This window comes from Microcaecilia unicolor, chromosome 2 (assembly GCF_901765095.1).
Source record: "Microcaecilia unicolor chromosome 2, aMicUni1.1, whole genome shotgun sequence".
Classification (NCBI taxonomy): domain Eukaryota; kingdom Metazoa; phylum Chordata; class Amphibia; order Gymnophiona; family Siphonopidae; genus Microcaecilia; species Microcaecilia unicolor.
In genome coordinates this window covers 421,679,348-421,823,220 of record NC_044032.1, presented here as the reverse complement: position 1 = coordinate 421,823,220, position 143,873 = coordinate 421,679,348, and the positions used below count along the sequence as shown (strand labels likewise).

At 44.6% G+C, this 143,873-nt stretch overlaps 3 protein-coding genes across 4 annotated transcripts; all 3 read left to right on the top strand.

The window, feature by feature from the left end:
* The first annotated feature begins 9,421 nt into the window (after positions 1-9,421).
* LOC115462524 (histone H2A.Z) lies at positions 9,422-17,025 on the top strand. Of its 2 annotated transcripts, none has more exons than XM_030192512.1 (5): positions 9,422-9,483; positions 11,007-11,084; positions 11,261-11,374; positions 15,319-15,448; positions 16,669-17,025. In XM_030192512.1, exons 1-5 carry the CDS (start codon positions 9,454-9,456, stop codon positions 16,728-16,730), a joined length of 414 nt encoding a protein of 137 aa, XP_030048372.1. In that variant the 5' UTR covers positions 9,422-9,453; the 3' UTR covers positions 16,731-17,025. The 2 variants fall into 2 exon arrangements, with proteins under 2 accessions (XP_030048372.1, XP_030048373.1); XM_030192513.1 differs by lacking the exon at positions 9,422-9,483 and adding an exon at positions 10,527-10,755.
* Positions 17,026-30,231: 13,206 nt separating this feature from the next.
* Positions 30,232-94,111, top strand: DNAJB14 (DnaJ heat shock protein family (Hsp40) member B14). Its single transcript, XM_030190740.1, has 8 exons — positions 30,232-30,396; positions 42,971-43,136; positions 75,539-75,684; positions 79,586-79,771; positions 80,826-80,920; positions 83,390-83,499; positions 92,329-92,501; positions 92,966-94,111. Exons 2-8 carry the CDS (start codon positions 42,988-42,990, stop codon positions 93,088-93,090), a joined length of 984 nt encoding a protein of 327 aa, XP_030046600.1. The 5' UTR covers positions 30,232-30,396; positions 42,971-42,987; the 3' UTR covers positions 93,091-94,111.
* A 13,744-nt stretch (positions 94,112-107,855) lies between these two features.
* Positions 107,856-143,406, top strand: LAMTOR3 (late endosomal/lysosomal adaptor, MAPK and MTOR activator 3). The gene is made up of 7 exons (XM_030190739.1): positions 107,856-107,993; positions 108,230-108,274; positions 112,988-113,022; positions 120,239-120,297; positions 124,522-124,655; positions 136,138-136,201; positions 141,961-143,406. Exons 2-7 carry the CDS (start codon positions 108,266-108,268, stop codon positions 142,032-142,034), a joined length of 375 nt encoding a protein of 124 aa, XP_030046599.1. The 5' UTR covers positions 107,856-107,993; positions 108,230-108,265; the 3' UTR covers positions 142,035-143,406.
* Positions 143,407-143,873: the final 467 nt, after the last annotated feature.

Below are 143,873 nucleotides of genomic sequence, written 5' to 3'. Positions count from 1 at the left end.
AAAGCAATTCTGGTTAGTCATTCATTAGTACTGACCTGGTCTAAATGATAATGCTTTACAATGGTTTGCTTTGTTTCTTATTTTGTACCACTCTCCTCTTCCACCTCTACTCTTGTACCTTTGGTTTGTAGTGTCTCCAGGGCTCAGTGCTTGCTCCTCTTCTCTTTAATGTCTTTCTTAGTCCTCTTTCTACACTGATACAAGAACAAGGGGCCTCAACATAATATTAAGCAGATAAAATCTTTTTGGTAGACTCCACGGCTCTGATCTCACTTACTTCCAGATTTGTTTTGATGCTGTCTCTTCTTGGTTTACCTCTAATCGCCTTGTTCTCATTCTGTAAAAATAAGTTCCTTGCTGGATCACTGGTGACCATCAACACCCTTTGGAGGTGCCATTCCTATTAGGCTTGCCAATACTGTTCTCTGAATCGCTACCTTGGGATAATCCTAGATTAGTATCTGTCCTTTGAACTGCAGGTGGCTGATGTGGTCTGCAAATACTTCTGAGCTCTCCGTCAATTTAGGTCAATAGTAGCCTTCTGGATATACTCTCCCAGATTGGCCTTCTTTATGTTTTATTGGCACTTAAACTTTTCACCAGGAAAATCAAAACGGTCTACAAAGCAATCAATAAAATGAAAGGAAAAAGAAATAGGAAAGTAAAAGTGGGGCAAAGTTAAAATTTAAAAAAAGTTATAAAAAGAATTATCCTTGTGACTCTGGGCAAGTCACTTAAACCTCCATTGCCCCAGGTACAAATAAGTACCTGTATACAATATGTAAGCCGCATTGAGCCTGCCATGAGTGGGAAAGCGCGGGGTACAAATGTTAACAAAAAAATAAATAAATAAAAAGAACCACGTGCTAGCCACCAGTCTCCCCCCCCCTTAAGTCTAGCCACCATCTAGCTAGAGGAGGCCAGGTCAAGCCAAACAGATCGGACTTCAAAAACATTCCACACTTAGGCATAGATGCACTAAACTCCGTGCAAACAGTCCTTACTTTACTGATCCCTGTTGCCGCTTACCAATTTTGAAAAGTCAGGCATGCATGAAGGAAATCTGCATTCAAATGAGCTGCTCACTGTTAGCTCATTTGCCTGCGATTTCCTTCATGGGGGGAGAAGCAAGTCGGTCAGCTGAGCATGTGCAGAGCAGCCAATCGCTAAACGTGGCTGCTCTGCGCATGCCACAGACAGCTTCATACATGCAGACAAGTTGCGTGTATAAAAGCTGTGTACAGCCTTTTTTGTTTACCTTCAATTCACACTTCTGCAAGACGGTTTGTTCCTGCAGCCACACTCCTTTTCCCAGGAAGGCTCCAATTGCTATCAATTGCCACAGAAGTGCCTACCTGCCAATCACAGCATGTTTAGCTGACACCAGAGACGCTGGTGTCAGCTAAACACGCTGTGATTGGCTAAGAGACCAGACTGGAATGGCTCAAGCAGGGAGCTCTGGGGGTAGGGGATTTGTAGCTGCGTGTAGTGACAAACCAAAATCTGCACATGAGAAGCTGGTGTCAGCTAAATGTACTGTGATTGACCAGGCTGGAACAGATCAAACAGGGAGTTCCTGGGGAGGGGGGTGATTTGTAGCTGTGTAGTGACAAATCAACAGAGATCTTATGAGTGCACCTTGCCAGCGTCAAAAACAGTACTGGTGTCCTATCTTTTTGGGGGGGATAGTACTGGCAGGAGTTGGGGAAGCAGTGGGAGATCAAGGATAAAACATTTCCCTGGCAGGATTGGCCAGTCCGCAGCTCTGATATCTCTCTTCAGACAGCCACCAGGCAATACTGGCAGTTCCTGACCACCTGTTAACTTTTCCACAGTAAAGGTAGTGGCTGCTTCTGTGCATCAGATTGGAAAATGGCTGTGCATCACTTTGAATGCACATTTGTATAGTAATTAGCTCATTATAATAGCTTTGCATTCTATTTTCGTTAGCTAACTTATCTGCTACCATGATAGGAAAAGAGCTTGGAGTACCCTTTTGTGCATGTCTCACTGTATTCCTTTCTCGCTAAACTGGCTAGAAGTGTAAAAATCATGTTGCAGGCTCATTAGATTTTGTGCATCTGGGCCCTAGTGTAAGATAATTCTCTGTGTAATGAATGAGGAAGTGAGTTCCAAAAAAAGGAGGTCAATGTAGAAACAAGCTGAGTGGACTTAAGAACAACAACATACTGGAGGAATGGAAAGATGGTGCTCCATGGAAGAATGTAAGAAGTGAGAAGGAGAATATGGGGAAATTAACGAGGAAAGGTAGAATGGAGTTTCCCGATGCAGGACCTGGAAGGCTAAACTCAGGATTTTATGCCAAACTAGATAAGTGGTAGGGAGCCAGTGGTGCTTAATCAGCAGAAAAAAATGTGCCTATAGTTTTGAGCCTGAGAGGGAAGTCTGGCTAAGTTGTTTTGTTCAGACTGAAGTTGCTTCAGCAAGACAGAAGATAGGCCAGCATAAATTATGTTGCAATAATCAAGTTGTGAGACCACACGAGCGGAGTGTCATGCAGAAAGAATCATCCAGGATTTAATGAAAAGTAAAGATAGAAAATGACTTGACCACCGAGGAGACTTATTGGGCTTCAAAAGACAAGTGAGTGTCTTGGATAATCCCAGATATTTAAATGATTCAACCAAAATTATGGGTGAGCCACATAGAATTGGAGTAGCAAAGGTGAGACCAGTGTCCCACAGAGTAAGTGTTTTAGCAGGATTCAATGGAAGTTGATTAGAAGATAACCAAAAATCAACAGCTTCCAGACAGGCTTGAAGAGTTACAAGTTGAGGGTTATAAGGGTTCTGGATAAACAGAAGAATGATGTCATCAGCATAAAAATAAGTTCTAACAGATGACTCCTGGATGACTGTGCCAAAGGGGCTAAGGAAAAGATTAAAAAGAAGAGATAAAACAGACCCTTGCAGCACCCCGCAGGAAAGCAGATAAGGGTATGATAAAGAAGAAGAAAATGATACAATCAGATTAAAAAAAAAAAAGACTGAAACCAGGCAAGAACAGCCCTTGAAAGACCCACAGCAGAAAATCTGGAAAGGAGGAGAGAATAATCCAAGAGGTCAAAAGCTGTGGTTAAGTCCAACGAAATTAGAAGGGAAGCATCACCATGACCATAAGTGGAATGTAAATTGTTTAGAAGGAATATCATGATAGACTCAGTAGAATGGCCAGGTCCAAAGCCAGATTGGTATGGATGTGAAGACTCAGCTTGCTGCTGCAAGTGAGAGAAACCTAGTCATTCAGTCAGGCAAAATGGAAACAGGGTGGTAGTCGGAAGGAAGGGTAAAGGTTGTTTCTTTTTAAGAATAGGATGGATAATAGCTGATATCCATGGTAGAGGAACAGAGCTAGTCATTTATATTGCAGATCATTGAGAAGGAGCGGGCAGGTAGACAGTGAGAGGGTATTTCAACCAGCAAGAGGGAATTGGGTCAAGGGAACAAGTGGTTGGTCTTGATGTATGAACAAGTTTGGTGAAAACAGTTAGCAAGGGAATATTAAAAAGGAACAACCTGAGAAGTAGGGAAGGGACGTAGGTCAACCAAATAAAGGAAACTCCAGAGATTGATTGTAGTAAAAGAAATTGTGTCAGTTTACTGTTCTCCCACGCTGTTTATGTGAGAAGAGTAAACCAACATGATTTCTTTGACAGTTTTGAGTGTTTCTTGGTTTGGTTTGTATTACCAATTTAAAGACACAACAGATATCGCTCAGATACTTGACTCCTGAAGCAGGCATATTTTTTGCCGAAACACGTCAAGTCTATGGTATCTGTTTTTTCAGTAAACGCCTTTTACTACAATTGACCTCTCAAGTTTCCTTTGTTTGATTGACCTGCATTCCTTCCTTACTTCTCTGGTTGTCTTGATGTTTCTGTAGGGAATACCTTCTTGACTTGTTAGGTGTTAATACTAAAAGAGGACCATGAAAAATGCAGAGAAAGGGGGGGGGGGGGGGGGAATGTGTTCAGAAGCTTCTGCTGAAGAAATGACTGAACTATTTGAGACTGGGGGATCCAGGTGAAGAAAGGATGAGTACAAAGACTGTATCTTGTCAACAAGGTGCAATGCAAAAATAGATCAGTGGGTCCAGTGGAAGGGTGATCGAAAGACATTAATTGAGTTACTATAGTACTTGCGCAGAGTAGCTTTCAGCTGAGAGAAATATAAATCCTGTACTTCCCTTCAGAGGGATAGACTAGATGGAGTTCTTGATCTGTACCAAATTCGCTCAGCTCTACAAAGCTGTAGCTTCAATAGGTGCAGGTCCCCCTGGTACCATGACTTATGGGAAGAATAAAAAGGGAGGGGACCATGCTTGGCAGATGAGTTGTAAGCACGCTGAAGGGTAGAGTCCCAAAGTGTAACTTGATTAGAAAGAGGAAGAGACCATGAAAGACTGGGCTCCCAAAGGACAGCAAAGGAAAAAGCTTACCAAAATATGGTCAGACCAGGAGATAGGTAAGGAAGAGAAAGCAGAGAGGGAGAAATTGTCTGAGTAGCAAGCAAGGACCAGGTCTAAGGTGTGAACAGCAGTGTGGTTAGGGCAAGGAATGTACTGATCAAAATCAAGAGCACGAAAAAGAGAAATGAGATGTTTATCTAGTGATCTAGCGGGATCATTAAAATGAATATTGGAATTACCTAGTACTAACAAATTAAGAAATTGCACAGAAATATCCAAAAGGCATTGAAAGAGAGCACCTTAGAGGGATGGGGTAGGAGATGGAGGGATATAAAGCATAAGAAATGGGAGGAGAAGAGTCCAGCCGCAAAAGAAGTGACTCAGAGTAAACTAAAAGGTCTGGATTTGGATCATGAATAGGAAAGGAGGAGGGGACCAACACCGTCACTACTTCCTCTTTTTTGGAAATGGATCTATTAGTACAAAATGCCAAGTATCCAGAGGATAAATACTGTGAGAGGATAGCCTCCTTATCAGAAAAAAAGACAAGTTTCAGTAAAAAGTCAGTTAGAGTGGGAAGAATCCATGTCACACAATAGATCCATCTTCAAACGTAGTGACCTACAATTTAAAAGGAGAAAAGAAAGAAAGGCAAAAGGAACTGGGTCTGGGGGAAGAGAAACAGTGACTGTGATGGGAGAGGAGGAAGTAAGGTAGGGAACAAGAACCCTTAGTCTTGGCAGGACTGGAAAGGAGGATGGGCAATGGCCTCAAAATACAGGAACAGAAGCCATGAGGAGGAGGGCCAAAACACCTGAACAAAATATACCTATGAATGATTCTTGATAACATCAAAACAGGCCAGAGAACTCAAGAAAAGAAGGCAGTATGACAGTCAATGTCACACACCACGGAGTTTGCCTAAGGAGCACAGCCTGTTCCTTGGGTGCACATGCATAGTAGCTGTTGATGTCACCTATCTACATCCAGGTAGTTGGGGCTTTCAGACGGTGGCCGGGAAAGAGCAGAACAGCAGGCAATAAGCAGCAGCCACTGGAGGAGCTAAGAAAGGACAAACAGGTTATAAGTCACAGCAAGCAATCAAAGTAAAGCAATTTTATGCTATGGTCTACCACACATTTGATTATGCTAATACAGTCTATGCTGATCTTTCACAGTCCCTTCTAAACTGACTAAATTGGTCCAAAACACTGCTATTTGGCTGCTGTGACAAGTCAGACTCCAAATTTGATCTTGTAACTGCACTTTTATTCATCACCATAGGCTTACAGTCACATACCGTATACAGTTTAAAGTGCTTACTTTGATTCACAAGGCATGCTATACTGGTATTCCCCATACTTCTCTTCTCTGATAACTTGATTTACCTCCTCACATTTCCTGTGCTCCTTCTGTGGTCTTCGTCTTTCCCTCCCCCGTCTAGGTCACTATTACGGAATGTGTTGCCCATCCAATTACAACTAGAGAACCATCCTATATTAAGTTCAAAACTGCTCTTAAGACCCATCTGTTTAGTAAAGCATATGGAGTTGCTATCTAAGTAGGGACTGTGCAGATGGCACCTCTCTCTACTTTCTTTCTCATTTCTTGATTTCTGCTTTCAACTATAAATTTGGCACTCATTTCCGCTCTTCAGTTCTTGATTGCAATTCACTTTGTTATGTAAACTGAAGGACAATATATTAAATTCAAATAATCATAAACATAAAAATGTACTCACATACACTTACCCGCATGAATGGCAATATTCTACAAATTTAAGTATGCAATTGGCATGTAAATTTAGGCAACCTATTATAGAATGAGGAGGACTTATTAGTTAACCCCCAAATTTCTATAAAAGTTGCTAAAAATTCCCAGTTAATGGAGAAAAGAAAGGGAAAAAGCGGGGCTAAAGCCACTTCTAGCCCCGCTTTCACCTTAACTCTCCAACAACCGACCTTGGAGGCGTTTGGACTTCAGGCGCGTGGTGCTTCGATCTCTGCCTTGGTTGGATCCCCAGTACATCCGGGGGATCTTAGCGTCGAAGTGGCGTCATTAAGTCCGCCCCTGCAGACTGCCCCGCTGAGACCGGGTGGTGGTTTGAGATCGACGGGAGAGCCGGAGTTGGTGATCTCCGAGGCTGCAAGTGGCCCTGTTGTTTTTTCGACGCCAGATGGAAATACATCAGATGAGAGGGCGGGAGGTACTGAACCCTCGCCCTCCCCCATCATGGCTCCACCACCTGTGGGTATCGGCGCTACTACAAGACCAGCAGTCGTTACCCTAGAGGCCCTTTGGGACGCTATCCAAGCATTGAATTCGTCCTTGCTTCAGGCTTCAACTTCTTTCAATTCTGAAGTAAAGGACCTTAAACAACAACAACATACCATGGAATTGAAGGTTAAAGAGCAAGAAGACAAGAGTGAGTCAAATTCACTTGAGATTAAGAAAATGCAAACAATTGTTGGTAATTTAGTGACTGACAGAGATAATGCTCAAAGAAAAATTGAATATTTTGATAACCAACTTAGGAGGAATAACTTAAGATTTTTGAACTTTCCTAAGAGTCCCTTAACACCTCCAATGGAATGTTAAAAAAGTATTTTACTGATATATTAGGAATTCCAAAGGAAGCTATACCTCCAATTGTAAAGGTGTATTATATCACAGGAGCCAAAACTTCATTTGTGGAGGCTCCAGCAAACTTAACACAATTCCTTGAAACGTCCTTAGAAACCATTACAGAACACACGACTCTCCTTGCATCCTTTGCCTTCGAAACTGATAGAAATAATATACTTAGGTTATATTTCAGAGTTATGTTGCTTCAGTTTTTTGGTTCAAGGTACAAGTTTTTCCAGACATCAGTAAATCTACTCAGAGAAGAAGGAGAGAATTTCTGGGACTTAAGCCCCGGATTCTTGCATTAGGTGGAACTTTTAAGCTAAAATTTGCATGTAGATGTCTTATTTCCTTAAGAATGGCTTATTATGTATTCTTTGATCCAGAAAAGTTGAAACAGTTTATAATAGCAAAGGAAAGCGGTGGCGAATCTGCTTCGAGAGCAACCGAAGTTAGCCAAAACCGCAGGCAGAGATCTAGCTCTTACTCTCTCATTGTATTTAGAGAATTTTTTTTCTCTCTTTTACTTTTTCACAATCAATTACCTTGTATCTTGATCAATATTGTGGTCTAAGTAACAATGACATTGCTATTTACCCTTGACTATGTAAATGATAGTGAAGGAGTATGTTAATTTTTCTTTTTTTATTGTATTTCCTGATTTTCTGACATTTATTTTTATATGAATGTATATTTTGAAACTCATAAATAACAAAAATTAAAAAAAAAAAGTTGCTAAAAATTGCATGCACAAATTCGGGTGCATGCCCAATTTGTGTGTGCAATTTAACTGAATAAAGAGCCAATTAGCACCAATCATTGGCTTCTTAACAAGCAAACATTGGTGCTAATTGGATGTAAGTAAAATTTACGTATGTAAATTTAGGCGCAGGTCCAAAAAGGGGACACGACCATGGGAGGGTCATGGGTGGATCAGGGGCATTCCCACAATTTATGCTTCTTGTTATTGGGTATCTGCATCTAATTTAGCTATGGGATTTACACCAAGGTTTTATTGGTGTAAATGGTCATGCCTAAATGTAGTTGCAGTTCCTGGCACTAAGTGCTATTATTTCTGTGCTGATTTTTTAGGCACTATTTATAGAATTTATTTCTATATTTAGAACTGTATATGGATATTCAGTAGGTCTACACATATGAAGGGAAATTCTCTAATATAGGTGATGACATACGTAAATGTTACATATGTAAATGTTCAGGATATTAACATTTATGCACATGCTGCCTAGGTTCTATTCTGCAAATACCTGCTTAACTAGCAGAGCATGAATTTACAAGAGAGTTTATTCAGGGGTGGAGCATGGGCAGAACATAGGCAGGGCTCCCATTCACATGTGTACTTTATAGAATACTGTAACTTATGCACTTTCTTGCTGCAGTTAGGTGCATGCACTTAAACCTGCTCTATGACTGGCATAAGTTGTAGGCGCATTGATATCCTGTTACACTAATATTCTATAATGGAACCTGGGAGCTTAGTAGATTGGTGAGGCAAGATTTCCCTTCACTAAGCTCCCAGTATTATACTGTAGTATTATACTCACAGTAGAAGCCACTTGCTCGGATATCTGTGTGCATCTCTACTGGGAGCCTTTCTGCATCTGAGCCCTAGAGACAACGCTTTCCCATAAATAGTCTGAGAGAAAGACAATATCACCCACAGAAATGCAGTACTAGGGTTGCCAACTGGCCAGCCCTACCATGAAGTGACTGTGATTTTCGCACATGGCCATGAGTTTTGGCTGTACTTTTCAGCTCCTACTGACATAGATAAATGAGGTCCCAAAACAATTCTCTGGACATGGACTTGCCTCCCTCCACCTTCCTCTCTGACTACCCCTGATTGCCAGCTATCAGGTAAACGTGCTAATCTGGCCTTTATTTTGCCCCATTACATGCATGGCTTTGTAGTTCTGATTTCCCTATCCCATTGCTTTTCCTCATAAAATTAAAACCAAAAGCCAATGAATTGGGGTGGGACACCGGGGCCATGATCCAACCAATATTTTGACCAATACAGCATCACCAACTAACACAGTTGAAGATGGGACTAGGAATTGGTTTGTTTAGCCCTCTAACAAAAAAAGTACTTCACTGCCCATGGTCAAAACTACCAGACTCATGCATGCCAAGGGGCAAAAGCAGCCTGTTTGGGTTGCTAATGCAACCCTAGTCCACCACACACATACACTAAGAAGCATGTGGAAGATAGAGCAAGTTCCACCTGCAAGGTGAGCAGCAGCTGATTGGGCAAAGGGGAGCTGGAGGCTCCTGATTGGTCAGAACCCCTGGAGGAAGCTGGTCAGCTGCTAAGTGAAGTTGGGCACAGGTGTATGGGAGGACTAGGGCTCAATGAGCTGTTGCTGACGTGTAATCTGCATGGGGTCCACAGCAGGTTCCCAGTTTAAGGTAGGTAGGCAGGCAAGAAGGACTCTCCCTGTGCTGTCACCAGTAGTGGCCCTGATCCTGAATTTGAAGTGCCCCTGGGCTGCATAGGAACAAGAAAGCAGGTAAGCGCAAGTGTTTGGGGGGCACTGTCCCCTGGGGTTTACAGAGACCAGGCCTGTAGTACCCCCACCTCCCAAATGCAGCACTTTATTTATATCTACAGTGTTGGGGAGGGGGGGGGGGGGGGGGGGGAGCTCTCATACCCACTGAGCTGGAAATATGAAAGAAGCAGGAGGAAATAGCCAGGTAAAAATATTCTGATTATACTATAAAAGTTCTTTATAGAGAGAACTTATAGAATCAAATAATATTGTAAAGTGTTTTATTTCTATAAGAATGAGTATAAGCGCCTTATCCAATAGTATAGTAGGCTAATACTTCACAGGATGTAGCATTCATTTGAAGGGCACGGGATGAGATTGATCCTTCTATTTGAGCTCGGGGGAGGATTATTTTAGTTTTTCTCCTGATGGTTCTTTATGCACCACTTACTTGGCACAGTGGGGGCACTTATTGAAAATAAGTTGCCAGGTGTAAAAAAATATGGACACAGGTGAGAAGGCAAGCACCCCACTGCTTCTGGGGCATAGGGGGTTTAAATGCGGAGAACAGGGTGGCCGGGATCTACCGGGGGATCGGCTTTTCTCAACTAAATTATCTTCTACGTGAAGAGGGGGAGGAAGATATTTAATTAACATGCTGCGAAGCAACTAAGAGTAAACAAAGCATGTAAAAAAGCGAACGCAAAGAAACAGCCACGTGTTTACATGTTTTATTTTATGGTTTTCGGTCCCTGCACACACACACAGGTCAGTTCAGTTAGCCGCAAAGCTCGCGGCCACACCACACAATTTAAACGAGAGGAGAAAGAGAAGAGAACGGAACGCATTGTTGTCCGCAACCGCTTAACTTCTAGCAGAATTCCTTCCCCCCCCCCCCTTTTTCATTGGTCGACAGGGCACGAAAGGGGCGGGGAGAAGGAGTGTTAAAAGCGGTTGGCTGTGAGAGTCGCGACTCGACGCGACGCACCGCACGCATTTGCAGAGAGTAATAGGTCCCCCCGGATGTGGGGATTATTCTACTCGGCGAGATAAAACGGCTCGTGGAACGCGGGAGACGTTCTAGTTTGAATTTGCTGCAAATAATTTTCTACGCGTACTGGTGTCTTCCGTGTTTTTTTTTGAAGCTGAGCTTGTTTGTGAGGTCGAAGCCTTGTAAAGCTGCTGTAGGATGGTAATCAGCAAAGAGTTTTTTTTTTTGGGGGGGGGGGGGGGGAATGCAGGTTTTTTTTAGGGCAAGCGGTGGGAGGTAGTCGTAGGTGGCGTGGAAGCCTTGCGGATAGCTCTTATGGTGGCGTCCTTGTGTCTTGTCTCTGGAAGTAGCGGTCAGTGGCAGAGTGCACTGCAGTATTAGTAGATTCTTCTTTATGGTGTTGTGTTAACTTACTAACCTTGTGCTTTTTTTTTTTCCTCCTCTTGTGCTAGGCTGGAGGCAAGGCAGGAAAGGACTCTGGAAAGACGAAGACCAAAGCGGTTTCCCGCTCGCAGAGGGCCGGCCTGCAGGTCAGTGATGGGGGCGGGCTCGTGCGCGCTTGCTTGCTTGCTTTGTGGTCTCCATCAGAAAAACGCTGTCGCTTGCTTTTAAGGACATGCAGTATTGCGTTTATGGGCTCTTTACTGTTTTTGTAGGAGCCATGCGTTTAACATGTTTCTTGGCTTCATTTATTCGTTTATTGCAGTTCCCTGTAGGTCGTATTCACAGGCACTTGAAGTCGCGGACTACCAGCCACGGACGTGTGGGGGCTACGGCGGCGGTGTACAGCGCGGCCATCCTGGAGTATCTCACAGCTGAGGTGAGGATTGAGGAAGATCGTTGAAATGTGCGCGGGGGAGGGGGGATGTTGAAGTGTATGGTGTGCCTTTAGGAGGTATTTCTCTAATGCCCCAGGACGGCATGGCACATACAAACTTTACGATCCTTTCATGCATAAATCAAATTGAGAGGGGGTAGGGAAAGGCTGGGCTCATATAAGGGAGGAGTAGATCTAATGGAGTGTGTGGGGGGACTGTTGCAGGGATGGGAGAGCAGTTTTGTTCTGCTAGTTTCTATACTGGAGAACCTGGAACTGCTTTTCCTAGGTGAAATGCATTGGGCCATTTATTTGTGGCATGGAGTACTTTTTAACCCCCTAGTGTGATGTGGCCCACTTTCAAACCCTTTTCACGGATTCTTCCTCTACCTGCTATGCCAAGTGTGATACCCTTTAATTAAAGTTTTGGACAGTTATATTGTCCCTAGTTATATATTTATTTATTTTTCCCTAACCTCTGGGTTGGAAAGAGACACTGCCTAGCAAGCCTGGTGTGACTGTCTTCTGTTAGGTGACTCCTTTCAAATGTGTTTTAAACACTGAATGGTGAGTTTGTGGTTGATTCAAATCCTTTGATTAAAAACATTTTATCCTTTTGGTGATTAAAACAGGAAATGATGGAAGTTGAGCAAACTGGGTAGGTCATATGGTGCAGAACTTTCTTGAAAGGAGAGAAGAAACATGCCCCATACTTTCTTGAATTCAGATGGCCCTCTCACTATCTCCCCAGGGAGGCTTTCACCCATCACCATGTCTATTTAAATTGAGTCTACTCTCATGTTCTTCCTATGCTTCCTAGTTCTAAACATAACATAGTAGATGACGGTAGAAAAAGACCTGCATGGTCCATCTAGCTACAGATTTCTTTCACCTCCTGTATATCTGTGCTACAGAGGTATCTGTCCTCAACCTGCCTTCCAAATTATACATGGAAACAAAGCAGATCAATCAGTAGTACAGTTCAAAATTTTATTATGAAATATCCTGATAGACTTTCACCCACAAGGGCTGCACCAGGGGCTTGAATGTGATGCAAGCTAAAGCAAAACAGCAGGGCAAAAAAAACCAGCAGATAGACTTTTTTCCAAGATAGTCTGTAGATATGCTCCAAAGGTTGACAGTGTATGGTCACGCTCATCAAGTACACTAGAGGTACCATTGCCTTTTTACCTGTTGTCTATATTACCCATGTACTCAAGCTTTCTGCTCAAGATAAGATACTTGCATCTCCATGTCCTGCTTTCATGCACAGTATTTCATGCCCTGTACTTCTCCCTTCACTTTTATGTAGCTCAAATGCATGACTCTATAGTTTTCTCTGCTGTATCTTAACTGCCAAATTCTAGACCACTTCTCAAATTTCACTCAGTTCCTTCCCCCTCCATGTTAACACCTTCCAAGGTGTTTCCTTCACTGCAGACTATTGTAAAAAAGCAAACCTTTCTGACAGGCCTTCCACAGTATTGCTTACAACAGCATTTCCCAAACTGTGCGCCACGGCACCCTGGTGCGCTGCAGCTACCTCTCTGGGGTACCGCAGCAAATCCCAACCTCCCTCCTGCCCGAACCGCTACTACAAACAGCGGCAGAAAAACAATAACAGCCTTCAGGCATGTGCTGTCGGTTCTGCTGGTCCTCTGCCCCCGGAACAGGAAGTTGATGGAGACCTGGGGGGGGGGGGGGGTGCCGTGAAAAATTGCTCTGACACAAAAGGTGCTGTGAACTAAAAAGTTTGGGAACCACTGCCTTGTAAACATTACTTCTGCTGGAATTCTGTGCCAAAAAAAATCAAAATTCTGCGCGGAACTTAGATTCTGCACATTTCTTATAACTTACAGCCCCCCCCCCCCCCCCAAAAAAAAAGCTACAATGAGGAGCTGCATTAAGCATCTCTTTGAGGCAGGGAAGAACTCCACTTTTTTCTGTCTGCTATTGCTGCTGAGACTTCCTGTGGCAGCCTCACAAGATTACTGCAGCCATTTTGGTGGGGTTGTGCCCCTGAAGAGACCACTAGGGGGTGTTAAGGTAGGCTCAGAGGCAGGCCAGCCAGCATTCCTGCTGTACTACAGGGGGAGGGGGGTAAGGAGGCAAATCCCTTCTGTGCAGTCCTGCAGAATTCCACAAGGAGTATAATATTTCAAAGAAATTGACCAAGGCCACACTTCTGGAAACACTTTCTTCAGATTGAACTTCATTTACTACTAGCCTTTTTGGCCATCCACTCAGCCAGTCTTTAACAGTCACTTAAAACCAATATTAATGATGCTGAGAAATGGCCTTGTATATATTGCAATCTTTTGAGTACTCAATTTGTCAAAACACATTGCAAGACATTGACATCACATAGTAATCCTATATAATAGTTCTCACCTCCAATGTTCTAGTGTGCCTGGGACTGTGGCTCCCTCGGAGGTGATCTGCTAGGCAGTTTAGAATGCGCTGTCAGTGATGTCACTGACAGCTGATTCCCAGGCTAGGGGAGGAGTATTTCCCTACTCCTCCCCCTGCCTGGGAAACAGCTGTCAGTGCGCCCCTGCCCTGCAAAACCGCGAGCCAGTTTCCCTACTCCTCCCCCTGCCTAACTAGCAGCTCTCAGTGCCCCCCCCCTTGGCGCAACACCCAAGACCCCCCCTTTCTCGGGCACATCAACTCCCTCGCCATCCGCAGCCGCCAATACTAACGCTGTCCGGCCGCTGCTGCTTCTGTGGACCAGCAGCGGCCGGTAAAAGAAAAAAGCCAAAAAAAATTTTTTACCTGAAACGCGGCTCCGTAGACAACCATCTGGCATTGGCTGTCGTCACTGCAGCCGCTCCTCCTCTCCCTTCCATGTCACTGCCCCTGCAGGAAGACCCCGGAGGGGTGCAGCGACGTCAGAGGGGAGAGGAGGAGCGGCTGCAGAAATGACAGCCAATGCCAGATGCCTGTCTACGGAGCCGTGTTTCAGGTTTAAAATCTTTTTTCTTTTTGTACCGGCCGCTGCTGCTCAACAGGAGATGCAGCAGCGGCCGGACAGAGTTAGTATTGGCGGCTGAGGGGGGGGGGGTAGGGGCTTGGGTGATGCGCTGGGGGGGTAGGGGTTTGGGTGATGGGGGGAGGGGAGGGTCGCTTGACATGGGTGGCTGCAGGGGGAGAGGAGAGTCGCTGCACATGCATGGCTGCAGGAGCAGAGGGTTGGTGGGGAGGGGGTCCTGAGACCAGATGGGTGGCTGCAGGGGGGGGGGGCAGGGGAGACAGGAAGGACGCTGCGGGGGGGATTACCTTGCTAGCGCCCGTTTCATTGCCTACCGAAACGGGCCTTTTATACTAATATCGGATAAAGTCCTGTACAGTCCACCCAGTCTGCCCAACAAGATATAGTATGTTATGTTACTACATACTTTTTACTTGGTCTTGATTTTGTCCTTGCCACTTTCAGGACACTTACTATAGAAGTCTGCCCAGCACTGACCTTGTTCTGTAGTTACTGAAGCTGTCCAGACAAAGTCAGATCAGACTGAAGAAGTCTGCCTAGCACTGGCTTTACTTACTAATTACTAGTGTTGCCATCTAATCACTGTTAAGCTTGTTGGTGTTCCATGCCTTCTACACAGGGTTCCTTTTTGTTTATCCAACATTCTCATCTCCACATGTGGGAGGGCATTCCAGCCATCTACCACCCTCTCTGTGAGTACTTTGACACTATTTGAGTCGTTCTTCCCCCCCCCCCCCCCAACCCGGCAATTCATAGCCTCTTGTGGAGACAGCTTCCAGAATGGCTTATATTGCCTGTCATATGTGCTAGTTTCTGCTTGAAATCTTTAGGCACCAACTCCGAAGTAGTTTCAGTTCAGAAATTTGTAATCAAAAGTACTCAAGCTTTGTCTTGTCTTTGTGCTATTGCTATTTAAGGGAACCCAATCTTGGGTGTTGGAATTCATTTCTTCTAGGTTCTTGAGCTAGCAGGAAATGCATCAAAAGACCTGAAAGTGAAGCGTATCACTCCTCGCCATTTGCAGCTTGCTATTCGAGGTGATGAAGAATTGGATTCCCTCATTAAGGCAACAATTGCTGGTGGTGGTAAGTAATAAGACTAACACTTCCCAGAATGTTTAACAGTTCTAGACGTTATCTAATACTTGTATATTCATGTTTTGTACTTGGTAGGAAGTTGATTTTTATCTAGTCATGGTAATTGAAGTCTTGATGTAGAGAACATTTCTAGTTTTAAAATGTTCTTTATATACTACTAGTAAAAAAAGGCCCGTTTCTGGAACGAATGAAACGGGCGCTAGCAAGGTTTTCCTAGGAGTGTGTATGTTTGAGAGAGAGAGAGAGCCAGAGTGAATGTGCGGGTGTGTGACTGTGTGACAGTGTGTGTGTGACAGGGCCCCCTCCCCTGTTCCTAATGCCCCTCACCCCGTTCCCTCCCCTCCTTTTCCTCCTCCTTCCCACACTTTGGGTTCCTTAAGGCTTTCAAAAGTCTATGTACCCCTGTGGCCCAAACGCCCAGTATCCGGATACCCCACCGCTTTCCTCCTCACCCCTCCCCCAAGATGTAATACTTTCACGTCCTTCATTTTTTTTTAAAGTGTCCTATCTACCCTGTGTCCAAATGCCTGGCATTCAGATTGTGTGTCCCCCCCCGAACACTTTTGGTTCCTTCAGTCTTTTAAAACTCTCCTATGTACCTTGTGTACTAATGGCCAGCATTGAGATTGTTTTCCTGTCCCAAATTTGCATGTCTTTCAGTCATTCACAACTTCCCCCCCCCCCCCCCCCTCCAGTTTAACACTTTCGTTTTGTTCAGTCTTTTAAAACTCTCCTATCTACCCTGTGTCCTAATGGCCAGCACTGATTGTTTTGCTTTGCCAAATTGTCTGTCACTGAGGTCAGTGCGTGCCTGCCTAGCAGACCACTTCCGGCAGGCACATCCTGTTGGAGGTGAGAATTATTATTTAGGATCCTGTTCATAGTGCTTATTGAAGTATTCTATATTTCATAAGTCAAGATGACTAGGGCTGCTATGAGCAGTGCAGCACAAGTTGTTTAACATGCTGCTACTTGGAACAAATTCAATTTGCAAATGCATTTGAGGGAGAAATTTATAGAACAAGCCCCCTCCCCCACAAAATTGTCTAAGACTAACTCAGTTGATTCTAGTTCTTGAGGACATTGGCAGAACAGTATTCATATTGAGCTTTCAGCTTTCATTTTGAAATGACTGACATTCTAATCAATAGCTGTTAAGTTTTCTGCTAAATCTGTTTAAGGTTCTGTAACTTTTTTTTCCTCTGCAGGTGTTATTCCACACATCCACAAGTCACTGATTGGCAAGAAAGGACAGCAGAAGACAGTTTAGTGGTGGTGGATTTCTTTTATCCTAAAATTAATTTGCAGTTGCCCAATGTCTGTAATTCTAGTGGACTGCCTCAAAAACACAGCTTTGCCTTTTGTAATTGATTTGAGAAGTTTGATTATCTAGCATCCAAATTCATGGTTTAAAGTTTAACCTGTATTTATTGTGGCTTCAAAGAAGCTATTTGGTTGCGTTTTTAATTAAGGTTTTAATTGTAATGCAGAAGTTTAAAATTGCTGAATCTTTTTGTACAGATATGTATTCTCTGGTCTCAATAAATGTCAGATCTAAGATTTTACTTTTTGTATTCATGGGGAATATTTTCATTAACATAGTACCATAAGCTCTTAAACTTTATCATGTCTCTGATTTAAAGTACGGACCTTATACTTGTAGTTCTAATGACTTTATGGAATTGGATTGAGCACAGACTAAAATTGCCACAACTATTTTCCCAATAACTACCAAAGTAACAAAAAGCTTTGGGAGCAACTCCGCTCAATTATCTCTCTATATAAAACGCACCTCCAACGTTCTAATGAAGCCTCACTCAATGTTCTAAAAGTGAGGTGCCAGAGATCAATTTTCCTCCTAGTGTCTGCCCCGCCCACGCGTTAAATGTGATGGCATCAAGGGCGGGACACTGAACGAATGGCACCGCCAACCCCTTGCTACGCGACCGCCAAACTGTTGCCACGCAACCAAATGCATCGTAAACGAACCAATGAAAACCAACTGAAGCAGAATAAAGGAGGAGAAAGAACAGCGCAATCACTGATGCCTGTGCTACTTCTCCAAGTATGTAATGCCTACATCACTAACGGCTCTCACAGCGCTCCGGCCCCAATGAACGCCTCAACCAGCTGCCACAGCCACTCCACCGGTGGAATGGGACTCAAGGAACAGACGCTCAGCACATGTTGCCACCCCTACACCCACACCCTGAAAACACTGCACCCGCTCGCAGCAGCACTTCACTCCCAGGGACGTGCCCAATCGTCCCCGGGAGTACAAAAACTATGCGCTGGCTATCGCAGCACTCCACAAAGAACCGGCCCCTGACAACACCTCACACGTCCAAAACCAACAACACTCCTCCAAGAACCGGCCCCCGGCACTGCCTCACCTGTCGGAAAAAGCAAACGGAACATCCAGCCCCGCTCGGGGACCTACACAATCGTCCCAGAGTACAAAAAAAAAATCGCCCCACCAAAAAAGATCCACCCTACAAAATATCGTCACAGCAGTAAAAAAAAAAGGGAAATGCCCAAAGCGTTTCAGCAAATTTATCTAACCACCCAGCAAAAACTTTAAAAGAACCCCCTTCAAAAAATTGGCACAGCTGCAGCAAAATAAAAGGGAAATGCCCAGAGCCTTACAGCAACTGCATTTAACAATCCAGCAAAAACCAACACTCCTGCCCACACACTCTCTCATCAGACAGAAGGAGGGGAAGGGAAGAAAAAGAGGGGGTCATGGAACTTACAACTACACACACAGACACACTGTAACTCTCTGACAAACACACTTTCATACTCAGTCACTCATACACACACAATCTCTCCAATACACTCCGACACAGTCACACTCTCTCTCTCTCCACACAACAGCAATAGGAAAGAAAAAAACCCCAAGCAAACTCCTGTAACACAAAGGCTGACTCCCCTACAAACAAACAAGGTACACTGTGACACACTCTCCACAAACGCGCGTTTTCCTTTACGTCACTAACAGCTTGCTGGGTTTATACCACAGTTTGGTGTTGCTGGGTTCTCTTTCCCTGATGAAGCCCCAGTTGGCGAAACGGGACCGTTGGGGAGGCCCGTAATCAAAGCAGCAAACAAGCTAAGTAACTGTGGTTTTTGTTTAGCTGTGACATATGGTATTTATAGGCATTGGATGCTAGAAGCGCATGTATGAAACATTCAGGAGGAGGTTGGTGTTAGAGGACCAGTGATTACATTAATGTGACTATATTGTTACGATCTTATTGATCAGAAAGTGGCACGAGTCTGAGGTCCTCTCCCCCTCCATGATCAATATTCATATCCCACAACTTATTGCCTTTTTCCGCTATTTTTGAGCTGTTATTTCACAATTATTTTCCTCCATAAATTCATGGAAGCCGACACTTCTAAAGGGCAAGTTACCCTGTAGTATCCTCTATGGCTCCCTTCCAGAAAGAATGAATACTCCTGGGGCAATTCTCCATGGAAGTTTGTTTCCACATTATAAAGACCTGGTCTTGACATTCACATCTTCAACCCTTGCCACTTTCTTCCGTTTCTGAAATGACATGTGCTGTTTCCTCTTTCTCCTCCAAACTCTGCCCACAGAACACAAATGCAAAATACATAGTTCACCAAAAACTATACATATATTAACCTAAACCCACATCAATAGAAAGATATGCATTTCCTCCTATACAGTACAAAATATAAAGATAAAACATGCCAGAGATGGTGTTAGGGGGTTGCAACTAGGACATCTTCCCCCTGGTCAGAGCCCTAAGACTATCCCTATCCCCTCCACCTGTCCAGTATCTGTGTCCCTATGCGGGCCCCTCCCCTCAATGAGTCCAGCATCTCACTTCTGTGTTCCTGTTCTCCCTAGCATGTTCCTTCTGTGTCCCTATATCCCCTCCCTTCCTCTCCTGCAAGTTCAGCACCTATCTCCCTGCCAGCCCCCTTCCCCCAATGGTTCAGTACCTCCAGCTCCCCCTTTAGGTCTAGCAACCCCCTCCCACCTTTCCAGTGCCCCCTCTCTGGGGGTACCTATAACCAGTCCCTCCAAATGACACACTGATTAAAATTTGTAGCAAAATTAATTTGAATTTATTCCATTATTGTGTACATCCATATGCTGTACAAGCTGGCATGTTTGAAAATTTAAGTGGGATCCAATAAAAATGGTGCAAAAGTAGATCACAGGTTTTGTTGCTTTTGAGGCTCCCTATCCCCACAGTTGAGTATCTGAGCTTCCCTCCCTTCAAGTCTTGTGTGGCTGTCTTCTGTTTCCTGTAGTGAGCCAAGGTTCTTCCCCCCCCCCCCCCCCCCCCCCCCCCCCAAGTAGCTATGCCACTGGAACAAGCTACAGTGGAGAAGGATGCTGATAAGGGACCTGAGGCCAAGTTTTGGAAGCCGGTTGCTAGTTTAACAACCGGCTCCCAAAAGTTCTTTAAAAAAATGAACAGCTCATGTAAGTCGGCTCCACTCACTGCTGCCTGGCTGCATAAGGTAAAGCTACTTGGGGGGTGGGGAGGAGGGGAAAGGCAGGCATGGAGATGCTGGACCAGGAATGGTAACCAGCTTTTTTTTTTTAATCGCAAATCCCTGTCCTTGTCATCTCTCCTCAGGGGCAGTGCAGGGTCTACTGGACCACAAGTACAAATCCATTGTGATCTGGTGAATACCCTCCTTCCCTGTACCTTAAAACAAATCTCTGGTGGTTGGGTGGACACTTCCTCCCTGAAACGGGGCAGGAGCAACACCTCCGCCCCTGTGGGCCTGCCTCAAAATGGTAAACCCAGCCCCTGCCTGGTATATACAGGGAGGGGCTAAGCAGAACAGTGTGTTCTTCCTTGTGCTTAGCCCTTCCCTATATGTCCCAGAATGCACCAGGCAGGGTCTAGGTTTCCTATTTTGAGGAGGCAGGCCCACAGGGGAGGAGGTGTTGCTCCAAGCACCTGGCATTTGTGCTTTGGCAAGCTTTCAAATGCAGTTGACAGCTTTGAGTTAGTGACAGAAAGGTGGATCTATGTACCTCATTTGCATGTGATCCCCTATGTGCATAGGTCACGGTTTGTGACTTGGTTAGTTTTATTGCAGCACCTGTAAGTAATGGGTGCCTTGGCCCAAGTTGGGAATGACTGCTCTATCTGTTCCAATTACTCTAGGATTGTACCTCATTCCAATAGCAGGTGCAGTTCCCTGGGCTAGTACTCAACCCAGTCTGGTTTTCTGGATCTCCATGATGAACATGTATGGGATAGATTTGTATGCAAATCTCTCATATGCATTGTGGATGTCTTAAACTCAACTGACTGGGTTGGGAACCACTACCCTATGTATCTCCTAATATCATACACAGGCCCTATGATTTTGCTGGTTCCACTAAGTTCATCATGCTCTCATTCACCTGCCCTTCCTACATAGGAGGAATAAAGTGGGCTCCCTGTCCATTGCTATATAGCCATTGTAGGGTATTCCTGTACTGACACTTGCTATCCTCTTATGGACTGGCTAAGACATATTGTTTCCAAGAGTGTCTACTGTCTTCCCCCACACCCCCTTCTTGCTCAAGCATCACAGGAGCAGGTAGAAGAATGTTTATAGCCATTTTCCTACAGAAGATTTCTATAATACTATACGTAATTGCTGTTCATGAAGCAGGAAACAAGTGTTATGTTCAAGCTGTCCCCTAATCTTGTAGAGCACCTACAAAAGAAGTTTGTCATCCGATTGCACCAGCTCAGATACTGTTCCATTCTAGCTACAGCTGTGGCCTGTTTTCAAATATTAATATACTCCAGGACACAATCTGACACAACTACCGCTGCATTCAGTTGTCTCTGAATTAGCAATAAAAAGGATCAAATCACAATTCAATGTGCTGCTTGCTGCTTTTACGCTGCAACTTCGGGAGTGGAGTGTAAGTGAGCCAGCCCGCCCGCCCGCCCGCCCGCCCATCTAGTCCATTCCAAGGAAGGAAGCGATTTGGTTTCCATTCCCCCGTGCAGCCGTCGCTGTTCACTCAAAACACAGGGCAAGCAAATCTGTGAGCTGCTGCATCCACGTTGTTCTTGTGGGGGTGGGGGAGATGCCGGATAGAATGGGGAAAGGGATTGAAAGAAACAGGATGGGCAGGGGAGAGAGGAGAATTACCGGACAACAGGGATTGATGGAGGGGGCAGGGGAGAGAGGAAATTTGCTGGAGATGGATGGAGGAGAAGGCAGGGGAGAATGGGGAGTTGCTGGACATGGATGGATGAAGAGGAGGGCAGGGGAGAGAATAGAAATTGCTGGACATTGAGCGGAGGGCAGGGGAAGGAGAAAAATTGCTGGACATGGATGGAGGGGAAAGGGGAGAGAGGAAATTTGCTGGGTATGGATGGAGGAGAGGGCAGGGGAGAATGGAGAGTTGCTGGACATGGATGGATGGAGGGGAAGGCAGGGGAGAGAGGAGAATTGCTGAACATGGATGGATGAATGCAGAGGACATTTGCTGGATATGGGTGGATGGAGGAGAGGGCAGGGGAGAATGGAGAGTTGATGGAGGGAGGGAGGGGAGAGAAGTCAGGGAGGAGATGCGCATGGATGGAGGGGAGGGAAGAGAGGAGAAATGCTGGACATGGATGGGAGTGGAGGGCAGGGAAGAGAAGGAAAAATGTTGGACAAGGGTGGGGGGGAGGGAAGACAGAGGAAGTAGAAGCACAAGGATGGAGGGGAGTGAGGAGAAATGCTGGATATGGATGGAGGGGAAACTGCTGAGTTTAAGGGCTGGTTTGGAGCACGTTGAGGGCAGACACTGAAACTCGAGGAAGGATAGGGACAGGGCTACAGATGGTAGACAAGACACATAAGGACACAGGAGGATGGTGGACATGGTGAGAGAAAAAAATATCAGATGGAAAGAAGACACTGCATAAAACAAAAGACACTGGGACCAAAGCGAATAGATCAGACAACAAAGGTAGAAAAAAGTATTTTATTCAGAATTTATTAATTGGAATATGTCAGCTTTTGGAAATGTGAATCTGTGATATTTTGCATGTAAGTTTCAATTTTTCTGGTATTGCTGCATGCTGAGTCTGACTTCTTGAGTTAACTTTCCAGTTCAGTATTTTGCCTTCATATTCTAGTTCCTTGTGTCATGTGTTTTTCATGTGTGATCAAGGTGCAATATTCTGCTAGCGTGTAGTATTTGCAACCCTTTTTGTTTTGCTTTTTTTTTTCACGAGGTAGTGTATTGGTGTTTTAGAGCCTAGTGTAATTACAGTTCTGCCTTTTCAAGCATAAGGTTGTAGCTCGTCCTGTCCTTGGAATTAGTGCTGTTATGGTTTAGTAAGGATATGAGTGTGTTTTTGCACAAGTTTGTGTATAGCATTTTGCAGTAGAGAGATTGTGGGATAATGTAATTATATTTAAAAATATCAATTTTTCCATTATGTATGTGGTTATACTGATGCAGGGCAGCTGTTAGGCATCAAGTGAATTCTAAGGCATTATTTTGTAAGATCCCAAGAGACACTACTCATACTTACATAGTGCGTGCCCACCCATATTAGCTCTGGGCCCACCCAAAATCTCAGGTCTGGCTATGCCACTGATGCCTATGATATATCAAGAGCTGCAGAAGTCTTGCTTGGGGTGTGCTGCTTGGTGTGGCTAAAAGCATCTGATTTCAGGACATGCAGGACTGCTTTGCTTAGGGAACATCTCTTTCAGGATTGAATTAGACACCATATCACAGATCAGACCAACTGTTCCACACTTTGAGAACTCTTGACTCTACTAGCTGAGCAAGCCAATTAATACAATAAGACTCCTTTACCTACTGGAGGCCTTACCATCAGTAATTCTACCTGAACCAACATCAATCCTCTAGTTCTACCCTCAGAAGCAAATGTCCAGGGAATGCAAGCAGATCACCAGCTTGAAGCTATCCATTCTCAAGCCCTTCCATAGCGTCCCACAGATCAATCCAGAGACGAGTGGGTTATGTCCCCATACCAGCAGGTGGAGACAGAGAACTTCAGAGTCTTGTCTCCACCTGCTGGTAGGGGGACATAACCCACTTGTCTCTGGATTGATCTGTTGGGACTATTGGAAAGAAAATTATCAGGTAAGAACTAATTTTACCTTTTATGTGGTGCCAGTGGGAGAAAGACTTAGTTATTTCAGTCCAGCGCAGCAATCACCTCAGCACTGGGTTCAGATTTTTTTCCTATGGGTTACCAGTTAAATTTTATCAACCACCCAATCTGATCTATACTTCCCACAAAGACCCCCCCCCCCCCCTCCCCAACCACCATCACATTCCCATCCTGATTACTGAGCTTGATGCAGTTAACAAAGTTCCCTCACCACAATGGGACAGTCTTTTACTCTAGTTTCTTCCTTATCCACCCCCCCCCCCTAAAAAAAGGAAAAAAAAACAGGAGGCCTCAGACCCATTCTCGACCTTCATTTGCTCAACACTGTCTCGGGAAAAATTCAGGACAACTTCCCTCACAACCACTGTGCCAATCATTGATACCAACAGCCTTTAATATATAGGGTGACTGATTTTACACCCATTCTGCACCTGGACTAGCTTACATATACTGTAACTTAGATCAGTTCTTTATCTCTTGCTTAACTATACAAAGAACTTGTCTTGAGCTTAGCTAACCATCAAATTATACCAACTGACTCTGTACCAAGCATCTTGTTCCCATCATATATCTGCCCTTGGTCCCTCAGCTATATGGTAAGCTGATTTGTAGAAATTCTTTAGCATTATATCTGTTAGCTGAATGTTCTAATGCATGCTTATTATGTGTATCATTAGCATTATGCTAATGTTGTATTATATTTCTGGTATTTGAATTCCAGTGCTGTTAAATGTGTATATTTTTGATAGTTTCATGGTAGTTCTAGTGTTAGGTTTCAATTTATTGTTTTCAAGTTTACCTCATTTATTGTATTTATATTTATGTGTATTCTAGGTTAAACTGTACGTACTGCACACTGCCTTGGGTGAATCTCTTCATAAAGGTAGTTAATAAATCACAATAAATAAATAAACTAGCCTCAAGGATGCATCTACCCATATCTCTGGAAGTTTCTCTACTTCAGGTCCTCAATCAACACTGCCAGTACAAGGTGTTTCCATGTAGTCTCTCATCAGCACCCAAAGTGTTTACCTAAATACATTGTAGTAGTAGTGGCACATCTATGAAGGCACGGCCATTTTTGTTCACCCCGTCTAGACAATTGGCTACAATCTATGCGTGCCAAGTATTGTCTGGCACAAACCATACAGGCTGTGCATCAAACTTTATCATTCCTAATCAACTACAATAAATCCAACCTTTCACCAACTCAGCCTCTCTAGCAGCTGCAAATGTCTGACAGTCTGCAGGCAGTTGCTGAGTTTGTCTAGCAGGCTATGCAAGGGACCTGGGATGTAAACTACATTTTCAGCTGATGTGACCTCAATTTAGTACTTAAAACCAGAAGAATTTCCACCAGTATTTTATTTCAACCAGCGGCCAATCTGGTAGGATTTCAAAATGTACAGAGAAGCAGGGGAGATGCACCCACATGGCGGGGTGATGTCATCTTTTCTGGCTCTTCCAGTAGTGGTGTTACAGTGGAAGACATTATCAGAATTGCATAGGTTGATTTCTATGCTGACTTTACTTTTTTGGACATCCAGCAGAAGAGTCAGGTGCATTCAGAAGAAATGAAGATTTAGGATGAGCCCTTGCTAAAATTAGAAGAAAACTGTGTAAAGATATAGCAGCAAATGAGGTGGACTTAATTGAAGATATGATCAGCCTAGACTAGAGAACTTAGAAAATGCTATCAGGCTTTTAAATCTGAAGTGTCAGCTATCTTTTGTGGGGAATTGTTTAAGAAATATATGAGAGATGTTTTACAAATCCCAGAGACACTGTTGTCCTTTTTGACCAAAGCCTAGTATATATTGACGTCTAAAATGAGAGATGGGGCTGATGGGAAGAACAATGGAGAACTATTTACTGACAATTTGGGCTGCTTTATTATTAAATTTATATCCCATATTATCCCCAAAATGTTTTTGAGTTCAATATGACTTACAGATTGTATTAAAGATATAGTGTAATAAAGTAAAGCATTAATGAAACAACATTTTTTGTAATGCCAATTTTTAAAAAGGGTTCCAGAGGTGATCCGGGAAATTACAGACCGGTGAGCCTGACATCGGTGCCAGGCAAAATGGTAGAGACTATTATAAAGAACAAAATTACAGAGCATTCTCAAAAGCATGGATTAATGAGACAAAGCCAACATGGATTTAGTGAAGGGAAATCTTGCCTCACCAGTCTATTGATTTATTTGATGCGGTGAACAAACATGTGGATAAAGGTGAGCCAGTCGATATTGTGAATCTGGATTTTCAAAAGGCAGTTGACAAAGTACCTCATGAAAGACTTCAGAAGAAATTGGAGAGTCATGGGATAGGAGGCAGTGTTCGATTGTGGATTAAAAACTGGTTAAAGGATAGAAAACAGAGAGTACAGTTTAATGCTCAGTATTCTCAATGAGAAGGGTAGATAGTGGGGTTCCCCAGGTGTCTGTCCTGGCACCATTGCTTTTTAACATATTTATAAATTATCTAGAGATGGGAGTAACTAGTTGTTAAACTGCAAGAGGACCTTATGAGATTGGGCATCTAAATGGCAGATGACGTTTAATGTGAGCAAGTGCAAAGTGATGCATGTGGGAAAGAGGAACTCGAATTATAGCTACGTAATGCAAGGTTCCACATTAGGAGTTACCGACCAGGAAAGGGATCTAGGCATCATCGTTTATGATGTTGAAACCCACTGCTCAGTGTGCGGCGGTGGCTAAGAAAATAAATAGAATGTTAGGTATTGTTAGGAAAGGAATGGAAAACAAAAATAAGGATGTTATAATGCCTTTGTATTGCTCCATGGTGTGACCGCACCTCAAATATTGTGTTCAATTCTGTTCACCGCATCTCAAAAAAGATATAGTAGAATTAGAAAAGGTACAGAGAAGGGCGACAAAAATGATAAAGGGAATGGAACGACTTCCCTATGAGGAAAGGCTAAAGCGGCTAGGGCTCTTCAGCTTGGAGAAAAGACGGCTGAGGGGAGATATGATAGAGGTCTATAAAATAATGAGTGGAGTGGAATGGGTAGATATGATAGAGGTCTATAAAATAATGAGTGGAGTGGAATGGGTAGACATGAATCACTTGTTAACTCTTTCAAAAAATACTAGGACTAGGGGGCATACAATGAAGCTACAAAGTAGTAAATTTAAAATGAATTGCAGAAAATATTTCTTCACTCAGCATGTAATTAAGCTCTGGAATTCGTTGCCAGAGAATGTAGTAAGAGCGTTAGCAGGGTTTAAAAAGGTTTGGATAGCTTCCTAAAAGAAAAGTCCACAAGCCATTATTAAAATGGACATGGGGGAAATCCACTGCTTATTTCTGGGATAAGCAGTATAAAATGTACTGTTTTGGGATCTTGCTAGGTACTTGTGACCTGGATTGGCCACTGTTGGAAACAGGATACTGGGATTGATGGACCTTCGGTCTGTCCCAGTATGGCAACACACTTATGTACTTACCAAAATCCTATGGTTGGGAGCAGTTGTTAATGTATGATTAGCTAATCGGGTTTTAGCAGTTAATTTTGGTCATGGTCCTAGTGAACAGTCCCTAACTGTGTTATGGTACTAGACTCTAGTGAATGGCCTAGGATACAGGTCAATGTGTAGCTACATTGCTATAGGCATATCATATAATAGGTGTCCATGTTAATGACCATAAGCTTGGTGAGGAATATTGTGTGGAAGAAACACCCATCACCTGATTCAAACCACAAAGAAAAGTATTATTTCAGCACACTTCTCATGGGAAAAAAAGCAAACTATCTACAAAAAACAATTGGGGGGGATGACAGGGGAGGGGAAGATGGAGGGATAGAACCCCCACCCCCTACCAGCGCTGGACTACAATGTGAGGGGTCTGGCAAGGACCATCAGACATTGTCATGCCTGATGAGCACTGCCCACACTAGAGCAAGTGTTAGCTTGGCCAGGGCACCTAACATTTGCTCTAGTGTGAATTTAATGCACTCCAACCTGTCCTCCTGGGACCCCTAGAGGCGCCCCATTCCCTGCCACAGCACCCCAATCTCCAGTAGGGTGGCCAAAGTGACCTCTTCAGGGGCAGTCCAATGTGGTGCACCACTAGGACTAGCCTCTGAAGAGGCCTGTTGTTCTGCCCTGCTGGGGGGGGGGGGGGGAGAGCGAGGAGCTGATGCTGGCAAGGGTGGAGGAGGTGTCCCCTCACAGGTTGGCGCTATTCTAGGGGGGGGATTAGGATGGTGTGGGGGAGAATGAGGAAAATCCTCGGCAGATAGGGGGGAATAGCAAGAGGAGGAAAGAGGATGGTTAAGTTGGGGATGGGAGAGGAGGCGCTTTTGCTCCTCGTGGGCTTCCTCCTCGGCTGCCTCTCCTTTGGTGGAGGTGGTGGCTGTCTGGGCGAGGGTGGCATTGCTGGTGGTAGTTGTCCTTCCCTGGGTGGCAACGGTACTGGTGCTGGTGGTGGTGCCTGGCTTCACCTGGAGCTCCTGATGCTGCTGTGCGGCAAGTGCATAACAGGGAAATAAACACCATCACTGTTCCTGGGATTGCAGTGACTTTGGTCCCAGTTGTAACATAGACACCTGACCACCAGTAGCTCCTGGTGGGTTTCTTCACCTTGTGCTGTGATCTGTGGTATGGACCGGGCTCCCAGGAAAGGAGGGTCATAGCACCCCCTGTCCAAGCTCATCTTCTCTCCATCCCCCAGGTACTACATCTTTCTTGCCCCTCACTTTCCCCCCCCCCCCCCAAGTCTCTCACTCATGTTCTTTCTCCATTTCCACCTATCCCTCCCCCTGGGCACACCATTTCTCCCTCTCTCCCTTCCCCATGTCACACGTGTTCCCCCCCCCCTCACTCCCACCCACACCTGTCAAAGGTCATGCTTCCTCACATTTGCATGGCCTGAGCTGTATGCTCCTGACCAGAACCTTCTCTCTGCTGTGTCTTGCCCTTGGGGAGACAGTGATAAGGCAGGACAGTGCAGCAGAGAGAAGATGGTGGTCAACATTAGATAGCCCATGGAGCAGGGTCCTGTAAGGAGACATGACATTTTAGAGGTACACATGGGGGGGGGGGGGGGGGGGCTAGACAGGAAGCTGCTGAAGCAGGGAAGGGTATGAGAGAGAGAGAGTTCTAGACCCAGGAACCAGGTGGGAAGAGATGTTATTTGTGTAGGCAGGAGATACTGGGCCTCCTACTGGTCTGGGTCCTCTAGCACTGCAATTTGCCCAAATGGTCAGCCCACATCAGGCTGTGATACATGCTAAGGGGGTAGCGTGGTCTGCACAGACATACTGGAGTAGATTTGCCCTGTGATCTTCTGCATCCCTACTTTCTGCCCGATACTGCAGACTGAGGTACAGTGCTAATATGTCAACACTGTTGGAAGTTGCTGGCTCCACAAACACATACCTGTGGGGTTGGATTGCTACCCCAACCCACAAACACATGACAGCATTCCCTATGATGAGACAAAGATGCAAAGGAAGAGTAGGAGATGACTCTAGGTTCCAGGGGACAGGTAGATGTCAAACTCACCCCAGGGTCCTTCTATGGTGCCTGTCCATTCGAGTGACTTATTTTTTTTAGCTGCCTATAGGTAGTCATTGAGATATCCCTTACTTTTCCTTTGCTGGTTTGTTTGAACCCTCATTCTAGATAGTGATGGGTGTGGGGATGCAGCGGACCACAGTTCCAACATCCTCCATTGTGACCCACCTACGAGCTGGATTGACTTCCTATGTACTTGTCCCAAGCTTTTATAAGATCTCTAAGGGAGAGTACATGATATGGATAGGCATATGAACAGGCCATGTGGTCTTTATCTGCCTTTATTTTCCTTAATATGCTTCACTTTGCATTTGTCCACATTAAATTTCATCTACCACTTGGATGCTCAGTATTGTAAAGTGGTCTTGCAATTTCTCACAAACTTGATGTGATTTAACAATGAATAACAATTTAATAAGTTTATTTTTTTCTAATGATTGTTTGCATCACACACAACATGGATTTCGTCCCTCATATATACCGAGACCTTACTTCTCTCTCTACCTTCAGAAAATCAGAAATATTTTGAGTAGAGGAGGTCAGACAGCTCTATTGCAATTTGACATCTCTGTGGCCTTCACTGCTATAGACCATTCTTTGTTGTTGTATAGGCTTGCAGAATTGGGTATTGTGGGAAAAGAACTGAGATGGTTTTCAGAGTTTTTGGGTGTCATGTCTGTTGTTTTGGTGGCCCTTTACTAGGAGAAAACATCTCTGCAGGAGTACAGGGAGTCCCTATAGCCAACCCCTTCAAATGACACAATGATTTAAAATGTAGAACAAATTAGAACTTAGTCTAACCGATGAAACCAACACTTCCTCTGTGTACATCCGTATGCTGCAAAAGCTAACATGTTTGAAAAACATAAATGAGATGAAATAAAAGTGCCACCAATAAAGAACGAAAACGAGGATGCAGGAGCTCACAAGTTTGCTTGCTTTGTTTGAGTGTACTAGATGACGACTGCGCGCGGGGGAATGGGAAACATTGGCTTCAACTTCTTGACGTCATCCCGTCTTCTGCTTTCTTCACCCTCCTTGGCCTCAACTACTGTAGTTACAAAAGCCGTGCTGCGCTGAGTGCGCTCGCTCTCCTCTGACGCAACTTCTTGTTTCCGGCAGGCAAGGGCAGGATCAGGATGTAGAGAGGGAGAGAGGTTGTGTGATGTGTGTAGTGTATCATAGGGGACGGTCACGGGGCACCGGAGAAGGAAACTGGGATTGCTAGTGGGCGACCTCAGAATCAGGTATGAGTTTGATCGGGGTGGGGGTTGTATAGCGGACAAGGCGGAGGGTGGAAAATAGCGGGAGAAATGGCAGGTCATGCGGAGAGGAGGCTGATCCCCGAATGCGTGAGGATGGGTACTCGGTTTGTGAGTACAGCCGAATGCGTGTGACTTGGTATCTGAATGTATCAGCTAAATTTAAATTTTTTTACTACATATTTAGTTGAACATAGCTGCTTATGTTGACTTTGTTGAGCATCCCGTTTTAAATCCATTGTCATCTATGTAATGTTTCCTCAGTGCAATGAACACTAGTCATAATTAGTTTCAGAGAAAGGGTGACGGTCACCTCACTTCCTGTGAGGCTGCATGTGAAACCTGAGCCTAGAAACTGGTGGCAGTGCCCACTCTTTAACCTGTCTGTAGCAGACATGGAGAATGAGATGCAGTGGGGCAAATTCAGTAGCAACTGTACAAGTTAAGAAGGTCCACCTTTAGTTTGCTATTTGTCCAGCTCCTGATAATTTTGGAGATATTTCTTCTATGTTCTACCTCTTGCATGCTTGGTCTGTAATTGCTGGCTTAAATCCGAGGATTTCAGCTCTAATAGGTCTGACTTTAAGTAAAAGATTTATGCATATTGGCCTAATTCTTATATAAGTATGTAAACACATTTGGTAAGTTTTCTTTGTGGATATTCTGGGTGACCCTCCCATAGAACCCTGGCTTAGATGATAAAATCAATGAACATTAGTTCAAACTGCATGTGACTAACTTGTTCGTTTATGGCTCGTTAAGTTTAGTGCATCTAGCCCTAAGTACTCTGGGCATTTTTTTGGTTTGCATTCCTTGTTTCACAAATAATGTAACAAGCTTAAAAGTGCACACTTGCAGTGTGATGCAATAGGATGTTTCTCCTTACCTCTATTTGCAGACTCAGCATGTGTCTGGGGGGGGGGGGGGGGGGGGGGGAATTAGGTGTGAACAGCTATGGTACAGTTTGGCTCCATAGAGTAGTAAGGGATGTGTAGGTGGGGGACCCCACTAGCACTTATTTCCTTGTGCTTCCAGGTGCTGGGATGTAAGTAATGACCGATGACTTTTATAATTAACAGCTAAATATATTCATCTTCTCAAAAACAGGATCGGGGTGTTGTACCCTGCCATGAGGAGAAAATGCAAGGCTTGCAAATGTGTATACAAACTACTATCCTCGCCTCTTATGGTGCTGAGGTGGTCTGATAAGTCAACTGCAGATCCAGCAATGTCTTGCATGTTTTGAGTGAGAAATGTCTCGGCAGATGGCACGCTGGACCAGACAGGCCTTCCAGACCAGAAAGAACTTCAGTTTCTGGATACCTACTGTCTGATCCCACTACTCGCACAGCAGTGAAAAAGCTTTCCACTCAACAGTGATACTCAAGCTCATTTTCGAAAGAGAAAACAGTTTAAAAAGTGTCATAAAAGCAGCATTTTGATGAAATTGTATTTATTCATTCATTCTTGTATCCCGCTGTTATCCAAAAGCAAGTTTCAGTTCAAAGTGGCTTATAGTTTGCAATTATTGAAATTACATTTATGTGTGTGGTTTACAGTTTCTAATAAGATGCTGTTAACATTGGTGAGGTATGATTACAAGGTGGTGTAGAGCATTGGTTGCGCATGTGGTTATCCATAGAATTGCTTGAAAAGGTATGTGTATATTTTTTTTCTGAATTGGAGATAGTTTGTTATGCTCTTGTGATCTTGGTTATTGAGTTCCATCATTTAGATCCCAGATAGCTAAATCCAGATACATAGACAGATTTGTATGTTATGTCTTTGCATTTTGGTAGGTGAAGTAGTAGGTAGCTTCTAGTTCCTGGGTTTGCATTTCTTGTGGATAGTTCAGTGAGTTCTAGCATGTAGTCTGGGGACATGCCGAATAATATTTTGATTATAAGGATACTTGTTTTGAAGAATAGTCTTTCCTAATCTTCTCAAAATGTCCAAATCGGTATTCTCAAAACCTGTTTTGCAAATGTCTGTCTATGCAGTTCGTCTGCAGTGCATCCATATCACAAGACGGCGTATCAGGGGCGTTTTGAAGGTGGGATCAGGGTAGACTTAGGACATGCCTAAAACCTGGACGTTTTACAGCCATAATGGAACAAAATGAAAACGTCCAGGGCAAAGATCTAAACTCTTTGGTCTAGACCTGTTTTTAGAACAAGGCACAAAAAGGTGCCCTAAATGACCAGATGACCACTGGAGGGAATTAGGGTTGATCCCCCTGCTTTACTTTCCCAGTGGTCACTGATCCCCTCGCACCCCCCTAAAAAAAATGTGAATAAAAATATTACTTACCAGTCTCTGTGGACATCCTCAGATGTTATAGCCAGGTCTATTAGAGCAGCATGCAGGTCCCTAGCATAGTCTTGAGGTCCTTGCAGTGCACTGTAGAGAGGTAGATCCAGGCTCATACCTCCACCTACCTGTTACACTTGTGATAGAAATTGTAAGCCCTCCAAAACTGAATACAAACCCCCTGTACCCACATATAGATGCCCCCCTTCACCCATAAGGTCTATTGTAATGGTGTACAGTTGGGGGTAGTGGGTTTTGGAGGCCTCAGCAGACCAGAAAATGGAGCAATGGTGAGATGTGTACCTGAGAGTATTTATATGAAGTTCACAGCAGTGCCCCCTAGGGTGCCCCATTGCTCTCCTGGGCTATCTGGGGGACCAGTCTACTAAAAATGCTGGCCCCTCCTACAGTCCACTGGCTTGATTTTTTACGATGTTCACTTGTACGTTTTTTTTCCTTGAAAATGGACTGAAAAGATAAATGCACAAGAGCACAAAAACTTGTTACAAACTGTATTAAAAAAAAATGTTTGCGGATTCAAAGATGGTCATGTTTTCTATTCAGATTTGAGACGTTTTGCGCAAAACATCCAAATTCCGACTTGGACGTCATATTGAAAATGCCCCCTCTATGTCTGACTTTGCTGTATTTATAGTTAAAGCCAAAAGAACATACAAAGAAAAAGGAACGGAGATTAACTATTCTACTAAAATAGTAGTTTAGTGAGCCAGGATTTTGGATTTGTAGCTTACTGTGGCAACCATTAATGTCTTCTCATAGCACTGATGAGAAATTACTTTTAATTCGTCCCCTGTTGCCTTCTGACTAAGCTGTAGATACATGAATAGAATATAAGGACAGATTAGACATCCTTTGTACTTTTAGTTTGTTAGTGATTTTTGCCCCCATCTCCACTAGTAAAGGGGCAGGAGAACAGAAGAGAAAATCTATAGAGGGAAGAAAGAGGATAAACAAATGTTGGTGACCAAGTGGAAGCTTTTCTGCTTTCGTCACCTTTCCTTGGGTAATAGCAACTACCTGTAAAAAATGTGCATCAGTGCCTACTTGATAGTTTGTGGGACTTGCAAATAGACTGTGGTCTTTTTTAGTTGTTTCTTCTGCTTGCAGTACCATTGATCATGACATTTTATTTATTTATTGGGATTTATTATAGTAATCTGTTTGACCCCATACTGCAGCCTTCTATGGTATGACTCAGAGATTTCAGCAACTTTGAGACACTTTATGTCCGGCAGTATTTTGTTGAGAGAAACAAAACTTGGCCATCTTGTACAACTTTTTGCGCTCTATTAAACAAAATAATAAAAAAAAATCTTCATGAGCGATTTCCATGAAGAAAACTTGGAGCAAACTTGGTCCAAAAAATTTGGGGCACAAAAAAATTGTAAAGTTTGGCTTTTTATATCTCTGGAATTAAAGGTGTGATAAACGTGAAACTTTGTACACAACAACTTATCAACACAAGGTTTTCGAATATAAAATTTTATTCTCCTAATATTTTCCATTAGTTCACAAATTGAGTGTAAAGTTGAAACTCTTTTTAATCATTTTCATTAGAGCATGTTTCAAACCCCTTAAAAAAGTAGGGTTGGTTTTTTATCGCTGGCATATAAGGCCCTAGAAATAGGGACAAAGTTGAGGACGTTGCTATCACAACATCACATGCATTCTATTATTTTTGTTTTATACAGACATTATTAGTACGTAAATTGCGTTGGTCCATTGTGACATTGTCACTACCAGTTCAGGAACTTGAACCAGTAACCCCATCGCCATAGGGGTCACGCCTGATAGCTGTGCAATACCAGCCACGGGTGGGTTTCTTGGATGAGGATCCCAAGCCTCTAGTTTGGTTTCTTCATCAAGTTTCCAAAGCCTTGTGTGGGTATCTGTCCGGTTCCAAAGCTGACGATTGGGCAGCTTATCCTAGGTTCCTAAGCCTAAAGTGGGTATCTTAAATGGTTCCCAAGCCGAAGTCCGTAATGTTTCTATGAAATGCCAAATTCCAATAATTGCTTATTTATTATTGAATTTACGAGCCACTTTCTTTAGTGTCACTTCTGGGAATTGATACTGGTGGCCTGACGATGTAACTGATGGCGCTGGAAGCACACAAATAAGATGTTGTGCTGGAACCCAACAAACATCTTTTCTTTCAGGCCAATAAAATGAATGAGCCGGGCCTGGTGGATGCATAAATGTTACCAATGCATCATTTTGTTCGATGGAAATTTCTACTACGTTGCCTACCCACCACTTATTGTCATAAATGCAGGCAACATAACAACCAGGCAATAGTTTGGCCAATTTTAAATTAGGATCGACGATATCGGAAATTTTGGCCACAAAGTTAATCGTGTCATTTGAAACTTTGCTGACAGAAATCGAATTTGAATCAACTGGCACAAACTGGTGATGATCTCTTGTGCCAGCTATTGTGCAGCTAGCTTTCCATCTTTCTTCTTGCAGCATCCTGTTTTCTTGGATTTCTTCAGTCGGAACATACATATATTTAATTCCATGAATGTTTTTGTCACAAAAGTTAAACAAATCTATTGGTGTCCGTGTTTGGTCGATTAATGGTCGCTGGAGGCTGGCTTGAGCAGCCAAACGTTTAGTCGTGCCACCAACTCCATCACATGGTGACTTGCCATGACTCGTGCCAAAAAAGTTCCATTCGGCCTCAATTTCAAAATCATTTTTGTGATTGCACAGATTGACAAAATTTTTGTAATTTTTGTATTGTGCTGCTGAACTGTCACTAAAGTAGTATATTCTTGTAATCTTCGTTTTATTCGTCAAAACTCAATCAACTTCCGAATGAACATGTGCACAGAAACCGTATCATGTTGCATATGATCAGAAATTATGCAGCAGTTGACAATTTGCAGCACGCCATCTTTATTGATATAATAAGCGACGAGTGGATGCACTGTGCTTTGTGAATTCTCCCAGTGAAAGCCTTGAGCAGTGTCTTGGACAACAAACGAGTAATTCTGCGCAAGGCAGACCCTAGCATCAGGTAACTATGATTTGGATTTTATTCTTCCCAATGTGCATCACTTTGCATTTGTCCACATTAAATTTCATCTGCCATTTGGATGCCCAGTCTTCCCGTTTCTTAAAGTCGTCTTAAAATTTTTTACAGTCCGCATGTGTTTTAACAACTTTGAATAGTTTTGTGTCATCTGCAAAAGTAATCACATCATTCCTTGTCATCAAGCAGATGAAGCCATTATGTATGGGTTGTGTCCATCAACCAGCAGGGGGAGATAGAGAGCACTCAACTTTTCACAGTGCCTCATGGCCTGCCAGCTCCACTGCCTCTTCAGTATTCTCTATCTCCCCAAGCAGGATGGCTGCAGCTTCTTCGAGCTCCATCAGAAATCTGCCTGGGGGTGGCTCCTGGCTTGCCAGTTGTTAGCCGGGGTGTTAGAGGCTATAGCAGCTTCACTTTGAAGGCACATAGGTTAGCCCTTTCCCTGCCTTACCCATACCCCCATGGATGTGGACATATTAGCTTGCTTTTCCCTGTCCTTTCCCACTCAGTGGATGCAGGCACATTGGTTCGCCTTTCCCTGCCTTTCCCACTCATCTGAGCCTCCGGAGTTCTTACAGCGCTGCGTATGCCTTGTAGCGCTATAGAAATGCTAAATAGTAGTAGTAGTAGTTCTTATTACCTCTGCTTTCCTCGCAGCGTTAAAAAAAAAATGAAACAGAGGTTTTCCTTTGATTCTTCTATGGGACCGGAGCTGTGGTACTCGGTCCGGTGAGGTAAGAGTGTTTTCTAACTCCTCCGGGGTGGGCCCACGATCGGGGCGTTTTTGGCACGAAACCGCCATTTTGAATGTTTTCGGCGATGGCTGCAGAGAATGTAAAGTGCTGCTCCTGGTGTGGCAAATGCAAATCAGCAGCGGCCCTCCAAGGGCCAGGCGGTCCACTCCTCTTATAGACCTCGCTTCCGTGAAGCTAGAAGGTACCGCCCGGGGTGTTCTGCTGGGTTCACTTCTCGTGCCCGTTTTTCAGCAGAGGAACTCCTTTCGCTCGGACAAGCGTTCCGCAGCCACCGTCTCTAGGCCTGGAGTTCAGGGGCGACCCTCTCAATGATGGTGCGCCGGCCCGCTCCTCGCTTCCTGTCGTCGGAGGATGTCTTTTCCTCTTTGCCGAGGAGTGGGCCAATATTTCCTCAGATCAGTGGGTTCTGGACCTGATCAGAGATGGCTGCAGAATAGAATTAAACGCCCCAGTAAGAGACGTGTTTGTGGAGTCCCGATGCGGTTCTGCTGCCAAACAGGCGGCGGTAGAGGAGACTTTGCAAGGTCTGATTCAGTTAGGGGCCGTGTCCCCGGTATCTCCCGCCGAACATGGCTACGACCGATACTCCATCTACTTTGTGGTGCCGCGAAAAGGTGGGTCTTTTCGCCCTATTCTGGACTTAAAAGAATTAAACAAGTCCCTGAGAGTGCGGCATTTCCACATGGAAACCCTGCGCTCCGTCATTTTCGGTACAGCCCAGGAGAGTTTCTCGCGTCTCTAGACCTGAAAGAAGCTTACTTGTACATACCAATTTGGCCCCCGCACCAGAAGTTTCTGAGGTTTGCGGTGTTGGGAAAACATTTCCAGTTCCGGGCCTTGCCTTTTGGCCTTGCCACAGCTCCCCAAACCTTTTCGAAGGTAATGGTGGTAGTAGCTGTTTTGCTCAGGCGAGAAGGTATCAGGGTTTACCCGGACCTAGACGACTGGCTCATCAGAGCAGACTCTGTAACAGAGAGCTATCAAGCCACAGCCAGAGTGGTCTCAGTACTTCAATCTCTAGGCTGGGTCGTCAATATGGCCAAAAGTCACCTGACCCCCTCGCAATCTCTAGAATATTTGGGGCCAGGTTCAACACAGACTCAGGCTATGTGTTCCTACCCGAGCTAAGGCGGTGCAAGCTTCAGAATCAGGTCCGTCTGCTCCTGAGGATGCCCTGCCCGCGAGCTTGGGACATTGTCCAGCTGCTGGGATCGATGACAACCACATTGGAAGTGGTGCCCTGGGCGAGAGCGCACCTGAGACCTCTACAGTATTCCCTACTTCAAAGATGGTCTCCAGTTTCTCAGGATTATCAATGCAGACTTTCTTGGCTCCCTGCAGCCCGACTCAGCATGGAGTGGCGGCTCTCAGACAGCATGCTGCAGCGAGGAATGCCGCTGGCGCTCCCCGATTGGTGTCTAGTAGTGACAGATGCCAGCCTGAAGGGCTGGGGCGCACATTGCAAGGGGAAGCATGCCCAGGGTCTATGGACACCTGAGGAGTCAGAGTGGTCCATCAACCGCCTGGAGTTGAAAGCGGTGTTTCAGGCGCTTCTGGCCTTTCAAGTGACCCTGGAAGAATTGGCTGTCAGAGTGATGTCGGACAACACGACAGCAGTGGCCTACATAAATCGACAAGGCGGCACTCAGTGCAGAGCACTGGCCGCGCAGGCAGAACAGATTTGCCACTGGGCCGAGCTGCATCTTCAGTTTCTGTCGGCAGCTCACATTGCAGGTCAGAGCAACGTGCAAGCCGATTTATCTAAGCAGGCATCAGATCGATCCAGCAGAATGGGAACTGGCAGACGAAGTATTCCTGCAGATATGTGCCAAATGGGGCAAGCCCTTGATGAATCTTATGGCGACAAGTTCAAATGCCAAAGTCCCGTGCTTCTTCAGCAGACGGAGAGATCCTCGCTCGGCAGGGTTGGATGCCTTGACTCAGCCCTGGCCTCTGGGCCTACTATATGTGTTCCCTCTGTGGCCCTTGATAGGGCGTGTGCTCCTGCGGATTCGGCTGCACCCAGGAGAAGTGATCCTCATCCCCCCGGATTGGCCCAGGAGGCCTTGGTGTGCGGACCTCCGACAGATGCTAGTGGAGGCTCCCCTTCCTTTACCTCTGGTACCGAACCTGTTGTCACAGGGCCCGGTAGCCATGGAGGACGCCTGCCGCTTTGGTCTTATGGCATGGCGATTGAGAGGGCGCAATTGAGGGACAAAGGCTATTCAAACAGTCATTTCCACTCTCCTGCAGGCCCGCAAGCGTTCCACTTCCGTGGTTTATGCCAGGATTTGGCGCCAGTTTGAGTCTTGGTGTGCTTCAAAAGCGATCACACCCATGCGGGCTCCTGTCTCGCCGATTCTGGACTTTTTGCAGGATGGTGTACAAATAGGCTTGGCCTATAATTCCCTGCGGGTGCAAGTGGCAGCGTTGACCTCCCTTCGTGTTAAGGTTGAAGGTGTGTCTTTAGCTGTTCATACAGATGTGGCACGGTTTCTTAGTGGGGTGCTTCGGCTCCGGCCTTCCGTGCGAGCACCCTGTCCAGCTTGGAACCTGGGGCTAGTTTTGAAGGCCCTGCAGGCTTCTCCTTTTGAGCCGCTTCGGCGAGCATCTGAGAAAGATTTGACACTAAAGGCCGTTTTTCTTGTGCCCATTACTTTGGCGAGACGGGTGTCAGAGCTCCAGGCGCTGTCCTGTAGATACCCATTTCTGCAATTCTCAGAGGCTGTGGTCACGGTTCGGACCGTGCCTTCCTTCATGCCGAAGGTGGTTTCAGCGTTTCACCTAAACCAGCCTATTTTCTTGCCCTCCTTTGATAAGGAGGAGTTTCCAGAATCTTTTGGGCAGTTGCACCTGTTGGATGTGCAGTATCTGCAATATCTGCGAGTTACTATCTCTTTCAGGATCTATGATCATCTGTTTGTTTTACTATCAGGTCCTCGCAGAGGGTCTCCAGCGTCTAAAGCCACTATTGCCCGCTGGCTCAAAGAAACTATCTTTTCAGCTTATCTGCTTGCAGGCCGGTCTCCGTCTGTAGCCTTTAAGGCGCATTCTACCAGAGCGATTTCTTCCTCTTGGGCTGAAACTGGAGCATTCTCTCATCAAGAGATATGCAGTGCAGCAACATGGGCTTCTAAGCTCTCTTTTGCCCGACGTTACAGGCTGGATGTGGCTGCTAGGAGGGATGTGTGTTTTGGAGCACAAGTGCTAGCGTGTGGTGTGACCTGTTCCCACCCTATATAGGGATTGCTTTGTTACATCCCATACGTAATGGTTTCATCTGCTTGATGACAAGGAAGGGAAAATTAGGTTCTTACCTTGGTAATTTTCTTTCCTTTAGTCATAGCAGATGAAGCCATGAGCCCTCCCTGTATGATTCTCTGTATGCTGTGAATCTGTTTCAGGTTCTGTTCTTGTTTCCTGAAGTTCCTTCCTTGGGAGAAAGTTGGAAAACAGTCTTCAGGATTCATGTTCACTTATAGGAGGATGAGTCCATTCCCTCCAGTTTATGTTTTGGGAGGATGAATTTATTCCCTCCAGGAGGTTGCATGTATCCCCTCCAGTTATACATTAAGGAGGACGAGTTTATTCCCTCCAGGAGGATGTGTTCATTCCCTCCTTTTGAGTTCATGCCCTTGTTAAGGGGCCATCGTTTGCTGTGAGGAAAGTTCATGTTATTCCCATTGCGGTTTGCCATACTGCTTTGGAAGCTTCAAATACTGAAGAGGCAGTGGAGCTGGCTGGCCATGAGGCACTGTGAAAAGTTGAGTGCTCTCTATCTCCCCCGGCTGGTTGATGGACACAACCCATACATAATGGCTTCATCTGCTATGACTCAAGGAAAGAAAATTACCAAGGTAAGAACCTAATTTTCCCTTTGTCGTTCTGATTTCCATATCATTTATAAATATGTTAAATAGCACCAGTCCCAGTACAGAGCCTTGTGGCACTCCACTATTCACCCTCCTCCATTGAGAGAAATGACCATTTAGCCCTACCCTCTGCTTTCTGTCCAATAACCAATTCCTAATCCACAATATATCATTGCCTTCTGTCCCATGACTCTTTACTTTTCTCAGGAGTCTCTCATGAGGAACTTTGTCAGAAGCTTTCTGAAAATCTAGATACACTATATCAGTGATGGCGAACCTTTCAGAGACCGAGTGCCCAAACAGCAACCCAAAATCTAATTATTTATTGCGAAGTGCCAGTACTCATTATGGGCGGGGTCACCACATATGACTCCACCCCTATGATAGCCACACCCCCTTACATCAGGCATGGCACATATAAACAGTCATCATTGAAAATATTATACTAGTATAGGAGAAAAAAATAATATGATTTTCTTTCATTATAAATCATTTCTGTAAGTTGTTACAGCTCCAGTATACCCAGTGCAAAATAAGACAGCAGATGTAAATTCTCAAATTGGACATATTCCTAACACTAAAATGAAAATAAAATGATTTTTTCTACCTTTGTTGTCTGGTGATTTTGTTTTTCTATCCATATTGGTCCTAGTTGCTGATTCTGCTGCTCTCTATCTGTTCTCTTAACTCTGTTTGCAGGGCTTCCTTTCCATTTATTTCTTTACTTTCCTCCTTTTTTTCATTTCTTGCCCTCCATCCATGTCCATCAATCCTCCTCTCCCCTCCAGCCACAAATGTCCAGCAACCCACCCACCCAGCATCAAGCCTCCCTCCCTCCCAGCACTAAGCATTAGGCCTCCCTCCCACCATGCAGCAGCACCCAGCATCAGGCCTCCCTCCCACCATGCAGCAGCACCCAGCATCAGGCCTCCCTCCCACCCAGCAGCACCCAGCGTCAGGCCTACCTCCCTCCCACCCATCAAGCACCACGCCGCTTGCCCTCGCTCCCTCCCTCTTCCAAACAAGCATCAGCCCGCCCGTCCTCCCTTCCTCCCAGCACCTCCCCCCTCCTCCTCCTCCTCTGAAATTGAAAAAACGTACCGGGTTAAGGCAGCGTCGGCAGTGGCAACGAAAAGCATAGTCTTCACTCGGCGCGCTTCCCGAGACAGAAGGGAAGCGCGCCGAGTGAAGACTATGCTTTTTGTTGCTGCTGCCTTAACCCGGTACGTTTTTTCAATTTCAGAGGAGGAGGAGGGGGGGGGTGCTGGTAGGGAGGGAGGACGGGCGGGCTGATGCTTGTTTGAAAGAGGGGAGGGAGTGAGGGCAAGCGGCGTGGTGCTTGGTGGGAGGGAGGGAGGCCAGCCTGGTACTCGGAGGGAGGGAGAGTGGGCGGAGCGGACCAGCGACTGGCGCGCGTGCCAAGGGAGAGGGCGCTGCGTGCCCTCTCTGGCACGCGTGCCATAGGTTCGCCATCACTGCACTATATCAACCGGCTTACCTTTATCCACATGTTTATTCACGTCTTCAAAGAAATTAAGCAAATTGGTGAGGCAAGACTTCCTTTGGCTGAATCCATGCTGACTCTGTCCCATTAAACCATGTTTATATGTTCTGTAATTTTATTCTTTATAATAGTTCCCACTGTTTTGCCTGGCACCGACATTGTGCTTACCGGTTTGTAATTTTCTGGATTGCCCCCGGAACCCTTTTTAAAAATTGGCATTACATTGGTGGACGGTGGGGATGGTAGACTGGAGAGGAGACAGAGGAAGGATGGCGACCAGTTATAACTGTAATGCATAACTTTAGCACATGAACTTCTGAGGTTGAAAGGAGGACCTGACCAATTGTGTAAACAAACTGAACAGCTAGTGTCATCCAAAGTATTGTATTAAATAGGAGTCGCCCCCAGGAGTGCTATTGATCATTACCATGTGCTGTTTCCCAAGAATGCATATACAGTACATAGTGGCCTCCGGCCTATCACTGCCTTATCTGGCTGCCAGTCACACTGGTACTGTACCATGTGATTCAACATAAGATTGTTTCCAAGACTTCTCTTTTTCTGGGAGAACTGTACAGCTACTTTGGCATTTTCTACAAAGAGTAGCAAATGGGTCTGAAACGTTTATTGCATCTCCTTTGTCTACCACTTCCTACTGTTTTGTTTGTTTGTTTCTCAGTGCAAGACAAACAATGTATCTGTAATGGGCATTAAATGTTTATTTCTACGAACACAAGTGGACCAGTGAGACTGTCTTTTAAATTGTAAAACTGAATAAAGGGTGATTTAAAGTGTTTTTACTTGCTAATGTACAAGGGGGCTCATTTTCAAAGCACTTAGCCTTCCAAAGTTCCATAGAAACCTATGGAACTTTGGAAGGCTAAGTGCTTTGAAAATATGCCTCCAGGTGTTTCAGTATAACATGTATTTGCTTGCAAACAGCAGTTGGTGTTTTTGCAATCTGTGCTGGCTTGTGGGGCATCCTGCACAGAAACAGTTGTGTGGGGAAGAAGGATGGGGACTTCTGTTCAAACCTTTTTGCTTTATCTTTGTGCAGTATTGTTAGAAGCAATCATGAAAAATGGAAGCACCACTGGGAATGGTCCATTCTGCAGAAAGCCTTCAAATAATGAAGACAAGACCAGAAGGGAAGAGAGTAGCACATCTGCTGTGGGAGATGGTGGAAAGAGCTTCACTCAGGAGCAAGTGGATGGAGTTCAGAGGTAAGAGCTGCTGACACCATCCATGTGAAAGGTAGCAATCTGAAGTAGCACCAGTACATAAGTATTGCCAGAGCGAAGGTCCATCAAGCCCAGCATCTTGTTTCCAACAGTGACCAATCCAGGTTACAAGTACCTGGCAAGATCCCAAAACAGTACATTCCTTGTCATCAAGCAGATGAAGCCATTACGTATGAGTTATGTCCATCAACCAGCAGGGGAGATAGAGAGCACTCAAACTTTCACAGTGCCCTCTTGGCCAGCTAGCTCCACTGCCTCTTCAGTATTCTCTATCTCCCTTAGCAGGGTGGCTGCAGCTTGTTCGAGCTCCAGAAAAATCTGCCGGGAGGTGGTTCCTGGCTTGCCAGTTGTTAACCGGGGTGTTGGAGGCTATAGCAGCTTCACTTTAAAGGCACATAGGTTAGCCCTTTCCCTGCCTTACCCATACCTCTGTGGATGTGGACATATTGCCTTGTTTTCCCTGTCCTTACCCACCAACAGTGGATGCAGGCATATAGGTTCGCCCTTTCCCTGCCTTTCCCACTCATCTGAGCCTCCGGAGTCTTCAATACCTCTGCTCTCCTCACAGCTTAAAAAAAAAAAAAAAAGTCGCGTCGCGTTTTTAAACGCAGAGACGCTGGAACAGAGGTTTTTGACCTGATTTTCAGCAGGATCGTAGTTGTACACTAGATCCTTTGAGGTAAGAGTGTTTTCCAACTCCTCCGGGGTAGGCCCGCGATCGGGGCGATTTTGGCGTGAAACCGCCATTTTGGATTTTACCGCCGTTTTTTCGGCGATGGCTGCGGACAATGTAAAGCGCTGTTCCACTTGTGGCAAGCGCAAATCAGCAGCAGGGCTCTGTAAATCGTGCTGTATTGGCGTAGGAGCTGGCCCGAGCATGGCGAGCGATGTTTCTTCCCGCTCTGAGCTGGCAGCGGGCGCCATTTTGCTTACACCGCATGGCGCGGCCTCCGTGGACAAGGAGAGACCTGAGCCGGGTGGGGCACCTCGAGATAAGGTTATTTCAGGAGTGGCTAGCACCGGACAGGATTTGGGTGCCCATCCCATACGTAATGGCTTCATCTGCTTGATGACAAGGAAGGGAAAATTAGGTTCTTACCTTGGTAATTTTCTTTCCTTTAGTCATAGCAGATGAAGCCATGAGCCCTCCCTGTATGATTGTCTGTATGCTGTGAATCTGTTTTTCAGGTTCTGTTCTAATTTCCTGAAGTTCCTTCCTTGGGAGAAAGTTGGAAAACAATCTTCAGGATTCATGTTCAGTTTAAATTTAGGAGGATGTGTTCATTCCCTCCAGAATGTTTTTTTTGGAGGATGTGTTGATTCTCTCCAGGAGGCGCGTGTGTTCCCCTCCAGTTCTATAAATAGGAGGATGAGTTCATTCCCTCCAGTGTGTTGGGAGGATGTGTGATTCCCTCCAGGAGGCGCGTGTGTTCCCCTCCACTTATACAATAAGGAGGATGAGTTTATTCCCTCCAGGAGGATGTGCATTCCTTCCTTTATGAGTTCATGCCCTTGTGATGGGCCATCGTTCGCTGTGAGGAAAGCTCTTGTGATTCCCATTGCGGTTTGTCATACTGCTTTGGAAGCTTCAAATACTGAAGAGGCAGTGGAGCTAGCTGGCCAAGAGGGCACTGTGAAAGTTTGAGTGCTCTCTATCTCCCCTGCTGGTTGATGGACATAACCCATATGTAATGGCTTCATCTGCTATGACTAAAGGAAAGAAAATTACCAAGGTAAGAACCTAATTTTCCCATACATTTTATGTTGCTTATCCCAGAAATAAGCAGTGGATTTTCCCCAAGTCCATTTTAATAATGGCTTAGAGATTTTTCTTATAGCAAGCTAACCAAACCTTTTTTAAAACCTGCTAAGCTAACTGCTTTTACTACCCACAAAGGAAGCCACCACTACATTCTCTGGCAAAGAACTACAGAGTTTAATTAATTAATTTATTTATTTATTTATGCATTCTTGTATCCCAGTATTATCTAAACACAAATTTTGGTTCAAAGTGGCTTACATTTTACTATTTGGTGGAGTTACAGTAGTGTTGTGCAATGTGGAGAGGGCATCTATAGTTCGTGTGGTTATTCACAGAGTTTTTGAAGAGATAAATTTGAAGAGAAAAGGTAGTGGTAGCATAGAGTTTTGGTGATATATAGATTTTGAAGAGGTAGATTTCAAAGAAATATTTTCTGTGATTTGTTTTAAATTTACTACTTTGTAGCTTCATTGCTTGCCCCCTAGTCCTAGTATTTTTGGAAAGAGTAAACAAGTAATTTACCTCTACCCGTTCCATTCATATTTTATAGACCTCTGTCATATCTGTCATAAGTACATAAGTAGTGCCATACTGGGAAAGACCAAAGGTCCATCTAGCCCAGCATCCTGTCACCGACAGTGGCCAATCCAGGTCAAGGGCACCTGGCACGCTCCCCAAACGTAAAAACATTCCAGACAAGTTATACCTAAAAATGCGGAATTTTTCCAAGTCCATTTAATAGCGGTCTATGGACTTTTCCTTTAGGAATCTATCTAACCCCTTTTTAAACTCCGTCAAGCTAACCGCCCGTACCATGTTCTCCATTACACGTTGGGTGAAGAAAAATTTTCTCCGATTCGTTTTAAATTTACCACACTGTAGCTTCAACTCATGCCCTCTAGTCCTAGTATTTTTGGATAGCGTGAACAGTCGCTTCACATCCACCCGATCCATTCCACTCATTATTTTATACACTTCTATCATATCTCCCCTCAGCCGTCTCTTCTCCAAGCTGAAAAGCCCTAGCCTTCTCAGCCTCTCTTCATAGGAAAGTCGTCCCATCCCCACTATCATTTTCGTCGCCCTTCGCTGTACCTTTTCCAATTCTACTATATCTTTTTTGAGATACGGAGACCAGTACTGAACACAATACTCCAGGTGCGGTCGCACCATGGAGCGATACAACGGCATTATAACATCCGCACACCTGGACTCCATACCCTTCCTAATAACACCCAACATTCTATTCGCTTTCCTAGCCGCAGCAGCACACTGAGCAGAAGGTTTCAGCGTATCATCGACGACGACACCCAGATCCCTTTCTTGATCCGTAACTCCTAACGTGGAACCTTGCAAGACGTAGCTATAATTCGGGTTCCTCTTACCCACATGCATCACTTTGCACTTGTCAACATTGAACTTCATCTGCCACTTGCACGCCCATTCTCCCAGTCTCGCAAGGTCCTCCTGTAATCGTTCACATTCCTCCTGCGACTTGACGACCCTGAATAATTTTGTGTCATCGGCGAATTTAATTACCTCACTAGTTATTCCCATCTCTAGGTCATTTATAAATACATTAAAAAGCAACGGACCCAGCACAGACCCCTGCGGGACCCCACTAACTACCCTCCTCCACTGAGAATACTGGCCACGCAATCCTACTCTCTGCTTCCTATCTTTCAACCAGTTCTTAATCCATAATAATACCCTACCTCCGATTCCATGACTCTGCAATTTCTTCAGGAGTCTTTCGTGCGGCACTTTGTCAAACGCCTTCTGAAAATCCAGATATACAATATCAACCGGCTCCCCATTGTCCACATGTTTGCTTACCCCCTCAAAAAAATGCATTAGATTGGTGAGGCAAGACTTCACTTCACTAAATCCGTGCTGACTTTGTCTCATCAGTCCATGTTTTTGTATATGCTCTGCAATTTTATTCTTAATAATAGCCTCCACCATCTTGCCCGGCACCGACGTCAGACTCACCGGTCTATAATTTCCCGGATCTCCTCTGGAACCCTTCTTAAAAATCGGAGTAACATTGGCTACCCTCCAGTCTTCCGGTACTACACTCGATTTTAGGGACAGATTGCATATTTCTAACAGTAGCTCCGCAAGTTCATTTTTTAGTTCTATTAATACTCTGGGATGAATACCATCAGGTCCCGGTGATTTACTACTCTTCAGCTTGCTGAACTGACCCATTACATCCTCCAAGGTTACAGAGAATTTGTTTAGTTTCTCTGACTCCCCCGCTTCAAATATTCTTTCCGGCACCGGTGTCCCCCCCCAAATCCTCCTCGGTGAAGACCGAAGCAAAGAATTCATTTAATTTCTCTGCTACGGCTTTGTCCTCCTTGATCGCCCCTTTAACACCATTTTCGTCCAGCGGCCCAACCGACTCTTTGGCCGGTTTCCTGCTTTTAATGTATCTAAAAAAATTTTTACTATGTATTTTTGCTTCCAACGCTAATTTCTTCTCAAAGTCCTTTTTTGCCCTCCTTATCTCCGCTTTGCATTTGGCTTGGCATTCCTTATGATCTATCCTGTTACTTTCAGTTGGTTCTCTTCTCCACTTTCTGAAGGATTGTTTTTTGGCTCTAATGATTTCCTTTATCTTACTGTTTAGCCACTGTCAATTGTCTTTTCTCCAAGCTGAAGAGCCCGAGCTGCTTTAGCCTTTCCTCATAGGGAAGTCGTCACATCCCCTTTATCATTTTCGTCGCCCTTCTCTGTACCTTTTCTAATTCCAGTGTATCTTTTTTGAGATGCGGTGACCAGAATTGCACACAATATTCGAGGTGCAGTCGCACCATGGAGCGATACAAAGGCATTATAATGTCCTCATTTTTGTTTCTATTCTTTTTCTGATAATACCTAATGTTCTATTTGTTTTCTTAGCTGCCGCACACTGAGCAGAGGGTTTCAACATATCAACCATGACACCTAGATCCCTTTCCCGGTCGGTGACTCCTAATGTGGAACCTTGCATTACGTAGCTATAGTTCAGGTTCCTCTTTCCCACATGCATCACTTTGCACTTGCTCACTTAAAACATCTACCATTTGGATGCCCAGTCCCCTCTTGTAATTTTTCACAATCTTCTCGCAATTTAATAACTTTGAATTGTCAGCAAATGTAATTACCTCACTAGTTACTCCCATCTCTAGATCATTTATAAATATGTTAAAGCAGCAGTCCCAGCACAGACCCCTGGGGAACCCCACTGTCTACCCGTCTCCATTGAGAATACTGACCATTTAACCCTGCTTTCTGTTTTCTATCTTTTAACCAGTTTTTAATACACAATAGAACACTACCTCCTATCCCATAACTCTCCAATTTCTTCTGGAGTCTTTCATGAGGTACTTTGTCAAACGCCTTTTGAAAATCCAGATACACAATATCAACTGGCTCACCTTTATCCACATGCTTGTTCACCCCTTCAAAGAAATGTAATAGATTGGTGAGGCAAGATTTCCCTTCACTAAATCCATGTTATTTCTCCCACCCACCCACCCCCAGCCAGCCAGCCCTTGGGAGTAATCTTAAGTAGCAATAACTAATTACTAGTAGCTTGGCGTGGTGTTGGAAGCAAGAAGACGAAAGGGTGGTGGAAATGAGGTTTTTTCAGTCTGGAGGGAACCGAACCAGACAAAGCATAGGGGAGAGGGAAATGCAATGAATGTTTTGTGGGAGATCAAGACAAAGGAAGGGGGGATAGAAATTAAGTGAAGTCTGGGAGAGAGGGTGTCAGAACTTACAAAAATTGGCCATCTTTGAGTAATATTTTTGATCATGCATCTTTGTTACACAAAAGGTAATGATTATGTGTTATAATGCCTGTAGAATTCTAAAATCATTTATTAAAACTTGCTTTTCATTATGTAGCTTCCCACTATTCCAGAACCTGTGGGATAGTTGTGTCCATCAACCAGCAGGTGAAGATAAAGAACTGAAGACTGAGCTGAGACACATTTCCGCAGTCCAGCTCCTCAGTATTTTCTATCTCCAGCAGATGAATGGACACACTTTTCGCTCTCTGGTTCCGAGTGATTTGCTTCTGATCCAGTGCTCAGCTGGTCCCCAGTTGAGGTTTGCGGATGACTTGAGTCTGCAGAGTCATATCTAGAAGTCTTCAGATCCCTGCAAATTTACTTCTTCCCTCACTTCACCTCTCCCCTCACTTCACCGCTCCCCTGTTTTCTGTGGGGCTCTCCTTTTCCTGTACAACAACCTTTTTTAAAAAAAAAAAAAGAAAAGAGGTTTGTAGGAGAGCGTAGGACAGAGTATCAATCCTGAGACTTTCTCATCTGTGGGACGACTTGTGGAGACTGAGCTAGGGGGGAGCAACCGGCAGTGGTAAGTCTGACTAAAGTTTGACTCAGAACCGCTTGGAGGGCTGCAAATTCTACTTAGTGTAGGGGAGGGTTCCTAACTCACCACAAGGCACACATTGTGCTGCGCTTAGGGACCCACTGGCTAGTGTCCAAGGTATTGCAGTGCATGCAAGCCAGGAACCCCGTGGAATGCAGAGGAAATGGTCGGTGGAAGCACATCTTTGGATTTGGCTCAGCATCCAAATATGCTGGGGTGTTTGGGCTCTCTGCCAGGGCCGGTACGCAGTTTGATGCATGAGAGCGCAGGAACGGTGCAGCATTTTGTTGTAGCCAACTGCCAGTGAGGAGCAACCTCTTGCTGATCATGACAGAGCACAACTGCCGTTTTAAAGCCTCAGGGCCCAACAGAGCATTCAGCTGCATTGGGATCTTTGTTTTCTCTGCAGTTTAAATTGCCCTTACACCAGGTCTGTTTACTGAATTAGGGACATTCAAGAGTTTCTGCAAGGTGCTTCAGTTTTTAGCCCCACTGCCCCTCCAGCTCCTAAGAGATCTTATTTAGACCTCTAGGAGTGGGCAGATGAGGCTATTTGCTTCTCCCTCCTTATCTTGATGTGGCCTCCGTTTATTTGGAGGAGCCATCATTGAAGGAACTGTTGGAGGAGGGAAAGCTCTCTCCTTAGAAGGGGGATGATCCAAAAGTACTGAGGTTTTTTTTATAAAGAAGAACTCGGTACTCTTATTTCTGAGGCATTGGTGGTGCATTCCATCGAGGAGCCTTCTGCTTCAGTGTCAGGAGTTTCATCTTCAATCATAAGGGGGCTTAGAGGTGGTCCTAAGGCCTTCCTGATTCAACCAGACATTCAGGACCTGATTTACAGTAGAATGTGTCTCACCGAATACGGGGATGAGAGTGGAAAGAGCCATGGCTTGCCTCTACTTGTTAGTTCCAGTGGAGAAAGATAAATTGCAGCTTCTCAGAGTGGGCTCCCTCGTTATGGCAATGACTAAGAAGACCACCTTGCCAGTGGAAAAGGGTATTGGCCTAAAAGACCTACAGGATAGGAAGCTAGAAGGCTCACTGAAACAAGCCTTTGAAGTGGCCTCTTTGGGCCTTCAAATGACAAGTGTTCAGCTCATTCGTGGCAAGAGCATACCTGAAGTGGTGACAGCAGTCTGAAACACAAGATGGGCACCATATTGCCCAGCTTGAAGTGGGGTTGGCTCACTTGTCAGATACTGTTTGACATGTTATTGGTTACGGCCTACAGTATGTCATTGACTGTCACAGCACATTGGCTGATAGGGGACCGATGGGGTTCTCCGCTTCTGGACTTGAATGCCAAGGTGCTCAAGTTCATCAGCCATTGGAAAGAATCAGGCTTAATGGGGATCGATGCCCTGCTGCAGACCTGGCTGAAAACACATCTACACTATGTTTTCCTTCTTTGGCTCATGGCACGCCACATGTTGAAAAGGATTACATTGCACCGAGGTTGACTAATTCTCATAGCCCCGGATTGGCCATGGTACATGGGCCTGATTTGACTGCTGGAAGGGGGTCCTCTGAATCTTCCATAAATATGGCCTGGTCTGGTGTTCATGAAGGATCTGTGCCCCTTTGGTTTTATAACTTGGCCATTGATATGGCTTGGTTGAGATGAAATGTTTTTTCCGATTCGGTCACTGCTACCTTACTTCAGGCTCAGAAATTCTGTACGTCCATGGCTTATGCGAGGGTGTGGAGGATGTTCAAGGGCTGATGTTCTGAGTGCAGACTTTAACCCTTCTCTGCTCTGATCGCGTGCATCCTAGTGTTTTTCCAGGCAGGCCTTCAGGAAGGATTGGCGTTAGGTTCTCTCAAAGTTCAGGTTGCAGCTTTGGCCTGTTTCAGGGGCTGACTACAGAAGACGTCTCTTATGGTTAACCCAGGTATCATTTGATTCTTGTGGGGAGAGGGCCGCTTATGGCCTCCCTTTTGTATGTGGTGTCCAGAGTGGAACCTTCATTTAGTCCTTCTGGCTCTTCAGAAGCCTCATGTTTGAACCACACTGGAGTGCCTCCTTTAAAGATCTTGTGCTAAAGACAGCATTCTTGGTGGCTGTTGCATTGGCACATAGGGTTTCAGAGCTTCAGGCTTTCTTGTTGGGATCCCTTTCTTCATTTATCAGAGATGGTGGGGGGGGGGGGGGGGTCTCCTTGGCATGGTTCCTATTTTTCTTCCAAAACTAGTATCGGCATTTTATCTCAACCAATCTGTGGAACTTCTGACCTTTTGCAGAGAGACGAAGAGGCTCAGTATTCGATGCTTCAGTTTTCATTGGATATCTGGAAGTCACAAATGAGTTTTGCAAATTGGACAGACTGTGCTTTTTGATAAACAGAGGCTTGGCCTCATGGCTTTCAAGCCCAAACTTGCTAGATGGCTGAAGGAGTCTATGTTTGCAGGGAAGGAGACTCTTTGGGCCTTGTGGGCTCATTCAATGAGACATACAGCGACATCCTGGGTGGAGACTACCTTAATGTCTCCAGCAGATATTTGAAAGGGGGTTTGACATTTCATACCTTTACCAAACAGTACAGGGTGGACATTGCAGCGCGCTTGGAAGCCAGTTTTGGGGCCTTGGTCCTCAGGGATGTGGTGCAAGGATCCCAACCCACTCTAGGGATTGCTTTTGAATACCCTACAGGTTCTGGAATTTTGGGAAGCTACCTAATGGAAGGAGAAATTAGATCTTACTTGATAATTTTCTTTCCATTAGTCCTTCCCACTATTCAGAGGCCTGCTTGACATTCCTGGTGTATCTTATGTGGTGCAAAGTAATGGGTCAGATAACAATTGTTACTTTGCATACTCTACAAGTTGTCCACAGATGACAGGTCCACACATGTTTGCTTGTCTGGTTAGTGCTAAGTTAGTAAGTTGTTTAAACTTCTGTTTATTCTGAGTTTCTCCTTGCTGCTTGTCTAAGTAAATACTGAGGAGCTGGACAGAATGCCAAGATAGATTTCTTCATACCACTTTCCTTAATCAGAATTGAAAATCTTTTCTGCAGAATTTTCCCCCAAGTGTAGAAGCTCTGAGGTAATGGTGAAAATAAGTGGAGGATGTTAGGTGGAGCACAGAAAGTAGGGAGGAGTTGGGAGAGGTGAGAAGCATTGGAAAGGGACAGGTCTGTGAGGGTTAGGGGGAAATAGGGGTGCTGGGGAGGAGATGAAAGAGGGGAATGGGAGGTAAATGGTAAGAGGCCAGAGGCAGGGGACAGAATAAAGGGCAGAGTAAAGTAGATGACTGGGACAAGGGTAAGTGTATATATGAAAATGGAGGACTAGGGCATGGGCAATAGGTGGGGCAGTATGAGGGAAGACTAGAGAAGTATTGAGGAAGTTAAACAGATAAGAGATGAAAAGAGGGGTACTGAGGACTGACGGTAGAAGGATGAGAAGGAAGGATGAAATCAGAAGTATGAAACGATAGAGATGCAGAGAAGAAAACTGGAGTAAAAAAGTGATCAATGACTGAGACAGTTGTAGGTTTTTATTTATTTACACTTTTCCTCACCTCCGTCCAAAAAAAACAACCACCCAGTGCTTCACTGCAATCATAAATAGCCTCTCCGGTACTATGTAAGCCACATTGAGCCTGCAAATAGGTGGGAAAATGTGGGATACAAATGTAACAATTAAATAAATGAGGTACAATTTCACATAACCTCCCAATAAAAAAACTAAGATCCCCTACTATTTCACCCTCCATCATATAGCAGTGCAGTGTATATACATCAATATTTACAATCTACCCACTCTACCAGTCCTTATTCATTTAAAATCATAATAACCAAAACCCATGGTAGTCAAATTGTGTGTGTGTGTGTTTGGGGGGGGGGGGGGGGGGGGGTAGGAATCTTTTGAAATAGATGAACAAATGAATGAGTGAGAAAATAGGAGACAAAGTGGGGGAGGGAGAAAACCAACAAGAGGAAAGAGGAATTGGGACATATGCAATTAAGAGTAAACAAGCAGCAATACTTGGGGACAGATCTATAACTTGGCACCAAGATGTAGGCACCACAGTGGGGTGCACTTATACCAATTCTATAACGGATATGTTTTCCGCTTAGAATTTAGAGATAATGTGGACTATAAATACATGTTTGTTATTATTATTAACTAGTGGAACCAAGCCTGTTTCGTCCAAAATGAAACAGGCCCTCTGCTCTCCCCTCCATGTCCAGTGATTCTTCCCTTCCCCTCAGTGTCCCGCGATTCTGACCTCCCTTTGGCCTCCCCTCCATGTCCATCGATTCTCCTCTGCCCTGCCTCCCCTCCCATCCCATCCATGGCCATCGATTCTCCTCTGTCCTGCCTCCCCTCCCATCCTCTGTCCTGCCTCCCCTCCCATCCCATCCATGTCCATTGATTCTGTCCAACCCTCCCCTGCCCTCGCCCCCCCATCCATATCCATTGATTCCGTCCTCATCTCTCCTTCCATCCACGTCCATCGATTCCATCCTGCTCTCCCCTCTCATCCATGTCCATCGATTCTCCTCTGCTCTCCCCTTCAGCGCAGCGTTTCGTTGTTACTTGCCTTCAGTTGCTTTCGTTTAGAACATCCTGACGTCAGCTTGCCTCCAGCATTCCCTTCCCTCTCACTGTTCCGTCCTCTGACGTCATTACGTCTTTACGAGAGGGCGGGACAGTGAGAGGGAAGAGAACGCCGGAGGCTTGCTGACATCAGGATGTTACGAAGCCAGCCAGCTAGAGAACATTGGAGGTACAAATTATATATATAGATGGTACTTAAGTGCATCTAAGCCATTACAGAATACTGGTTAGCACGCCAAAATATAGGTACACTCGTGGCAGCTCAAGAGCTGGTCTGGTGTAAGTTGGTGTGCTTAAGTGCACCATGCAATATACACAACTGGTAGTATTCTATTGGCAATACACCCATGCTCTGTCCCCTTGCAGTTACATGTTAAACCACTCTGGTACATACTTTATAGAATAGTGCCTAGCGTTTACCTGTGTAAATGCCAATTATTGGCTCTTCTGATGTGATTAAGTGCTATTATTCTATAAACTGTGCATGCACTTGAAAGCTAGCTAGAGAATGAAGGGGTTTCTTTTCAGTTCACTAATTGGAAAAATGTTCCCTTTGAAGGGTGCATCTCATGTATCTTTGTTTTGCTTGGTACAAGATGAAATGCATTTTTAATGCATTTTTGTTTCTATTTCTCCGATATTGCCCTACATGCATAGTTTGATTTTCTGGAGTTTCCATGTCTTGTGTGCACATTTCTGTTTTCAATTTGTGGTCCCTTATTCTCCATTTGGCAAAGATCTCAAATAGTGCTTCTCCTACAGAGGTGATCTGCTTTGTGTCACCTGATCTTATATCTGTGCGAGTTAATTGTGTCTTTAACATCTGATGCGTTTTGCCAGTATAGTTCCCTCCCCCCTTCCCCACCACCACACATATTCTGCCTCAAGTAATAAATACTACATTAGAGGAGGAACATGAGTAGGATCCCCTTATGCTGAATATCTTTCCTATGGGGGTAATTGTGGGATCCTTTGATATGTGCTGGTCAAGTGAAAGTACATCACAGGAATTGTGCCACTTTCATTTTTTCTCTTTTTTTTTAAACTAAATTTTTTGCCTCAGAATGTCTTTTTCAGTAACTCATCCTCCTGAGGTAGTGGCTGTAGGTCTTCTATGATTTTTCTCCGTTTTTTCAGCTCTGAATTGTATGTCACTGCAAGGGGGTTTCAAGATTTCCACCATGAACATGCATAAGCTTGATTTGCACGTACTGCTATTGTATACAAATAGGTTTCATGCATATTTATATTGGAAATCTTTAAACCTTGACTGGGGTGTGGACCTTAAGGACTGTGATGGCTCACCCCCGGTCTATCCTCCTGAGGTCTGGGGGGAGGGGGGGATGGAGGAATGAGCACTTCTGCCCCAGTAGCTCCCTCTTGAAAATCGTGGCCTTTATGTTTCTAGTGATAGATTCATGGCACCACTGCTTGGAAGTGGCAAGAAAATTTACTGCAGGATTTCTGACTCCTATGTTTAATTTTCCTGTTCTGAAATAGTGCTCAAATATGCTGTTTTACAGTGGGTTAGTAAATAGAGGCCTTAGATTGCAACTCCTCTGAGGAAGGGGCGTTCTTATTGTACCTGGCTATGGCTCAGCTAGCACTTGGATTTGAAAAAGTGAGTAATTAAATCTAAAATCTTATCTTCATGATTATTTTTTTTAAATTATAAAGTTCCTCAATTGCTGAAGCTTTCCTTTCCCTGCCATGGTAACATCAGCTTAGTTTTCAGAGAGAAGAGACAGTGATTGACCCATCCTCTGTGCAAAAGCAGTCCATGGTTTCTGTTCATGTTATTTTCCCCAGGACTTATGGTATCAAGATTAGTTATTTTCCCTAATATTAAGACTTGGCTTCTCCCCCTCTTTGTTAAACTTTAGAAAGTATGTAAGTATGACTGTCTTTTTTTGTTTGTTTGTTTTTTTAAGTAGGAGGTATGTATTGAGTTCTATTGTATTTCGTGAGGCTTAGGTTGGAAGTTTTTATGAAAATAGAAACAAACAAAAAAAGAATAAAGAACCACTTAAATATTTCAGGCACACACAGACTAGCTTCAGCATTCTCCCTTGCATAAAAATGAACTATTTAGTCATGTGTTATTTTTTATTTTCTTGTTTTTAAGCTTTCCCCTGTTAAGACTTTAAGAGAAGCTTGCTGAAAATAAAGGTGAGCGGTTTCTGGCTTAGAATGATATATGGATGCAAGAAATTGTTTTTAGTTTGGTATCCATGATACCATGACTCAGTACTTATGCAACTGAGGAGCAGGTATTGCATTGGCCTGTTCTGCTGAGCTGTCAGTGGGGACCTTGTTTGCAAAATAGAGCAGTGCTCTGCTCAGCAAAAAGCCATTTCTATAGCGATGTCCCTGGTGTGCAGGGAAATCAAGGTGGCACAGCACAGAGAATGACCCAGTTTCTTAGTAGTAGAGACCTGACTTCTGCCCTGAGTACAAGTCAGATTTTACAGTGATGTTTCAGCCCACTGAGACCAAGGGAGAGCCAGAAGGAACATGGCAAAGAGAAGCTTAAGTGTAACAGACTGAAAAAATCAACCAGCCTAAAATGAACGTAGACCAGAAGGGTTCTACTGACATGACCTGGTCATTTCCTCCAGCATCTCTTGTCCACAAGTTTGTCCAGTCATTGCCAACACCTTTAGGAACATCAAAATAATTGACTTCTGGTCCTATCTGCCTCTGTTTCCTCGCCTGTCCTCTATCGCCTCATGGACAGATGCCGGGGCAGTCTCTACAGCCTTATACTCTGCTCTGGACAATCTTGCACCCTCCTGCTTTGTGACATACACTATTTCCCAATCCTGCTTCACCATCTTGGTTTACTTCCTTCATGCCTTTGTTTGATCTTAATCTCTGGCTCAGATTCTGCCCTCAAGCTGACTATACACACTTCAGGTTTATGCTTGTCTCTTTCCAGTTGGCTATCGCACCCACCAAACTAGACTATTATGCCTATCTGACCAACAGTCTGGTCTTCATTACTGTCATTTACCATTCTCAATTCCATTCTCATGCAGCTCCTTTTTTCTCTCACTGCCAAGGTCATGGCCAATTTCTTTCTTGACAAGATTCACTCTAATCTCACTTTTCTGTTCTCACCTTAAACCCTGTCACACTCTCCTGTTGCTGGAATTACAGAACAGGAAAATGCCTACCTCTTATCCTTCAAACTATTTGTCCTTCCAACCTTGTTGTCACCCAGCTCTTCAATCCTATCAATGCTTAGAGAAAATAGTGTAGTGGTATCCTCAGTGCTACCAACAAAAAGGGGTCCAGGTCTCCCGCAAAACACATCAAACAACAAAGAGAGTGGGAGAAAAACCAAAATAGACCAGAAAGAAACTGCAAAGAGTAAGAGCACCAAAAAAGTTTATTAAGACCCAACACGGGCCATGTTTCGGCCAACTGGCCTTCTTCAGGGGTCTTCAAATTGGCGTATACAGATGTGCCTCCAGAATTCTCATGGAGTGCAAGGCGTAACCGCTGGTGCTGTCTAACATTAAACGTCAGCGGTTACGCCTTGCACTCCATGAGAATTCTGGAGGCACATCTGTATACGTCAATTTGAAGACCCCTGAAGAAGGCCGGTTGGCTGAAACACGGCCCGTGTTGGGTCTTAAACTTTTTTGGTGCTCTTTGCGGTTTTTTTCTGGTCTATTTTGGTTTTTCTTCCGCTCTCTTTGTTGTTTGGTATCCTCACTGCTGTCATCCTTTCTATCTGCCGTTTCTTCTGCATCCTAACTCTTGCCTTCAAACATGCCATGTTTACTTGACTCCTCAGAATCTCTTCATTACACTCATTGTACCCTGCTCTTTTCCTTTGTGTACAAAATATTCAAAAGGACAGTTTGCTTCTGTTGCCTTTACGTTCTCTAATTACAAATCAGAATAATCTTTTCATCTTAACTGAGCCTTTTCAGTGTCCAAGCCATTAGACCAAAGGGGCATGGATACTCAATGAGCACTGGACCTTGCTTCAGTAGGCAGTGTACTTGTGGAAGATGGAGAGGACCCCCCCATCCAGAGTTGAATCAGGTCCGCGTACCGTGGCCAATCCAGGGCTGCGAGAATTATTTAACCCCAGTGAATTTCAATTCTTTTCAACACGTGACCTGCCATGGGCCAGGGAGGGAAGATGTACAGCAGATGTGTCTCAGACCAGGGCTGAAAGGGCATAAATCCTGTAGATCCTGGTTCTTTCTGACTCATAAAGAACTTTGGCATTCCTTTACGTTGCCATCAAGTCCAGAAACTGAGAACTCCATTGGTTCATTATCAGCTGGAATCCCTAGCTGGATAGATCTCACTCTTCCGAGTCCATAGAGTGCCTGCTGAGAAAGTTTGCTTCCAAATCAAGAACCTAGCGATGTGAGATGCCAACAAGCAGAGAAGATCTTTCTCCATCCAGATCATGAGGGAGGCTGCTTCTACCACTGTCAGACATCAGCAGGTCCCACCTTGCTTGTTGAAATAAGCCACTGCTGTTGCATTGCCGCCAGAAAGGGAGCAAAGTGGCATAAGGCATTTTGCACTGCCCAACCACCGAGACTTTGTTCTGTCCATGTGCCCTGTGCCAGATGGAACTTGTAATGAGCTCCCCAACCCAATTTGTTGGCATCCATTGTCACCACCTCCCATTGTGTTATCAGAAAGGGAGCGCTGATGGTCTCATTCCTTGGCAACAACCACCATTGAATACTCAGTCTAGCAACCGACATCCAAGGAAGACGAAGGTCAGACTTTTATGACACCGGAGACCAGCGGCTGAGAAGAAACTCCTGTAAAAGCCGCGTATGAGCCCTTTCTCATGGCACAACTTCCATCGCTGTCGTCATTAAGCCCAGAACCTGGACATAGTCCCATAGTTCCATTAATCTGTTGAACCAGCTTTGACCTCCTGCGTTCCATGGAGGAAGATCCTCCCCTTGCTGTGTCAAATAAAATGCCCAGATATTCCAGCATCAGTGATGGAGCTAGTCTGCTCTTCTCGAAATCAATTACCCAACCCAATGACTGCAGAAAACAGAAACCTTTTCCATCGCTGCCATGCTGTCTGAATAGAATGATGCACAAATGAGCCAGTTGTCACGATACGGGTGAACTCCAATTCCATAGTGCCGAAAGAAGGCCACCACCACCACCACCACCATAACCTTAGTACATGCTCTTGGTGCTGTGGTGAGACTGAAGATCAAAGTCCAGAACTGGAAATGACAGCCCAATACCGCAAAACGTAGAAACCTCTTATTCAGCGGCCATATGTGTATGTGCAAGTACTCCTCTTTGAGACTGAAGGCAGTGACAAATTCTTCTGAACTGAGACTATGATTGCTTTTAGTGTTACCATGCGAAAGTGGGATAATCTGAGGCAGCGGTTTAGATCTGAGATCTAAGACCAGAGGAAAGGTGTCTTCTTTCTTTGGGACAATGGAGCATCCACCTTGTCCCTGTTAGACCTGGGGAAATGGAACAGTGGCCCAGAGTGCCAATAAGGAATCTACAGTGGCCTGAACCACGACTACCTTGGTTCCCTTTCGATAAGGAGACTGCAAGAAGAGAGGAACGACCAGGCAGAAGAACTCCAACATGTAACCTTCTGTAAGAATATCCAGGTCGCACTGGTCCGACGTAATTTTGAGCCTCCTGAAGATGTTCTCCCACAGAAGGAAGAGTGGACCAGGCTTGCATCATTGCTAAGCTTGGGAGGTATTGGGAGATCTGACTGACAGAGAGGAGGACTTCATGTCTACACTAAAGGAAGACTGACATGCCTGAAAACAGAACTTCTGACATATTGCTGATCAGGCTGGTACCGTCTGCTGTCTCAAAATCGAGATAGAGAGCCCCCCCCCCCCCCCCCCCAGAAGGCTGATGACCAGAGGCTTTCGGCTTATCCTCCAACAAATTCTGTGGCTTAGTTTCCCCCCATTTCTTTAGAAACTTTTTGAGATCTTCTCCAAATAGTCACTTGCGCCAAAAGGGCAGTATAACTAGACGTGACTGACGCATCCTCTGCCACACCCAGAGTTGCCATGTCTGTGACAACAAAAGACATGCTGCAGGCTGTAACCCTTAACATATCATAAATAGCATCTGCCAAGTAGGCCAACCCCACTTCCAGCTGTTGTTCTGTTACCCGCCTTGTGTTGCTGACTTCTGATGCCACTTCAGACATGCTGTAGCCACGAACAAGCTGCACACTGTCACTTGAAGGCCCAAAGTGGCCACTTCAAAGGCTTGTTTCAGCGAGCCTTCTAGTTTCCTATCCTGTAGGTCATTTAGGGCTATGCCCCCTTCCAACAGCAAAGTGGTCTTATTAGTCACCACCATAACAAGGGAGCCCACTCTAGGAAGTGGTAGTTTGTCTTCTCTAGAACCACTCTCAGCCTTGCATCTGGCGAGACTTATTCTACTGTAATCAGGTCTTGTCTGGGCTGCTGAGAGACAAAACCGGGCCTGGGGCAAACAATGCACCCCCCTGGCCAGCCCGCTGCTGCCACCCTCCAGCTTGCCCACTGCCCCGTCGCTGAGTTCAATATCTCTCATCTTTCCTTGCAAATTGCCTCTGGCTGGCCTCTGAAGTGTTTCTTCCGCTCTGTCCTGCCTGTGCAAACACAGGAAGTGTGTCAGAGGAGGTGGGACAAAGCAGTGGGAGGCCAGTTGGAGCCAGGTTACTTTCTCTTTTTTATGCTGCTATTAACCTGCAAAAACACTGCCAAGGGGAGGAAGAAATGATGAGAGAGATACTGAACTGGGCGGGGGAGGGGGGAAGAATTTAATACTGGTTTGCCTTTTGTGCTACCCCATAGTGACGTTTATGGCCGGGCCCGGGGGAACCTTGCCCCCTTCCCTCTAGAATGTCTAGATGTATTGGGAAGGCCTTAGAAAGCTCTCTAAGCTCACTCATGATCGACGAAGATGGAACTCCTCAAGCAGAAGGCTCCTCAATGGAAAGCACCACCGATGCCTCAAAAAATAAGAGTACTGAGCTCCTCTTTAAGAAACAACCACTGTACCTTTGGCTCATCTCCCTCCTCTTAACGGCTCCTTCAAATGATGGCTCCTCTGAATAGACAGATAAGGAGGAAGAAGCAGAGAAAGACCTCTAGGAGTAGACAGATGAGGCTAAACAAGATCTCTTAGCAGCCAGAGGAGCAGTGGGACAAGAAACTGAAGCACTTTGCAGCAAGTCAAGTCAAACAGGACAGCGAAGATGATTCAAAAAAAAAAGGGGGGGGGGGGTAGATGACGCTTCTATGGTAAAAACGAATTTATTGAACTTGGAAAGATAATATAGTAAATAGAAAGTGATTGAGACTCGACACAGCTGTGTTTCGGCCTATCTGGCCTGCATCAGGAGTCTATCAAAAGAACAACATATAAAACACATTTAAAATTATATAAGCATGAAAAAATCAAAAATGGAAATAGCATGTATAGACAGTAAGTCCACATTGTCAATTACTTTGATGTTCCTTAAGGTGTTGGCAGTGACCGGTCAAGCTTGTGGACAAGGGTTGCTACATTTGAAAGCTATCCAGTAGTATTTAGATAGAAGTACAATTATGGAGATGTCCAAAAGTGAGCAGCTAGAGGAAATAACCAGGTCAAGTCAGTAGAACCCTTCTGGTCTACTTTCATTTTAGGCTGGTTGACTTTTTCAGTCTGTCACACTTAAGCTTCTCTCTACCATGTTCCTTCTGGCTCTCCCTTGGTCTCAGTGGGCTGAAACATCATTGTAAAATCTGACTTGTGCTGAGGGCAGGTCGGGTCTCTACTACTAAGAAGCTGGGTCATTCTCTGTGCTGTGCCACTTTGATTTCCCTGCATACCAGGGACACCACTATAGAAATGGCTTTTTTTGCTGAGCAGAGCACTGCTCTATTTTGCAAACAAGGTCCCCACTGACAGCTCAGCAGAACAGGCCAATGCAATACCTGCTCCTCAGTTGCATAAGTACTGCATCCAGATATCATTCTAAGCCAAAAACAGCTCTCTAATTTTTCAGCAAGGTTCTCTTAAAGTCTTAACAGGGAAAAGACTAAAAACAAGAAAAATAAAAAACACATGATTAAATAGTTCATTTTTATGCAAGGGAGAATGCTGAAGCCTAGTCTGTGTGTGCCTGAAATTTCTAAGTGGTTCTTTATTCTTTTTTTTTTGTTTTGTTTGTTTCTAAAGTTTATCAAGTGGGGGAGACTCCAAGTCTTAATATTAGGGGAAATAACTAATGTTGATGTCATAAGTCCTGAGAAAAATAACATGAACAGAGAAACTGTGAACTGCTTTTGCACAGAGGATGGGTCAATCACTGTGTCTTGTCTCTGAAAACTAAGCTGATGTTACCTTGGCAGGGAAAGGAGAGCTGCAGGAATTGAAGAACTTTACAATTAAATGATTTTAGATTTAATTGCTCACTTTTTCAAATCCAAGTGCTAGCTGAGTCATAGCCAGGTACAATAAGTACGTCCCTTCCTCAGAGGACTTGCAATCTAAGGCCTCTATTGACTAACCCACTGTAAATCAGCATATTTGAGCACTATTTCAGAACAGAAAAATTAAACACAGGAGTCACAAACCGCGCAGTAAATTTTCTTGTCAGTGGTACCATGAGTCTATCACTAGAAGCATGAATGCTGCGATTTTCAAGAGGGAGCTACTGGGGTAGAAGTGCTCATTCCTGCCTTCCCCACTCCCCACAGACCTCAAGAGGATAGATCAGGGATGGGCCACCACAGTCCTTAAGGTCCACAACCCAGTCAAGGTTTCAAGATTTCCAATATAAATATGCATGAAACCTATTTGTATACAATAGCAGTACATGCAAATCAAGCTTATGCATGTTCATGGTGGAAATCTTGATACCCCCTTGCAGTGACATACAATTCAGAGCTGAAAAAACGGAGAAAAATCATAGAAGACCTACAGCCACTACCTCAGGAGGATGAGTTACTGAAAAAGACATTCTGAGGCAAAAAATTTAGTTGAAAAAAAAAGAGAAAAAATGAAAGTGGCACAATTCCTGTGATGTACTTTCACTTGACCAGCACATATCAAAGGATCCCACAATTACCCCCATAGGAAAGATATTCAGCATAAGGGGATCCTACTCATGTTCCTCCTCTAATGTAGTATTTATTACTTGAGGCAGAATATGTGTGGTGGTGGGGAAGGGGGGAGGGAACTATACTGGCAAAACGCATCAGATGTTAAAGACACAATTAACTCGCACAGATATAAGATCAGGTGACACAAAGCAGATCACCTCTGTAGGAGAAGCACTATTTGAGATCTTTGCCAAATGGAGAATAAGGGACCACAAATTGAAAACAGAAATGTGCACACAAGAAATGGAAACTCCAGAAAATCAAACTCTGCATGTAGGGCAATATCGGAGAAATAGAAACAAAAATGCATTAAAAATGCATTTCATCTTGTACCAAGCAAAACAAAGATACATGAGATGCACCCTTCAAAGGGAACATTTTTCCAATTAGTGAACTGAAAAGAAACCCCTTCATTCTCTAGCTAGCTTTCAAGTGCATGCACAGTTTATAGAATAATAGCACTTAATCACATCAGAGGAGCCAATAATTGGCATTTACACAGGTAAGTGCAGGGTGCTATTCTATAAAGTATTTGCCAGAATGGCCTACTACTACTACTATTTAGCATTTCTATAGCACTACAAGGCATACGCAGCGCTGCACAAACGTAGAAGAAAGACAGTCCCTGCTCAAAGAGCTTACAATCTAATAGACAAAAAATAAATAAAGTAAGCAAATCAAATCAATTAATGTGAACGGGAAGGAAGAGAGGAGAATAGGTGGAGGCGAGTGGTTACAAGTGGTTACGAGTCAAAAGCAATGTTAAAGAGGTGGGCTTTCAGTCTAGATTTAAAGGTGGCCAAGGATGGGGCAAGACGTAGGGGCTCAGGAAGTTTATTCCAGGCGTAGGGTGCAGCGAGACAGAAGGCGCGAAGTCTGGAGTTGGCAGTAGTGGAGAAGGGAACAGATAAGAAGGATTTATCCATGGAGCAGAGTGCACGGGAAGGGGTGTAGGGAAGGACGAGTGTGGAGAGATACTGGGGAGCAGTACTCATGGAGCATCCATGCCCTTTGGTCTTATGGCTTTGCCATTGAAAGGGCTCGGTTGAGATGAAAAGGTTATTCTGATTCAGTTATTGCTACTTTGCTTCAGGCTCAGAAATGCTCTACATCCATGGTGTATGCAAGGGTGTGGAGGACAGTTGAGGGCTGGTGTTCTAAGCGCAAACATTATCCCTTCTGTGCTCAGATTGCATACTTCGTAGCGTTTTTCCAGGCAGGCCTTAAGAAAGGATTGACATTGGGTTGGAGGAAATATACTTATCTGGATCAAGGGGTTCCTAACTACAAGGACATATCAAGTAAAATCAAACTCCAATATCTCATTGCCTTGGAAAGCAGAGTGTGGAGTACCACAAGGATCACCTAACTCACCCATTCTCTTCAACCTAATGGTGATCCCATTAGTCAAGTCACTATCCAACCAAGGCCTTAACCTTTTTCTCTATGCGGATGATGTCACAATATACGTATCTTTTAAAATCTGTGCCCTAGTCCACAAGATTCTCTATGGAGCAGCCCCTGCGTACATGGATGCCCTTGTCCACCTACCGCCAAGAAACGCACTCAGTACTGCCCGTTCTTACTTAACCCTCCATTACCCTGCGTGTTCTAGACTGAAGTATAAAACCATGTATGCTTCCACCTTTACCTATGTCAGTACTTACTTGTGGAATGCACTACCAAAATCAGTGAAAACGGTTCAGGATCACCTGGCTTTTAGGAAGTCGCTTAAGACCTGCTTATTTGAGCAAGAATACCCCAAAGATCCTGTCCAGCATCACTAACCTCAGGACGCTGCCATTATGGACTGATCCATTTCCTTATCCTTACCTCTCCGCCCTGCTTACCCCTTTCCATTTATTGTAACCGTCTATTTGTTATTTAACTGTTGTAGCCACATTGAGCCTGCCAGCGGTGGGAAATTGTGGGATATAAGCACTGTAAAATAAATAAATATCTTTCAGATCTAATTCGTTAGAAATCACCAACGAAATCATGAACAGCTTGAGCATCATGGATGTCTGGGCAACAGCTTTCAAACTGAAACTCAATAAAGAAAAAACACACTGTCTCATTCTCTCATCCGAACATAGTGTTGACCACCCCACAACAATCAATACCCCAGACCATAATCTCCCAATCTCAGACAGTCTGAAAATCCTCGGCATTACCATAGACCGCAACTTAACACTAGAGAACCAAGTCACAACCACAGCAAAGATAATGTTCCACCCAATGTGGAAACTCAAACGCATGAAACATTCTTCCCATGGGATACGTTTTGCAACATGATTCAATCAATGGTACTAACCCATGTCGATTACTGCAACGGAATATACGCGAGATGCAAAGAACAAATCTTAAAGAAACTTCAGACCGCTCAGAACATGGCAGCTAGGCTTATCTACGGAAAAACACGATTTGAAAGCGTGAAACCCCTTCATGAAAAACTACACTGGCTGCCAATCAAAGAACCTGTTGCTTTCAAAATCTGTACCCTGGTTCATAAAATAATCCACAGTCTAGATCCGGGCTACATGATTGAATTAATTGACTTACCAACGAGAAACGCATCTGAATCGGCAAGAACATACCTAAACCTTCACTTTCCAAGATGTAAAGGACTGAAGTACAAATCAACATACACATCCAGTTTTTCCTACATTTGCACACAACTATGGAACGCATTACCAAAAGTCCTGAAAAACACGAATAACCACCTAAACTTTTGAAAAAACCTAAAAACTCACCTTTTTAGAATGGCATACCCCACTGATTCAACATAAACGCCCGATCACTGAAATACAACATAACTAAAACACAATATGGACATAACACAAAACTTCTGTTGCACGATCCTCTAGTGTGGTTGAACCACATATTTAACTATACTATCACTTTGTATTTGTTTACACCGAAGTCTGTAATCGCCTCTCTGGAATTATGTGAGCCTACAAATAGGTGGGATACAAATGTAACAAATAAATTACTAAAAGTTCAGGTTGCGGCTTTGGCCTGTTTCAGGGCCAACTACAGAAGACATCTGTTGCGGCTCACCTAGGTGTCGCTCTGTTCTTACAGGGAGCGGGCTGCTTGCGGCCTTCCTTTTGTACGCCGTGTCCAGAGTGGAACCTAAATTTTGTCCTTAGGACTGCTCAAAAGCCTCCTTCTGAGCCACTCTGGAATGCCTCCTTTTAAATATCTTGCACTAAAGACTGTGTTCTTGGTGGCTGTTGCATTGGCACATAGGGTTTCGGAGCTTCATGCTCTTTTGTTGGGATCTCTTTCTTCACTTTTCAGAGACAGGAGCCTCCCTGCACATGGTTCCTTCCTTTCTTCCGAAAGTGGTATCAGCATTTCATCTTAACCAACCAATCTGTAGAGCGTCTGTCCTTTCGCAGAGAAGACAAAGGGGCTTGGTATTCTTCCTTGAAGCTTCTCAATGTGTGTAGAGTCCTTATTAGATATCTTAAGTCACAAATGAGTTTGGCAAATCGAACAGACTCTTTGTGCTTTTTTGTAAGCAGAGTTTTGGCCTTATGTCTTCTAAGCCCACAATTGCTAGATGGCTGAAGGAGACTATTGCATCAGCTTATTTGCTTGCATGGAAATAGGCTCCTTGGGCCTCGAGGGCTCATTCTACGAGGCATATAGCAACATCCTGGGTGGAGACTACTTTACTGTCTCCGGTGGATATTTGCAATGCGGTGACGTCGCTGCATACCTTTGCCATGCACTACTGGGAGGGTGGACGTTGCAGCACACTTGGAAGCTGGTTTTTAGGTTTCGACCTTCAGGCAGCTGCACCTACAGTGGGGGAAATAAGTATTTGATCCCTTGCTGATTTTGTAAGTTTGCCCACTGACAAAGACATGAGCAGCCCATAATTGAAGGGTAGGTTATTGGTAACAGTGAGAGATAGCACATCACAAATTAAATCCGGAAAATCACATTGTGGAAAGTATATGAATTTATTTGCATTCTGCAGAGGGAAATAAGTATTTAATCCCTCTGGCAAACAAGACCTAATACTTGGTGGCAAAACCCTTGTTGGCAAGCACAGCGGTCAGACGTCTTCTGTAGTTGATGATGAGGTTTGCACACATGTCAGGAGGAATTTTGGTCCACTCCTCTTTGCAGATCATCTCTAAATCATTAAGAGTTCTGGGCTGTCGCTTGGCAACTCGCATCTTCAGCTCCCTCCATAAGTTTTCAATGGGATTAAGGTCTGGTGACTGGCTAGGCCACTCCATGACCCTAATGTGCTTCTTCCTGAGCCACTCCTTTGTTGCCTTGGCTGTATGTTTTGGGTCATTGTCGTGCTGGAAGACCCAGCCACGACCCATTTTTAAGGCCCTGGCGGAGGGAAGGAGGTTGTCACTCAGAATTGTACGGTACATGGCCCCATCCATTCTCCCATTGATGCGGTGAAGTAGTCCTGTGCCCTTAGCAGAGAAACACCCCCAAAACATAACATTTCCACCTCCATGCTTGACAGTGGGGACGGTGTTCTTTGGGTCATAGGCAGCATTTCTCTTCCTCCAAACACGGCGAGTTGAGTTCATGCCAAAGAGCTCAATTTTTGTCTCATCTGATCACAGCACCTTCTCCCAATCACTCTCGGCATCATCCAGGTGTTCACTGGCAAACTTCAGACGGGCCGTCACATGTGCCTTCCGGAGCAGGGGGACCTTGCGGGCACTGCAGGATTGCAATCCGTTATGTCGTAATGTGTTACCAATGGTTTTCGTGGTGACAGTGGTCCCAGCTGCCTTGAGATCATTGACAAGTTCCCCCCTTACTACTACTACTACTACTATTTAGCATTTCTATAGCGCTACAAGGCATACGCAGCGCTGTACAAACATAGAAGAAAGACAGTCCCTGCTCAAAGAGCTTACAATCTAATAGACAAAAAATAAATAAAGTAAGCAAATCAAATCATATGTGAACGGGAAGGAAGAGAGGAGGGGGTAGGTGGAGGCGAGTGGTTACAAGTGGTTACGAGTCAAAAGCAATGTCAAAGAGGTGGGTTTTCAGTCTAGATTTAAAGGTGGCCAAGGATGGGGCAAGACGTAGGGGCTCAGGAAGTTTATTCCAGGCGTAGGGTGCAGCGAGACAGAAGGCGCGAAGTCTGGAGTTGGCAGTAGTGGAGAAGGGAACAGATAAGAAGGATTTATCCATGGAGCGGAGTGCACGGGAAGGGGTGTAGGGAAGGACGAGTGTGGAGAGATACTGGGGAGCAGCAGAGTGAGTACATTTATAGGTTAGTAGAAGAAGTTTGAACAGGATGCGAAAACGGATAGGGAGCCAGTGAAGGGTCTTGAGGAGAGGGGTAGTATGAGTAAAGCGACCCTGGCGGAAGATGAGACGGGCAGCAGAGTTTTGAACTGACTGGAGAGGGGAGAGGTGACTAAGTGGGAGGCCAGCAAGAAGCAGATTGCAGTAGTCTAAACGAGAGGTGACAAGGGTGTGGATGAGGGTTTTGGTAGAGTGCTCGGAAAGAAAGGGGCGGATTTTACGGATGTTGTAAAGAAAGAAACGACAGGTCTTGGCGGTCTGCTGGATATGAGCAGAGAAGGAGAGAGAAGAGTCAAAGATGACCCCAAGGTTTCGAGCTGAGGAGACAGGGAGAATGAGAGAGCCATCAACAGAAATAGAAAATGGGGGGAGCGGGGAGGTGGGTTTGGGGGGGAAAATGAGAAGCTCGGTTTTGGTCATATTTAATTTCAGGTGGCGTTGAGACATCCAGGCAGCAATGTCAGACAAGCACGCTGAAACTTTGGTTTGGATGCAAGGTGAGATATCAGGGGTAGAAAGGTAGATTTGGGAGTCATCAGCATAGAGGTGGTAGGAAAAGCCATGGGATGAGATTAATGAACCAAGGGAAGAAGTGTAGATAGAAAAGAGGAGGGGACCAAGAACAGAACCCTGGGGTACGCCGACAGGCAGAGGGATAGAAGTAGAAGAGGATCCACCAGAGTGAACACTAAAGGTGCGGAGGGAGAGGTAGGAAGAGAACCAGGAAAGGACAGAGCCCTGGAATCCAAGTGAGGACAGGGTATCGAGAAGTATGCTGTGATCGACAGTGTCAAAAGCAGCGGAAAGATCAAGAAGAATGAGGATGGAATATTGACCTCTGGATTTAGCCAGTAATAGGTCATTGGAGACTTTAGTAAGCGCAGTTTCGGTTGAGTGGAGAGGGCGAAAACCAGATTGTAATGGGTCAAGAATAGCATGTGAGGAGAGAAAATCAAGGCAGCGGCGGTGAACAGCACGCTCAAGTAATTTGGAGAGAAAAGGAAGGAGGGAGATGGGTCGGTAATTAGAGGGACAAGTAGGGTCAAGTGAAGGCTTCTTAAGGAGAGGTGTGACCACAGCATGTTTAAAGGCAGCAGGGACAGTCGCAGTGGAAAGTGAGAGGTTGAGAATGTGACAGATAAAAGGAATAAGAGTAGGAGAGATGGCATTAAGAAGGTGGGTGGGAATGGGATCAGAGGAACAGGTGGTACATTTTGAGGAAGAAAGGAGAAGTGTAGTTTCCTCAATAGTAACTTCAGGAAAGGAGGAAAGGGAATGAGGGGAAGGAGAGAGAGGGGAACGGACTAGTGGAGGGAGAGCTGGTGAGGTAGAGAAAGCAAGGTTTATCTTTTGAACCTTGTTGTGAAAGAATTCAGCAAGGGTCTGAGGAGATAGTGAAGGGGGAGTTGGGGGAGGGGGCACCTTGAGGAGAGAGTTCAATGTGGTGAAGAGAAGTCGAGGATTAGAGCCAAGAGAGTTGGTCAGTTGGATATAATAATCCTGTTTGGCACGTAAAAGAGCAGATTGGAAGGAGGTCAGCATGAACTTAAAGTGTAAGAAATCAGCAAGGGCCCGAGATTTCCGCCAGAGGCGTTCGGCGGAGCGGGTACAGGAACGTAGGTAGCGGATATTAGAAGTCAGCCAAGGTTGGGGTTTTGTACGCCTTACAGGGCGGGTCATCAAAGGTGCAAGAGTGTCTAAGGCAGAGGATAGAGTATTGTTGTAAGAAGAAACAGCCTCGTTGACAGACGTGGATGGTGCCACAGTAGAGAGGAGGTTTGAAACATGGGAGGATAGAGATGAAGGGTCAATGTCGTGAAGATTCCTAGATAAATTAGATAGGATAGGACGGGACTGGGAGGGAGGAGATTTAAGTGTGAAAGTTATAAGATGGTGATCAGAGAGGGGAAGATCGGAGGCAAGGAAACTAGAGGGTGAACAGTTGGAGGAGAAGATGAGATCAAGACAGTGACCATTTTGATGAGTGGGGGAGGTGGAGCATAGTTGGAGATTAAAGGACGACGTTAAAGCGAGTAACTTGGAAATATAAGAGTTGGAAGGATCATTAGCAGGAATATTAAAGTCACCAAGGATGAGAGAGGGGGAGGAAGGATCATGGAAGAAGGCAAGCCAGGCATCAAAGTCACTGAGAAAGGATGAAAGGGACTTATCAGGGGGACGATAAATGACCCCTTGTAGTTGTAGGCTGATTTCTAACCTTCCTCATGATCAAGGATACCCCACGAGGTGAGATTTTGCGTGGAGCCCCAGATCTTTGTCGATTGACAGTCATTTTGTACTTCTTCCATTTTCTTACTATGGCACCAACAGTTGTCTCCTTCTCGCCCAGCGTCTTACTGATGGTTTTGTAGCCCATTCCAGCCTTGTGCAGGTGTATGATCTTGTCCCTGACATCCTTAGACAGCTCCTTGCTCTTGGCCATTTTGTAGAGGTTAGAGTCTGACTGATTCACTGAGTCTGTGGACAGGTGTCTTTCATACAGGTGACCATTGCCGACAGCTGTCTGTCATGCAGGTAACGAGTTGATTTGGAGCATCTACCTGGTCTGTAGGGGCCAGATCTCTTACTGGTTGGTGGGGGATCAAATACTTATTTCCCTCTGCAGAATGCAAATAAATTCATATACTTTCCACAATGTGATTTTCCGGATTTAATTTGTGATGTGCTATCTCTCACTGTTACCAATAACCTACCCTTCAATTATGGGCTGCTCATGTCTTTGTTAGTGGGCAAACTTACAAAATCAGCAAGGGATCAAATACTTATTTCCCCCACTGTAGATCCCACCCACTCTAGTAATTGCTTTTGAACATTCCACAAGTTCTGGAATAGTGGGAAGCTACATAATATAGTAACATAGTATATGACAGCAGGTAAAGACCTGTATGGTCCATCCAGTCTGTCCAACAAGATAAACTCATTGTATGTGGTACTTTATAGGAGAAATTAGGCTGTACTGGTAATTTGCTTTCTATTAGTCCTATTCAGAGGCCTGTCCAAGGTTTCTGAGATGTTTATTCAGTGTGAAGTAATGGGTCAAATAACGATTTGTCACCTTGCTTGGTGCTTCCTGCATATCTCGTGTTCTTTACAAGCTGTGCAGAGATGAGAGGTCCACCCGTTTTCTCGTCTGGTTAGTGTTAGGTTGGCGAGTTGTTTAAGGTCCTACAAATAGGTGGGAAAATGTGGGATATAAATGTAACAAACGTTTTTAGCCTGAGCATTGACGCCGACTCCTTGGGTGCTGTGGGTGCTCGAGCACCCCCAATATTTCCCCGCCAGAACCGGAAGTTCCCCAGGAGCCAGCTCGTTGCCCGACCTCTTCTCCCACTCCCACAACAGTCCTTCGCCTGCCCCTCGCCTTCCTGCATGCCGCCCATAACATAAGTCACCTTATCGGGGTCCCGGCGGCAGCAGTATTAAAAGGCGAGCAGTATCGGCGAGTCGGCGCTTCAGCCTGCCTTCCCTTCTCGTTGCTCTCAGCTCTGCCTCTGGTCCCGCCCTTGCGGAAATGGGAAATGAGGGCAGGACCAGAGGCAAAGTCGAGAGCCTGCTCGTGCTTGCCTTTCACTGCTGCTGGGACGCCGGTAAGATGACTTTTAAGTTATGGGTGGAATGCAGGAAGGCGAGGGGCAGGCGAAGGACTGTTGTGGGAGAAGAGGTCGGGCTGGAACTCGAGTCGGAGGGAGGGAGGGATTGGGGTCTGGAACTCTGAGGAGAGGGGGGGCAAGGGGAGGGGGACAGATGCACTACCTGTAAAAAAAAAAAAAACTTAAGCACCCCCAATCATTTTGAAAAGCTGGCTCCTATGAGTCTGAGTTTCTCCTTACTGCTTGTCTACGTAAATACTGAGAGCTTGCCAAGAGAGATCTGTCTCAACTCAGTTTTCAGTTGTCTATCTCCACCTGCTGGTTGATGGACACAGCTGTCCCTTAGGTTCTGGTTTAGTACCTTACTAGTAAAACAGGCCCTCGTGTGCTTTGCATGTTTTCCTCCTAAATGGGTTTAGAACCTAGGGGATAGGAGAGTGGAAAATGAAGTGACTGAATGTTGAAAGCCACATGTATAGAAATTTGCTGAAAAATCAGACATTTTGAGCAGTGTTTTCATTTCTGAGCATAGCAAGACTTTTTTTTTTTTTTTTTTTTTAATGTTTTAGATAGCGGTCTGTGACCTTCTGATTTTTGACTTGATTTTCTCTCATTTTTAATTTAGATGTATTTTTATATTTATTTATTTATTTTATTTTATTTTTTGTAATAGTAGGTTTAATCCTCGTTGATGTAACAAACATAGCTAAAGTACATATTTCCAGTTGATTTTGCCAAAAAGCCAAGAAAGGATGGTCTCCAGTTCATAAACCTCATGCTTGTTCTTTACTGAAAGGCATTAGAAAAAGTTAATGCGATTACAGTCCCCTGGGCATCTGTTCAGGCTATTGAATTCTGTTCTTCCATTTCTGCCTCGTGGTAGTCACAAGGCCGCCACCACTACCACATTTCATGGACAGTAAGGTTCCGTGTTTGGAAAATTTTCCCTTGTGGTATCTGCTGTTTACTGTACATAACTGACAAAAGTACAATGTATTTTGATCTGCAATTGAGATTGACACATGACAGTGCTATGAATTGTTTGTGGTTTGAAATGGTTCAGGCAAGTAGCACAGATTTCAGACTGTTTCCATTAGGAGCAACTATTTTAAATAGATTTTAGAGTATTTGTTATGATTGTTTCCTTGCTGTCTAGGCTGCACTGTTCTGAACATGTGGGTGTTATCCCCTCCTACCAGCAGATGGTAGAGAAAAAGCTAGGCTTTTTTTTTCCAGTGAACTCATTGGTATAACCTGCTGGTGCACTGGGAAAGTTCCAGTATTTTTCTCTGCCTCTATCAGATGGTAGTTTGTTCAGATTTGTGCTCCTGGTTTCTGGCCTAGCTTTCTTCTCTGTTGGCTGCAGACGCAAATGGAGTTTGAGCCTAACAGCTGCTCCCAGATTACCCAGATCCTGGATTAGTCGTGGTTGAACATGGAGCCTGGGCGAGGTGTTTGGCTTGGTCCTGCAGGTCCCCATGCCGCCCCCCCCCCCCCCCCCCCTTATAGCCTGTATGCCCTATTTTGACGTTTCTTCACTGGGCTCCCTCTGCAACTCCCAGGCACTTGTGTGGAAAAAAAAGTGGGGGCCTCATTTGCCTAAAGAAAAAAAAAAACGGAGCACACTGCATGAGAGCAGGGCAGTGGCTGAAGACGGCTTGTGAAATGAGGCAGGTCTGCATGTGTCTGCCGGGGGAGGGAGTCGGAGAGGGGGGGCTACTGGAGCTGTTAGCTGCTCTTCCTGCACTGAAGAGTCAGGACCCATGGTCCCATAACCTTCAGCAGGTACAGCAGCCATTTTGGGTTTTTTAACCCTTTCCTCTCCTGCTTTTTTTGCAGCAGGAGAACCTGCAGCTTGGAAGGGTGAGGAGCATATCTCTTCCTCCCACCCCAGGTCTGCCTGGGGTCCCTAGTCTTTTTTTTTTCTTTGCCTAACTGATTGGGCAAGCCCTGCAGGATGCGGCTGGCCCAGCCCTGCAGGCAGCAGACGGGCCTTTGGGGGCCCATAGCCCTTTTTGTTTAGCTCCTGAGCTTGGCCCAACTGGTTTAGCAAGTCTGCAGGCAGTAGCTGGCTCCTTGGCTAGTGAAGGAGCCTAGATGGTTCTGGTGGGGCCTCATTCCAGGGGCTAGTTGCCATAGAGGAGATTGGGTAGTTCTAATGCCTCGAATATGTCAGCTACTTTTTGGTCTTCTCTCCCATGAGATATAAAACTTAGGTCCAGTATTAATATTTTAAAAAGGGATTAAAAGCAATTTTATTTTGTAGGATGTCTTTGACCAAGCGATAAGTTGGTACTCATTTTGATTTTGTAATACTATGTTATATCCTAGATCCTTGATCTAGTCTCTTGATTATGTAATCCGCTATGACCTGCTTTGCCGGTTTTAGTGGGCTATAAATAAAAATAACAGAGCCATATGGATGCCGGTGAAAGTGACTCAGATTACAAAGAATACTAATGCCCCCAACTGGTCATGTCTAAGAGATTGGCACACTTTTCTACATGCTGCTTTATGTCCCAATTTGAAATCCTTTTGGGAGACAATACACATAAGATGCCATACTATCTTTCAACTGCAAGAGGAGTTAAAATACCATATTGTAATCTGAAGGGCAGTGGGACTACAGTCTTCTCTCTCAAAGGAAGACGCACAACTACTATTTAGATTTCTGTTGCATTAAAAGTAATTCTGCTTCACTAGAAATACAGTACTGTGTTGGATTCCTCCACCTGGTGGAATATGGTATGTAACATGCATAAACTTGTATCAACAGTGGCAAAGAGGTTTAAGCCGAGACTGTGTCGATTTGGTGTACCTTGGATTAATATATTACTGAGTCTTGATATAATAACTCCTTAATTTTGTTAAATTTGATGCTGTTGTTTATTTGTTGTTTTTTTTTTTATTATGTTGAGTTTGGTGGTGGTTTGTAGTTAACATTTTCAGTAAAGAATTAAAAAAAAAAATCCTATTGTACACTGAAAAAGGAGAGTAGGTTACTTTTCCATTGGACAAAATGAGCTCTGCGGTATTCCCTGGTTCACTCGTTCTAGACTCCTCCGATCATGCCGCGCTGATAAATGTGGGTGTTAGTCCGGTTCTAGTAGCTTCTAGTGCTTGCATTTACCTTTCATCATCAGGGTACTAATGTGTTATTTTTTTAAGTGGGTTTGTAAGCATGGAAAGGGCAGCTTTTGACACTCTCAGAAGCAGAGAAGGGTTTTTTTTCCAGGTGAAAAATAACTTGATGCAGCTATGCCTGTGCCCTTTCACCCCTTCAAGAAGATTTAAATGTACTACTTACGTTTATATGGATATTCCTACAGGCAAAAATCTTCTGCAGAAATTGTCAGGGGCATTTTTTAACCCTCCTTAACGTAATAACATAGTAGATGATTGCAAAGACCAAAATGAACCATTTAGTCAGTCCAGCAAGCAGGTTAGGGTTTTCAGCTGATGCTCCATGCCATCCACATGCCTTCGTTTGTGAGGTTATAACTGCAGCTGCTTCAAGCACTGGGTGTTGCAGAAATGCGCGTGAGGGGATAATTTCTTTTGAAAGCATGAAATAAGGTCTGTTTGCTCCTAAAACCTGTTCTCTCATTTTTTTTTTTCTTGTTTACAGTATAAAGAAGTGTAAAACTTACTACGAAGTACTTGGGGTCAGCAAAGATGCCGGCGAAGAAGACTTAAAGAAAGCTTATCGAAAACTTGCCTTGAAGTTTCATCCAGATAAAAACCATGCTCCTGGGGCAACAGAAGCATTTAAAAGTAAAGTCAGAGGATTTCTGAGAGCAGATACTTCACACTTCTGGACTTCCAGACAGCTTCCCATTTTCAGTGCCACTTGAGGCTGTGCCTTGCTGGTTTTCAGTTGTCCATATCCACAAAAAAAAAGGAGAACTGGAGTGTGAAATCAAACATAAAATTACTTTAAAAAAAAAAAAAACTCCAGTAATACAAGTATACAAAGATGAAACAAGGTCTCAAAACACTTTTCATCAAGGAATGAAAAAAACACTCAGAGTCCTCCAATGATCCTTAAACATTGACATTGAGAAAATTCACATCACAGGCTCAAAAAGCCTTCCAGAAAACAAATTCAATTTTAATAAATATAAAAAAACTATGTTAAGTGGAAAACAGGATGTATTTTCAAAAAAACAGTACTGAACTTCAAAATCTTTTTGAAACAATTATGGTCCCACTGGCAGTGATCAGCATTTCGCAACTCACTGCTTCAGAGATTCAGGATTACCACATTTTGCATTTCTGTGTGGTTCACAGACCATTGGGTGATAAAAAGTGGCCTTTGCGCCCTTACATAGGTTTTTCCCTGCACACTAAATTCATTTTTACCATAGCACTAAAATGGCCGAATTTTTCCTTTTTTTTTTTTTTAAATTAATGTCCATGCGCTAATGTTGCCATTAGCATGCAGCCTTTAAAACAAATTAGCGCATGAGCACTTATTTTGTAGGCAGTAAGGGCTCACGTGCTTGGTGTGCAGTAATATAGCTGTGCTAATTGATTACTACTACAAATCATTTCTAGCATGCGGTTAGCTTGTGCAGACTTGGAAATAGCTGCACAGGAATGGAAGAAGTTGACATGGGATTCCTGTGGGAGTGTAGTCAAAATCTCTTGTGACTCCAGAATGAGACTTGGAATGCATTGAAAGAGGCAATTGGAGCATCAAAATGAGGCTTAGAACGTATAGAGAGGCGGTTGGAGCACCAGAATGAGGCTTGGAATGCTCAGAGAAACAGTTGGACCACCAGACTGAGGCTCGGAATACTCATTGTTTTGAGTAGTGAATACCATCCAAAAAAAACACAGGAAGCTGTTAGGGTTGGGAGGAAACAGGGCTGCAAGCTAGTAAAAATGTAAACTCCTGTGGGTATAGGGGGATGGATGGAGGAGATTAATTAAGGGGATGATGGGTGGAGATGGAACGGTTGGTATGGGGAGGGGGATGGATGGAGGTGATTAATTTCAGGAATGATGGGTGGAGATGGAATGGATCTTAGTGGGTATAGGTGGGTATGAATTAGATTCCATTGGGATGGGCGGGAACGAGTGAAATGTCTGTCTGTGCAACACGATGCCTGAGCATGTCCCATGGTAAGCCATTTTAAGGTGTAGTAAGCGCACACTAGTGCTTGTGGCACCTTGGCAAAAGGGTCCCATAGTAAGTTGAGACCTTGTTTCATGCTTTGTATATCTGTTACTGGAATTTTTTTTTTAAGTAATTGTGTTTCAGTTGTCCATATACAGGCCTTGACAAATTGCATTAGAATTTAGGAGCCAGCTGCTAAGAACCTCTGTCATAACCCTAACCCCCCCCCCCCCCCCCCCCCCCCATGTGTACCACAACTCCATTAGGGCCTGATTTGCTAAAACTGTTTTCCAGTTCTATGTCTAGGGAAAAGAAAGTTTTTGATAAATTTGGCCATTAACATGGCATTGCAATGTGTTGGCAGAAGGCAGCACCCCTTCACCAATTTCCAACAATCATGAGTGACCCCTGACAGTTGAGCCTGCGGAATCTGCCCGTTGTTCTATCATGGCCTAGATCCCCACCAGTCTCAGTCTCTCTCTCTCTTTTTTTCCCACTTCTCCGTGCTATTGTTGCTGCTGAAGACACAAGCACTTTTCTATCTCTGCACGCACAGCTGTCATTAGGTTTAAGCCACATGATGTAGGAGCTCTGGTGTTAGTCTCGTGTCTCATAACGCTAGCACTGGAATTCCTGCACTGCTTTAACCAAATGAGACCCACATGTACAGAGTAGAGCAGTACTTGTTCGCTGACCGTGGCCAGTTCAAAGACATGAACTCCTGGGTGTAAAAGTTGAATTTTAAAGGGAACTTATATATATAATTTTTTTTTTTAAATTAATGACCTGAAATACATATTTTTCTGCAGTTTTATTTTTTAACAAACCTTGGTTCAGACTCTTAAAGGAATAAATAATGAAAAGATCCATAAAAATTGTGTAGATTTATGAAAACATTTAGATGCCTACTTGGTCGTTTATTTGGGGAGCTTTGATTTTGTGTTGGATGTTTATGATGCTCAGAGCTGAGAAATGGTTGGGGGGAATAGGGTGCTCACACTCTGCATTGCCATTGGGGAAGTACGGATCAGGTTTCCATGCTAGATTTTGAAGTCCAGTGCTTAGTAGGATTACTGACACACATTTAAGATGCAGAGTTCTGAGTCAATGCTTTCAGCCTGTACCAGAGAGTGCTAGACAGGAAAGGGAGGGGATTTTGGATTTAGCATTGCCTTTTTCAGTTATAGCTCAAGGTGAGTTGCATTCAAGTACAGTGAGTATTTTCCTGTCCCCGGATGAATTACAATCTAAGGGGCGCTTTTAACAGCTGTAAAAAGTGACCTTAGCACACCCTTACATGGGCCTTTCCTGTGCACTTTAAGGCCATTTTTACATCTGGGGTAAAATGGCAAATTTCCTTATTTTTTTATATTAATGGTCACACACTAACTTTGCTATTAGCACATGGCCATTATAACAGATTAGCTCTGAGCCCTTACTGCCATCCATTTTGTAGGTAAGGGCTCACATACTAATCAGTTAGCACATGGCAATAAAGCTACACTAGTAGCCCAGAGCATGCCCACTTTTTGCCTCAGTCATGCCCCACCACAGAAAAATAGATTTTATTTTTTTTAGCACATGCGCATCCTGAAATTACCACAGGACCTCAGTGTGCCCCACATATGCCATGTTTTGCTGCGGTAAGCACTAATACATGCTTACCAAAGCTTTAAAAGGACCCCTAAGTTTGTACTTGAGACAGTGAAGGGTAAGTAACTTGTCCAAGATCACAAGGTGCCACAATGGGATTTGAACCAGGCTTCCCTGGTTCTCATCCTGCTGCTCTAACCATTAGGCTACTCTTCTACTTGTGGACCATGTATGAGTGCTTTGCAAGTCACAGAAAAGCATGACCATTCAACTCTGCAGGAGCTGTGGCCCACCCCATCGTTCATAGGTGGTCCCTGTAGTATCTGACTGATAGCCTGAGTTTCAAATTTTTCACATCTCTCCTGATCTTCATATATTAAATTCAGTACTTAGAAGGTACCTGATGGGAAGATTAATGGCTTGCAGGGAAGGATAGATAAAAAGGGATGTTTTATATAAGTTCTTGGTAATGGTGAGCCCAGGCCACCTCGTAGAGCTCAACTGTCCCTGAAAGAACCCTTCCATTAATATAGACAAATATTCCTCACCCTATAAGAATATTTCTTCTAAGCACCTTAGTAAAGCAATCTTGTTTCTTTGGTGCATCCTTTTTTTTGCCCAGAGAGAGTTCTTTATTTTAAGCTCCCTCTAGTTCCAGGATGTCCTTCGACATGATGCTGCCCAGAACCGGCTGCGTTGCCTAGGGCTTGGCTTGGCTCAAAAAACAGTATAACACTCTTGGATGTCGGGGGGATTCTTAAATGTTTTGCCTTTTCATTTTAGTACCTAGATGTGACGAGGTATTTTCTGGGTTCCCAGTTGCCCAGTGACTCGGCCTGCAGAAATGTCATTGAGTTGGAGGGGGTGAGGGGGAGTGGAGGAGGGGAAGGATGATCTTCGTCTGCTGTGAAGCTGATTTTCTGCACTGGTGCTGTCATGACATACTCTCATTGACTTCAGAGATTGGAAATGCTTATGCTGTACTGAGTAATCCAGAGAAGCGGAAGCTCTATGATATGACTGGCAGTGAGGAGCATGTGAACAGCAACCAGAGCAATGGCGGCTTTGATTTCCACCGTGGATTTGAAGCAGACATAACTCCGGAGGACCTCTTCAATATGTTCTTTGGAGGAGGCTTTCCCTCAGGTATTGTCTCTTTTTTAAAGCATTTGGATATGAGAACTGCCAACGGAAGTCATTTTTTCAGCTTGAGATATGCTTGGACTGGGAGTGCTGGACTTTTCTGTCCATTAGACACGGGTTGATAGCCAGATTTCTTTCAGTCTTGGACTGGCTGTTGGGAATGATAAGGGGGCATGGCCAGTACAATATTTTACTCTAAAAATGTGTTCTCACTAACACTCTTTGCTGATGCCCTTTTATACACTCTTATGGCCTCCTGTCTACCTCTTCCCCCTTTACCTGCCTCATCTTCCCCCTTTGATTCCTGCCTGGGAACACTGGGGGTGGGAGGTGGGGGTGTACATGTGTAGGTATCTGTAGGTTAGGTAAGTAGATATAGATGTGTATAATAATGTATGTTTTCTTTCATTATGAGTGCAGGAAGGATATTTATAAATAAAAGCAGTTAAATATGCACACCCATGAGTTCTACATGCGTGGGAGTGGTCATTTGTCCAAAACGTGTTGCAACCAGTACATAGCTCATCTTCTATGCAGAGTGCACTGAAGCACAGCAAAAGAAATCAGTGCAGTGAAACCAGATGTAAGCGAACCATTTGCCCAAAACAAATTTAAAACTGTCATGTCCAATTATATTAGCTTCCCAAAGCTGTTATTAGTACTATCAAGACTATCCATCCTGTGATGTGACTGCTGAAACTTGGTCACAGTGGATAAACACAATCTCCTCATAAAGTGTTCGATATTTTCTTTTACATTGTACACAAACATCCAAAAGTGAAATGAACAAAAACCTAGCAGATCTTAATTTGATATATCAGGTTTTTTTTTTTTTTTAACCACATGGCCCTTTTATTGATTTATTAAATGCTTTGCATAGAATTCAACAGTGTTACAATGAAAAACACCTTGATAAAATGTAAACATGGTATCTGCCATGATAATTATCCTAAGTTTTAAACTGGTAATGAAGTCTGAGAACATCAGACTCTCTTGTGCTTGTCATTCTTGAATGTACATTACAGACTTGCAACAGGTGCTGCTTTTGCTCCCACAGGTAACGTGCATTCATTTTCTAATGGACGGGCCAGGTACAGTTACTACCATCAGCACCCTCACAGCAGCCACGAGCGACAAGAGGAGAGGGGAGATGTGAGTACATGTGCTCTGTAAAACTGCTGTCTCCTTTAGACAGAGAGTGGTCTGGGGGTTTATCATGTCAAGACGTAACAAAGTGCAGGTGTTAGAAGTAAATGGGGAAACCTTTTTTTAAGAAAATAGTTTTTCTTCTGAAGGTCTGATATGGAAAACTTGAAAACAGTGGGAGAATTTCCAGAAATTGTACTTTTGTGTGGATGTAGAGTGTGAGGTCAATGGTTGTTTTTAGGGTTTCTCTTAGCACTGTTGGAGCAGTCAAACATTTTTTCAACCTTGTTGAGCTCCTCCAGCTCATGGCTCTATTTTCTGGTATTTGACTGTTGGCACTATTTCAGATAAACCTGTATAACCTTTCAGTTATCAGGTGTTTTTTTTTTTTTGTAATGTTTGAAAAATCATTAGTAATGTGTGGAGAATTTTTAATGCTTTATTACAAAACTAGTAAAAGAAGCCCGTTTCAGAGCAAATGAAATGGACGCTAGCAAGGTTTTCGTCGCCAACACGCACCTCCCTCCCTCCCTGGCCAACTCCTTCGTTGTTCTGCATTGCTCTGCTCCAACGTCATGACGTTTGACGTGAGGGCGGGGCCCGGAGCGATTTGCCGCCCCTCCCTGCCAACCCCTTCGTTCTGCCATTGCTCCGCCCTCTAGGGCGGGGCCCAGAGCAATTTTGGTGGCTTCACCACCATGAACCTTCGAACCTTTTTGAAGGAAGTCAGAGCTTGGCTTCACTGACGTCAGTGTCCTCAGAACATTGAGGGTGAGTTTTATTATAGTAGATGGAACCTTTCTTCCACTGCATTCTCTTCAAATCGATATACATGCTCAAAATGAGCAGACAGGGAATAGCAATAGTAACTCTAGCTTTGTTTAAAAAACAAGTATGCACAGAAAATGAAGGTGCATATCTATCTCTGTGGATACTTTTTCCAGGGCAGCTTTCAGGGAAAATTAAGCTATGGACTTTGTACCAACGTGCACTGCTTTGAAAATAGCTGTGATTTTTTTTTTTTTTTTTTTTTTTTTTTCAAATGTTTTTGCTTCCCTAAACTCATGGTGTGTTTTCTCTTCATTTTATTCTGCAACTATCATTTACACTGGCAGAAATAGTGCAAGGATCTTAGATATCCTAGGCAAGCCTTTAGTCCTGTACCCTCCTGTCATTATATATGTATATACTAGCAGAGACTCCGACACAGCATCTGTCCCTCTCTCTCCTACCATCAGCACACTTCTTTCTCTTCCTTCACCCTGTGAATTTTCAGGTCAACCTCCCCCCCCCCCCCCCCCCCCCCCAGAAGGAGGAGAATCTCCAGCTTTTTTGTAAAAAGTGACTAGAGACAAAGGGAGGGGGAGGAGCTTGGGGTTATTTTTTCCCATTTGCTTAAAGGTACAGAGGGAGAGAACAGGAAGAATCCCCCCCCCCCACTTTTTTTTTGTTACATTTGTACCCCGCGCTTTCCCACTCATGGCGGGCTCAATGCGGCTTACATGGGGCAATGGAGGGTTAAGTGACTTGCCCAGAGTCACAAGGAGCTGTCTGTGTGCCGGGAATCGAACTCAGTTCCTCAGGACCAAAGTCCACCACCCTAACCACTAGGCCACTTCTCCACTCTTTTTTATTTTTTTCAGTTGATGACTTAAAAATAAAGTTTTATACTGTGGGAGGGAGATATGAAGGCTGTAGGCATTCTTCTTTTTTTTCCCCATCTCTTACCAGGCTGGGGAATGGCTTTTCCTTTCCTTTTGTTTTTTTTTTTTATTATTGGCTGCAGGAGGAAGAGAAAGACCGTAAGGGAGGTGGTTTCCTTTTTCAAATTTTCAGCTGCTAGAGAAAAGGAAGATTATGGGGGCAATGAGGGGAGCATTTTTTCCTTTTTTTTCAACCTTGACTGCTGGAGGGAGGAGGAGGGAACTGCCCTAGGACCTTTTTGTATTGCATGAGGCCAAGGAAGGAAGCCCAGCCTCCCCCCTCTTACTCCCCTATAAAATACACACGCACAATCCACCGCCCTTCCTTCATACGCAACCTACACTCTCCAAATACATTTCCATACCAGCTGCATACCCCCTGCCATCATACCAACCCTCAGTCAATACCTCCACACTGAGCCCAAAACCGAGATGTACCTAGAGCTGAAAATGAAGGAAGGGAAGTTGCACCATTGTGTTGTCAAACTTGTAAATTTGCACTTCACAAACTTGTTAATGCTTGTGGCAACACATCTGATCTTGTGATGCATGAGAACAGCAATCGGGAAGTGCCAGTCCATGAGTGTTAAAAGTGCTTGCAGTACTGTGCCTTAAAAGTAGGTCAGTGTTCTGAAGGTTTACAGGTCTTTGTTACCTTTCAGTTCCTGGCCTCCTAGGCTCAACTTCAGGGCTCAGTAACTATGTACTTCATTATTGGTAATGTATTAGGTAATTTGTTTTACATTTCTCATTGCTCTATTACACTCCACAGGGAGGCTTCTCCATGTTCATCCAGTTGATGCCCATATTCGTATTGATAGTTGTCTCTCTATTAAGCCAGCTGATGATGTCTAACCCACCCTACAGTTTATATCCCAGATCGTAAGTAGTGCCCTTCAAATCCACTTTACAGTTGAAAGTGAATTGTCTCTCTCTCTTCTTCTCTCTCCCCCTCCCTTTCATGTTTCTAAGCTCTGTTCTCACAAATCCTGTATTGCTATTGCTCATATAAAGCAGAAAGATGATAACTTGTAAGCTCCTTCTCCTTATTATAAGATTTATGGTTTGGGACGGGAGGGAAAAGGAAGTGTCAGAAACGAGAAAAGCAGTGTCACCGTGTTCATGTGAATGCAGCCAGACTTTTGGCAGGGGGGAATAGTTTTATAGCTGGACATCCATAAGAAATAGAAAAATGCTCTTTTTTTATGCAGGCAGCCTAGATTTCTAGGGGTGCACAAGTTTCTGTGAAGCAGGTGAAGCTATGTGTGCATGCATATTTTATAAAGTAGCAGATACCTTGCAGCTCCATCCCAGTTCCATCCAAATGCCACACCCCAAAATGACTATACATTGATCACATAGAAATGTATAGTCTTACCAGCATGCATACCTGTTCAATTTTATAAAGCAATATTTCTCACCTGTAACAGATGTTTTTCTTAGACAGCAGGATTGATGAGGCACATGTGGGTGACGTCATCCATTGGTACCAGGATGGAATTGCTCTACCAGAGTTCAGAACTTAGTGTAATGTTTTGATTAAGAATAGCCTTCCTGTACACAGCAGTCTCTGCAGCATCTCAGTTAGCTTGAAAGCTAGAAGGGATTATCTGCCTTATCGGTCTTTTCATCTGTGGAAGACACCTATTACAGGTAAGCAACATTGCTTTTTTTTCTATTGACAAACCACACAAAAAAAGGGGAAATAGAAATAATTACAGGGAGAAAATTATGCAGTATGAAAAATAACAAAACTCCCTCCTTACAGGTACAATCAAAATTCAAAAAACTATATATAAATGTTTGAAATTGTGCTCATAATAATAGAGATGGCTACAGTCACATCTCATTTAATTATAATCATTGCAAAATAAACTTTAAAATTCACATCTCAAGAAGTAACATCTTTGCCAGTTGGATGCTAGAAATTGGAAAGACTTCATAGAAAGGAAGGAGATTCCTGGTCCCCAACATAGACCACGTTTTGCCAATGCTTCCTCAGGGAGACCCCAAAGTTAAATACAAGAAAGTAATAGCATCCATTTTGCACAATTACAGTCCCAACATCACTGATTCAATACTAGGAAGTGGTCAATAAATTTCCCAAATTTTTACCTGGCGAAAAAGCAAATCTAGGAGGTTTATTAAAAAATACTATGTATTTTGTAACACATGGAGGAGTGGCCTAGTGGTTAGGGTGGTGGACTCTGGTCCTGGGGAACTGAGTTCGATTCCCACTTCAGGCACAGGCAGCTCCTTGTGACTCTGGGCAAGTCACTTAACCCTCCATTGCCCCATGTAAGCCGCATTGAGCCTGCCATGAGTGGGAAAGCGCGGGGTACAAATTGTAGCTGGGTCCCCCTTCCAAGGCCCAGCCAGGCTCGACCCTGTTTAGCTTCCTTCCTCACACGACTGTTGCCTCGCTCCACACCACCTTGGCCTGTTCTGGGACTCAGCGCCAGATCTCCTGAGAGCTCACAGGACTTCCTCCTCCCTCTATTGTTTCCACAGAGGCTCAATCAAGGCAAAACGTTTATAAGAAAATAACCTTTATTTTCTTGCTTCCATTCAGCATAAACACAAAGGGAAACACCTTAATCCCAGGTTGTTAAGGTTTGCTGCCACAGTCTCATTCAGGTTTTAAACAGTCCATATAACTACACTCCTTTTAACCAAAATTACTTCTCTTTGGAACAGAGCATATCCAGAAAGGCAACCCAGCAGCTCTGTATCATGTAGCCCCAGCACTTTCCAGTATCAAACAGTTTATACAGCTTTTCCTGCTTCATCTTACAGCACAGATAAACTTGGTCATGCTGGGGTTTGCATTGTATTCAGCTCCTGTCTCTTTCTTGAGGCCAGCACCTGTCCCCTCTTTAGCAGAGACCTTCCCCAGTGCCTCAGCCTCTCTCCTCCGGTCTTCCACCACTGTCTCCAAGGAGCTGCCAGCCACCCCCTCAAAATACCTTTTCTCGTTTGGGCCCAAGCCCCAATCTCCATCTGCTCCTCCTCTAGTCCTTCAGCAACCTCCATTTTATCCTCCTCCCTAGCTTCCTCCGCCCCCAACCTCTCCAGCTGGCCCTCATTACCTTCCTCAGAAACCATTTCCCAATCTTCTATCTCCTCCCCTAGCTCCTGCACAGCCAGGTGGGGAAGAGAGGGATTCTGGGAATGGTAGTTCCTCCCCTTCTTCCTTAACCCTGCTAGCCTTTCAGCCTCCGGTAGTCCGGCTTTCTGAATGCCGGAGTGGTGATTATGAAATCTGCCCTGCTGGGGTTCCCCTGCTCTCTGCACCCCCTTTCCTCATGACTTCCGTGATCCCTTTTCACCTGCCTGCTCACAAAATGTAAGAAAATAAAATAAATGCCAGAATTGTATAATGATTTTTTGACAGCAAAGGCTCTGATGGAGCATGGTAATACACAAAGATGAGTGGATTAATACTTGGCAAACAGTGGAACCCGGTGGATTAAATAAGGAAATAGAATGATGAGCCTTCCTTTTAGGCTGTCATATAATGTGACATTCACTTTTGACCAATCATCTGTGTGTTTTGCTTTTTAAACCTAGGTCTCCTTTGTAGAGACAGTGTGTTTGAATGTGTCTCATTAATATCCAGCCATTCCTGCCACTCTTATTATTAGGGCTGCACATTGATAAAAAATTTTAATCGCACGATTAATTGCATAAAGTGCTCCCCTCGCTCTTTCTCCTGTACAATGCAATATATAGATGATAGATGTAAATTCTCAAAACTGACACATTTCAATTTCTAAACTAAAAATAAAATAATTTATCATACCGTTATTGTCTGGCGATTTTTATCTTTTAAATTATCTCATTCCGTGTGCTCTGAACTCTGTTTCCAGGGCTTCCTGTCTATTCACTATTTCTTTTTTTTTTCTCCTTTTTCACTTTGCCTTATATCCATCTTTCAAATTCAACTTTTCGTCCATTGTTCCTCCTCCTTCTCAAATCTATCTACTTTTCATCCCTTCCTTCCTCTCCATTCATGGCCATCTCCTCCCTTCTTGTTCCCTTTCCCTTCCTTCTGTGAGCACCATCTCCTCCTGTCTCCCTTCCCCTCCTCTCTGAGGGCACCATCTCCTCTCTTCCCTTCCTTTCCCTGGGCACCATCTCACATACAAACCTCCACTTGAGACAGGATACTTTGATCCAAGTCTCCTCCCCCTGTGCATATTTTTCTCTCTGTGGGAACACCCTCCCCCATGCACGCTCTGAAATATTCCCTCCCACTCCCAATGCTCCGGCAGCAGACACATGGCTGGTGCAAGCACCCCAGACGCTGATGCACACTGTTGTAAAATCCCCGCCAAGTGCTCATTGAGCATGGCCTGAATATGCTCATCGAGAGAGGCCATCGGGAAAGAGAAGGGTATGTGTATAGCAATTTGCAGACTCTCATGGCTGCTCTGACTTGGACCCTGCTGTCCAGCAGAAACTGGCAGATGCTACATGCCTTTTTGGAGACAAGGTGGAGGAGGTTGCTGACCTCATCAAGAAACACACCGACACCATTCCTGCTATCTCCCACCGTGTTCCTTCACCTTCCTCCCTCATCTAGCAGGGTTCCTAGTACTCAGAGGCATAGGCACGCTTCTTCTCGCCAGCCTCAGCAGGCTCCGTCCCATTGTGCTCGTTCTCATCAACAGGGTGTGCCCAAGGTCCAGCCATCTCCCCAGTCGAAGCAGGGGACAATCTTTTGACTGGCACCAGCAGAGCATAGCTGCAGTACAAGTGACCATTCCGGATGACCTGCTGGTTGGGGTGAGGCTGAATTTTTTCCAGGAAGGGTGGCCCCTTGTAACCTCAGACTGGTAGGTTCTTCACCTAGGTTACGTCCCGCATTGGTGTCAAATACCACCAGATTGCCTACCAAGAGCGTCTCACTTCAACTCTCAGCACAAGCAGGTACTTGCAGAGGAACTCTCCGCCCTTCTAGAGGCCCATGTGGTCGAGCCACCATGGGAAGAAGGGAGGGGATTCTATTCCAGGTACTTCTTGTGCCAAATAAAACAGGGGAGATATGGTGGTTGGGAGGCGGGGATAGTGCTGAGCAGACTTATACGGTCTGTGCCAGAGCCGGTGGTGGGAGGCGGGACTGGTGGTTGGGAGGCGGGGATAGTGCTGGGCAGACTTATACGGTCTGTGCCCTGAAGAGGACAGGTACAAATCAAAGTAGGGTATACACAAAAAGTAGCACATATGAGTTTATCTTGTTGGGCAGACTGGATGGACCGTGCAGGTCTTTTTCTGCCGTCATCTACTGTGTTACTATGTCCTAGACCTGAGGGACCTGAACAAAGTAAAAAAAAAAAGTTCAGGATGGTTTCCATGGGCAAACTTCTCCCCATGATTCAGGAACACGATTGGCTATGCTCTCTGGACTTAAAGAATGCTTATACCCACATCCCAATACTTCCAAGTCACAGGAAGAATCTTTGATTTTGATTGGGGACACTTGCGTCAACTCCCAGTGTCTTGCAGTGGTCGCAGTGTCGTTACGCAGACTGAGAGTCCATGTGTTCCCCTATCTGGACAATTGGCTGGTGACGAGCACGTCGAGGGACAGTGCTCAGGAGTCTGTTTGGAGAACTATTCTGGTGTTAAGAGCTACTAGGGTTCATTTTAAACTTCCCTAAGTCCCATCTCCAGTCCATTCAGACTATGATAACATGAGAAGAATGGTGGAAAAAAAAAACTTAGAGGAGCAGCTGCAAACGTCAAAACTTTACATCAGGTTTGGATGCTGTTCAAAAATACCATCCTGGAAGCTCAGGCCAGTTGTATTCCATGTATTAAAAAAGTAGGAAGGAAGACCAAAACGACAGCCGGCATGGTTAAAAAGTGAAGTGAAGGAAGCTATTAGAGCTAAAAGAAAATCCTTCAGAAAATGGAAGAAGGATCTGACTGAAAATAATAAGAAACATCAAAAGAAATGGCAAGTCAAATACAAAGCGCTGATAAGGAAGGCAAAGAGGGACTTTGAAAATGTTTTTAGGTATGTTAGAATTAAGAAGCCGGCAGAAGAATCAGTTGGACTGCTAGATGACTGAGGGGTAAAAGGGGCACTCAGGTAAGACAAAGCCATAGCGGAGAGATTAAATTAATTCTTTGCTTTGGTCTTCACCGAGGAAGATTGGTAGAGATGCCAGTGCTGGAAATGGTATTCAAAGCTGACAGTGGTACCGGAGGGTGACCAATGTAACGCTGATTTTTAAAAAAGGTTACAGAGGTGATCCGGGAAACTATAGACCGGTGAGCCTGACATCGATGCCAGGCAAAATGGTAGAGACTATTTTAAAGAACAAAATTACAGAGCATATTCAAAAGCATGGATTAATGAAACAAAGTCAGCATAGATTTAGTGAAGGGAAATCTTGCCTCACCATTCTACTGCATTTCTTTGAAGGGGGTGAACAAATATGGATAAAGGTGAGCCAGTTGATATTGTGTATCTGGATTTTCAAAAGACATTAGACAAAGTACCTCATGAAAGACTCCAGAGAAGATAGGAGGTAATGTTCTATTGTGGATTGAAAACTGGTTAAAAGATAGAAAACAAAGAGTAGGGTTAAATGGTCAGTATTCTCAATGGAGAAGGATAGTGGGCTTCAGGGGTCTGTGCGGGGACCGCTGCTTTTTAACATACTTAAAAATGATCTAGAGTTGGGAGTAACTAGTGAGGTAGTAGTTAATTTGCTGATGATATAAAGTTTATTCAAAGATGTTAAATTAGAAGAGGACCTTACGAGACTGGGTACTGGGCATCCAAATGGCAGATGACGTTTAATGTGAGCAAGTGCAAAGTGATGCATGTTGGAAAGAGAAACCCAGAGGTAAAATTATGCCTTACCTGCTGATAATTTTCTTTCCATTAGTAGCAGCAGATGAATCCTGGAATTGGTGGGTTGTGTCCATCTACTAGCAGATGGAGATAGAGATTACAAAGGTGAAGGCAGTGATACCAGACGATCAGCTCCTCCTTCACTTCAGTATATGTCCCATCACCAAGCAGAATCAGACAAGAAACCAGGAAGCCTTTCTCACCAACCAAACACAACAGAAAACTAGACGATCAACTAACTTATACTCATCTTTAGTGGAAGCTCTTGGTCTAGGGACACTCTTCTCCGGACACGGCACATGTTTCACTAAATTTCTTTTTCAAGGAAGTCCCCTGATATTGGGCATCGCTCAACCTGCCTACATAGTTGATCAAGTCTACTATTTTCAAAAGTTTTATTTAACAATTAAAATCAATATAGGAAAGTGGCAGTCATTGAACTAGTGACGATTTAAGTTTGTAAGACACTGTGCATGAGCGTGTTAGCACAGCGTGTTACTACCAAGGTTCATTGTCCAAAACATTTACTTGGGTTTTTAGCTGGATTTTTGTGGATGTCAGTGAAGAGCTTTTGTTACCTGGAATGTGTGTTTTTGATTATATAAATCCAGCATATATTTGATTTAATTTGAAGTCATACTTTTACTTTTGTTTTTTATAAAATATGCATGTACGTACTTTAGGCATTTATGTCTGCGCCTGAACAGGCTTAAGTGTCATCGGCTTCAAACAAGCCACAGTTTCTGCTGATTTACCCGTAGTATTTTATAAAGAGTCAGACACCTATGGCTTTAGAAACTAGGCTAAAAATATATACTCATGTTTCTTCTCCAAACCTAGACAACTTGTTATAAAATTGCCTTCTTTTTTGCCCAGTTTTTACCAAATATTGCAGTGGCTTCATACAATTCCTTTTCTGAACTGGCCAACATGAAGCCATTTAAGTTAATTTTCAAAAAGCGCTTGGATAGTTGGCTCTATGCCAAATATCAAAGTGCCCTCTCCCCCAAATCTGTATTTACATATAGGCCTGTGTATGTATTTAGCCCTATGTATAGTGTTATACATAAAGAAGAGAGGGCAGGGTTAGGGCATTAAGGGGGTGGAGCAATAAATAGGTGCTGATATTCGGTTACCTCTATATATAGCTTACAAGTTTGAATTGGATGTGAAGGAAAACAAGTATAAGCTGGGGTGTCTACGCCAAATATATGTGTAGCACCGATTTCTGGCTTGCATATAAGTAGCTTATATGTAGAAGCCCTGATATGTTATTTCTGTATATAAGCATACATACAATTAGTATATTCAGCAGTGCTAGATATATGTATTAAGGGCAGTTCTATAACATGGTGCCTGATAGGAGCCTATTCTGTAAAGGAAAATGGGCACCTACTTTCCTTTATAGAATACTAGCCTAATCAGGTGTATGTGTGCATAATGGGCATGAGTTCTTTTGCCAGCTATAGAGCTGGTATAAGCAAATATAACTTACAGAAGCAAACTTAACTTACAGAATAATGTGTAAGTATTAGGGGTAGGAGAGGGTGTGTAGCCTTTCTTGTTAGTGTCCATAGGTAGCAATATATACAACAGATGCAGAATACTGTAAGTTAAACATGTAAGTAGTAGCCTAGCCCTGCCCATACTTCACCCATGTGAATGCACCTTTGCAGATACCCTTTTAACTTACATGTCAGGTGTTTTCAGAATAGTGCTTAGGTAGGATTTTGGTATGTACCTGCATATGTGCATATATGTATATAAATACCATTATTTTTAACATTTACACATGCAATGGGCACATAACCTTTAGCACTTATGTTATAAATTGCCACTGAATATAGTAATAATTTGGATTGTCTAGATTTAGATGTTCCAAATTATTCCTGAGTCACCTTACTCAAAATTGACATAATAATTGTTAGGCAAGTATTTAGCTCTTTTCCAAGGGGAGGCAATCCTAAGAAAGGATGTCCGGGTTGCATATAGCTCCCGGGTCCCTTCTGACTTTTTTGCAGGGCACTAACCACTGAGCCATTTTGCTGACTGACATGATACTTTTCTGATTGTGCAGTTACTGTTTTACAGAAGGTCCCAAGCACTGGTCCTCGAGAGTCCTAAGTAAAGCCCAACCAAACCCATGATTTTTGGTTTCTGCCGAAACCGAATTTGGCTGCTCGGTTTTGACAGAACCCAAAACCATAAATGAAAATGCCCCCCCCCCTCTCCTCCAACCAAAGAAATCCACATCCCCCATCCCTGGGCCTATCTTAAGAAGCCCTAGTAGTCTAGTGGTTTCTTTGGGGGTAGGTTCCAACCACAAAATGGCTGACGGGACCTTTTGTGGCATTCTCGGCAGCCATTTCCATTAGAGCAGCGGCATGGTGCAGGAATGAGTGGGTGGGATTTGCTCCTGCTCCTAAAGAGGCCAGTAAACCACTATGGCTTACTAACGTGGGCCTGGGGGGAGGCCTGCCAGTGTCGGGAAGGACTAATTGTGGGGGGTGAAGTGGACTGAGTTTTGGTTTCAGCTGAAAATGCATAGGCATTTTCAGTTGAAACCTGAACCCAGATTTCGGGTCGGTTATGATGCCGAATCAAAATTCAGTCGGCCTCTAGTCCTAAGCAGGTCTTGTGTTCAGGATGTTCAGAATGAATCTTCTTGAGATTACATGGGCAGGTTTTGCTTTAAAATCTGCAGCCATCATGGACCATTTAATCTGTCATGCACTCCGAAAGCAGTAAGTGAACACATCTGCCACCAGCATCCTTTCAAAACTGACTATTGAATTTTATTTTAAAGGACTTGTGTGAAGAGACATTTTGTTTTCTCTTGACAGCGGCACAGGACAAACCATTAAAATGCAGACAGAAAATCTTCATGTTCCTTACTACGTCAACAAAGATTTTAAGACTGAATACACTGGCATGTTGTTACAGAAGATAGAAAAGAACGTTGAGGAGGATTATGTGACTAATATCCGCAATAACTGTTGGAAAGAGAGACAGCAGAGTAAGTCCAATGACACACCTTCCTCTTCTGTTGCTCCTACCCCATTCAGTTTAAGTTCCTTTTTGCCCTAGAGAGAAAGATATTTCAAAATGCATTTTAAAACTAAATTTTCTTCAACCTTTTGTTCATGTAAATTCCTGCCCCTTGGATTCTTGTGCTGAGTGATTATGGATCTTGGCACTTGCTTAGATGAGAGATCCCCAGCATCCCGTTTGTAAACTGATTTACACAAGACTAGAATGGACAAATATGTGAAAACATATACCCCTAAAATACAGTGTCCTATATTCCAAGAAAAGGAAGATAACGTCCTGTTAGAAGTGCTTTTGTACCTCAGAAAAAGCAGTAAAACGTTACCTCGGGCATTGGGGCATGTGTGTACTTTCCTGCATTTATGGAGTGGGAGAGTGGGATTGGACTGCATGTGTACGATCCTGATTTTTTTCCAATCCTCTTCATTTTAGAAACAGATTTGATGTACGCCGCAAAAGTATATCGTGATGATCGTCTGAAGAGAAAGGCAGATTCCATGCCCATGGAGAACTGTAGGGAGTTAGAACGGCTGACCAGTCTCTATAGGAGTGGATGAACCTCAACTAGCACGTGCACTTTCTCTATAAATATGTACATGGGGTTCATTTTGTACTGTAAGATAAGAAAAAAAAAAAAAAACCTTCATTTCCCAAAGGAGAAAGCAAACACTAAAACTGTTATGCAGCTGTCCTCGGAGACCTGTGGCTGGAAAAGATCATCCCATTCACTTTCAGGTAGTGTAAAGGCTACAAGAAGACTATTGTAAATATCTTTAAGGCTTACTTCAGCTGCATATGTGGACTCCTCCTTTGGGAATGGCCATCACCTCTTGAAAAAGCTTCCCCACGTCACTACTTCTTGTCTAATGCTCGTTTGGTTTGTAAATATATGAAGGAAAATGTAATGGTTTGTAAATATATGAAGGAAAATGTAATTGTGTATAAGAGCTATGTGTTTTCTATTTAAAAACTCAGAAATTGAGCTCCAAACTGAGAACTTCTCCCTGCTGGGTTAAAAGTGTGGATGTGTCACTCCATGCAAGTCGGATATTGGCTACAAGACCGAAAAGTGTCAACTCTAGGTGTTGTCAGATGCTAGATTATCTGACACTTTTATGAGGAAAGTGGAGGAGAACAAAGTTAATGTGCTATTCTGTTTGTAAGAATTGCTAAGCTGTGATGTAAATATTTTCACCACTAGCTGATTTTATTTTAGGAGAATCATAATTTAATTCTCACCCGCTCTCCCCCATTTTTTTTTAAATTTCTCACCCACCCCACCAGATGACACACCTAGGTTCTTTTAATGGCTGAGGGCAGGAAATTTTGAAGTCTGTTCTTTTCACCAGTTGGGGCTGACCCCTTTCCCAGTCTCCAGTGCATCACTTCCACAGAAGGGCAGGCCTGAAAAACTGCAGTTTGAAAACTGTTGCACAGATTCTTGGAACATACTTTTAAGACTGATTAAACAGTACCAAAGACTTAGGCCTTTTAAATTTCAAATTTGAGGAAGCCCTAAATCCTTTTAAATATACATTTTTTTTTTTGTTACATTGTACCTCGCAGTTTCCCACTCATGGCAGGCTCAATGCGGCAATGGAGGGTTAAGTGACTTGCCCAGAGTCACAAGGAGCTGCCTGTGCCTGAAGTGGGAATCGAACTCAGTTCCTCAGTTCCCCAGGACCAAAGTCCACCACCCTAACCACTAGGCCACTCCTCTTCCTCAGTTCCCCAGGACCAAAGTCCACCACCCTAACCACTAGGCCTCTCCTCCATCACATGCCCTCCTACTCTTAAAAAAAAAACCAAACCTGTATAAATGAGCAGAAGTGTGAAGTCCACGATGCCATATGACTTGTCATCATACCCCAACAAGATGACTATTATACCTGCATTATATGACCCGAGTTAGAATAGATTCAGTACTGTTGGGATTGTGAACCTGTGTGGCATGAGTTAAATGTATTGGCTTTAAGTTGTCATATCTAAAACAGCATTTTATCTGCTACTCGGGGGTTCTCAAACTCTTCTAATCAGAACCTCACTTTTGAATTGAGTCAAGAGACTTGCCATAAAATAGAATGACTTCCAAATCTAAGTTACTCATGTAGTGTTCCTCAAAGTTGTAAGTGTGATGCCCTGTGTTCAGTTATTTACACAGTTTGGTACTATTGCTTTGTCCTTTATTTTGCATCTTACAAGATTCCTTAGCCCCACACACTGGGATCACATCCTTCATCTTGAGGAAAGGGTGGATAAGGAAGCTGGGTCCCCACTGTGCTTACATCACAGACTGGTTCACAGTTCATTAACCGTTTGATAATTGCAGAGGAAGCTATGGATTACATAGAAGGCTTTGGCAGATATACTGGTTCTTTGTTGAGGTGGCCATGCTAAGAATTTCTTAATCTGCTGACTAAAATTGAGTAGCAGAAGATTCTCCGAGGACAGGCAGGCTGATATTCTCACATGTGGGTGACGTCACGTCGGCCCCAGAAGATTTTCTAGCAAAATCGGCAAAAGTCTCTTCCAGAGTGTTCAGTCGCACGAGAGGATCACACTGCGCATGTGCGTGCACGATTTCCTGCTCGCCACGCGGACACACTCAGTTGTTTTCTTTCCGCGTCTGAGGAGACACGGAGTTTCGCTTTGCGCTTCATGTTTTCTTTGGGTCCCCGGAGTGAAAGTTTCTTCGACTTCGCGTGTTTAAAAAAACAAAAAACCTTTATTTCCTTAATTTTTTTTCGTTTAAAGTTTCCTTTCTTTTTCGTTTGCGACCACTCTTAGGTCGCTCAGTCGGGTTTTTCCCTGTTTGTGTCCTTTTTTTTTTCAGACACCATCGCGTCCTTTGATTTGGCAGGGGCGATTTTTCCCGCGATGTCATCGAAGACGCCCAGCGGCTTCAAGCCATGTGCCCGCTGCAACCGGATCATCTCTGGCACTGATCCACACTCCTGGTGCCTTCAGTGCCTTGGGCCCGACCATCTTCAGAAAAGCTGTAACTTGTGCCTTAAAATGAAGAAGCGCACTCAGCTTTCCTGAGAGGCCCAAAGAGAAAAGCTTTTTGGGTCCGGTACCTCGGCGTTGGCATCGGTACCGTCAACGTTGAGGGCAGCGTTGGCATCGGGAGACCTGGTACAGGCTGCCAAAAGACCGATGCACGCTGGGAGCAGTGATGCATCGAGTGGGTCTCCACCTGCCTCGGCGCCTCCTGCTTTGCAGGCCCCCCACCCGGCCCCGAGGAAGCGTGTGGATTCCATGTCTTCCTCACCAGTACCGAGGAGTCTCTGACGGGCGTAGGGTGAAGGCCAAGAAGCACCGTCATCGTTCTCGACACGGTACCGCGAGCTCCGGGTCATCGAAGCATTCGGTACCCGAGAAGCGTCGATGCCAAGAGGATCACTCTCCCTCTGTTGTGGAGGTACCGGCTCCCCAGCCTCTGCAGATTCTGCCTCTGAAGCCCACACCGGCACCGCAGCCTTCCCCGACAGCTTCTGTAGATGAGTGCATCAAGGCTATTTTCCCTGATTTCATGGAAGCGGTGCTGCAACATTTGCGCCCGGCACCGGAGGTACCAGTACCGATGGTGCCGGAGGCTCCTGCGGCACCGTGCCTGTCGCCGGTGGTGAGGTCTCCTTCTCCGGTACCACTTCCGGTATCGGGGTCGGCAGCCTCCCGGGTCGACTCTCCATTGCCTTCGGTGGAGGAAGCTTCACCGGAGTCTCCTGGAGAGTCGACTTCTCGACACCGTCATCGAGGTCACCGTACCTCCATGTCGAGATGGGCTCGGATCCGGGCTGCTCTTTCTGAGTTGTTAGCCCCATCCGATGATGGCTCATCTGATGAAGGTGGGGGTCATGGAGTTTTCTCTGCCGAGGTCTTCCATCTGATTCGACCTCCTCACCTCAGAGACAGCTGTCCCCTCCGGAGAGCTTATCTTTTTCATCTTTTGTGCGGGAAATGTCTGAGGCCATTCCCTTCCCTGTGGAGATTGTGGATGAGCCCAGGGCCAAGATGCTCGAGGTCCTGGATTATCCATCTCCACCTAAGTCTTCTACCACAGCTCCTTTTCACGATACACTCAGGGAAGTGTTGATGAGGAACTGGGAGAAGCCTCTTTCTTGTCTAACTATCCCCAAAAAGGCTGAATCCCAGTATCGGATCCACGGGGAACCCAGTTTTGTCCGGCCTCAGTTGCCTCATGACTCTGCGGTGGTGGATTCCGCTCTCAGAAGAGCTAAGAGTTCTAAGAACTTTGCCTCGGCGCCCCCAGGGCGAGAACATAGAACCTTGGATTCTTTTGGGAGGAAGGCGTATCAGGCTGGCACGCTCGCTTCCAAAATTCAGTCCTACCAGCTCTTTACGAGCATTCATTGTCGGAACTCAGTGCGGCAGCTTGAGAGCTTGGTTGATGCACTCCCACAGGAGCAGGCCAAGCCTTTTCGCCAAGTGGTCAGGCAGCAGAAGGCGTGTCACAAGTTCCTGTCCAGGGGCATTTATGATACTTGCGATGTGACATCCAGATTTTCTGCTCTGGGTATAGTGATGCGCAGACTCTCATGGCTGCGTGCCTCTAACCTGGAGGAGAGAACTCAGCAGAAAATTGCGGATATCCCTTGCCGGGGGGATCATCTTTTTGGTGAGAAGGTCGAAGAGTTGATTGATCATCTCTATCAGCGTGATAATGCTATGGACTCTCTCCCGCCGGGCGCCTTCTGCATCCACTTCCTCTTCTAGGAAGATTTTTAAAGGGAAGAGAAGTGCGCCTTATGCCTCTAGGGGCCGTAAGTACACTCCTACTTCTCGACAGCCGGTTCAGGCTCTGCCACAGCATGCTCGTTCTCGTCAACAGCGTGCGCCTAAGCAGGCCCCTGCAGCTCCCCAGCAAAAACCAGGGACGGGTTTTTGACTGGCTCCAGTTGAGCATAGCCACCATAAATGTGGCTGTGCCAGACGATCTGCCTGTCGGAGGGAGGTTAAAATTTTTTCAACAAAGGTAGCCTCTGATAACCTCCAACCGGTGGGTTCTTCAAATAGTCCGGTTAGAATACACCCTAAATCTGGAAACCAAACCTCCAAATTGCCCACCGGGAGTTCAGTCCTTCAGCTCCCAACACAAGCAGGTACTTGTAGAGGAACTCTCCGCCCTTCTCAGCTCCAATGCGGTCGAGCCCGTTCCACAAGGGCAAGAAGGGCTGGGATTTTATTCTAGGTACTTCCTTGTGGAAAAGAAAACAGGGGGGGATGCGTTCATGTAACTCCCATGGCGCGTCTTCACATGAGATCGGCTCAGTGGACCCTAGCTTCCCAGTGGTTTCAAGCTGCAGGGAATCTAGAGGATGTGATCCAGCTGTCCATCGACTTTCGGAAATCACTTCAGTGGTGGACAATTCGATCCAATCTGGTTTTGGGGCGCCCATTCCAAATTCCTCAGCCACAAAAAGTGCTGACAACGGATGCATCCCTCCTAGGCTGGGGAGCGCATGTAGATGGGCTTCACACTCAAGGAGCATGGTCCCTTCAGGAAAAGCGTCTTCAGATCAACCTCCTGGAGTTGCGAGCGATCTGGAATGCTCTAAAGGCTTTCAGAGATCGGCTATCCAACCAAATTATTCTGATTCAAACAGACAATCAGGTTGCGATGTACTACACAAACGAGCAAGGGGGCACCGGATCGCGCCCTCTGTGTCAGGAAGCTGTGCAGATGTGGCTTTGGACTCGCCAACACGGCATGTTTCTCCAAGCCGTTTATCTGGCCGGCGTAAACAACAGTCTGGCCGACAGGTTGAGCAGGATAATGCAACCTCACGAGTGGTCACTGAGCATGGCTGTCGCCAGAAAGATCTTCCGAGCGTAGGGCACCCCCTCGGTAGATCTTTTTGCCACTCAATTCAATCACAAGGTCCCTCACTTCTGTTCCAGAGTACAGGCCCACGGCAGGCTAGCGTCGGATGCCTTTCTCCTTCATTGGGGAACAGGCATTCTGTACGCGTATCCTCCCATACCTCTGCTGGGGAAGACTTTGCTGAAACTCAAGCAAGACCGCGTCAGATCTGGTTCCCTCTTCTTCTGGAGTTGTCCTCCGAAGAACTGTGGAGATTGGAGTGTTTTCCAACCCTTATTACTCAGAACGAGGGGGCGCTTCTGCATCCCAACCTCCAGTCTCTGGCTCTCACGGCCTGGATGTTGAGAGCTTAGAATTCGCCTCCTTGGGTCTTTCTGAGGGTGTCTCTCGAGTCTTGCTTGCTTCCAGGAAAGATTCCACTAAAATATGTTACTCTTTTAAATGGAAGAGGTTTGCTGTCTGGTGTGACAGCAGGGCCCTAGATCCTTTTTCTTGTCCTACACAGACCTTGCTTGAGTACCTTCTGCATTTATCAGAGTCTGGTCTCAAGACCAACTCCGTAAGAGTTCATCTTAGTGCAATTAGTGCTTACCATCAATGTGTAGAAGGTCAGCCTATCTCTGGACAGCCTTTAGTTGTTCGCTTCATGAGAGGTTTGTTTTTGTCAAAGCCCCCTGTCAAACCTCCTCCTGTGTCATGGGATCTCAATGTCATTCTCACCCAGCTGATGAAACCCCCTTTCGAGCCACTGAATTCCTGCCATCTGAAATACTTGACCTGGAAGGTCATTTTCTTGTTGGCTGTTACTTCAGCTTGTAGGGTCAGTGAGCTTCAGGCTCTAGTAGTTCATGCTCCTTACCTTAAATTTCATCATAACAGAATAGTCCTTCGCACGCACCCTAAGTTCCTGCCAAAGGTGGTGTCGGAGTTCCATCTGAACCAGTCAATTGTCTTGCCAACATTTTTCCCCGTCCTCATACAAGTCCTGGCGAAAGCAAGCTACACACTCTGGACTGCAAAAGAGCATTGGCCTTTTACGTGGAGCGGACAAGCCCCCACAGACAGTCCGCCCAGTTGTTTATTTCTTTTAATCCCAACAACAGGGGAGTTGCTGTCAGGAAACGCACCATATCTAATTGGCTAGCAGATTGCATTTCCTTCACTTACGCCCAAGCTGGGCTGATTTTAGAGGCCCATGTCACGGCTCATAATGTTAGAGCCATGGCTGCGTCAGTGGCTTATCTGAGGTCAGCCACTATTGAAGAGATCTGCAAGGCTGCGACGTGGTCATCAGTCCACACATTCACATCTCATTACTGCCTTCAGCAGGACAGTTGACGCGACAGTCGGTTTGGGCAGTCGGTGCTGCAGAATCTGTTTGGGGTTTAGAATCCAACTCCAACCCTCCTAGGCTCATTTTTATTCTGTTCCAGGCTGCACTCTCAGATATTTCTTTTTTCAGGTCAATTTTTGTTATGTCCTCGCCGTTGCGAGGCCCAGTTGACCACTGTTTGTTGTGTTGAGTGAGCCTGGGGGCTAGGGCTACCCCACATGTGAGAATATCAACCTGCTTGTCCTCGGAGAAAGCGAAGTTTCTTACCTGAAGCAGGTATTCTCCGAGGACAGCAGGCTGCATATTCTCACAAACCCTCCCACCTCCCCTTTGGAGTTGCTTTTCTTTCATCTTTTGGATTCAACTGAGGAGCGTGTCCACGCGGCGAGCAGGAAATCGTGCGCGCGCATGTGCAGCTGCGACAACGCTCTGGAAGAGACTTTTGCCGATTTTGCTAGAAAATCCTCCGGGGCCAACGTGACGTCATCCACATGTGAGAATATGCAGCCTGCTGTCCTCGGAGAATACCTGCTTCAGGTAAGAAACTTCGTTTTTTGCTAGTCTGTAAGAAGATGCTTGGCTAAGCGATCTCAGGCAAGCAAAGTAGTTGATAACGCTTTGAGAGCATTTGAGTAGAGGAGCAACAGAGTGGTTAGTGCAACAATCTGAGAACATGGGGTTGATTCCCACTGCAGCTCCCTGTGACTCTGAGCAAGTCACTTAACTTTCCATTGCCCCAGGTACAAAATTGTAACCACAGAAAGACAGTAATATCAAGTCCCACCTCCCTTTTTCTCTAATATTATTGGGGGGAGAGGGGGTTTGGCCCAGCAATTTCCTTTTCCTTTGGGCTTCCAGCAAAATTTGATCTGGCCTCTAATAGGCTACCATGTCATGAGCTTCCATTCACAATTACCCGAGGGGGGGGGGGGGGTTCCCATGTTTTAAAACTATGCCTCCTCCCCCCCCCCCCCCCAATCTTTTGCAGCCATCACAGCGTCTGGCCTGGTCATGAGTAGAACTGCTCCATTGTGGACTACTGTAACGTTAGAAGGCAAAACTTAGTTGAGGCTGCATGTTAATGGCAAGTCATAGGTGCTGATAGCTTGACAGTATGATTGGAAGAAAGTTGTATATCTTGTGTCCCTTTCTACCTTTTTGAAGTCCTTTTTATGTTCTAACACGGAATGCAGGCTGATCTTGGCCTTGTGGATGCAGCATGACTGCAGCAGATTCCTTGTGTGCTTTGTTTCTTGTTCTTAGAACTCAAATTAATCTTGGTGGTAGAGAGCAGGGCTGTGGAGTCATTCAGTAAAAATGTACTGACTCAGACTCCAGCTTCAAAATAAAAACTTACAACATTATAATATATGGTAAATATATCCTTTTATACTTGCTTTTTTTTTGTTTCAGGTTCTTTGTTCAAATGTGAAATAAATATATTTTGAGTTCAATTAGTCCCTAATTTTGTACATAAAGAAATTATCCTACGTTTCTGTAATTAATCAAATTTCTCTTAGATTTAATATACATAGTAGGTTTTGGAGTTGAAGAACTGTATCGACTCCACAGCCCTTCATTTGACAATTTAATAATACACTGCAGTGTTTTCACCAACAGGCTAATGCTGAGTAGAGCATGGGGGCTACCTGATAATATTGTCTTAGAAGCTAAGGGGGTATTTTACAAAGGCGCACTAGTGATTTTAGTACACGCTGATTAGCGCACGCTAGACGCTATAGACGCCCATAGAAATATATGAACGTCTCTAACATTTAGTGCATGCTTATTTTTAGCGCTTGCTAAAAATGCTAGCCCCTGTGCGCTTTTTTTATTTTGGCTCATTTCCCCATTTTTGCTCTATCCTTATTCTGCATTGGAGTTGGTGTCATTCCCATTCTCGATACCTAGATTCATATGCTAACCTGAGAACTTGTAGAGTGGTGCAGTAAACATCAAGACTTACTGGAGCAGGAGTGTTCACTGCGTTTTGCATCAGCTGTGGCACTGTTTTTCAGAAACAATGATTTTTACACCTTTGTTAGCCATCTTGACCTGTGCAGCAACTGATGGTGTGTTTGCTCTAGTCTGATATTTTCAGTTCTTACAACACAAAATAGTTCTAAATACTGGTTATAAGAGTGTACGTTTTGTAGAGAATGTACAACAGTCAGTGAAAAAACATGAGTACATGTAGCCAGGGTTTATTGGTACTGCAGTCTTATTTCCCCACCTCCCTGGACAGCAGCTTTTTGTGGTTGGTAGATTGAAAATTTGTAAACATGCATTATGTAGTTGCAAAAGAACATCTGGTAACCATGTGATACACTGGATGTGTGGGAGAAAAGCATATCTTTGTGGTGTTAACAGTAACATTCTGGCAGCATATCTTCTGCTATTCCCCTGAACTGTATCAGTTTGTAGGTTGAATTTCACATTACAGTGAAGAACATTACAACAAACAGATCTAGTTTGTGAAGGAACTAATGACTCATTTCTGACTACTGGAATTTTTTTATTTAGGAAATGCAAAATTATAAGCAGTGTGGATCACTGCTTGTCATGTGCACTTTAAATTTGTTAGACACTGCTAGAAATAATACAGCACCCCTTCAAATGCAGCTGCCATGAAAATACTGTGATATGGTCATGGCCAGGGAGCCAAAATCATCAGCTGAGTGAGAAGATTGCCAGCAAGGAACTGAGGGCTAATGCACTTTGGTAAAATTTAACAAGTTGCAAACAGTGACCGATGCACAAAGGCAATTGCATGCAAATGAGCTGCACCGATCCCCCTTTGTGCATTGGTCGCTGTGACTCCGAGCTGTCAAATGTATTTGACAGGTCCTGAGGCAGACCTGACTCCAACACTTCCCTGCTGCCCCCCCCCCCCCCCCCCCCCGGGAACAAATACCTGGTGGTCCAGAGGATCGCTGCCTCCCCCCTGCAAGCAATCCCCGGTGGTCCAGTGGACCCAGCCCCTTCCCCTGAAGCAAGAATGGCCCTGGTTGTCTAGTGACCCCAAGTCTCCCCACTGTGCCCACTTCCCGAGCCCCTCAAAAACAACAATGGCCCTGGTGGTCTAGTGATCCCCCTCCCTCCCTCCCTGGAAAAAGATGGAGGCAGGAGGGTGGAAGCAACACCTCCTGCCTGCCCTACACAAAACGGCAGTGCCCAGCCCTAGCCTGGTGCATCCTGAAATGCACTGGGTGAGGCTAAGTGCCATATAAGGAGTTTTCTTCCTTATATAGTGTTTAGCCCTGCCCAGTGCATCCCTGGATACACCAGGCTGAGACTGGGCACTGCCATTTTGTTCAGGGCAGGCCCCAAAGCAGGAGGGTGGGAGGTGTTAATGCCCTCCTGCCGCCCATCTTTTTCCAGGTACAGAGAAAAGGGGGGTCATTAGACCACCAGAGCCATTGTTGCCTTAGCGGGGGGAGGGGTCGGGTCCACTGGACCACCAGGGATTGCTTGCATGGGGGGGGGGGGGAGCTAGGAGAGGGTATGGGGGAGATTGGTGTCCACCAGACCACCAGGAATTTGTTACTGGGGGAGTTCAGGGTCCACTGGACCACCAGGGAATTGTAATGATTTGGGGGGGGGGGGGAATGGGAGGAGAGAGGTAGGGAGCACAAGCAGGCAGCTTTTGTAGCTGCCTTTGTTTCCGTCCTCTTCTGACAACTCCAGAGTAGCCATAGAATTAGCTCATTAGAACTAGGCGCTCTGGAGCTGTACATTGCCCAGAATGCTCATTAGAATACATTTGCATGGGATTCTTATGGCACGTTAGAGCCATGGAAAACCCTTTTCTGAATTACTGGCTAAATAACATTTGCTTTAGACTGGCTAGAACTAGTCTAAAGCAAACATTCCCAGCAGGGTAAGCTTTGTGCATCGGGGCCAGAGTCTGAAAGCCAGTTCATGGCTGCCTGTGCTCATCAGAGATCAGTTAAAAGTTTCTTTATTGGACAGATGGGGTAGCAAGGTTTTGCATCCATGTTTCATTATAATGCTAGTTTGTTAGAGGACTCGCTATACCACCTTTCCTGGCAAGCAGGTGTCAAAGCAGTTTAGATGCTAATATGAAAGGAACACCAATTTTAAGATAGAAAAGAGATTTGTCATTCATTATAATAAATTCATTCCTGGTGTAGAGCTCGAATGCTTCCTTTCAAAGCTATATTGCCTGCAATGCTTTGTTGCTTCTTGTCAGCAACAGCACCTCTCTGCAGTGCTTAATTTTCCTGAACGCGGGCATGTTTTGGGTTTTTTTTTTTTTTAATCTTTCAGGTTCATTGTAATGATTGTTACATTTTTGCCTCTGAAACTCTGTAATAGCATTCCACTTTTAATCTTTACTTTTTTTTAATGTATACACTGCAATCCGCTTAAGTGCAAGGGTCTGTGACCAAAGAAATACATGCAGTTAACCGGAGCGTGCACTTAACCGTTGTGACCCAAAGAAGCTTGACATCTGATATACATACAGTATACAGTCTCTGTTAACTGACGTTAGGCTTACTTGAAGTAATCAGTCATAGTCCTCTGTACACTATTGTGTCTGTGAGTTCCATAGACTACATCTGCCAGATGGTAAAAACTGTCATAGCAGTGACATCCAGTGGCCTCCAGATAGGCCCGCATGGTGGTGAGACTCTCCAGCGCTCTTGCAAAAGTGACAGGAGGTTGTTGAATTTCGTCAGCATGTGCCTCGCTGCTCATTTCATCATCTGTTTCATCATCAGCTGTTGCCTGTGTGTAGGCGCATATCTCAACATCAGTGCTGTTGTCAGCTGTTTGTAGATCGTAATCAACAGCTACGTAGTGATGAAACTCCTCTTCAGTAACACCGGCTGGGATGTCAATAGCCTGTTCATCTGACGCGTTTGCAACAGCTGCATCTGTTTCGTCCCTCTCCACATCCCTAACAAAGCTTGCCCGCTTGTAGCAGTTCACAATGGTTGCGTGTGTAACATGATTCCAGGCTTCTTTCTGCATACGTAGGGAATCCAACAGTGATAGATTACGAGTCAGTTGAACAGCACGTTTATCCTTGCCAGTCTGGTCATCCATAACGCTCATCAGACGACAGCACAAGAGCCCGATAATGTTGTTTGAAATTGGCTATTATGCCCTGATCCATAGGTTGGAACAGAGAGGTAATGTTTAGTGGTAGGAATACCACCTTGACATTAGACAGCCTGACATCATCACTGTATGCAGCACAATTATCACAAAGCAGCAAAATCTGATGCTTTTGTGCCCGCATTCTAGTGTCTAACTTCTTTAGCCACTGCTTCCAAATTTCCCGTCATCCATGAATTTGTGTTAGCCCCATATGACATAGGAAGTGACTTAACTTTCTTGAAGCAATGGGGCTGTTTGCTCTTTCCAATGACAAGTGGTTCCAACTTCTCACTCCCATCCATATTACAGCAAAGGAGGATCGTCAGTCGGTCCTTCAACGTTTTACTTCCTGTAGTTTCGGCATGTTTGAATGCAAGTGTTCCATCAGGAATTGCTCGCCAGTAGAGTCCATTTTCGTCAGCATTGAAAATGTCACGAGGTGCAAACTCGTTCAAGATGGTACGAAGAACTGAAACAACCCAATTTTCAGCACCAAAGTTATCAGCGTCTTGTTTTTCACCATGCTGTTTCTTAAATTTTATGTTCCTCTCCTTCCATCTTTCCAACCATCCAACAGTGGCTTTGAATTCAGTTAGTCCAAGACTTTCAGCTAGCTGATTAGCATTCTCCATAAGCAGTGTACTACTGACAGGAAACTGCCTGCTCCTGACTTGAGAAGTACATAAGTAATGCCACACTGGGAAAAGACAAATGGTCCATCGAGCCCAGCATCCTGTCCACGACAGCGGCCAATCCAGGCCAAGGCCATCTGGCGAGCTTCCCAAACGTACCACCAATGAGGAGCATCTTCTACATCCTCAGCTTTTCCTGCCCGTTTACGTTTCCTGTGTGGATTTGTATTGTTTTGCCAGTCTTCCAGAAGCTGATCTTTCTGCTTCAAGATACGTGAAATTTGACTGGGATTGACATCATATTCTTTAGTAATAGACTAGTAAAAAAGGCCCGTTTCTGGAGCAAATGAAACGGGCGCTAGCAAGGTTTTCCTCCCCAACCCCCCCCCCCCCCACCCTTCGTCGTTGTGAAGCCACTGACGCCATTGCTCCACACCTTGTCAACGCACCTTCATCACCTTCTTTGTTCTGAAGCCACTGATGCCATTGCTCCGCCCTCGACGTCATCACATTTGACGCGAGGGCTGGGCCCAGAGACTTGATGATTTTGGTGGCTTCACCACCACGAACCCTTCATGAAGGAAGTGATGTCAGTGTCTTCAGAACGTTGAGGGTGAGTTTTATTGTATAGATGCTTGACTTTGTTTTCTAATTTTTTAAGAACTTCTATTCGTTCAGCCAGTGTTAAAGTCTTACAGTTGCGTGATGACGACTCCAGTGTACACTTTAACAACTTTCTTTTGCTTATTCTGCCTGTGGCAGTTAACCAATGAGATTTCAAATTTATCGCCCCTTTGTCTCGTGCCATTCGGCTTCCATATTCCTTGCGTGCGCTTATGCGGAGTCTTTCCTGCAGAGGAGCGGTCTTAAACCATGCGTATAAGCGAATCTTGCACTTATCAGTGGTGCGCTAAACTGAAGTTTGTCCCCTAGAAATTGATGGCACCAAAAATGGGACTGAAGTACGGCATGCAGTTAAACAGGGCATGCGCTTATCCGACGTGCACTGTATTAACCTAATTATTAAAGAAATATCTGAAATATATAATACAAAAAAAGGAGCAGTAAAACTGATGAGTGGGAGATTTGCCTAATACCTCTATGAAGGATGCAGTGGAGAACACCAGTGCTGACAACAGGATGAACAAATGAACTTAGTTATTTCTGGCAAAGCTAGAGAGGCAAACAATGTTACAGACCCATCACAGAGGTGGCTTTCATTTAACACAGTTGGAGATTAACTAGTAATTATGGGCCTACTCCTTATAGTATGGGTTATGTTTATCAGAAAACCGTAGCACTAGTTATATGTGTGTGTGTATATATGTTTTTATATATAATTACCAGTTTGTTGCTTTTCGCTGAGGTAGGATACCGCAGGAAACAGAAGAACAATAACCCTTGCAGATAGGTGAACCAAACACTGCAGGGGTACAATGGAAAGAGCAGCAGCCAATGATGGACAAATCAACTTTATTGTGGTATCCAGGACTCAAAAGAATGAGCAGTAGACAATGCTTTTCTGTGACTCATTTTGCTTTATAAAGTAGTTTCTTTCCTTTGTAATAACGTGTATGTTTACACTTTGCAATAAAGCATAGACATGGATGTTCACATTTTAAAAAAATGGTCTTTGTTGCAGACTGCCATTGTTCCTGTTTGTTTTTAGGCTACAACTGCACCAGTGTGATGCCCTTCACATCAGCACACCGAATTGGTGAGTTTCATGCGCTGGTACATTATAAGCAACATACTCAAATATTGCATAATAAGATAGTCCTTTCTTCCTAAGGTGGTGTCTCCATTTTATTTAAATAAAACACTTCCACCGTTCTGTCCACTTGCTCATACTGATACTAACCAACGTCGATTGCATAGGAGCCGACTCTGTGGGTGCTTGAGTACCCCCAATATTGAGAAAATTTCTTGTTTTTGTCCAAGGAAGGGTTATTTCCACTGGGCTTAGCACCCCAATAATTTTGAAAAGTTGACTCCTATGGTCGATTGCATACTTTAGGTTGGATGCGAGCACTTACCAATTATAAAACTCGCACATGCCCAGGCAGCCCATCTCAAGATTTCTTTTTCTACGGGAGCAGCTGCCTCAACCAGTCACAAAGCTTGGATAGCGGCTTGTATCTTTTTCTACTATGAAAATGCAGATTCTTCAAGACTCAGCTCTTCGTGTTCAGACTATGGCTAGCAAAATCGCATCTTCACAGAGCGTCCCCCATAGAGATTTGTAAAGCAGCCACATGGGTATATTACTTGCATAGTTTTACAGGGCGCTAACTGCAATAACGCTCCCTCGTTTACCGACCACCGACTCTAGTTTCAGAAGCCCTGCGCTGGCTGCTGCGCTCGCCTCTGACGCAACTTCCTGTTTCCGGCAAGGCAGGATGTAAATGTAAAGGGAGAGCGAGGTTGTGTGATGCATGTGTGTACACTGTAGTGTATCACAGGGGACGGTCACGGGGCACTGGAGAAGGAAAGCTGTGGGATTGCTAGTGGGCGAAGAGTCAGGTATGAGCTTGATCGTCAGGTGCCATTTCGCGGACAAGGAGGAGTGAAAGAGGGAGAGATGGCAGATCATGCGGAGGGGAGGCAGGCCGATCCCTGAGGATGGGTGTGCTCGGCGCGTTAGTGTGTGATTGCAGACGAATGCGGGTGACTTGGTGTCTTTGCGAATGCTTGTGTCTTGTTACATCTGTAGACGTCTGTTATATTTTGTGGTGACAGTAACTGATTTTCTCATCCAGGAACTGGATTGCAAAACAGAATAAAGTTTCCATACAATGGCAGATGTGAGTAGTTCTGTGGTATGCTTTTTATACTTCTGCAGCCTTCTGCTTTTTGACTTTTCTGTATCTGATAAATGTAAGCTAGATAATTATGTCAGGAAGTGTAGTTTAGCCCCTAATCGGGGATAAAATGAATCCTCCTGACTGTTATTCCATGGTCTTTAGTGAATGTTTTAGAAAGTCAAGGATGATGAAAAGTTTTTGCTTTCTCACTAGCCGTTAGGGTTGGGTTTTTGTTTTTTTAAATACTGCGGCTGGGTGCTGGACAGGTAACCAGCTCAGTATGGTCTTTTGCATGTGATTGCTCATTCTTTTTTAAATTTTACATGTAAAAACTTAAAATATAGGATGTCCAAAGCAAAACACATCAACCAAAAGCAGTGAAAAGGAAATAAATCAATGTATGACTAATCCCCATCAAGGAGGAGAGACAAAAAATGGACATGTATAGCAAAAAAGTCTAACTGCCCTTAAACCTTAGTCTATGTAATAAAGAAATATCTCACGCTATCTTAATCGATTAAAAATGTAAAGGGGCGAAAAAGGCAGACTTGTTTCCTTGGTAAGTAAGCAGGCATTTGTAAAGAGACTTTAAAATAAAGAGAGACTCCACTGGAAGAACCCAAGATTGGAGAAAAGCCGCCTTCTGGCTAGAAAAAAAACAGGCAAAATGTGTGGCTCAAGTAGGGACCGCCTCATGAGAAGTTTTACAGAAATGCTGTTAGCTCCGAACTATCTGATAAGTCACTCTTCTTTTCGTGATTCCAGATGGGGACACACAAGGCAAGTAATATAGATCTTTGCCACTGAAATAGATTCTTCCTGAGGCAACTCCAAAGTGTCTCTCAAATACATCTTGATAACTCATGTGGAGAAGTCTCTTGTCATACAACTGATCAAATTCCTAGCTGTAGCTACATTTTCTAATACATCCAGTTTGCAAAAAATCACTAGAGAACAGGGCTAGCACAAAGAGGATTGTGACACCCTGAGCCAACTTTTGCTTTGGTGCCTTCTCACATCAGCTGCCTTCTAGTTAGCCAGCCCACCTGCATCTGTTCCTAACTAACTGCCCTCTCACTTGCCCACATCAGTTCTCTTCCAGGGGTGATGGGGGGCAGGATTGATCCCCCACTGGCTCCTGCCAGGCAGCTACCTTCAATATTCTTGCTTCAACCCAATCTGGATTTAGGAGAGGTTTTAGTATGGAAACTCAGGTGGCTTATTATGAGAGTTATTCACACATAGCTTATTATAAATAACTGCTTTTGTTACAATTTCATCTGTCCGCAGCATTTGACTTGATTTAGATCATGACTTACTATTCTAACTTTTAGATTTTGTAGGCATATCTGGAAAAGTCCTCAATTGGTTTAGAGGTTTTTCTTACATAGGGTCCTGTTCTGTGAAATGGGCAAATACTGTATCACCTGGTTAATGCGATCAGGAGTCTCCGCTTTCACCGATTACTTTTTAATCTAGTCAAGGCAACTTTTGGTTATTCACTGGAACGAAAGGGTGTATACTACACATTTGCTGATGATATTACGTTTTGATTCTCAGTCTACAACATCTCTGATACAGGATTAGTTTTCTCTGGTGGAAGAGTAGATAAGTACAGCAAGACTAAAACCTAATACATCAAAAACTAAAATGATATGGTTCTTTTGGTCCTCTTCAGTTCTACCTCCCTCTTCTGAAATTATCATCCATGGAGAACATTTCAGTTTAGAATCATTTCTCCAAATCTTAGGAATCATGCTAGGCTTGCATCTGTTGATCCAACTAGCTGCTTTGATTTGGGGTATCTTTAATAAATTACAGGAATGAAATCGGGTCATGCACTGCTTTCTTCTTGATCATTTGATACTCCAAGCTATGTTCTTATCTTCCATTGATTATTGCAATCTATATGTTGGTTGTGCTGAAAAATTATTTGATCATTTACAATTACTACAAAATACCATGGCTACAATGATTTTTGGTCTGAACCTCTCTAATGTAAACTTCACTGGTTTCCAGTTCTTCCTCATAAATTTGTTAGGTACTATAATAATCGGAATAATCCATGGTATGACCCTGAGTTACCCCTCTATGATAGGGTTACCAAAGAATCAGCAGTCTTTGAACAATCTGCATTCAAGATATGTTTTAAAAGATTTTTTTGTTGCCTCATTCCCTTACCAAACAGTTAAATGTTGGAACTCACCTCCTACACTGAGGACCGAATTTTATTTTCTCAGATCTAGGATTTCAAAAACTTCCTACTTTTTTTTTTTTTTTTTTTTAGAAAATATGTTTAAATGTCTTTCTTGAAATGGGTAAAAGTGGTTATTAGTGAGTAATTAGAGATAGTATATTCTCTCTTTTTAAGATTTCCTTATAATTCTTATTTGTAATCGGGGATGTGATGTTCCCTATTTTTAAAATTCTTTTGTAATCCGCGCTAAGACCAAAGATGAGTAGCGGAGTAGAAAGTATCCCATTGCATTGCACTACTAGGGGGTTCATTCTGCCATATAAGGCGGGGAAAAAAACCTTATAGTAACATAGTAAATGAGAGCAGATAAAGACCTGAACGGTCCATCCAGTCTGCCCAACAGTCGCTCATTATGAAGTCATGGTTAAACCAACTATGAATGTGATATCAAATACTTGATCATTGACTCTTTGGCATTTCTGTTGGGCAGAATAAACTGGAATAAACTTCCTGAGCCCCTACGTCTTGCCCATCCTTGGCCACCTTTAAATCTAGACTGAAAGCCCACCTCTTTAACATTGCTTTTGACTCGTAACCACTCGCCTCCACCTACCCTCCTCTCCTCCTTCCTGTACATATTAATTGATTTGATTTGCTTACTTTATTTTTTTGTCTATTAGATTGTAAGCTCTTTGAGCAGGGACTGTCTTTCTTCTATGTTTGTGCAGCGCTGCGTATGCCTTGTAGCACTATAGAAATGCTAAATAGTAGTAGTAGTAGCAGTGTCCTCACATTCCAAATTATTGGAGTTTGTCAAAACCCTCTCCAGCCCATTCTAAACCGGATTGCCATATACGGGACCCAGACCGTACAAGCTTGTCCAGTACTGGCCTTGGTTCTTCACAGCCGGAATCGCAATCTAAGCAATACTTGGCATGCAAACATTCAACCATTTATGTTTTGTTTTTTTATATCATTAATTTTCTAATTAAAGATCCTCTGTAGTCATCCCATGCCTTTTTGAATTCCACCATCTCTCTCACGAAGGCATTTCAGGCATCAACCACCCTCTCCATGAAAAATCATTTTCTGATTCTACTACCCCGCAACCTCCATTCATGTATTCCAGTCTCCTCGTATGTCTTTTGGTGCAAGCCCCATACTCTTTTTGTCACTTTCCTCTGGACTGCTTTGAGTATTTTTACATCCTTAGCAAGATATGGCTTCCAAAACTGAACACAGTAGTCCACGTGGGGCATCAATACCTCCTTTCTTCTGCTGGTTATGTCTCTCTCTCTATACAGCCTAGTATCCTTCTGGCTATGGCCACTGCCTTGTCACACCACCTCCCAGCACACACGGCTCCCTTGGATTTCTACTCCAAGTGCATCACTCTGCACTTCTTTGTATTGAATTTTAATTGCCAAACATTAGACCATTCTTCTAACTTTTGCAGATCCATTTTCATGTTTTCCACTTCCTCCGGGGTGTCCACTCTGTTACAAATCTTGGTATAATCTGCAAAAAGACAAACCTTACCAAACCCTTGGCAGCTTTAACCCCTAGTAGTAGTAAGTGCAGGCTGTGGAGTTAAGGGCATTGTGGCCTGCAGCAGGGGTTAAGAGGCAGCAAAGGCCCAGGTGGAGAGCCCCAGAAGAGGCAGGACCTGGGGGACAGTACTGGGGAGGGGGAAATCTAAAGAATAAAAGTAAAAATAGAAAGCGACAGATGAAACAGAATTGTGGAGGGAACAAGAGGAGACAGGTTGTGTAAAGAGGGGGGGATTGTAGAGGGAAAGAGGTACTTCTGTCCATTTGTATTCCTCCCTCTGAAGCATGTAAAGATAAGAAGTAGAAATGAAGGAAAATTAGAAGAGTATTGGAGGTGTAATGAAATGGTGGGTAAAAGGGTTAAGGGGGTGGTGGAAGAAGTAGGCTTGGTTTGGAAGGAGATGGGAGGAAAGTAGCACTGAGGGATGTAGAGATGACAGGGAAATGCAAAAATAGATTAAAAGAAAAATAGAATGAAAATGCAGTAGACAAAAAATTAGATGGTAGAATGTTGGGCACAGAACTGGTTAGAAACTTTTTGCTTTTAAATTAATCATTGTTTGACACTTAAAATGTTAGTTTTGACAGACTGCTACAAGAAATGTAATCATTCCCTGATGATGAGATAGGACTGACAAATGAGGAATTATGGCTGTCAGACAGAGGGAGGGGGAATGGAGTGGTGAATAATAGAAGGGGGAGATGGAAATATGTGTATACTTGGGGGGTCCTTTTACTAAGGTGCTCTAATGGATTTAGTGCGTGCTAACAAATTAGTGTGTGCTAAATGCTAAGAAGCTCGTAGATATAAAATGGGCTTCTTAGCATTTAGTGAACGCTAATCCTATTTAGCACCCCTTTGTAAATGGACCCCTTAGTGTGATAGCCCATGTTTACATTTAACTATATATTGAAGTATGTAACTTCTCTTCACACGCTCTTTTTATTTTTATTTTTTTTTTGCAGGAACTGAAAAGATTCTTATACAAGAAGTTACCAAGGTAAAGTAGTGCTACTTTAAGGGGTAGTTTTTATAAGGAGTTTTTTAGTCACTAAGAATGCGCATAAATGCTGATACTTTAGTCATTCACATTCACGTGGCCTCCTATAAAATACTGTGAAGTATACATGCGAGTTCTATGCTGTGTACTTCTCTGTGTTTGTGTGCTGGTACAAGTGGTAGCATCTGCATATAAATGCACGTATACCCCCGGATTCTTTATATGGCAACTAAAGTTGCACAAGTGGCTTGATTAATGAGCCATTTGGCACCAGTAATTGGCTGCTAAAGCTAACAACCAGTTATTGGCATTAATTGGGAGTGATGCTGTCTGCAGAACTCCTATAGCATCTAATTTCAAGGGGATGTAGGCGGGTGTTTCAGAGGGGCTTTGCGCATTGTTGTAGAATAGTTGATTTGACGCCTACCTTAGGCGCTGGCATTTATACCTGCTTTCAGCAGGCATAATTGCTGGCAGGTAAAGTTAGGCGTCATTTGTGCACTTAGCGCTATTCTATAAAGGTCGCAGATCCATTATAGTATAGCACTCGGCAAGTAATTTTTTCAGCATCAGTTTTTCAGCACCGTTTATACAATCTAGTCCATAGCATATGTTTTACAGGTGGACGTGTTATGGCTGGGACTCTCATGCAAGTGCCAGACTCCAGCATTTAGGCACAGTCACTTAACCAGTTCTGTGGCTGGTGTAAGTGCTTGCGGCTATAGATGTGTATTTTACCTCTTATGCTAGAATTCATAAAGGGAAGTAGGTGCTTGGTACACATTTTATATCATTTTTTAAAACAAGCTTATATATTTATTCCACTTACTATTTAACTGTTTTGGATTGAAGGATTTATTTCAATTTATACAGAAATACTCATACTGATGATGACAGAACTTAAGTTGTCAACGAGTAAATTTCTTGTGTCTGAAGAAGAATGGCCTGGTAATGTTTTGATAACAGAGAATATGAATCAGAATTCCGTTTCAATTGGAGTGATTCTCTCAAAATGGGAGGCTGCTTCTTCCTTCATCTTTCTCGTTCCCTGCCCTTCTTTCAGCTACCAGCTGAATGCTTTTTCACGGCACACAGGTGATGATTAACCTCTTCCCGGCTGCTTTCCAGACCCTTATTCCCAAAGCAACTGTCTGATAGGCCCATTGGGGAGAGATAGAAGGAAGCTGGGTATACTGTGATTAAGGCAAGAAAGTATTTCTTTCAGATATATTATGTACTGATACTTTGTAGGGAATATGTCTGTTTTGGCAGTGTTCAAGTGCTTCATTAAATGGCACACATGCTTTGTTGTAATTCAGTGGATCTCTACCAAGTTTTCAGGATAAAGTTAGCCAGTCAGATTATCAATGAGGTATGCGTGAGAGAGATTTGCTTGTATTGGAAATCTCTTGTACATATTTTGTGCATATCCACAGAATAAACCTAAGAGAGTGTGCTCTGAGGACTGAGTTGTGAAGTATTGGTATCTCTCATGCGGAGTTCCATTACATCTCTGGAGATGCGCAACTCTGGTCCTTGAGGGCCTCCAAACCACTGTTTCCTTAGGGTCTCTCCGGACCGGCCCAGAATGTGACTGATGGGTTCTGCACGCCTTCCAGCAGATGGAGACTGAAAATTCTGCCTAGAGAGCCAATAAGCGCCCCTGCCAGCTAGAGACAGATCAGTATTTTCAGTCTCCAGCAGGTGGAAGATGGTGAGCCCTTCAGTCTCCTTATTTTATGCTTTCTTTTTTTCTCTTTCTATGTTGAAACAGCTGATACTATATAGATATGAGTTTTATTCCTCTCAGGTGTATTTTCTTCTTATTCTGTGCATCCGTTGTCTTTGCCTGGTTGTGGAGGCTGAGGCCTGTGGGGGGTCTCTGTCAGCCTCGGGGGTGTCGCACTCAGGTAGCTGGGTCCCTCTCCACCCCCCCCCCCCCCCCAAGTTCTCTCTATTTTCATCAAGGTGCGATGCATATTATTGTCATTGCCTCAGTCTCTTTGGGGGAAGAGCTGTTTAAGGCAGGGAGAGGCAGCCGCTTAAAAAACAAACAAAAAAGCCGAACAGCTTATTGAGGTGCAAGCGAGCAAGCCAGTCAGCTCTTTCCTCCCTTTGTTGTGGCTGGCCGCGGTTTCTTACTTTGCCGCGCCAGTGCTTCTCGGTGTCATGGCAGAGAAACTCTGCCTCTGTCAGTGGCAGGGTCTGGGAGTGAATAAATGCTGTAAATATTGCACCGCATTAGAACTTTTGCTAGAGGCAGGTCCCATTCCTTCAGTCTCATTGGCAGCGGCCTCAGGTAAAGATTCGGGCGTTGGGGAGGATAAGCCTCCGGATCCAATTTTGGCGGGAAAACCACCATCTTGCCTTCTCCGTCTGTGTCAGCAGATCGGCCTGCCTCTCTGCCGGTTCTTTTGGCACAGTAGCCTGCAGGGAGTCTACCTGTTCTACTGGGTAAGAAAAGGTTTTTTCCTCCTGAATTCATCCTGCAAATATACAAAGCCTTTCTTTTACACAAATCGGGCCCTCCTTCACTTCCTTTGAGAAGGTCTATGGAAAGTCAGCTGGTCTCTGCTAAGCGACCCAGGGAGTCCTGGGATCTGGAGGAGGGCCTGGGTTCTGATTCACACCAGGAGACGCCCTCTCTTGAGGAGCAAGATTTTTTAAGTGAAGGACAGGTTGCTGAAGACTCTGGTCAGGTAGACTCAGGTGCTGAGTCTCTCTTCCTGGGGGAGAATCCTTCAGTGGTTAAAATTTTTCACAAAGAGGATTTACAGGAGATAATTTCTTTGGTTTCCACTTCTTTACATTTTGAGGAAGAGGAGCCCCCTGCCGTAGAGGTACAGAAGGTGGATCTCCTGGTGAAGGGCATTCAAAGGCTGGGTAAGACCTTTCCTGTGCACCAGGATATAAGGGACATCATTCAGGTGCAGTGGGATGTACCAGATTCTTCTTTTAGACTCACTACGTCTATGGTTTGTCTCTATCCGGTCCCTGATTCGGACAGATCTCTTCTGAAGCCTCGGTTGTGGAAGTGGTAGTCTCGGTGGTTACTAAGAGGACTACTGTTCCCCTATATCGCGGCACTGCGCTTAAGGATGTTCAGGTTCGTCATATGGAGGCTTTGTTAGAGTACGACTGGTAGCGCTATAGAAGTGATTTATAGTAGTAGTAGTAGTAGTTTTGATGTCTCTCCTTTAGCAGTACAGGCAGCTATTTGCGGTTCCTTGGTAGCTAGAGCTTGCTTTTGCTGGTCTGAGAAGGTCCTGGATGATCTGACTGTGATAGACGCCGAAGCGGCTAAAATTGAGATGGGATCGATCTTTTTGAAAATGCTTTATATGATTTGCCGAGAGCCTCGGCTAAGTCTGTGGCTTTGGGTGTAGCTCGAAGACTATCTCTTTGGCTACAAGGTAGGTCAGCAGATTCGGCTTCTAAGCTCAGTAGATTTTCTTTTTGAAGTTCTCTGTTTGGTGATGAGTTGTACAAGTTTGGTCCGCAGTTTGGGAGATACTAAGGTTACCACGGTTGCCTGAGGATCGGCCTAGGCATCTGGGCGCGGTATATTTTCGAGCCACAGTCAGGGACGTAATTTTCACCACTATAGACCAGTGATCCCGGTTCTTTCAGAAAAATTCAGTCTTTTCAAGGAGGGCAGAGACGCAGGAGTCTCTTTTCCAGTCTACCGCTCGTCCTGCACAGTGAAGGTTTCCGGGCCCAGCTTCTGATTCCTGTGGGAGTTCGCTTAGTGCAGTTTTATTGGAGGTAGGTACTAGAGGTTAAAAGAGTATGCCTTAGAATTTGCATGTTATCTTCAGATGCCTTCCTGGAGTCTCGCCTCAAGGCGAACGTGGTCAGGGGTACTCTAAAAAGGCTTCTTGACCTTCAGGCTATTTGTCCAGTTCCCTCTTCAGAGCTTAGGCAGGTTCAGTATTCCATTTACTTCGTCATTCCAGAGAAAGATGTTTCTTTCAGACTGATTCTGGATCTCAAAGCGGTCTTACTGTATCCAGTTTTCATATGGAGACTCTTAGCTTGGTCATAGTTGCAGTTCGGGCCAGAAAGTTTTAGGCCGCTGACTGCGCTAGATCTAACAATCTGCACTTTCCAATTCGGCCCATGCATCAACATTTTCTGTGCTTTGCGGTGTTGGGCAAGCATTATCAATTTCGGGCACTTCCCTTCGGCCCGGCTCACAGGACAGAGAGAATCCTAGTTCATCCTTACCTGGACGATTGGTTGATCAGAGCAAAGTCATATCAGGAGAGTATACAAGTCACGGATCGTGTGGTGCAGTTCTTGCAATCCCTTGGTTGGGTGGTCAACTCACAAAAGTCATCTACAGCTGTCTCAGTTGCTGGATTATCTGGGGGTGTGCTTTGACACTCGGCAGGGTCAAATATTTCTTCCCCAGGCTCGAATACTCAAGTTACAGTTGCAAATTCGGCAGTTTCTGCAGAGATTGGTGTCGTGTGCAAGGGACTATCTTCAATGTTGGGCTCCATGGCAGCCACGATAGAGGTGGTGCCTGGGCCAGAGCACATATGAGATCTCTTCAGAAGTCCCTGCTCTCCAGATGGTCACTGCAGAGGGATCCCTGCAGAGGAAATTGCCAGTGCAGGAGCTTAGCAGTCTTTGCTGGTGGCTTCGGATGACCAGCCTATCCAAGGGGATGCCTCTGGATCTGCTGCGATGGATAGTAGTCATGACAGATTCAAGCCTCAGGGGTAGTATGCACAGGGTCTTTGGTCTTGGCCGGAGACACACTGTTTGATCAATCTCTTGGAAACCAGAGCGATTCGGCTGGCGCTTCAAGCATTTCGTCCTTTGATGACAGGCGAATTATTTTGCCTCATGTTGGACAATGCCACAGCGTGGCCTATGTCAATCAGCAAGGGGGAATGAGGAGTTGCCAGTTGGAGCAGGAAACAGTTCAGCTCATGAGTTGGGCAGAATTACATCTGGTCGCTCTTTCAGCGGTCCACGTAGTGGGAACAGAGAATATTCAGGCAGACTTTCTCAGTCGCAACACTCTGGATCCCGGGGAGTGGGCTGTCAGTGAGGTAGTGTTTCAGGCAGTCTTAGGTCACTGGGGGCTTCCGGTCATGGATCTCTTCGCCTCTGCTTTCAATGCAAAGGTGCCGCTATACTTCAGTTGCCAGAAAGATCTCAAAGCACAGGGAGTGGATGCACTTCTTCAGCTTTGGCTGGCAGGTCTTCTCTATGCATTTCCCCCTTGACCTCTAATAGGGCATCTAATTCAGAAGATCAAGACGCACAGGGGCTGGGTGATCTTGGTGATGCCAGATTGTCCCCGCAGGCCTTAGTATGCCAATCTCCTGCGCCTTCTTGTCAGCTCTCAAGTTTCCAGAAGCTCTCGGTCTCCTGGTCCAGGGTCCCGGTAGCTCATCCAGACATGGGTCAATTTTTTGACTTGCAGCTTGGCTCTTGAGCGGGCGCGGTTAACAGAGAGGTTACTCGGCAAGCGTGGTTGCTACAATGCTTCGTTCCCCGGCATCAATCGACTTCTCTTAATTATATCAGGACTTGGAGAGTTTTCGAGGTGTGGTATGCTGATCTGTAAATCTCTCCCTTTTGTGCTTCGGTAGTGTAGATCGTGGAGTTTTTACAACGAGGTTTTGACAAAGGTTTGGCGCTGGCCTCACTTAAAGTTCAAATTGTGGCCTTGTCCTGTTTACGGGGGCACGTTCATGGGAAAGCCCTTGCTAGCCATCAGGATATTTCTCGGTTTTTACACTGAGTGGGCCTCATACGTCCTCCCTCCCGGACTATCTTTCTAATCTCGGTTCTCACAAAGTCACTCTTTGAGCCTTTGGCGTCCTGTACCTTGAAGGATTTAACGCTTAAGGCAGTATTTTTGGTGGGCATTGCCTCGGCTAGGAGGGTGTCAGAGTTGTCAGTCTCAGTTTTTGGAATTTGCTAAAGACCAGGTGGTGATGTGCCCCATCCCTTCTTGTCTCCCTAAGGTTTTGTCTGTTTCATTTGTCCCAGTTGGTGGCTTTGACTGTGCTCGATTCTTCCTCTGGGTCGGAGGATCAGCGTATCTTGAAGTGTATCGATGTCAGAACGGTCCTGAAGCACTCTTAAGTGTACGGAGGAATTTCCTCAGACGGGAATCGTCTGTTTCTGCTGATTGGAGGATCTCATAAGGGATTTGTGGCTTCTAAACCCACCATTTCTAGGTGGCTTAAAGAAATGATAGCTTCCATTTACCTTCTCTCTGGAAAAACAGTACCCGAAGAAGTGAAAGTGCACTGTACGGAGCGCTTCCTGTTGCCCCCTTTGGAAATCTGTAAGGCGGTGACTTGTTCTTCCTTGCATTCCTTCTCGAAGCATTATAGATTGGATGTGCAGAGTTGTCGGGATGCAGTTTTTGGTCCTCCCATGAAGATACTGCTTTGATACTTCCCATCAGTCATATTCTGGGCCAGTCTGTAGGGATGCTAAGGAAAGAGAAATTAGTTCTTACGTGCTAATTTGCTTGCCTATAGACCCTCCGGATTGGCCTAGATCCCTCCCTCTGATTATTCTTTCTGATTATTCACCATATGATTTTCATTTTGAGCTGTGTTGTACATTTGCTGTTGCATTATTCTTGCCAAAAAAAAAAAAAGTTCAGTACGTATATTTGCTTTTTCAGAACGCACATTAGGAAAGAGGCATATGCTCTTTGTTAGTATGGTACCAGTGGCTGCTCAGGTTCTTGGATGCACAGAATGTAGCTCTTCTCTATTCTTCTGCTTTGTTACGATAATACTGGATCTGTCTGTAGCTGGCAGGGAGCTCTTATTGGCTCTCTCAAGAGTTAGAGTTCTCAGTCTCCACCTGCTGGAAGGTGTGCACAACCCATCGGTCACATTCTGGGCCGATCTGGAGAGACTAAAGGAGAGCAAATTAGCAGGTAAGAAATAATTTCTCCATACCTGAGAGCTATACCCCAATGGAGTGCATGATAGATTATATAAATTTACATTTCAGTGCATCAGTAGTATGCATATCTGTGCAGATGTAAATGCTATATTTATTGACATGTTGCTGGCTCTTAACTTAGAGGAAGGGGAGAGAGGTTTTAATTTTCTCATATGTATTCAAGAACCACACACCCTGCCTTGTTTTGCTCCCCTGAGATAGCAAGAAACAGCTGATATGCCACCTTTTATTGACCTGTGTTTTCTTTCTATTTATGACTTTACAGTGTGGAAGGGCTTCATGCTATTGTTGTGTCAGACAGAGATGGAGTACCAGTCGTAAAAGGTATGTCTCTAAAAGTTAACTTTGTTTAAATTGCAAAAGAGTGGGGGTGTGATGTGACTGTATTGGAGACTTGGGTACAACTGTCCTATCTCTTGGGGCAAGTGGGATCTGAGTGCATAGTAAGGGGTGAGTGCTGAGCTTGGGTGACTTTGCTTAGAAATGGCTTCTGCAGATTGTGAGAAGGTAAGCAAAACATTACTGAAAATATTTTTTTAAAGCTTCATGTGACGATGCCTAAATTACTGTAAAAGACCATCTGGCCCTCCAGTCTTCCCAGTTATTCTAGCACCACAGATGAGGATTCCTCACAACTGCCGTAGGACAGGGCAGTCAAAAGTTGCTTTCCTTCTTTTGCATGCCACCATATTGGATAGAAGAACATGTGACATCCCCACAGTTCCCTCCTGTACACCACCTTTCCCATACCTAAATAGCCAGCAATATCCAGCTTCCTAGGTCTACTGTGTAGCTTGCCAGACAGACCCTGCGATGTGAGTGCCAGTGTTTCTGTTAGGACTTCTGTTTACAGAATTTGGAGCCTGCTGTGGATGGATTCAGCTGCTAGTATGATTTAAATACCTATCAATTGCCAGGGACTCTCTCAGGACCCTTATATAACCTGCCAGATAGACTTGAATATGTTAATGCTTGAATTTATGCTAAGGTTTTAGTTTTATTTTTTGGTCACTCCATATCTGTCTGTAAATTCATTTGTAGCAATGTTCTTTCCCTCCCCCCAACAATTCTCTTTGAAGGGGGGGGGGGGGGGGTTGGCAGGCATACATCCATCACCTCAGTTGCAGACTTCTTTCCTTCCCCTCCCCAGTTGCAATCCTTTCCTTGCAGTTCTCATCCTGTTCATTCCCCTCCTCTTTCCTTCAGCCTTCCTGGAGCACTCCACCTCCTCAGCCCTCCCAAGCCTACTCTTGCGATAGGCTTGATTGTTTTACTGGGGTAGAAGATAATGACAATGCCTCCTACTCCCTGGTTATCTCACCAGTTGCAAAATCTACCCATCACAGTCGAGTAGATTTTCAAAAACCCGATTAGAGCTTCATTGACACCTTTGGTCCCTCCTTTTGTTTTCTTTACCCTCCCTCCTTACTCATAATAACATAGTAGATGACGGCAGAGAGAGACCTGCATGGTCCATCCAGTCTGCCCAACAAGATAACTCATATGCGCTACTTTTTGTGTATACCTGACCTTGATTAGTATCTGCCATTTTCAGGGCACAGACAGTAGAAGTCTGCCCCCCCCCCCCCCCCCCTCCACCGGATCTGCCACCAAATCTCCGCTAAGCTTCTCAGGATCCATTCCTTCTGAGCAGGATTCTTTTATGTTTATCCCACGCATTTTTGAATTCCGTTACCGTTTTCATCTCCACCACCTCCCGCTGGAGGGCATTCCAAGCATCCACCACTTCTCCCTTTTTTTTTCTCCTTTTGCTTTTACTAATTTTTTTTTTTAAATTGTAAACCGCATAGGTATCTTTTAATGAGGTATTGCAGTATATCAAGCACAATAAAGTTAAAATGCTTGTGCCTGGCTTAAATAAATATTGATCTCATCATGTGGTTGATACTGAACTTGAAATATTTCTAGCAAGATATTTTACTTACATGGATTCTGTGGTCCTCTCAGCAGAATCTTCTCAGAGTTTTGTCGGTTTCAGAGGTACTCTGGGCAGGGTTTTGTTCAGGGCCCTTTGTATTAGAATATTCTTCCCCTTTCTGTGCATCAAGAGCACATAAGAACATAAGAGTAGCCATACTGGATCAGACCAATGGTCCATCTAGCCCAGTATTCTGTTTCACAAGTACCTGGCAGAAACCCAGAGCTTGGCAACATTTCATGCTACAAATCCCAGGGTAAGCAGTTGCTTCCCCTTGTCTGTCTCAATAACAGACTATGGACTTTTCCTCCAGGAACTTGTCCAAATGTTTTTTAAGCCCAGATGTTCTAATTGCTATTACCACATCCTCTAGCAAAGAGTTCTAGAGCTTAACTGTTCATTGAGAGAGAAAATATTTTTTCTTAAGTATTTCCAAGTAACTTCCTTGAGTGTCCCCTAGTCTTTATACTTTTGGAATTAGTAAAAAATCGATTTACTTCTACTCGTTCTACAGCACTCAGGATTTTGTAGACCTCAATTATATCTCCCCTCATCTGTCTCTTTTCTATGCTGTTTTTGTGTTTTTGGAAATTGGTGAAAGCTTATATTTGTGCTGGCATACAGTTTTGCTAAATTTTTTTTTTTTTTTTATTGTTCTGTTTTAATTTATTTATGTTTTAAGAACATAAGAATGACCATACTGGGTCAGACTGATGATCCATCTAGCCCAATATCCTGCTTCCAGTAGCGGCCAATCCAGGTCACAAGTACTTGGCAGAATCCCAAATAGTACCAACATTCCATGCTACTAATTCCAGGGCAAGCAGTGGCTTCCCCCATGTCTTATCTAAACAGCAGACTATGGATTCCTCCAGGAACTTGTACAAACCTTTTTTTTAAACCCAGATATGCTAACCGCTGTAACCACATCCTCCGCTTTCATGGTTAGCAGCTCAGAAGTGAAACAATATGCAGGTATACATTTATTTAAATAAAATAGATACAAGCCTCACTTAGGGGCCCTTTTACTGAAGCTTGTCATGTGTGTTTATTTATTACAGGTCTGCCATCTCCATTTGGGCAGCGGAAGCCATGGCCCTTCTACTAACCTGGAAGGGACTGCACATCCCCTCTAAATACTTAATCACCCCAATCCTGTATCTGCTCATGACAGTGTTAGCAGTCAAGGCAGTATAAACCTATGTAATTAGAAAGGAACCCAGTATTTAGTAGGAAATGAAATATAGTTTATTGACATTGATATCTTACCAAGGATAGTACAAGCAGTTCAGGCAGTCATATGGTGGAACAGCATTACATGACACGTCCTCTCTCTCTCTGGCCTTCTGGAGTCATCTCTTGTAGCCTTCCTTCTCCCTTCTCCTCCACTCACTGATCTAATATTTTGTTATATTTGTACCCCGCGCTTTCCCACTCATGGCAGTCTCAATGCGGCTTACATGGGGCAATGGAGGGTTAAGTGACTTGCCCAGAGTCACACCCCTCAGACTGCTGCTTATATACAATTTTAACCCTATTCATTCCAATGGACCCTAGCTTTGTCACCAGAGATCTTGGTTCTTATCAGTTGATCAGAATGACTTCACAAGTTCTCAAGCTCTAACTATAAACAAGATATGTTCAGAGCGGATCTTGTGAGATGACTTTGCACGTTCCCCAAACCTTCCTCTAGACCTCCCTTTGGATGTTCTCACCCGGGGTGCAGCTGACCCAGTACTATCTCTACATAACCATAGCAACTCTTGCTCATGAGGTCTTGCAGGTGCCAGTCCCAGAGCAAATGCCCCCCTCCCTTGCCATCTCAGCACTTGCTACAGTGAAATGTAACTGTGTCAAAGGTGATCTCTGATTTTTTACAAAGCCTAGCTCTCTGGGAACTCATTTCAGCTTGAGCTGCAGTGAAATATATTTTGTATCACAGATGATTTTGATTTTAAGAGGCCTAGCTCTTAGCCTGGGCCATTGGCCTGTATTTTACTGAGAGCAAGGGCTAGCAAGGCTAACATATTTCTTCATGTGCCAACAGAATTATTGCATGCTAAATGCTGAGAAGCTCATTGGTGTAAAATGGGCTGCTTGGAATGTATCGTATGCTGATTCCATTGGCACATGCTAAGCTTTAGTTAGAGGGCCCCTTAGTGCCTTGTTAATAAATTTTAGCTTCAGGATTCATAAAGTCCCTGAAATGGTCAAAGGATGATTTTATCCAAGAGATGGGAATATGTGGGATTATGTAACTGAGAGGCACAGAGACAGTCGCAACAGCACTAGGGCAAAAATATCACAAATCAGTTTAAGAAAGCAAACATTAAAAATCATTGGAGGGATCCCTTCATTTCTGAAGTGTTTAAAAAAGAACAGTACATTTTTTAAATTTGGTACTTGACCCTCTTGCTGCTGTGAATCTAAGGGAACAGATTCTGCTGCACTGTGTAAATGTGTCGCAGATGTTTCAAGGCATACGTATATAGATATGTGGTTAGCTCTCATGGTTCACTAAATAACTGGGGAAAATCTAGATATTGGGAGAGTGTCGCCCTGCTACATATGGCAGTGCCTTCAGTGTTTGCTTTTTTTTTCCCTCCCAGTTGCCAATGACAACGCCCCAGAGCATGCTCTTCGACCAGGATTTCTGTCCACGTTCGCACTTGCAACAGACCAGGGCAGCAAACTAGGGCTGTCAAAGAACAAGAGCATTATCTGCTACTACAGTACATACCAGGTGAGGGAGTGCATTCCTCAGGAGTGTTGGCTGGCCTGTCCTTCCCCGAGAAGCAGTATCCAGCTCTGGTCCTCTATGGCTGCCTATACCTCTAGAATGTCAGTGTATCAGCAATGAGTATTCGGAACACTTATTTTCGTAGAGGAGATTTAGTTTGTAGCTGTTGTATATATTTTAGCTGTCAATGGAGAGGAGGGGGAGGGGAAAAAACTCCTGATGGGCCACAGTTTGGCACCCCTGTCAAGTCCACATGCTTTCCTGTTTCAGAAAGAGATTTTACTTTATTTCTTTTTGTAAGAAAGGGTTTTTTTTTTCTTCAGTGTAGAAGAGTATTTTGCAAATTTGGTCAGCCTGAAATGCTCCATTGTGGTTATGACTACACTTGATTTTAATATACAGGAATTAACCCTAATTAAAGTCATTTATTTCACATGTGTGGGGTTAGCCTATGACAGGAACCACTGCAGGTCCCCTCCCTGTGGCAAACAGCAGTACAGCTAATGTGCATTTTCCATTTTCTCAGTGTTGTTATCCTTCTCCCAATGCTGCTATTGCTTTCTTACCTGTTTTTAATTTAATTACTTTTGTGAATAATACAGCAACAGTATAGTTGCTAAATGTTCATTTCTTTGCTACAGACTATACTATGAAACTGCATATTTTTCTTTCCTTTTTTGTCTGACCTGAACTGTACTGTTTGAGGCACATACAGCTGCTCCTCAGTACTTTTTCATTCAACTTGCATTTGTTTACCAGTGCTGGTCAAACTTAAAACATGCATCTATAAATATTGAGCTAAAGCCATGAAATACTGCCTTTCTGTGGTACAACCAGAAAGATGTATGTATATTATGTGCAGGTATGTTCTGAGCAGTGGCGTAGCTAGGTAGGGCCATGGGGGCCTGGGCTCCCCCAAATTTGCTCTGGGTCCCTGGTTAGCTGGTGGGGGTCCCCAGTCCTCACCAGCTGAAGACTTCATCCAGCGCTGATCAGCAGTGGTGCTACCGCATTGCCTGCCCTGCTCTCTCTTCCCCTCACGTCGGACACGCTCCTTTTAGTGAAATTGAGCATTCTCATTTTCACTAAAAGGAGCATGCCAGACGTGAGGGGAAGAGAGAGCAGGGCAGGCAATGTGGTGGTGCTGCCGTCGCAGACCAGCGCTGAACGAAGTCTTCACTGGCAGGGGTTGGGGACCCCCGCCAGCCAAGATGTACAGCGGTAGCAGTGGGCGGCGGAGGGGGGGCGACGGCAGGGTGGGGACCAAAACGTGCCCCCCCCCCCACATACACACCTTGGGCTGTCTCTCTCCCACCTTGAGATGTGGCTACACCTCTGGTTCTGAGTGCATAGTGGGCTCACAAGTTTGGTTTCTTTTCACATCAATGTACTTTTTGTCCCTCCAGTAATGGGCAGAAATCTCAATGTTTTCCTCATAGCATATGGGAATGTGATGCCTTCACGTTCCATGAGCAAATGGAGTGGAGGAGTAGCCTAGTGTTTAGTGCGCCAGTCGACATCCACAGGTGCCCGGTTGAACTCCCACTGCTGCTCCTTGTGATATTGGGCAAGTCACAACCCTTCATTGCCTCAGGTACAAAATTAGATTGTGAGTCCTCCAGGGATGGAGAAATGCTCGGTGTACCTGAATGTAACTGATGCGAGCCACTACATAAGTACATAAGTAATGCCACACTGGGAAAAGACCAAGGGTCCATCGAGCCCAGCATCCTGTCCACGAGAGCGGCCAATCCAGGCCTAGGGCACCTGGTGAGCTTCCCAAACGTACAAACATTCTATACATGTTATTCCTGGAATTGTGGGTTTTTCCCAAGTCCATTTAGTAGTGGTTTATGGACTTGTTCTTTAGGAAACCGTCTAACCCCTTTTTAAACTCTGCTAAGCTAACCGCCTTCACCATGTTTTCCGGCAACGAATTCCAGAGTTTAATTATGCATTGGGTGAAGAGAAATTTTCTCCGATTTGTTTTATTTTTAATTAATTTATTGGTTTTAATCAAATTAAACATACTGTTACATTTGAACAGGCAATACAGACATGCCATATTTATAAGAAAACATACTTTTCCCTAGGGAAAAATAAAAGAAAGAAAAAGGAAAATTTTTTACTCTTCTTTAGACCACCACAATGGGGGGTTAGTCTAAAATTAGGAAGACTACCAATAAACAGGAAAATAAAAAAAAAATGTGGAAATATGCTTAGCAAGCAACCTAACTTAATAATTCAAATATCTCATCTAGATCGACGGTTAACCAATTTTCTTCATATTTATAAACGCTTTCAACTGTTCAGGTTGATAAAAAGTATATTTTAAACTCATATACTTAACACATTTACATGGATAATTAAGATAAAAGGAGGCCCCTATAGATGTTGCTTCTGTCCGCATAGCTAGGAACAGATTCCTCCTTTCCTGAGTCTGTTTGGTAATATCAGGATAAATCCAAACTTTTTTACCCCTGAACAGGGCTTGCATTTTTTTAAAGTACATACGCATTACCGCATCAAAATCTTGCTGAAATATAAAAGATGCAATCAGTGTAGTTCTTTCAGAATTTACATTCAAAGTTGTTTCTAAAAGTTCAGATACATTCAAAGATTCCTCTTGATTTTCGTCTGGAATAGCTGTTTCAGGTAATTTTTTTGTTGGGATGTAATACACCTTGTTCAGTGGAGGAATTGTTTCCGGGGAAAAATTTAGAACTTCCAACAAGTACAATTTAAAGGCATCTTGAGGATTAATTCCCATTTCCTTCGGAAAATTCAAGAGTCTTAAATTTAGCCTCCGATTATAGTTTTCTATTTGTTCCAGTCTATGTTGTGTAGACAAATTATCTTTCACAATGGAGGCTAAGATATTGTTCAATTTAACAACATCTTTCTTTAGAACTTCCAATTGCTCTGCTGTTTCTTGTTTTTATAGCATTAAATGAGGATGAAAGATTTTCAACTGTACTTACTAAGTTATGTATTTCTTTCGCCGAATTGGCAACCGTCACTTCTACCCTCTGGAGAGCTTCCCAAATGCTCTCCAGAGACACTGCCACTATTTTCTTTGTCGGAGCAGAACGCTCAGCCCGAGACTCTCTCGAAATTGGGCCTCCCTCTAACTCTGTCTCTCCCATTCCCCGAGCTGCTATCGCGCCTGTAACCACTTCCGAGTCAGGTTAATCATGTTGGGAGAGACATACTTCGGGGAGCGGCGGAGGATTGAGATCCGGAGGGGAGAGTGAAACCTCCAACCCCAAGTCTCCCAGGGAGTCTTCACCCCCGGAGACAGCGGGGTCTCTCTCGGTATTTAAGGTAGGTGGTTTCGTAGCATATCTTTCTATGGATTGCTGTACTGGCGAGGATGTCCTAGTAGTCGAGGAAACTACTTTAACAGTCCCCTTGCGCTTGGTGTGGGGCATCTTGTTTCGAAGAAAAGTTTTTAAATTCGGCAACCTGTAGAAAAGACTCGCAAATGAACCATGCCACCATCTTAAGACATGCCCCCCTTCTCCGATTTTGTTTTAAATTTACTACATTGTAGTTTCATCGCATGCCTCCTAGTCCTAGTATTTTTGGAAAGCGTGAACAGACGCTTCACATCCACCTGTTCCACTCCACTCATTATTTTATATACCTCTATCATGTCTTCCCTCAGCCGTCTCTTCTCCAAGCTGAAAAGCCCTAGCAGCCTTAGTCTTTCTTCATAGGGAAGTCGTCCCATCCCCGCTATCATTTTAGTCGCCCTTCGCTGCACCTTTTCCAGTTCTACTATGAGGCATATTTTCAAAGCACTTAGCTTTCCAAAGTTCCATAGAAACCTATGGAACTTTGGAAGGCTAAGTGCTTTGAAAATATGCCTCTATATCTTTCTTGAGATGCGGCGACCAGAATTGAACAGCCGCCTATACTGTGAGCTCTGCGCACAACTAACCCACAGCCTCTACTGCCTGCCAGCTAGACAGTTTCTACTACAAGCTCTCAGCTATAGCCTATCCTGCCTTCCCAATCTGGGTCATGACACAGCCTGCTGTAAGCTCTTTACTGCTTGCAATCTATACTAATACTGTCTCTCCTTGGCTGATGCAGTTCTTTAAGTTTCCCAGAGACGTGCAGATAACACTCAGACATTTAATATAGTTAAAATAACTTATCTTTTTATTTGCATACTGTAGTTCGATGTATCTTACAGGATTAAGGTGAGCAGGTTTTAGGAATACAGCATACAAGTCAGAAGCATCCAAAATTCTTCCTGTCTGTCTTCGGAGCACTGCCAAGCTGTAGAGCTTCTTTTGCATGAAAAAGGCCAATAGTCCCAACAAAGGAGGTGTAAAGGCAGAGAGTCAGGAGAGAAGTTGGAGGGGGTAAAATGAGCAGAGAGAGAGGGCGCCAAAAGAAACAAAGGCACTCAAGTATATACCCCAGCCCAGACCACCCCAGGCTGGCTGTCAGCCAATAGGGAAATCCCTGACCGACCATGTAGGGACGACTGGTCTCGGGCTGCCCCCCCCCCCCCCCCCCCCCCCCCCCCACACACACACTTATCAGATGGGAAGGAATGTGAGGAATTTGGCTTTTTCTGAGTTTACTCTGACTTAGCTCAGAATGCAGTTTACTAATGCTAAAATAATGTAATATATAGGAATATAATGCCATGCCTAGGCAGCTGCCTGGGCACCAGCTAAACTAAGTTACTAGACTAATAACATTACAAACTAGGATACATGTGTAGATCTATATATATATTTACAGGTCAAAAACAGGTAATTTGGTATTACTTAGGTGATTGCCTAACTTCCACACAGTTTGATTTTTTTTTTTTTTTTTTGCGGTTCCCATCAGTAACTCACCTTGATCTACTACTGAAAAAGGTGTGAACAAAATCTAAATAAATTTGAAACTCCCAAAACCATATAAACAACTGAACCTGATTCTACCATACTTACTTACATAATATAATTTAGATGACAAATTCTATAAATGGATTCCTTTCTAGTTTGCATGTGGAGATGGTGTTTGTGTTCACAGTGTGCCGCTGGCACCATGAGATGCCATATACTGCTAACAGAAACAATGCACTGGCCAGCTTCAAACCTCAGTATGTGCAGTTGGAGAAGGTGGGCACTAGATTTTCAGTTTTCACAGTACACATTTCACTGCTGTGAAGTGTTAGTGTCTGAAGCCAAAGTAACCTACATGTCATAAGCTGTAGGTTCTACATAGTAGATTGAAATTCTGTTGAAATTTGGGGGTTAATTATCAAGTTAGTTATCAAGTTTTCAGGAAACAGTTGAGTGGCATGTGTTAAGCCTTTTCTCGATTCCTTGAAAGCTATGATTTCATTACATCCCAAGGATCAGTCCAGACAAATGGGTTGTGCCCACCACCATCTGCCAACAGGTGGAGATAGAGAACTCTTGAGTTGTGCCTCATAAGCTCCTGCACTTAACAGCCAAGCCAGTATTCTCTATCTCTAGCAGGCGGGATAGCAGCTCCTGTGCGCTGTGGTGGCTTCTGTGTGGCCTCCTGTCCGGCTTGCAGGTTCAATTGAGTTTGGGGTTGAGAATATCTTGTGCTGCAGGTGTAAATCTAGTGGGCCAGGTCCCTCCCTGCTCGCCCATTGCCACTTTCTACCTCTTTGAGATAGACTTTGGTTCTTTTTGAGAGCTCTTGTGCTGTGGGAAGATTGTAGGGCTTCAGTGTCTTGGAGGTCATGAGACTGGCTGTTTTCTGTGAGTATATTTATTCTCTGTCTGAGCCTACTAAGTCTTGTGCACGCTGTGGGGGTAAGCTCTTGGCTTCCGGTTCCTACATTCTTTGCTTTACTTCTGTGGACGTTCTTCTTTTGCCTCCTTTGGTCGTCAGTACTCCGTCTCCAAGAGTTCAGTCTCGCCCTGCTCTGATGGCGGTTTTGGCGGGCTCTGTGCCAATGGCTCATGTTCTCCGCAAAGCTTCAGTGGCCATTTTGTCATTGGAATCCTTGCCTGCTGCCATGTCCCGGGATGTTGGTTTTGTGGGAATAGAATACCCTGCTGTTTTCGCCTGAATTTGTTCTTTAATTACATCAGGCCTTTTATTAAAGTCAGCTCAAGCTGCCTCGCCGCCTTCTCCTCATGTTGCTTTTGAGGAACCAGCTTCCTAAGAAACAAAAACTTTCTGTTTCACAGGATTGGGAGAATGTTCCTCCTCGGGACTCAGAGGAGATTTTATCTGTGTATTCTGACTGTCCTAGTTCTGCTGATGGCCCTGACTTGGACATTTCAGAGGCAGAGATGGAGGTGATGATCCTACTGTAGCTAGGCTGTTTTTGAGAGTGGAGTTGCCTCTGATCACAAAATCTCTGGAGGCACAGCTAGTGTCAACTTCAGACGCTTTTCAGCCTGCAGCGTTTTTGAGTTTGCCTGCAGTGAGGGCCCTGTTCTTCCCTTGGGGCTTCTCTGGGGTTGACTGCGGAGTGTGCTGGCTCGATGGAGATTTTTTTTTTCCCTCCTCAGATTTCGTGCTTCTCATGCACCAGGCTTATTTACTCGAGAGCTTTGCCCCAGCAACCTTTCTCTGATGTTCCTTACCTGGGGGCTTCTGTGCCTAATATGGGCTTGGTGGTACCTTCCGTGCAGAACCCGGCTCTCAAGAGGTGGTGTCTGGGTGCCGTTTCTGAGGTGGGGTCGTTAGGGCCTGCCTCTGTCTCCCTCTTTCTGGCCACGCTCTCAGAGGAGTCCTTGCGTCCTTCTTTTATGGGCGAGCTGGAGGATGGCAAGATAGTCCAGGAGGAGTCTGATGATTATTCTGCGGTGCACCTGTTTCATAGGGATGACCTATCATTGCTCATCTCTAGCGCCTTGGAAACCTTGAATATTTCTGACCCGGAGGCGCAAGCTGTGGCTGCGTTCAACCCCAAGATGACCAGTATGCGAAAGGCGTGCAAGTCCTTTCCCATCCATGAGGCCATTCAAGAACTTATTTCAGCCCAATGGGAGTTTGAAGATGGCCAAGGCGATGTCTCGGCTGTATCCTGTGGCTATGGAATACAGGGAGATGTTTCTCCTTCCTAAGGTGGACTTTTTTTGGTAACGGCGGTTAGGGAGGGGTAGAACTGAGGAACATGCAGGATCAGCATCTGGAGGCATTTCTTAATTGTGCTTTTCAGGTATCAGCGCTGGCTCTCCAGGCCTCTATCTGCAGTTCTTATGCTGCCAGAGCGTGCCTTAGCTGGTTGCAGCAGGTACTCGAGCAGGCCCAGGGTTTTGGGCCTTCTTTTGGGGGCTCCTTGTCCCATATGGAGTCGGGGTTTACTTGCTTGCTTGCCTCCCTGTATGATTTGGTGCGTGCCTCGGCCAAACAAATGGCACTGGTGGTGTCTTTCTGCCATTTGCTGTTGCTTTGTCGTTGGATTGTAGACATGGTCTCTAAGCAACATCTTACGCATCTTCCCTTTTGAGGTAAGCTTCTCTTTGAGGAGGAGCTTGAGAAAATTGTTTAAAGACTTTGGGGGACTTTTAAGACTCGGAGGTTACCCAAGGATAAACCCAAGCCCTCGTCGAGAGTGGGGTCTGCCAGACCTTGCCTTCGGGAGACTTGCAGGTACCTGCCAAGCAGTTCAGCAGAGTCCTTCCAATGTCTTCATTTTCAAACCGCTCTTCCTTTCAAGGAGACAAGTGCCCCTCGGGTGCTACAGGTGCATGACCCAATGATGGGGCACCGATCTTGTCTTCAGTGCCCAGCATAGGCAGTTAGTCGGCTGACTTGCTTCTACAAAGAGTGGACCAAAATTACTTCCAACCAGTGGATCTTAGATATTCTCTGAGAAGGTTACAAGCTAGAATTCGCCTCTCCTGTACATGAGGTGTTTCTGGAGTCCTGGTGCGCCATGGCCTCCAAACCAGGGGCGGTCCAGGCCACATTTGAGTCGCTGGTGGACCTGGGGGCAGTGGTGCCGGTGCCCCCTCCCGAGGTTTGCTTGGGTCGCTATTCAATCTATTTTGTGGTCCCTTAGAATGGTGGCTCCTTCTGCCCCTTTCTCGATCTCCAGAAAGTGAATCAGTGTCTCTTAGTGCGGCATTTCCATATGGAAACTCTCAGATCCGTTGTGGAGGCGGTGCAGCCAGGGGAGTTTCTTACCTCCCTGGACCTCAAGGAGGCCTACTTATATATCCCTATTTGGCCACCTCATCAGCAGTTCCTCTGTTTTGCTGTTCTGGGACAACATTTCCAGTTTTGGCCCTTGCCTTTTGGCCTGACTACTGCCTTGCACAACTTTTCCAAGGTGATGGCGGAGGTGGCAGCGTTTTCTTCACAAGTAAGGCATCAGAATGCACCTCTGTCTCGACAACTGGCTGATCTGTGCAGGGTCGGAGCTAGAAAATCACAAGGCTACCGACCGAGTACTGGCCCTGTTGCAGTCCTTGGGCTGGGTGGTGAATCTATCAGAGTTACCTCTTGCCGACGCAGACCTTGGAATATCTGGGGATACGGTTTGACATGGTTCAGGGTCGTGTGTTTCTGCCAAATGGCAGGAGGGTCAAGCTTTAGGCTCAGGTGCGCAACCTCTTGCAGTTGCCGAGCCTGGGATTACATTCAGGTGTTGGGCTCAATGGCGGCCACCTTGGAGGTGGTTCTGTGGACACAGGCCCACATTCATCCTCTGCAGCGCTCTGCTAAGCAGGTGGTCACCAGTGTCCCAGGATTATCAATGGCACCTTCCATAGCTACCCCAAGCGCGTCAGAGCATGAGCTGGTTGCTCTGCAGTGGGTGGCAGTAGTCACAGATGCCAGCTTGTCGGGGAGGGAGGGCTCAGTGGTGGCCACCTAGGAGGTGTTGCTGTGGGCACGGGACAACATGCGTCCTTTGCAGCACTCTCTTCTGAGCAGGTAGTCACCAGTGCCCCAGGAGTATCAGCGGCACTTTTCGTGGCTACCCCAAGTGCATCAGAAAATGAGCTGGTGGCATTTAGAGTCCCATCTGCGGAAGCTAGTAGTCTCAGATACCAGCTTGTTGGGGTGGGGCGCCCATTGTTATCTTCATTCCCAGGGGCAATGGTCAGCACAGGAGGCGGCATGGCCAATCAACCGCCTGGAGCTGCGGGCAGTAGTGAATGCTCTGAGAGCCTTTCAGGACTCCTTGTTTGGCAAGGCAATTCGTGTTCTTTCAGACAATACGACAGTGGTGGCTTACATCAATCGACAAGGCGACACTCAAGAGTCGGGGTTTGGCCTCCGAGACTTGTCTCATCATGGAGTGAGCCAAGAGCCACGTGCTCTGCCTGTCTGCGGCTCACGTTGCGGATCACACACCAATGAGTGAGTGGATTTCTTCAGTCGGCATCTCATGGACTCATAAGTAATGCCACACTGGGAAAAGACCAAAGGTCCATTGAGCCCGGCATCCTGTCCGACGCTTCACATCCACCTGTTCCACTCCACTCAATAGTTTATATACTTCTATCATGTCTCCTCTCAGCCGTCTTTTTTCCAAGCTGAAAAGCCCTAGCCTTCTTAGTCTTTCTTCATAGGGAAGTCGTCCCATCCCCGATATCATTTTAGTCGCCCTTCGCTGCACCTTTTCCAATTCTACTATATCTTTCTTGAGTTGCGGCGACCAGAATTGAACACAGTACTCAAGGTGCGGTCGCACCATGGAGCGATACAATGGCATTATAACATCCTCACACCTGTTTTCCATACCTTTCCTAATAATACCCAACATTCTATTCGCTTTCCTAGCCGCAGCAGCACACTGAGCAGAAGGTTTCAGTGTATTATCGACGACGACACCCAGATTTCTTTCTTGGTCCGTAACTCCTAACGTGGAACCTTGCATGACGTAGCTATAATTCGGGTTCTTTTTCCCCACATGCATCACCTTGCACTTGCTCACATTAAACGTCATCTGCCATTTAGCCGCCCAGTCTCGTAAGGTCCTTCTGTAATTTTTCACAATCCTGTCGCGAGTTAACGACTTTGAATAACTTTGTGACGGAGGAATGGGAGCTGTCCACGGAGGTGTTTCGTCAGATTTGTCAGAAATGGGGGGTGCAGGTGGATCTGATGGTGTCCCGAGTGAACGTCATGTTGCCTACCTTCTTCAGTCGAGGAGAGTTGAGATCCACAGGCCTTGACGCCCTGCTGCACACCTGACTGCAGACGGCTTTGCTTTACGTTTTCGCTCATTGGCTGGGTGCTTCTTAGAATTGAGCACTACCGGGATCGAGTCATTTTAGTTGTCCCGGACTGGCCTTGGCACCCTTGGTATTCGAATCTTGTGTGTCTGGTGGTGGAGCCATTGTTTCGGCTTCCCATCTGTCCCAACCTCCTGTATCAGCGTCCCATTCAGATGGAGGATCTCTCCCGCTTTGGTCTTACGGCATGGCTCTTGAGAGGTCACATTTGAGGAAGAAGAGCTATTTTAATGCATTGATAGACCACTTGCACGCCCACAGTAAAGTAGCTATGTCGACTGCATATGCTCGAGCTGGACCTTTGAGGGGTGGTGTGCGTCCCACACTTGGTTGCCGCTGCAGGCGTCGGTTCTTCAGCTGTTGGCTTTTCTTGCAGGACAGTCTTCAGAAGGGCTTGGCCTATAATTCCCTGCGAGATCAGGTGGCTGCTTTTGACATGTGGTTTCGGGCTTTTCTCTGGCATCACATCCAGATGTGATGCAGTTTTTGAGAGGGGTTCTGCACCTTCGCCGCGCTTTGCTGGGCTTGCCCGCTTTGGAGCCTCAATCTGGTTCCCCGAGCTATGCAGAAGGCACCATTTGCCGTTGCGCAGGGCTTTCAACAGGGATCTCACAATCAAAACTGTTTTTGGTGGCTGTTTTGTGGGTTCACAAGTTCTGGATTGATCTATGGAACTAAAGGAAAGAATATTAGCAGGTAAGACCTAATTTTTCCTTATGTATGAGCCTGGTGAGTTAGTATTCTGGGTGGTTTGCTATTTAAGAGAGGGCTGTTTTGCAACTGTTATTACTCTAATTGTAAGGTTTTGATATTTGTTTTATAAGTAATCTGCCTTGAGGTTTTGTCAGGTGGGAAAACATTAAAAATATTGGCTGAGCCAGTCCTGCTATGATCCTTTCATGTCTGTGGACCAGCAGGACCATAAATCCATAAACAGTAAGGAAAAGCAAGGAGTAGTTCAGCTGATTATTTGTAATCATGCAGAGTAGCTGGTCTCTTTACGGAAACTTGTTTCTTTCCCAGTTCAGGAGTCTAATTTCTCCCTTGTTCAGAGCAGTCAGAATGAAGTTCCTTTATTGTGGATGAGGTGGGGGGGTGGGGTGGGAGAGGGGGGATACAAGGGAGGATCAAGGAGACTGGTTATTTTATTTTGATAGCACTAGCACAGAAGCAAAGTTGCTTATGTACAGTAGTAAAGGATAATCATAACTGAAGTCCATTTAGTACAAGCTAAAGTGTTGCTTTAAACAGATACTTTAATTGCTTTTAAAGCTGTGAATAAATACATATTTTCCCCCCAGGTGGTCCAGTTCAATCGATTACCATTGGTGGTAAGCTTCATAGCAAGCTGCAGTGCAAACACAGGTATCTCTTTACTGTGGGCTTACATAATGCTTGTCTTATATATATTAATGAATGTATTGGAGATTCAGATACCTAATGTACCACATAGTAAGAACACTGAAAATATTCACACAGAGTGCAACTTCTGGACTGCATTAGAAAAGAGTTAATTTCCACTTTTGACACATCAGCCAGTAGCAGATGAGCATCGCAACAGTGTTTGGTGTCTCCACTATGTTAGGAAAGTACATTTTATGCCATAATTTTGTTGTTGACTGGTTACTGTCATGAGTTTTTATTAGTTTTCTCTGTAGAGTGCCTCCAGGATATTGCTGAAAAGTAGTATTTCACCACTGATGTATAGCTTACCACAAAGTCCATGTGGAGGGGCATAATCGAAAGGAGCGCCCAAGTTTTTCTGAGGACGTCCTCGCAGGACGTCCCGGCGAAGGGGCGGGGAAACCTGTATTACCGAAACAAGATGGGCATCCATCTTTCGTTTCGATAATACGGTCAGGGACGCCCAAATCTTAACATTTAGGTCGTCCCTAGAGATAGTCGTCCTTAGACTTGGTCATCTCTGATTTTTGGCGATAATGGAAACTAAGGATACCCATCTCAGAAATGACCAAATGCAAGCCCTTTGGTCGTGGGAGGAGCCACCATTTGTAGTGCACTGGTCCCCCTGACATGCCAGGACAACAACCGGGCACTCTAGGGGGCACTGCAGTGGACTTCAGAAAAAGCTTCCAGTTACATAACTCCCTTACCTTGTGTGCTGAGCCCCCCAAAACCAACTTCCCACAACTGTACACCACTACCATAGCCCTTATGGGTGAAGGGGGGGCACCTAGATGTGGGTACAGTTGGTTTCTGGTGGGTTTTGAAGGGTTCACATTTACCACCACAAGTGTAACAGATTGGGGGGGGGGGGGGGGGGGATGGGCCTGGATCCACCTGCCTGAAGTGCACTGCACCCATTAAAACTGCTCCAGGGACCTGCATACTGCTGTCATGGAGCTGGGTATGAAATTTGAGGCTGACAAAAAATATTAAAAATATTTTTTGAGGGTGGGAGGGGGTTAGTGACCACTGGGGGAGTAAGGGGAGATCATCCCCGATCCCCTCCAGTGGTCATCTGGTCAGTTTGAGCACCTTTTTGTAGCTTGGTCGTAAGAAAAAAAGGACCAGGTAAAGTCGTCCAAGTGTTCATCAGGGATGCCCTTTTTTTTTTATTTTTCCCCATTATCGGTCGAGGATGCCCATGTGTTAGGCACGCCCCAGTCCCGCCTTCGCTACGCCTCCGACACACCCCCGGGAACTTTGGTCATCCCTGCGACGGAAAGCAGTTGGGGACGCCCAAAATCGCCTTTTGATTTGGGCGACCCTGGGAGAAGGACGCCCATCTTCCGATTTGTGTCGAAAGATGGGCGTCCTTCTCTTTCGAAAATAAGCCTGATTTCCTTAGCGTCCCTCCGGACCGGACCAGGATTGGACTGATGGTTTGTGCTCGCCTACCAGCAGGTGGAGACTGAGAAAAAAACTCTGACTCTAGAGAACCAATAGGAGCCCTGGCCATGTGACCTTAGCCCCAGTATTTTCTCAGTCTCCCAGCAGGTAGGAAGCGAGCCCATTAGTCTCTCTTTTTATCTTTCTCTTTTAGAGGTTAATAATAAGAACTACAATGCTACCTCTTCTGTGCCTAGGAATTCTCGGTTAGACGCTGGTCAGATAGAGATTTCTTTTCCTTTCTTTCTTTACAGCCTCTGGGGGTGTTAAACTCGGGGTGCCCCCGGGTCCCTCCCCCCTTCCTCCCCATCTCCCATATGTAGCTGGGAAGGGCTACCCTTTGTTTAGAAAGGTGTATGTCTTTGGGAGAGGCAGCCACTATAGAAAGTTAAAACGTATATGTATTTTTTCCTTTCCCAGCTTTTAAAGAGCAAGCTAGCAGGCAGCGCTCAGCTATAAAAAAAAAAAAAAAAAAAAAAAAAATCCCCAGGCTTCTAACGAGCAGGCAGCTCTGTGTTATTCTATTACTCTTCAGCAGAGTTTTTCCCCATTACTTTAACGAGCAGGCAGCTCTGGTTGCTGTTTTGGGTGTCTGTTATCTAACTGTTTAAAAAAAAAAAAAGCAGCAATAATTTGAAGGAGGTTTCTTGACTGTCTTTTTTGCTCTTCCCTCCGTTTTTGTCAGTTTTATTTTTAGCGGTTTGTTCGGCAGAGCAGGGCTTCAAAAAAAAAAAAAAGAGATTTTGGCGCGAATCGGGTACGCGCATGCACGCGCATTACCGTCATGTCTGAGACGCTGCGCTGTATGCCAGCGTCGGGGGATCTCCTCTTCCGGCTCCTGTAAATACTGTGCGCCGCTGGGGGGTGCATCGGGACCTTCTCTTTCGCTGTCTTCGGGGCTTCAGTCATCAGCCCAGGGTCCCTCGCCGAAAATAAGCCTGATTTAGTCCTGCTGTAAAAGAAATCCAAGAAAAGTTCATAGTAGCAAGCCCTCTAGTTCAACAAACTCAGTTCAGAAAGAAGCCTGCAGTAGTATGGCACACCATAGTAAAGGTTCAGGATAAGTTGGTACTGAATATTCAAATGCACCGTCTGACAAAAGCCATTACAGTTTCAAAACTGCAGATTGTCATGTAATGCTTCGTACTACTCCTGCCACACAGCAGGGCTTAGACCCTTGGTCACTTGAGGAGCCCCACAAGCACTACACAAGCCTCATCCATGCATATGTGCTCCCTTTTACTGGTAGCTTTGTGCCTTCCAACCGGATTCTTGCTTTGCTCTGGCAAGTAACTTGTACACAACCTAACACTGTGACTGCACAAAAAGCCACGAGCAATCCTATATAATAATTTGCACCTCCGTCTGGATGCCTGGGTCTGTAACACACTTCCCATTGGTCCACCCTGGCGATGATGTCAGAGGGCGGATCAGTAGAGGGAAGGGAAGCCAGCACCAGCCAGCCACAGAACGTTGGAGGTGAGTAGAGAATCGCCCCCCTCCTCATCGAGTTGCAGCTCCCCCTCTCTCTCTCTCGCTATCTCTCTCTCTCCTCCGAGTGCAAGCACGACCTGTTGTCCGGCAGCCCCTCGCTTACTTGCGTGCCGGCTGTAATTTAAAAATTCTTACCTCGGGGTCCGGTGTCAGCAGTGAAGGCGAGCGGCGCTTCAAAATTCTTACCTTGGGGTCCGGTGTCAGCAGTGAAGGCGAGCGGTGCTTCAGACTGCCTTCCCATCTGTCTCAGCTCTGCCTCTGCTCCTGCCCTCATTTCCTGTTTCCGGAAGGGTGGGACCAGAGGCAGAGCTGAGACAGATGGGAAGGCAGTCTGAAGCACCGCTCGCCTTCATTGCTGACGCCGGACCCCGAGGTAAGAATTTTTAAATTATAGCCGGCTCTTAGGAATGCGAGGGGCTGCCGGAGGACAGGTCATGCTTGCACTCGGAGGGGAGAGAGAGGGAGGGAGGTGCGGGGGTCTGCAACTCGGAGGGGAGGGAGAGGGTCCTGGAACTCGAAGGGGAGGGGTGTCTGGAACTTGGAGGAGAGGGAGGGGGCATGGAACCCTGCTAGTGCCCGTTTCATTTCTGTCGGAAACGGGCCTCTTTTATTAGTATAGTTATAAGAGAGGACATTTAGAGGCTGATAGTGTAGTGGTGAATGACAAGAGTTAACACGTTGATCCTGTTAACTTTTTCCAGATATTCAGTGGCACTTCAGTGCTGCCAAATATAACCAGGTATGCACATCTAGTTAATTTTAGAGCAGCTAGTAACTGCAACCAGATTTGTCCAGTTAACAGCTGTCTTGTTGGCTAGACAAAACTTAAATTTTCAGGCGGTGTATTATGAGGATTTTAAAAAAAGTTTTTGTCCAAGTAACTCACACAGTTAGTCAGAATAATCTTTTGAATACCAGCCTCTTACACACAAAATACCAGAAATACAAGGAGCACCAAAAACATGCAATGTGGTTCACTGACCAGTTGTAGACAGCTAACAAGTTTAGAAGTTTTATTATAAAGAACCAACAGTGACTATCAAAAAAGATATATTTAATTTAAATTGGCATTTCTATTCCCTTAACTTAGGGCTGGGCAAACTGGGGCTTGGGGTGGATAGGACAGTGACACTTCACCTGCCCCAGGCTCATTTCTCTTGGGAGCCCAAACTCTGACTGCAGTAAGTGGTCCTGCTTGTTAAGCAGGCACCAGCAGCTAATTCTGTTCCCCTGCCTCTAAAGGAGGAGCCACTTCCCAGTCATATGACTCTTTCGGTGAGAAGAACTTTCCCACCTTATTGATTCCGTGTCTGAGGCTCAAGCACTTCCCCCTTCACAAGGTGCTCTCCTGCATGAGGTTGGCAGAGTAGGTAGGTCCCAGATGGAGTCCTCTGGCGGTCAAAGGTGCCGGACAGGCTGTGTCCTCTCCCTCCTGAGGAGATGGAGAGATGTTTGTGGTTTTCCCAAGGCTATGGTTGTGACCAAGAACACTACCACCCTGTGGAAGGGGGCTCACCTCTGAAGAAGATAAATGAGAAGGTGGAACAGTAGCTCAAGCTGCTTCCTACACTATAACACTATGTGACTAGAGTGGAAAACCACAACGAGTACAAGGAGCCTTCAGAAGAGCAGGTGTTGACTCAATTTTTGTTAATCAGACCCAACACAGTCTGTAGTTTGGTGAAAGCGCCTGCATCAGGGGTCTAACAGTTGATGCAAACTCCTAGTGTATCAATTAGCCAATAGGAAATGAAGTCTTGCCAAATCTTTGAAACAAAAAAAGATGCCAATGAACTGCACGGGTGCTCATGTGATGATACAGAAAAACCGCTCATTTCTGTCTGCTGTGGAGCTGCAGAGTATCACTATTAGATAATCACTAAAGCCATATTGCACTGGTTGCAACAGCTGCCGGAGTTCCCAGAGAAATGACCTGGCTAGTATAGGGAGCGGCCTACCTGGCAGATATCCTGTACTGTTGTGCTGGGTTCTGAGTTAGGAGTTGCCACCTATGACTAACAGTAGGTACAATAGACAATTATTTAATCATGACTAGGATGGAACAATTAAATAGGAAACAATTGTTTGAAAAGTTATTTTTAACAAAATTGACCCTCAATCCACATTTATATTCACAAAACTACCAACCCTAAGTGGATAATACAGCTGATACCAAACAGAACTCACAAACAACTTATGTGAAGAGAAAGGGAAAAGCCTCAGAGGTCCGTGGTAATAAAGCACAGTTAAACATGAAAGCAAGATAATATTATTAAGCTGTTGCTGGAGGTCCAGGCAGATAACATAGCTGGATAAGTTCCCGGAAGAAATGTCCATGAAAATTATTAGCTTGTAGACTTGGAAAAGCCTTCACATACATCCTTGGAAATGAGTTATAAGAAGCAGATGTACTTTAGGAATCTGTGGGGTACTTTTAACCTACACTGGCCTCTGTCAGAGACAGGGTGCTGAGCTTGCTAGACCTTGTTCTGACTCAGCATGGCTTAGCTTATGTTGTTAAATGTTTTCTATAACTTCTGCATTCATTTTAAAATGAAAGCATCTTCTTAAGAAGCTGTCTTCATCTCTTCTACCCTCTCTGTGTCATTTCCTCTGCCTGATGTTGATTCCCTCTCATGATGTGTTGGAGCCCTACAGGAGTTCTGTGCTGTGCTTGACTTTGTATAAATTTATGATCTAAAGTCAAATAGTATTGTTTAAAAATGTATTTGCATTTTCTTTCATGTCTTTTTGCTTTTTTTTTTTTTTTTTGACAGGGTTGATCATCAGCTTAGAGAAGGAGCTTGACCCCTTGTTTGAAGAGCTGAGGCAGGTGGTAGAGGTTTCTTAACCAAATGGTGAACTATCTTGCTATAACTTCTTTCTATAACCTTTACTGGAAAGGCTCGAACTACCACTCTGGCAAGTCACAGAAATATCTGCATTGGAGCTGCTGTTCCCTTCATAGCTTGTGTAGAGAGTGATGTATAAATATTTTTCCATAGGTGCACACAACAGTAGAAAACCTTTTGTTAAATCATGTTCTTTATGCCACCGTGAAAGCTCTGCAGTATTTAACATTGAATATGAAATGATTAACGGAAAGACAAACCATAAGATGTACAACAAGCAAGCTAGGGTAAGCCCTCTGGGCTCAGTTCAGTCCTGGTATATATGTCTCCTGTTCACTGGAGCTTTACTGGACTGGGAGAGCTCAAGCTGGCTGACGGAGCTCAGTGATTCAGACTCACCCAGCGTGGGAAAGCCTTTCTGCACTCCAAGGATTCTCAGGATTTTCAGCAATTACTGCTGCTATTCCTAACCAACATTGGAATATTGCTGCCCCCAAATGTTCTTTTAGGGGCTGGAAGTCTGTGGCCAGGGCCATAGATTCAAAGGTATGTTTTGTGACTTGGCCACTAGTGGCTGAGTTTTTGTGCCACTTCTCAGCTTGCTGTAGTTCACACTTCTTCCTTCCCCCCACTTTTGAATGGTGCTCACTGTGGTATTGGACTGCAGATAATCTCAATTAAGTGGTTTTCTACTCCCCCTCCCCCCAAACATGGTATGGATACCTCCCAAACAATAAGGGGACAGAATGAATCGACTCAGAAAATGAGATTTTGTGATTACTGTATTCTACTGTTGACAGAGACTTCTGACAATCAAAAATATTTGTGTATCAACATCATATGTGATCAAATCTATGACTGTATAAACATTTTAAAAACTCCTAAAGTTCCTGGCTAGTATGCCTGTGTAACTGTAAGGCTTTCTGTATAGTGCAGCTCTTGCCTCATGCCTGACAGGTAGATGAGGGAGTGCTTTCTAAAACAGTTCATGAGGTTGCGAGTACTGGTCTGTCCAGGATGGAAAAGGATTTGGTGGTTCTTTTTCACATTGTGAGACACCCTGAAAGGCAGCATTCTCCGCTTTTTTTTTTTTCCCTGTTAGGGGAGACAAGACAGAATTAAGCATTGTAATATAAATGGCATTGAAAACAGATAGATGTGTGTGTGAATTTTATGTTGAAATAGAAACACGCGAATTGATATTTGTTCTTATTACATTGTGTTCAGCATGTAACTGTCTAGTAATAATCCTGTCACATTTCTGGGAGACTGTCGCTGGTACTTTGCTCCTTTTGTTAGGGGGTCTTTTACTAAGCCGTGGTAGAAATCAGCTGGTGGTAAATGCTGAGATGCCTATTATATTCCTATGGGCATCTCGTCGATTTACCGCCAGCTGATTCCTTCTGCAAGCTAAAAACACTACCCCAGTTTAGTAAAAGACCCCCTGGATGCCAAGAGGTTCTGCAAGTGAAGATGCTGCCTGCAGTTTTGTTTTTTGTTGAAGTGCAAATCTTAGCAGGGTTTCATTTTATATTCAAATTGTCTTGTAATCTGCTGTTCTGTGTTTATGTATCCTTCTGCCTGCCTGCATGCATTAATCAATACTATGTCAGTTTCACTTCATTTTTCTTAAATGTGAAAAGTAAAGTGTTGCTGTCTTCAGAGGAAGTAAACCCATTTTCTGCAGTGATAAGCAGGTGCTTATTTTTGTATGGAGTCTTTATCATATTACTGAGTAAAGATATGTAGTGTGTGTGATTAGAATGGGTGTTAAATCTGTTCTGACATGAATTTGGGGTTAGATGAATCAAAATCAGCAAAATGTAAAGTAACTTTGC

Coding starts and splice junctions, on each gene's coding strand:
- LOC115462524 (XM_030192512.1), top strand. CDS start 9,454: ATGGGGTCCACAGCAGGTTCCCAGTTTAAG. Junction 11,085..11,260: donor CGCAGAGGGCCGGCCTGCAG/GTCAGTGATGGG, acceptor CGTTTATTGCAG/TTCCCTGTAGGTCGTATTCA. Junction 15,449..16,668: donor GGCAACAATTGCTGGTGGTG/GTAAGTAATAAG, acceptor TTTCCTCTGCAG/GTGTTATTCCACACATCCAC.
- DNAJB14 (XM_030190740.1), top strand. CDS start 42,988: ATGAAAAATGGAAGCACCACTGGGAATGGTCCATTCTGCAGAAAGCCT. Junction 79,772..80,825: donor TGGAGGAGGCTTTCCCTCAG/GTATTGTCTCTT, acceptor TTGCTCCCACAG/GTAACGTGCATTCATTTTCT. Junction 92,502..92,965: donor TTGGAAAGAGAGACAGCAGA/GTAAGTCCAATG, acceptor TCTTCATTTTAG/AAACAGATTTGATGTACGCC.
- LAMTOR3 (XM_030190739.1), top strand. Junction 120,298..124,521: donor TGGAGTACCAGTCGTAAAAG/GTATGTCTCTAA, acceptor TTTCCCTCCCAG/TTGCCAATGACAACGCCCCA. Junction 136,202..141,960: donor AAGCTGCAGTGCAAACACAG/GTATCTCTTTAC, acceptor TTTTTTTGACAG/GGTTGATCATCAGCTTAGAG.